This window comes from Rissa tridactyla, chromosome 5 (assembly GCF_028500815.1).
Source record: "Rissa tridactyla isolate bRisTri1 chromosome 5, bRisTri1.patW.cur.20221130, whole genome shotgun sequence".
Classification (NCBI taxonomy): Eukaryota; Metazoa; Chordata; class Aves; order Charadriiformes; family Laridae; genus Rissa; species Rissa tridactyla.
The window spans coordinates 54,626,019-54,770,197 of NC_071470.1; the positions used below are offsets into that span (position 1 = coordinate 54,626,019).

The following is a 144,179-nucleotide window of genomic DNA, read 5'->3' on the forward strand; positions in this document are numbered from 1 at the left end:
GGAAGACACTGTGGATTTGTCTTCCTGAGGCTAAAATGAGTGTTTGGATACAAATGTCCAACAAGAGCCTGACAGCACGTTAAAGGGTGGTCATTTCAGCATCCCACAGCTGACAGCTCTGTAAATCAGCTCTCGGACATTATTGCATGTGATAACCTGCATCGCTTCCCCCCATAGCTTAAAAGGGAGAAACACCATAATATTGCATCCTTAGTGTGTTAAGAATTTCCTAATTCAAGACCAGTGTTGCACTTCTGCTTGGTCAGTGTTCTGCATGGGGCGCTTTCTGACAGCTGCTCCCAGCAGGATTTAGGAACTTTTGCAAGCACCGTCTCTGCCGTGCAGTGGATACTGTGGGAATAGGGCTTAGTAACCCTCCCCCTTTCCATTCACAAACCCGTTTTTAACAGTGAAAGAGAAAAAGCCCTGAAACTACTGATGGGTATCTGAAGGTTGTATGGGGTGGTATTAATTAAAGGTAGGTACCAGCCCTCGCTGGGAATAACCCCTCGGCACAAGGCTGAGTGGTGCCGGGGACACGGTGGCTCACGAGGGTTGTCAGCCCGGTGTTAGCCACAGCACAGCATGGCATCCGTGCCACACAAGCCCAGCCTTACAGGGAGACACCAAGGTCTGTCTGGCCTCACACACTGGATGTACAGGGAAGAAAACCAGTGCGGTGCAAAAACGAGGCTGCACAGAGATCTCCATCGTAAAATAAAATCTAAATCTTTTCAGGTTGTGTCAGTTTCCCTGATGCTAACAAGGTAACTCTGAGGGAATTTGTCTCCTGCCCACCTTGTACCAGCAGGTTACCAGCTGTTCCTCAGGATGGTCAATGCCTTCCCATACAGCCTCATGTGCAGTGCGGAGTCCACCGGCTCTGAGAGCCAAATTGTCTTTATATTGAATTGGGCTGCAGATCTGCCTCGTCAGAAGAAAGATGTGGATTCACAGCCGGAGGGCAGAATTTGTCACCGAACAGTAAAATAAATCATGGATATTAACGCCAAATGCAATTATCCTTGGGCTATTCCCAAAGGCAGTAAAGCATCTGTGATTCCCCGACTCTGTGAACTTTATCAGTATCGGGTATATCAATACACACTCCCGAGCATTCAAAGCCAAAACCTGTTTGGGAAATGGCTTAAGCGCAGGCAGAATAAACGTCTTCCAGTGCTACATATCTTAAGTAGGACTTACTGAAAACCTGAAAATATGACATCATCAATCCTGAAGTTTTGAACCTGGCACCACCTTTTCAAACCCATTTCTGAGCAGCTGCTTCCCTCAGCTACAAGCCAGGGATCAGGGCACAGGGCTAGCTGTGACCTTTGCCTCGTCCCAATAAATGAGGATTCACTATTTTTTCCATGCTTGAAGTGTTGGGAAGGAAAGGCACGGTGGCTTCCCACCCAAGCCTCCCTTAGTGCTGCGGGTAATTGCCATCTCTCTTCATTTGGTCATGATTAGGCAGTGGGATTGGATAAAAATCCACCGCGTGCTGCATAAACCGGCTGGAAAACACCTACCTGCGACAGGTCACTAATACTAATCAGCTGTGATGTACTCCCTCCTTACCAGGAAGGGACGAAGGCAGCAGCTTTGTAGCCATGAACCCCCTGATTCAGCCCTCTCAGCGGCCCCGAGGCTGGGGCTGGGAGGGGGTGATGACCTTGGGAATAAATAGGCTGCAGCACAGGAAAAATTTCCAAAGTGGGATTATTCAGGAGGTTTTTAGGAAATCCCTGTTGATTTCAGGAAGGCCTGGGTCCAGACCCTCTCTGGGAGATTGCTGGGACTTGCTTTGGGCACATGAAACATGGGAAATATCACATAGATTGATCCAACCCTGTTTCTGTCCTGCTTTTTGGGGAATTATGTCAATATTTCATGGAATATAAATGTAAATCCTTACAGGAAGCCATGATCCTTCTTACCGTTTTTTCTGCCTCAAGCTTAAGAAAGAAAAGAGGCAGGAGCAGCTACGAAAAATAAGACACCCTAAGAGATCCGTGCAGCAGCAAGGCATGACCATAAAAAGCAAGGCCATGCCTTGTCCTGCAGCCAGAACCTCCATTTTATGGTGCAAGACTCCATGGAGCTGGAACAGAGGAGGAACCATGAGTGTGGAAAATAAGAGCGATATAACACATGACGGCCACGAGAAGTGAGCTGCTTCCTGCGTCGTATCAATCATTGCTTTGGCAAGACAGCTCCAAGCAAGAGCGCGCGTTATCAGTAACGGAGCAGAAGATACATGATGTTTGTAATACTTCATCGCACCGAGGGTTAACAGCATAGTAAAACATCAATGCGGCATTATTACCTCCAAGACATAGCCGCGTGTCATATTGCATGGCATCTGCTGAGGATTAAGCATCTCAATAAAGTCATCGTCTGACACAAAGTCACTGCAGCAGTCATTACCGACCATGCTGCCCAAAAGCAACACAAAATATGGCACGCTAAAGCACTGGCACCACGGCTGGCCCTGAGGAGGCGGCTTTCCCCACTGGCAGCACAGGGCTTCTCGCTGCCAGGAGCTTTTATTTGCCTCGAGCTGCCCCAGCAGCTCGAGACCAGAGCCCACGGCACTTTATGAACCCCCAACACAAAATAGAAATCCATCCTCAGGGAATGGTGTTATAATCGTATTAAGCCAGACAGCGCCATGCATGGGGGTGAGGGGCCGGCGGCACTAGTCTTAAACAGCGAGGAGGTGGCTTGTAGGGCAGGACCTGATGGCATTTGGGGTGCTTGAAGCCAGTCGCCCTGTTGCAGATCAGCCATAGGCACTGGCTGGACAGAAGGCCCTCCAAATTCACCAAAAAAAAAAGGAGCCAGTTGCACAGGGGTCAATAGCAAACAAAGAGATGATACTTTATTTGTCTTTCTGGATGCAGTATCCACCATGTGATACATCAGGTGTTTTGGCCAAGAGTAATGAGGCAACATCGAGCCTAGGGCTGAGGAGACCCTGTTTTAAAGAAATTAATCTCCTCTGCTGAGCCTGGATAACTCTGCTGAGGGCAGATGATGCTTTAGCTCAGGGGCCTTAGAAATAACAGGTCCAGTTCTTCCAGGCTTTTTTTCTTTCCTTGCCAGGGGTTGTTGAACAAAACAAGCCACGTACAAGGCACAGAGCTTGTCCCAGGGAACATCGCAGCTGAGCCGTCCTTGGCCATGCGCCAGTTGCGATGAAGAGATATTTAATTTATTTTAAGACAGAAGCCAAACGTGAGAACCAGAATAGCTCCAAGTGCTGTCTGTGTACTCACACGTTGCTGCCTGCCGACCATCCTCGCTGGTACCCCCCCAGCTCCAGCACCGGCTGGATCTGCCACGGACCTTCTTGCAAATCTGGTTTTCCTTCCCCAAAATCGCTTCCCGTCATCCAGACGTCAGCACGAGGCATCCGTTATGCACATCAGCGATCGCATCATCTACATTGACAGGGCAAACTGCTGAATTCAGAGCATGCATCACAGGCATGCAGGCGGATGCACACACCTATTGCTTGCAGTTTCACCTGGATGCAGATGCTTTTCCCAGGTGAGGAGTGACCTGCATGAGAAACCTCGGGTTCCCATCACCGCCCTGCATGAGCTGATGGAAGCTGAGCACCAGGGACCTGCAAAATTCAAACTGTGCGAGAAACCATCCCTGCCCTCTCTGCTGCCAACTCTGAGTTTACTGTATGCCATTAAGGAGGTCAGCTTTGTCGTTTTTCACTTGAACATTTTCCCTGGTTGCCCCATACATAGAGGCAATCCAGTCCTGCCCTGTCAGTCATTTTTTCACCACCAAACATAGAGACGACTTTCCAAAACCTTGCTTTTAAGTTATGTAGACCCAACGTCTCATCTTAGCAGTGCAAAGATACAAACAACCGTATTTCTCATATGTCTGAGGTTTATATCCATCCTTTTGGAAGAGCACTGTGAGATGAAGGGGCTGCTGGGTTGAGACTCAGAGGAACCTCCGGCATGGGGAGAAGGAAACAAGACTTTCAGCAAGGAAAAAAGTAAACTGTAGCTCTTTTTCCACATCTTCACTATGTTTGCCTTCGATATGAGGTTAATAAGAGGCATCGAAACATAGCCACATAATAGCCCAAAATAAGTCCAGGAAAGGAATTAAGTTGTCCCTTAGGAAAAGGCAAATGCCTGGGTGCTGTTTGAAAACTAGAGGTAAAATTGTCCTCCATGGCTGGGGTATGGCAGCGGGCGGCCACGGCGGGAAAAGGGAGGACCCAGGGAAGGACAGCTAGATTTTGGGAGAAGGGCCTCTCAGAGGTGAAAAATGTTTTCTCTGCACTCAAAAAAAATAGGTGAATTGGGATGGCAGCCTCCACCTTTTGCTACCGCACAGCTGATACTTCTCCTACTCCCTGCAAAGTGACCTTTTAATTAAGGAGTCAGCTCAACAAAATTAGAATAAATGCTGCCGGAGCTTAACACTAACCAGATATCCCCTTTACTGCCAATTTTCCTCCAAAATGAATAGCCAGCCATCACGGTCTCTGCTGTGGCTGCCTCTTGCCTGGCTCTGCTCTGTTTGCCACTCACATCGGTATGGCCGACTGCCTTAAAAATAGAAAAATCAGCCAATTTTTCCTTTCTTCCATATGACTCATCCATCACAATGCTGGTTGATCCTCATTTGTTTCCCAAAATGCCTGCGTGCTGGTGTCCAAGTTATCACCAACAGGATTTTTATGAAATACTTTAAGCCAAACGTCAGTGGCTTTGCCCAGGCTCTAATATATATCTGAACTGAATCCAGCAAGTTTTGCCCCAAAGTCCCAATTCAGCAACACATTTAAGACCACACTTAAGTTATTTCATATTAAATTATTTTATATTAAATTGTTTCATAAAGTGGGATGAACGACTGAGTCGGGGCCTTGGGTCTCTGGCACATTCAGCAGTTCCCAGGCTGTCTGCCCAAAGCTCATTCACAAAACAGCAGTAACAACTGTAACATAACTCTCTTTTTCAGAGGCGGGGGGGAAAAACCCAGGTACACACATTTGCCGCCTTATACGAGGTGAGAACCAGACCAGTAAGTAGTTTCCTGAAGCCATTTGCAAGATCTGATTTAGGATTTTTTTTTTTTCTATGTATAATGGCTAAAAAACTGTAGAATAAAAAGCCTTTTGCGAGTGCTCCAGCATTTAGAAAAAGCCAGCTAAAAATGTATTCCCATCACCCAAAAGATGAGTGCTCGGCTTAGGGAAAGTGCAGAGGGGTGGAGGACAGGCTCCATAGCCACTGAGGACCGGCACAGTATTGCCAGTGTCAGCAGAGCCAGCCCAGTTAGTCCTTTCCCAACCACCTTTACACCTGGCTGTACGAGGGGAGCAAGTTTTGTGAACAAACCCCATGTTCCCAACCTGCCAGGTGTGCAGTCTGGTGCTCCGTATTAGCATTTAATAGCTTATAAAATTCAAACCAAAGAGCAGGCACCTGTTGGTTAAGTAAACGCAGAGCTGCTGTGATGTGTTTCCATGCAAACTTTGCTGCAGTGGTGAGAAGTCGTTGCTCAGACCTGAGTACAAACATCCTGCAGATCCCTGATTTTCTTGCCCATATATAACTATAGTGCCGCCTTTGCTATCCTCATATTCACTTATAGAAACGGCTCGCCTGGAAGTTGGCAAGTACTCAGCCACCCAGCAATATCAGCCCATCTCTACCTTATAAATGGGTAGGTCAGATTGTGCAAAATTTCTTTTCAGATATTTCTTCCTTGTTCATCTTGGCTCCTGAGCATGGAAATTTCGTATCTCTCCCTCTCTCTCTGCCTCACCATCCCAGCTCTATTGCTCAGGTCACCTGGCCAAATATCAGGAGCACACTGCAGCAGAAGAGCAGAGCTGAATCCATCCACTGCAGCATTTGGCATAACGCCTGCTGGAAACCCCTCTCAAAGCTTTCGCCATCTAACTTGCTGAGTCAAAACAACCATGGCAAACCATTACCTCCCCTTTTTTCCCCCCAGTGCTAACGCTGAAGGGGGACAATCCTTGCAAGCAGCAGGTCTCAGCAGTGACTCACTCTGTGAAGACCTGGGGACTTCAGAAGACCTGGGAGCTGCATCATTCAACCATCATTTTGCATCATTCAACCAGATGAAATAACATAACACCAGTGAGCTTTAAACATCTTAAAAACAGCACAGACATATGAACATCAGAGATACATCCATCAGCATCCTGTTACCTCCTCCTAGATAACAAAAAGGGCAATTTTCAACGTAACAGGAGCCCACGACGCAGCCAGGGCGGCAGCAGCATCCATGAATGAGATAGACTTGCTGTATCGTATTACATGAACTATTATTATATTTCCGAATGCCCAGCTGCGTACGCCCCCTGCATCCCTGTGGCTCCCCTCCCTGCTCCGGGAGGCCAGGTGGGCTGAACAGCAGCCTCCGGTGCCTCAGCCCATCCGATGGGAGGTGCAGTTTACTCTGACCAGAGTTTGCAGCCCCATGGTAAGATGCATCCATTTTCTTTTTCTGCTTGGTGCAGGAAAACACACTGAAGGGTTTCTCTTCCCTTCCCCGTTGCATTTGTTCAGCAAAGAGGCAGAGGATACTTGTGTTGGTGAGACCAGGGGGAAGCAGATTCGGGCAGAGGAGAAGACAGCAGGAGACCACAAATTTTCTAAGCCTCAGCAGAAAGGTCACTAAGGCGACTACAATGGTGCTTCCCATCACTAAATGCAACAGCACATCTGCACAGTGGGAAGAGCCTTTGACTATCTACCTTTGCATAAAAGGTGCTGCAAGAGGACTGTGCTTGTGACTGCTCCATAAAAAACCCAGCCTGAATGTGTAATTTAAATTGCAGCGTCGCGGGGTACTGGCTTTCCCAGATGAGATAGTTTTATCAGCTAAAGAAATGCAATGCGGCCACCAATATTCTTATCCAGGAACTCTGGTGCAAACCCTTTCTTTGAAAAAGGATGAGCGAGTTACAGGCACATTAATGCCCATGGCCATAAAGATAGTGCCGAGATGCCTACAGATCAGGCTTCCTGGCAGCAGAAATCCAGGCTGTGGCTGTGAAGCTGATACAGCAACTGCGGAAACTGCAAACGGGCTTTGGGCGCAGGCAGAGGAGCGGGTACCGAAACACGTCCCACCCACCGCTGCTGCCAACCCAAACCCCATCAGCCCCTGCTGATAAATCGCGTCCTTAGGTGACATCAATGGGTTTTGCCATACAACATCTCGGTGTTGCAGAAGTTGCTTGCAAACTTTGGCATCCCCCCTGCCCCCCTCCACCATCTGCTGAAAGCCAGCCCTCTGCTCTGCCCTCCTGCCTGGCTGCCTGGGGAAGCGCGAGCTGGGGCTTGGCCCTGCTCATACAGCTGCCCTGCTTTGGGGGTGGGGTTTTTTTTGTTTGTTTTGGACATACACAGGCAAGGAAACATTTAACCTACAGTAGGCATCAAGGGAAAAGTTTCGTTAAGGGTGTAAGTCTAAAGAAGAAGTGATGAGGTGGAAAGGGAAGAGAAGTGCACACTGTGGTTTTCTTGCGCCCACACATCCCATTGAAGTCATGCTATTTAGACAGTACCTAAAACCCCCTGAAGTAATGTCAAGCTTTCTGTTGTCTCATATTAGGTTGCTGACCCAGAGGTGGGGCTGAGACCTGCTTTGGGAATGCGAGCGTGCAATGGCACTGAAATACCCCTCAGAGCAGTATTTATGGATTAGGGAAAGAGAAAAGCCTTCAGTGCTGCCCGAAGCTCAGCAGAAACGCAGGGAGCTGAGCCGACGTCGGAGGGACAGAGAGTTTGCCTTGCTTGCTGTGTGGGGAGAAACCTCTTTCCCACTCATCTCTCTTGCTCACCCCCTGACAAGTCAGGATGTTGAGCGGCATATACAAATCCCTCCTTACACTCCTCTGACTTCCTCAAAAATAGTTTTTGAGGAGTTTCTTTTCCTCCTTGTCCCACTTTCAAGCCCAGATAATCAGTGCCCGGTTTGCACTTGAAATGTTTAAAGAACTACCCCTACCTGTAGGATGGAGGAGTGCAGTAGCCACTCTCTCAGGTGTCCGAGTCATTTCTTGGAGATGCAGCAGCCTTCCTGGTGTCCCAGCGAGCCACAAGGTTGCAGCACAGAAAACCCTTGCCATCAGTGACACAATTACTTTTTACGCACGTTGGACTGAGCTCCAGAAAACCTTTTTTCACAGTCATGATCCTCTGGAGAAAGAGCTGGGGGGGGAGAAATAAGAAAAAAAAAAAAAAAAAAAAAAAAAAAGAGCCTACCAGCCTGGGGTCCCACAGGCTGGCACAGTAGCTCAAATGGCGGGAGCAGCAGGGAGGAGCAACTGGGATGTCCCCGCTCTGCACGAGCGTCCCCTTGCCTTGGCCACCTCCACCCTGAGGCTCGTGCAGAAAATGGGTAATGGGAGACGGGCACCTGCAGTGAGACCTGGTGGCCCCGTGTGCCGGCCTGTGGGACTGCAAGCGCATCCCGGGGCATCTGGATTCAAACTCACCTTGGGAAGCCTGGGTGAAGGAACTTGCAGTTTAATAAATTTGGCTTTTCTTTTTGAAAAACTAATGGGATTTTTTTTTTCATGCACGGGAAGAATACTGTCTGGGTTGGAGTTGGAATGGAGGATGCAGCCTTGCAGCTGGTGCTGAGCGCAGTGCAGCCCCGCTCCAGCATGTATGGTACCCGACACTGTTTTTTCCTCCTGGCATCTCTGCCTCGTTTGGTTCATGGGGTGGCTTTACAGGGATGGAAGATTAAACTTGCCCAGGGAACTGTAAATGGTTGTTCTGATTGTTCAGGTGGTTACCTTTCAGCACAAGTGATCTGTTCACACGCAACATCTGTCGAAGGCATCAGCAACTGACACATCCAAACCTCCTGTCTCACCCACGAGTACATCTGGTTGAAGGACCTCTGCTAGGATGCAAGGACCTTGCAGATGTTGCGCTTCATTACTTGGATCTCCTGGCCACCTCCTCTGGCCTGATTTTCCTCTCTGCCAACCACATTAAGCAGCCTGCTTGCACATCTAGGGGAAGTCTCCAAAAAGTCACATCACAGCAGGGGGTCGCTTCGAGAAGCAAAGACGGCGTGAAGCCCTGGCCCCTTGAGCTGCTCCACCAGCAGGTTGCAGGGTAGGTGCTCCTGCACAGGGAAGCTCTTTAAAAACATTGACTCAGCTTCAGAGCGATGGCTAGAGGATGGGTACAGTGGATGTTGGAGCTCCAGGAGGATTTTTCTCTGCTTGATGTTCATTTGCTGGAAGAGAGATGATGGGTTGGTCTTAACTTGGCAACGTGCTGTTTCTGTCTTGCAAGCAAATCCCTTTTGTTTCCCCCTTTCTGATACCCCATGGGCAAGGACCATCACGTCCTACTCTCTCCAGAGGACAAGGAAATGAATACAGGCTGAGTAAGTAGACAGAGGGCCACCTCCTCCTGGTTAGCCAGCTTAAACAGCAGGATTTCTTTAACACTTCACAACGTGAGGGTGCATCACGCTGGTTTCTGCTCTCCAGTGCTGGGCATGCTGTTCTACTTCAAACTGAAGTAGGCTCCTCCAAGCTTAGAATCGCTGATTGCCGTAGCCTCCGTAATCTCAAGTAACTATTATTGCCAAGAGCTCCTCAGAGCTCAGCGTGAGGACCACCAAAGCTGCAGTTCTCCTCCCCCCCAAACCCTTTCTGATGGGCTTTTGCATTTCTGACCCTGAGCACTGCTGGGAGAGGAGGGAGGAGAAGGTCGGTTCCCAATACCGGGGCAGGGTAAAGAGCTTCAGCATCCTTTCCTCCATTTCGAGGCTGAGGCACTAAGGCAACGGTTTGTCCTGCTCATTGCAGCACATCTCAGCTCCACTGTTCTCGGAGCAGCTTGTTAAGGGAGTCCTCACTGGCTGGGACAACGATGCACATCCTTGGTGGTAAGTAGGATTTCACGCTGCAGACATCCTATGTTGAAAACAAAAAGTGTAGTCTTTAGTGTCAAAACAGACAAGCTCTTTTATTGTATCTGAGGGTAGAGGTATGCCAGCATAGGAGGCAAGGACATTGCACATCATTACTTGGATCTGCCATTGTGGAACTAGAAAGATGAGGGTGGCGGAGGGGGCTAACAACACATGGCAGTGCAGGAGATCCAGCCTCTGCCAGGGACACCACACCTGAAGACACTGCTCAATATTAAAACCATCACGAATGCAAAACCCACTTGCACTCATGGTTGGGAGGGAATAGGACATTTTCTCATAGCTTGAACCATAGCTTGTCAGCTGTGACGCTTTCCCAGCAGCTCAAAAAAAAGGGCAATTGCCAGATACTTCAAAAAACTGAAGAGAGAAAAAAAAAAAAGCAGCCACCAGCCTGAGTTTTGGGGACCAAACCATTAGCTTGAGCTGCCAAAGAAGAACAGAGAAAACCCCGGGGCGTCTCTGTGAAAAGCCCGCAGGGAAAAGGCTGAATTACTGCTGCTCCCCAGCTGAGGGAAGGATGCCAAAGGCGAAGCTGCAGGCACTCCTCACGGCCAGAGGGTTCAATTCCCCAGCTTCAGGAGCTGCCTTGCACTTTGTCCTGTCCTGGAGCTGCGCCGGAGCAAGCTGCAGGGTCAGGAAACCTGCCCTGAGGGCATCCCTCTGACACTGCCAGCATCCTCCCTCGCCCCCCCGCACGGCACACTGGAGCTAACTCACCTCTGAAGTGCACTTTATTGAGCTGCGCTTCAGCTGATTAAACTAATTATTGCTCCAGGCTTAACGAAGTCATTCACCACTCGACTTTATTATAGCCATTATTAAGTATTTACCTTCTCTAGGTGGCAAGAGGTTCACCTGGAGAGCCCGTGGCCTTAGCCTGTGTGAAGGGAAGGCTGTAGCCAGGCACGTGGCCCTCAGCTGCTGAGAGCATCCCTGTGCCAGCCCCGAAATGCAGGCAGGGGCTGTGCCACCGTGGGCAGCACTGCCACCATCCTGGGTGCAGTGCTTCGGCTCCACAGGCATCTCTGGGCTCTTCTGGGTGGTTGGGGGCCAGGGCTTTTACAGGGTCCTTTCCCAAAAGCCTTCAGGCAGCTTGATGAATTACAACTCCTCCTTCACCGAGAGCCACTCAGGTGGATGGGTGGCTGGAATGTCTCTGAAAGGATAAAAATTATCAGTCCGTGGCTCATTAACCTCGCTGATTACTGCTCATCTGGAGCACAGGAGTCTGCTCCCCCAGGCCAGGAAGAGGCAACTTCTCATTTTAGGTGCCTCATTTTAGGCACCACAAAGGCTTTCCACAGTGTCCTGCTGGAATACCTGCGGCCACCAAGCAGTAAATCCACTTCCAGAAGAAAACGCCCAGGAGTCCACAGGGATTCACAACTGTATTATGGAGAAATGAGCTAAAAAAAAAAAAAAAAATACGTTGAAAGCTACAGGCTTTTAGGAAAATAAACATTTGTTCTGCCTCCTTCTTGCAAAGAGTGGAAAAGAAGAAACATTTAGGCAAACAATTCTATTGCTATTTACATAAAACATAGGCGGATATTTGCTCCATAATATGTGAGCTGAAGAATGAATAAGCTGCAGCCCCTAAAAAAATGAAATACCGGGGCAAGTGCCAAAAATCCTGCTAAGTCTCCTGGGCTGGCACAGACCCAGACAAAGGAAGAGAGGATGGAGCCACCCTGCTGCTGTCCCCTTGGAAATGGTTCACATTAGCAACAGGGACTTCTCTCCTCCCTGAAGCCACCTGTGGACAATTCCCGTGAGAGGCAGCTCATCTAGGTTTGCTCCCCTTAAACTAAAAACCAGCTTTGCCACCAACTTGACTGGGGCCAGTTGGAGCATTATGCTCATCTTACTGATGTTATAGTTTTTAAAGGCAGCCACGCTGATTTACCTGTGAATGCCCACCGTGTCCCAGCAGTCTGCCAAGGTTTCCACATGTGACCTTGGTCCTTGGAACAGAAGTGATGGGCCCAAGGAAGAAAAGCTGAGAGGTTTGTTTTTCCATTTTTTTTTTTTTTAAAAAGAAAACCAAACCAAAACACAAACAAACCACTTTTCTGCTTAAGCCAAAGGAAAATCTGAATTTGTGGCCAGCCCACCTGTTTACAGCAGCAAACCCAGACCCTTCTCTGGGCATCACGAGTTGTGATGAAACACGAGCTTTCAAGAGGTCTCATTTATCTTATGCTTTCCCTTCTGTAAGAACAAAAAAGCATTCCTGGTGTTCCGCTGGAGTCTGTTGAAGTATTTAAGAGGTTGAAGTCATCGACCACAATTTCTGACAGTACATTCAAAGCAGGTTACAGTCTCTCTCTATGAAGTGTTGCATTGCTGAATTATAGCAAATGCTGATGCCTTTGGGGGCAATAAAAATAACTCCAGTGTGCGACAGAAAATGAATTATTATAATTCAGGGTAATTCTTGGTAGAAAGCGTACCTTTTTTAATTACGATCATAAGTGCTTTTTGATTCTGAGATAAGAAGTGGTTACCATAGTGACCCAAGCCTTAAAGATAAGTTTTGCCTGACGCTGTATAAAACTCTATATGATACCTGCCTTCACAGAAAGCAATTCAGGAAGATGGGTTTTCCAAATGTTAGGCCTTGAGTATGAAAAAGCAACGTAGGGTATACGGAAAAATAATACCCTTTTGCTTTCCGCCTGAAGAGCCTTATATGCACTTTTCCCTGCAGGCACACTCATAGACGTTGTCTCAGATTTGGTGCAAGCTACAAATCTTGATCAGTTTTCCAGCCCATGTAGACTCTGCAGAAGAATTTCAAACCCTGTGGAGAATCAGAAAAAACGGAGAGAAGAAATCAGAGACATGTTTGTCCCTCAGAAAAAAACACCCACTATTGCCTACCATCGGGGGGGTTAAAAAAATGGTTTTACTTCCTTTGAACAGTCTTAATATATATTTCTCTAACAGACCATCTACCACCACTTCCCTGTCAAGATTTCAGGAAACATATTTTGAACTCACAACCTTTGCTATAGTCGAGCAAAGGCACATCTTGATGCATGAAGTGAAATGCAATCCTCAGTCAGACTAGTACAAAGTACTATAAGTCAGTAATATAATCTTTTTGGGGCTTCTTTTGTAATCCTTACCTATCTCCCCGCATCCCTCTTGTGGATTTAGAGGGACTGGTTTGCAGGGTTGCGTTGGGGATGCTCCCTGTCCCAAGCCGTGCGGGCACCTGGGTGCTGTGCTCCCTCCCATCGATAACCTGCTGCCCATCCCTGGCAGCAGCGAGGGCCATTCAGCCCTCTTTCGTTTGGGTCACCCTGGTTGTGAAACCAACTTACCTGTGGCCAGGCTCCCTGGGGACTACCACAGCCAGCATCATGGGGCTGAAGGACTGGGCAAGTTGTTGGACCTCTACTGCCTCATGGAGTCAAGTCATTTGCCTACACACAGCTCAAAATCATTTTAGTTATTAAAGATAGTGAGTCGAAGAGAGAGAGGCAGCACCGACCCAACTGGGGTGGCAAGGGGCTTTTCTCATGCCGCTGCAGAGTGTCTTGTCGTCAGTGATAGCCCTGCAGCACGCTACTTTGGTATACAACATCCTATATTAAATTTACCCTGCTTAAATTACTTTATGAGACTTGCTCTGATCACCAAGGTACCCCTGAATTGGGAAAGTACAGAAGTGGCAACCTCTGGCCGGTGAACCGTGGGTTTCTCACTTTCTGATGTGTCTTCTCCTGCTGAACCTTAGCCATTGCGTGAAAGTCCCAATGCTGTAGCTCCATTTGATTAATATACCAAGCCAGCTCAACCGGGGCTTAGTTTAGGCTCTTGGCTTTAATTAACCTTTTATTTTTGGAAGTTAATAGATGCAAAATTCTTCCTTCCTGAAATGGCAAGGGGGAGGTGGGGTTTCAGAAGCACTGCCACTACCTTGCTTCAAAGCTGGCCCACATGGGAGGAGATAAAACAGGTATGTGGCCTTTTCAGCTTCCCTGCGATGTGCAGGGAAGGTGCAGGAGGTTTCTCTCCCTCCCACCACCAAGTGATGAGTATTTTCAATAGCGGCTTTAATTAAAAAGTGTTGAGTCTTACAATAAATGTCTCCCAGTCCCCTGCTGCGGTTGTCTAGCAGCTATGAGGAAGATCAAGCCTGATCGCCTTGAGATGCCCAAATTGCTAAAAGCTGCCCCTCCTTTTCCTCAGTACTCTCTCCTCCCTCTCCCCTGATAACATGGTCCTGCTAAAAGCCGTCCAGTCCTGCCCCAAAATACAAAGGGAGCTGAGTCCGCTTGGCCAACCTCAGCTGTCCCCAGAGTGTGCATGGACAGGGTCCCCACCAGGCTTTTAACAAGTGGGACTTTTCAAACTCTAGTAAATCCTTTTGTGCTTCATCTCAGCTTGAACGCTTTTGCTTTCGAAAAATCTTGGGTGGAAAGGGCAGAGGTTTAGATAAGAAAAAGCCTAGAAGAGATTTAATTTGTGACATAAAAATGCTAAAGTGCTAGAGTAATTCCAACTATGCATTTAATATATGAATAATTAAGTACCTCATACCCAACAGTTTCCAGGCATGAGCCCTTCCATAAGCCAAATCCTTACCTTGAGACCAGCACTGCCAGCTCCTGTGAAGCTCTTCCTCTTCTAAAAACCCTATAAGCTTAAGGGCAATCGCAAATATATAGTGGTGTAAACTGGTGTGTTCATCGTTGAGGCTGCAAAACAGAGGAAACTTTAATTAGTGAGGACCTTAACCTGTTGGGAAGCACACCATCACCGTGACCATTACCATCACTATCTTCTTCATCACTGTCTACCTTTCCCACTGAAAAAGCAAATTGTGCCCAGAGGGAATGAGGAGCCAGCAGCAACTTCTGGACCCAAGGACCTGGTGTGGGCTGGTGGCAAGTGTCCCCGTCAGTCACAGCACCAACAGCATCCACCCGTCCATATTTTTGGAAGAAAACATCGTGATGAAAGTAGAGGTCTTTTCTCTAATTGCCTGCAGGGCCAGGCGAGACCTACACATTTCCCAAGCTCTGGTTTCACTGCTTGCGAACATCTCCATCTGCCAGCTGGCCACGGTGCTTTGCAGCTCAGGGGCTGTCGCTGCTGAAATATCCTTCGCCACGTGGGAGCCCTGCACAGGGGCTTTGCGACTCGCATTTCTCCTTGAAAAATCCTTCTATTTTGTCGGAAGGGTTTTCAGTTTCTGGGGATGGAAACCTGTCTGTTCTCAGGGAAAAATTAACTGGCATGGACTTCAGGTGCCGTTACCTACCCACTGCTGCTGGATGCAGTGCGCCCAGCGTTGCCATAAAGGGCATTTGCAATCAGAATGCCAAATTTCTCTCTGCTTGGGGAGAAACAAAACTGAAAGATGGTTGCTTCATTACTCTGGCATTTCTGGTCTATTTGGATTAAAAGATGGAAGTTTGCTGCAAGTTGTCCCATACAAAACCCATTGCTTTCTTCTGTAAAGCAATACTTTAATAGGTGTTTTTAGGATAGGAATCATTTAGTCCTCTATTGCAGCTTATGGATTTCACAGTTTGTATATTTGGTAAGTTATACATTTACTTCTTCCAAGAAATTTCACAAAAGTTCAATTCAAACTGCTGGTTTGATTTTGTTTGCTTCTTTTACACCTGCTCCATCAACAGCCTGCCATGCAAACAGGCCTTTGCCAAACTTGTTAAACCAAACATAAAGCTGATATGAACAGAAGTCACCTGGACAGTTGGGGGGCTGGCAGCAAAGGAGGTGGGGGACGGGTTGCCGGTCCCACCCCGATGACCCCCATCACTTTGGGGCAGCCCACGTGTCCCAGAGTGGGGAGGAAGCTGCTGCCTCTTCAGAGATGTTTTACCAGGCAAACCCCTGCTGCGCCCTGAAATGCAGGTTGAAAGCTGCTGCCCAGAGCATCTCCCAGGTGAAAGGACATAAGGAAAATAAAAACCAAAAAACCTCAAACCCCCACCAACAAACAGCGCAGTGGGAACGAGACACCAAACTGCCTCAGGGAAGAACAGCAAAAGCAACAAGCGTTATGGTTTAGGTTGGCATGTTACTGTGAATACAAATAGGTGTTACCCGGCTCGTTTCGCATCTGTGTTATGAGGTTAACTACGGTAAAATGGATGGATGTAACATTTTAGTCAAGCCTAGTTGTCTTTAGGAAGATTATCTGCGTGGCAGTAGGTTTATAAATGGCTGTTAGGGAACAGAAGTGGTTTCTTGGCGTAGAAAAAAGCGCAGTGTGCCTGGTTGCAATTCTCAGTTAAGGGAGTTCAGCTCTTCTAATCACACGTCTGCTCCCTCTGTCTCTGCCCCAGGGCTGAACTTCGTTAACGCTTTGGGCTGTTTCCCTTCTTCCACTTTAAGACATCAAATCCCTCTGGAAAAAACGAGACCTCTTGACAAGTCATGTTCATATCCAGAACTAACTCTGAGGGCTCCCTCCCCTCCACCACCTCTGCTGAATAAATGACCTGAAAAGGTAATGTCTCCATCCTGCTTCAGTAGTATTTTTCAGGTGGGTATGAGGGTTTTTGGGGGGGGAAGGTGGAGGTGCAGCCTGTTGGAACCCACACTCGATCTTTGCACCCCGGCATCATACCAGTGTCGGGGTGGTGAACCAGGGAGGGTTGTGCTGCTTTTGCAAAGGCTGATGAAGTTCCTTGCTGATGTTTCTCACAACAAGAGAGTGTGTGCTGGGCATCCCCATCATTCATATTGCAGAGCCATTTCTCCTGCCCTGCCGGAGCACCTCACGGGCTGGGAAAACCTGAATCCACCTGCTGCAACACCTGGGTCCATGCAACACGTCCAAAACCAACCACACTGTTTTTACAGCCCCGCACAACCCAACAGCACATTGATACAGTGATGGCTGTCAACCTCCCGCTGGTCTCTGCCTGCAGGGATGAAATACCACCTGGCAGCACAGGCTGCGCATACGATAAGGCAAAGGTTATCGTTCTTTTTTCATTTTTTTTTAAGGTCTTCTAAAGTAATAAAACAAGAAGGTTGCGAGATCGTTGAAGCAGCTCAGCCCCCATCCATGCCTCGAAGGCGTTTCGGGGAGGCGGTGCAGCAGGTAGCAGCACAAGGCAATGCTGGTTAGAGTCGTCACGCCAGCTGCCATCCCCTGCAGCGCAGTGACACAAAGGCAAGAAACTGTTGGCTTGTTGAGGGTCTAGAAATCTGCTTGGGGAGTACGGTACAGGAAAGAAACCCCAACATAACCAGGGGTGATGTTCTTACAAGGAACATTACCTTCCTATCCAGGTATTAAAATGTATTAAAAGCATCGGCTTCCCAAAACAGCTTTTGCTTCCTAACGTGCCACGGGGCTCCACGTGAGCCCAGCTCTCCCCACCCAGATGCAGATACGTCCTGGACACTGAGCTGCTCTGGTGCACCGCTCCCTCTGCGAGAGACCTTCATGTTTGTTTTCCACAGCACAAAGCTAAGCCCCCTCCGGTTTCCTAATGATCTCAGCTGGATTCAGGGCCAGTACCCGGGCTTGTGCCTTGCCACCAGCACGCCACAGGAAGCATTGCTGGCAGCCAGTTTGGTCCATGATGAAACCGGTTTGGTGCCATGTCTTCCCTCCCCGCCTTCTACTGCAAAGCAGAGGGGGGCTGGTTTTGTGACTTGCTCATATAAAAGCAGAGGTTGGCAACCCCAAGTCCTGTGCAGTTGCAGCGTGATTTGGAGGCTGGGCAGAGGAACTGCTAACATGGCAGTATCAAGACAGTGGTAAGATAACTTCCTTTTGAGGAGAAAAGGAGGCGGGAAAGGACAGGTAGGCACAGTATCCATTTAACCGAGACCATCACCGCCCATCCTAGTTTCTCTGACATGGCTCAACATTAAAGGACATCAGGTTAGAATAAACACCGGGAATATATTCCGGTCTTCGGTGGCTTTGCTTAAAAGTTCTCCTGTTTCTAACAACCCTCCTGCACATTTGCAGAGGCAAAAGCAATGCACACCCCCTAAAGCATTGCACCAGAATCTGCATGACACCAAAAATGCCAGCAGCTCAACCAATGTACGTACTGCAAATAAATACATACCAGGGTCCTTGCGTGGCAAACTCCTGCCCCATGGGACCCATACTCTCCTCGCCTCTTTGGCTGTGGGCTGGTTTTAGCAGGGAAGGCAATTCCAGATTTTCCAGCTAAACCAATCCAGGACCACCTCGTGTCCCAGTAACCTTTTTATTTGTACGAAACGACCGAGGTTAATTCTCTTAGTTTTGTATCTGGTATTTTGTGCCGATTCACAATATTGCTTAACACAACATACATAATTAAGAAAATTAACATGCCCAAGAGTCCAGACCTGACGTGCTGTAGGCTCACCTGACGGGGGTTTTGGGCCGCTGTTATCTGATGCTGATGGGGACGTGTTTTCTCCATGCGAGTGCACAGATGCTGTCAGAGACCGCTTTGTATCAGCTCTCTTGAAGGAGAGGGAGGATTTGCACCAGAAGGTTTCACTGCTTCTCTGGCACTTTGTTATGGCGTGCTGGAAACTGCAAGTCAGCTTAACTAAAAATAGACTGATTTTAATTAATATGAGAGATGAATGCAAATGGCACAGGAGCTTCATGGTGTTGGTCTCTTCTCATACTGGCTCTGGTGTGGGGTCCTGCACGGGCTGCAGGTGGATATCTGCTCCACCACTAGCCTCCACGGGCTGCAGGGGCACAGCCTGCCTCACCACAGTCTTCACCACAGGCTGCAGGGGAATCTCTGCTCCAGCGCCTGGATCACCTCCTCCCCTTCCTCCTTCACTGACCTTGGTGTCTGTGGAGGTGTTTCTCTCACATAGTCTCGCTCCTCTCTCTCCGGCTGCAGTTGCCCAGGTGTTTTTTTTTTTTTTTCCCCTTCCTAAATAAGTTTTTGCAGAGGCACTACCACCATCGCTGATGGGTTCGGCCTTGGCCAGTGGTGGGTCCGTCCTGGAGCTCACTGGCATTGGCTCTATTGGACATGGGGGAAGCTTCTAGCGGCTTCTCACAGATGCCACCCCTGCAGCTCCCCCGCTACCAAAGCCTTGCCACACAAACTCAGTACACCTTGATTTCTGTTTCATTTGCAGGACTGCAGGCCTTAAATGTGCTTTTCTGGGCATTAATCCTGCAGAGCAAAGCAGGGCCTATGTGAGCCTTGATGAGCTGTTGTCCCCATCCCCAGCGCAGAGGCGTGCTAGGCTTTGTAAACGCGATGAGCTTCTGCTCTCATTTTTCCCCTCGGTAGCATGGGGATAATGTCACTCATTTTCAATTAGAAAACACAGACTCTAAGTATTAAAGTGCTTCATTTGAAAAGGATCTCTGAAAGCCTAGAAATTATTTTATCCGTAATAGTTTGGGTTTCTTCTTCCCTGAATGCCATCTTGAGTACCTGGAACGCTTGCTCCAATAATTAGGTCCATTAACTTTTCCTTACTTTGCTCCCTCAGATACGCTGTTTGTACTCTACACTAATTCCTGCTGCTTCCAACACACATGGGTAAAATAACCAATTCTATATGTCAGACCCAGCTATGGAAATTAAAAAAACCCATATGTGCCTAATGACTGAGGCTCAGCTAAAGTTAGTGCATTGCCTTTGCATCGCAGTTGAATCCTAACGATTGTGTTCCTAAAACTGGCACAGTAAACCAGCTGGTCAGGTCCCCTCATTTAATGGGGGGGGCGGGGGGGGGAAAGTCCTTCCTTATACTTTGGGTTTAATTTACAACCTGTGTAGGGACAGAGAACTGAGCGTGTGGGCAAAGCGTCACCATACCTGACCCCGTCCTGCTGCGTCCAGATGGCCAGTGGTGAGCTCAGCCACATGGAGAAAGGCAGGGCTGTGCTTTCCAGCCTACAAATGGCGCGGAGATGGCTTCCGTGCAAATTCCTTCATCCTCCAAACAGGGCATAATGCCCACCCCACGAAGGGACAGTCCCCGGACAGCTCACGCTGTCGGTGATCTGTAGGCACAGGAAAATTGTTTCTTTGAAGCTTTGAAAACCCAGACCAGAAAGACAGCGCATTGGCGTTATTCATTCCTCAAAGGCCACCCCTTACCTTCGCTCCCAGGACGCTGCTTGAAGCGTCAGACTGAAGCCCTCCCACCTGCCCGCCTCTGCTGCTCCTTCCACGTCACTCCACCCCGGCGGGCGAGAGAAATCCATCACCTCTGCTGTGTCGTGCTCCTGCACGCGCCTCTGCTTCAGGCCAGCGAAGTTGCAAAGAACTGACAAAATGCTTTTTAAAAGAAGCTTGAAAACCAACAATTAGCTTTGAGAAACTATTTGAAGGGAGAACGCATCATTCCAGATCGCATCTTTTACCGGTTTCGAGGCTGGGCACAGCAAGCAGAGAGTTGGGTTACAAACTTCAACATTGAGTTTAAAACGGAGCTTTTAAGTTTTGGGGGTTTTTTTTTTTAAGTTTAAGCTTTTAAGAGCTGTATTTTCTTTTTCAGGTACAGAGGTCAACAGTGGCTGTGCGGAGAGGGCCAGGTTGTGCCCATCACAAATAGCTCTTCTTGGTACACAGATGTTTTCGTGGCTCTGCAAGGGCATCAGACCCAGCCCAGAGAGATGCAGGTGCCTTCCCCGTTGTAGCACCATGAAGTTTTGGAGAAGGGCAGAAGCAGACTGCCTGAGGGAACAGCTGAAAGCGGCAGCTCTCAGAAAGAGAGGAAACACAGGTACAGGATAATAACAATTTTCCCCCTCACCTGCTGTAGTTACTCAGTGAGACGCCATTGCCATCCATCAGGGACCAGCAAACCCCTCCTGCGTGAGCTCAGCCTTCCTGCTCCTAAGCTAACAACCAAGCCTGGGCAGCCATGGGGGGCCCAAGTGCATCTGTGTTTTTGGAGGTTGGAAGACACCTCAGAGTCTTCATCCTTTGCAAACAGCAGCACTTATTTCCATGGAGGTGGGTACAAAGCAGCCCCAGCAATAAGTAACCTACCTGTGAGGGAGGGAGGGCAGTGCACAGGGCCAAATTTCCCTGGTGATCACAGAGTAGCAGCACCTGAAGGAACTGATCAGGGTGATGGGGGACATATGTGCCTCCAGGTCAGCTCCCCAGTGCGGTGAGTGCCTCAGGGTCTCTCCCAGCTTCTTGGCCAGGCATAGTATGGCACAAGAGGATGAAAACTTGCCCTGGTTTGTAAAGCAGTACCCAGCTTAACCAGCATGAAAGCGTGGCCTGGTTCACACCCTGGTCCCAGGTTATCCCCATCTCCCGGACATCTAGGCTAGGACCCTCCTGCAGTGCGTTGGGCAGAGGTTAAATCACTGCAGTGCAAGAGGATTAAGCCATTGCTGGCCACGTCTTTAATGAATGACCACAGACTTTGGGATGCGAGGAAGGGAGCGGGAAGCCAGCCCGGCAAGCGTGGGGCAGAGGAGCTGCCCTGGGCAGCCATGGGGAGTTTGTACCCAGGAGGTGCTTTCCCAAAGAGGTGGGAGCCTCTTTGCCCCCCTGCCGTGAGCAGGGGCTCTGGCTAAGCAGAGGGAGCACTTAGGGGTTTCTGTCACTCACCTTTGGGATTTGACCTGCAAGTCCGGGCAGCCCTGATGCTCCGCGCTCTCTGTGCAGAGCGGCTGCAAGTACACGCAATCACCTCCTCGCTGCCCTTTGCACGGGCTGTGTGCTTCGCCGAGCTGAGCCATCGAACCCCAGCTGCAAAGGCTCCTTCCAGTTACTTTTTTGATAGTAGCAGCTCTTTGCTGAGCTCCCTTGCACTAACTCTTCTTTGGAAAGGTATGCCTGGGGTTCATGAATGTAGGACTGGAAGTATCTGAGTGTGATCAAACCAGCTGGCGCGGGGCACCTGCAGCCGCGTCCTGACGCTTACCGTAACCTGAGGGCTGAAGGTTGGAGACAGTTTTGTCTCTCCCCTGGGTTTTTCTTGGGGTGGATGTGAGCAGCAGAGTTCAGCTCTGGCTCTGGACTCCCACCAGCTACACAGGTTTTGTTTCGCATGGTCTTCCTCATCCTTCCTCCCTCGCTTCGCCAGTTAAATCCAGACAAGGCGCTTGTATGCGTAAAAGCTGTCAAAAGAATAACTTACAAATACAGGAGCTAGAAAAGGCTTGAAGTGTAAAGCTGGCAGCCCCTGAAAAGCTGCGGGGATTATCCAATCCCTCTGGTGCTCCTGGGTGCACAGCAAACAGGCTTTTGACTAGTTCATAACCGTGGCACATGCGAAAGGCTCAATTATTGCTTCTTAGAAAAACCAAATTATCTCCTGGAGTCGGAGACTGACAGCCACACAGTCTCCGCAGTGTTCTGCACGGCTGAATTTTTGCCGGCTTTTTCTCCACTGTTCTGTACTGCCGGTAATTGCATTGCATTTTAATTGTTTAGCATCGTCAGAACTTCAGCCCCGGGGGCAGCGGAGGTGGTGAGAGCTCAACACATCAAATTACTACCCAAAGAGCAGGCAGACAAAAAGCAGAGCAGGGAGGGAAGGAAGGAGACAAATGAGCCACGTTCATTAGAAGAACAGCAACCCTGACGGGGGAAGTGTCCTACTGATGTAATAAGAAAGCTGAAAGTTGTTAATAATAATAAAGAGCACAATAACACAGTTGTTTTTCTATCAGAAAGCACCACATCTGGAAAAAATTAATGCACTGTGGAAAGCAGAGAGGAAAACCAGTGAAATGCTCCTTGCCCTCATAGTCCTGTCTTCCCTCCCAGTTTTATTTAACGGTGATGTTTTTGGTGGGGTTTTCTGTAGTTGCGCTGTTTAGTGCTGTTCCCTCGAGTGCTACGATGTGGCCCCAAAAGCTGGCAACTCTGCTCCAGAAACCCCTCCGTGCGAGGCTGCGCGGCGCGGTTTCCCTAAGGCAGGCTTGCGGCTTGCCCTTGGCCAGAGGTCCTGAGTGCTGCTCCTTTCGCTTCCCCAGAAGATGCTGCAGGCCCAAATCCCTAGGGCAGGTTGGAAGGAAAGGGCTGTTGTCAGGCTGTGCCACAGCACAGGGAGCAACGGCAGCCACGGGGCAGGGGCAGAAACCGAGGGAGCGGGACGGGTGCGACACGGACCCCACCCCGTGCTTGCAACAAGTTGGGCAGAAAGTGCAGCTTTTTTTTTTTCCTCTGTAAAGGGCTGCCCATGAGGACCAGAAGGTGTGGATGAAAAGGCTGGATCATGCGCTGTTGATAAAGGAAATGAATTTTGCCACCTGCGAGTGTCCTGAAGCGCATCAGAGCTCATGCTGGGGCTGCCCTGCTGAGGCACCGCAGTAGCTTTAATCTCAAATAATGGACTAAACTCTGTGCAGCACCTGAAGCTGCTCCATACCCTTAAGTTACAGGAGATCCTTCCAGGGAACTGGTACAGCACAACGCGGCAGCCACAAGACAAAGGGTTACCTATAGCTGCCGGTAGGACAGCCCCAAAACTGCCCACCATGGAGTGGAGTCCCCATGCCCCAGCAGGACCTTCTTGGTGACCTTTGCAGGCAACCGCCAGGCTGCTTGTGGGTCTTTCTCCTGGCTGCCAGCAAAGCCATGGGTGGATAAAATCATAGAATCATAGAACGGTTTGGGTTGGAAGAGACCTTTAAAGGTCATCTAGTCCAGCCCTTAAGAAGTCGTCAAACAGACAGGCATGTCAACAGGTATAGCTGGCACTTCCAGCAACGAAGGTGCTGGTGGGAGCAGAGAGATTTCTGGCCCTGGCCCCGGCCCCGGCACAGCCTGGTGAAGTGCCTCTGCCACGGCTCTTCACCCAGGATAGCGTGCAGGGTGGAAAAAAGTGAGCTGAGAAGATCCTTCATCTGTCTGTGATGAGTATTTTGATGGTATTGGCATTTCACATGGGCTGCATTTGCCAGGGTTAATTAAAGCTTCTGTTTTATAGGTTGCCCTTAGCCATAAACTGAAAAGCTGCCTCAATTGGGAATCAATAGAGTAATCTTTAAGCTCATTTATTTTATTACATATAGAGTCCTCATTTGAAGAAATTGAGGAGCCATAATTAATGGTGCCGGAGAGGTCCCAGGACATATGTTTAAAGCTTCCCGAGGAGAGCCCTTTGCCCGCAGGGCGCAGTGTGCTGCAGGTGCCGGGGGTGCCGGAGGGCAGCAGCTGGGTCAGGGGATGCTCCGGCCGGGGAGCCCCGGGGATGCTCCGGCGCTGCAGAAATCCAACAGCAAGTCAATAGCCAGCACACTGCGCTGCTCCCTCTCCCAAAAATTGAAGGGCAGGCTGCAAACAGCAGCGTTGCCACCGCGGGGCACAGCAGAAAATCCAGATCCTGGGGTCAGTAGAGGGGTGCTGGCAACCGAGGCATCCCAGAGATGCTGCAAACCCTCTCCCCATCCCGAGCCAGCGAGAAGCGTGTGCTTTACCCCCTTCTCTCAGCCAACTGCGCACCGGTGTGCAGTTAGATGGTTCACCCCTCTTCAGTGGGGTGGAGTCGCTTCAAAACCACACAAGCCTTTGGGGGCTTTGGAGGGCGAAGCATCCAGATGGTGCCGCTGCCTCCCCTCACAGTGGCCTCGCCGGCGGGCGGTGCGGCTTTCCCACACCCAACAGACGGCCCCCGAGGAATAGTTTTTATTTAAGCACCTTTCTGAGCAGTGCCAGAAGCAGCCTGTAAATAGTCCCATCCACAGACCCCAGGGTGTCGAGGGCCGGAACGATTCCTGTGATCCAATAAGCAAAAAAATGAACAAAAGGCTGACCCGTTCATGAGCAGCTCACACAAGACCCTCAGCCAAACATGCAAAAATAAATATTTAAATACTTAGGAGGCTAATCAGCTGCTTGTGGGATTTTTTAAAGCACCTAATACCTACCTCTTCAGCCCCTACTTTTAAGAAATTATTATTTTCATTTTTCTATGCTGTTTTCTCATTTCTGGACCTTTTTCCTGTAAATAATGATCAAAGTCTTTTTCTTTGTGGTATTTTTTCTCTTATGTGAGTCAAATAAGTTGCTCGATACAGCATCTTAGAATAGAAAGCCAATAGTCAATACACTGTACAACACCTTTTTTTTGGTTTGTTTTTTTTTTTAGTGCCCACCTGTCTTGTTTGGGAGCAGATCCAAAATCCCAGTGTGCTGAATGCCGCTGGCCGCTCCCAAAATATTGCGAGACTTTTAAAGGAACAGGGTTAGGATTTTGGGAAGGGGTCAGGAAAAATTTTCTATCGTTTAGTGATGTTTTTTGTCAGAGTTAGGTTGATGGTTGGACTAGATGATCTGAAAAGTCCCTTCCAACCTAGGCAAGTCTATGATTCTATCCTTGAAGACCGTGACTCGTCTTCCCAAGTTGTGCCTGAGGTGGACAGTGCTGAAAATACCTTTTTCCTGGCAAACCTGAGCCTCGCAGGCTTTACTGACGGTGACTAGCAGAACCCCAAACAAAGTCTTTGCCAGCCAGTTTTGTTCTTTAGTCTTGGATTGTCACACGTAGATCAGAATCATATGCTTGACCCAAAAACTTGTTTAACTAGTAACTCGTGAGCTGAACTAATTTGAAAGTGGATCCAGTTCAATCATATTTGCGTGGGCATGCTCATTCCACACTGAAGTGGACGTCATTCACTCCTGTAGCAGATGATGACACAGAAACTGAAGGACACTCAGTTTAGGTGGGACTGTCTGCACTAGATTTAGCGAAACTTTAGTGGAAAGTATTTTACAAATGTAGATCCACTTTCCTAGGTATCCTCACACAGGCAAACCTCACGTGTGGAGGAACAACTTTTGCTTTTGGTTGTTTGGTTTTTTTTGACCATGCTAGTGACTAGAAAAACTCGAGTGGATCTTTCAGACGTGTATTACACTAGAGCTGTTGAGCCAGACAACTGGAATTGATTTTTCATTTCTTTTTCATCTGCCTGAGCCATTGCATGTAACTTCTTTAATAACTGAGTTCTCTTTGCAGTCACTTTGTCACCTCCCATTAAAGCCAACTCCAGCATCTCCAGCTTTGAAGAAAAAAGAGCCCCAAACATTCTTCCAAATCCTTTCTGTTCTTTACAGATACCCTTCAAGCAAATCTGTCTTCTTTTCTTTGTACAAACATCAGTTCCCTCCTGATCCTTCACAAGGAAGGACAAAGGTCACACATTTCCCTTTACCACAAGCTCTGTTGCCTCAGGGGTTAAGAGGATCACAGGTTCTTCTTTTCTGCTCTCCACTAAACCCACCTCTTTTGCTTCATACACTCACACAAGCCAGTCATTTTGAGGTTCGTTTTCCAGCCTTCCGATGAGAGCTTTGCTGTCTGCCATGCCCTTTATCATGAAAAGCCCAAACATCTTCCCCTGTTGTGGTGTTTTTCACTTTTCCTGTACCAAGATTTGCAGTGAGCCCCGCTCTCTCCCCATCAACTCTTGTAACGAGGAGGAGTGTTCTGTACTCCGCCTGCCACCCCCAGCATGCCTTCTGCAAGGTCTCATGCTCCCCCTGCCACCACAAATTTCTAGTGTCTGCTCTCTAGGCTCACTGTAAAGAGTTGAGCTCACTCTGTGCGATGGGAATGCAGAGTAATGAACAATAGTTGCATTTCATATGGGTAATGAATTGCATTTCTGCAAAGAGAAAAATAAGAGCCACTTAATAAAGAGAATAACTTTTAATAGGCAGTTAATTTTTTTTGACACACCATGGTAGTTCCTGAACAAATTTTGCAGAAACATATACATATTTCACGATCTTTCTCTGCTTTTTTTTTCTATTGTCCTTCCAGTACGATGCAACACGCTACAAAATACCCTTTTTTTTTTTAAATCAACATGAAAATCCACAATGATTGCTTTTTTCATAGGAAACTTCAGCAATCAGGAATCTCAATAGTTCCAGAGGCCAATTAGCGTATTTTAGATGGCCTGACCTTTCCAAAGTAGGCATCCAAGACTCCCCTGCTCCTGAGCAACCCAAGTGATCCAGAAATACCTGAACAAACCACATAAGTTCAGCTGCAGCATGAAGGACCCTTGTTGGTTCCTCATCTTTTACAGAGCTTCATCAAAAGCTTCTCTTGGTGCCACTAAGACAGAGAATTATTAGACCCATCAAAGTGGAAATAAGAGCAACAGTCAAGCACAGGGCAATGAACGCTTTTCAGCTTTGTGTATAAACATGAACTAACAAATGTGCTCAATCTCTTACCATACTGCTAGGAAAGTTTTATTATTTCAGAGAGGGAAATCAGAGAGAGAAGTTCCTCAAAAGCATCGTATCAACAGGTATCAAAACTTAGATCATCGTCCTGGCTCTTGGTCTTTGCACTTACACCACCAGTTGTCTTCTTTCCATTTGCTGATAAAACAATGGAGGTTCTTGGCACACTACCAGAGTCAGTGGATTGAGACTGAGCAGATGCTGACCGTAATACAATTTTCAAACATTTATAGTTCTAGAAAAGTAGGATACATGCAGGTAGAAGCACTACTTGATATTTTTGAATTGCCAGCTCTGTACAAATTAAGAAAGTCTGTAATTAGCACTTGAAACACTCTTTAAACTTCCAAAGTTATTCAATAGCCCTCAGGAATCCCATGCATGACTCAGAACAGAGGGAAGAAGGTTCATCTGTAAAATTGCTTATCTTGCTGATTCCCTCTGTGCGCCCCAGGCTATATAGGAGACGTATTTATAGCACATGTAATGCAATTAGCGAAGGAACAGGTGAAAATAAACTATGTTGCCTGCTACATTACAAGGATCATATTCAGTAATTTACAGAACTTCAAAGAGCCTCAGTGCAAGGTATATTGCGCCTTTCACAGAAAAAAGCACACACTTCAACATTTCACCCAGACATCCCATCCTGTAAACGTTTATGGCAAGCCAAACGTGTGCTACAGTGAGGAGTCTCATGGAAATCACTGAATTAATTTTCATAGTGGCAATTTGCCCAGTACTGTTTCAAGGGTCAGGCCCTGTTTGTATTTTGCTACATACAATTAAAAGAACCCTACCTACCATAATTTCAACAAAGTATGCTAACATATTCCTTCCTGTATGCGCAGAAAACATTTCTAATAACTACTATGCAAACATCACCTGATTTTTACATTCTCTTCAACCTTCTTGAAAATTTTCCTGCTTTTACTATATGTGAAAATAATAAATACATACGATATACCAGTTATTAAGCCATCAAAAAATTAAGTGTTGTTCCAGAAGGGACAGGAGACACTTGAGCTTTAGAAGTCAAGAGCTGGTCATTAACGCAAGTGTCCTGCCTGGTAAAAAGCTTCAGCTGCTCCACATTTCCTGTGGAACTGCAACTTTGGTGGGATGTTCTTGTGTGTTGTGATAAAACAGGGTGCTTCACATCTGAAACGACAACAGTATCTCAAGATTATTATTCCAGGTAAGGTTGTTCAGGAACATAAGAGTAAGCTGAAATGGATGCCATAGAGTAAACTCAATATGGGGTAGACAATAAGGAGTAAATCCATTGTCCAGAACATTGTCCTGCACTTACACAAACAGAACCACCTCCGGCATTTCAGTAATGTAGGCAAAATTGCATTCTGCTGCTCTAATTCAAGGGACAAAGAAGGTTATTTTGTCCTTACTGTTGTCATTAGGAAAGCTCAATTTGTACATCCTGGTGGAAATGAGAATAGGCCAAAAACATCAAAGATATTTTGCAAAAGGGTCTCTCCACATTTCTGGTCAACCTCACTCAGTAGAGGGTGATAGGACGTAATCTAGAGGGGCTTCATCCCAGTGATGGTGGAAAACTGGGCTTCGTCTGGGCCCAACATAGCTGCCTCCGTCCAGTCCATCCCACGTGTGCTGTGACAGTTCCTCAGGCCATCCTTCTCCTCAATCTCCCTGCACTACCCTGGTCACAGATGGCCCTTCCCACAGCCTGCCCCTTTCCTGCAGCCGCTTCCTTCTCCCACCATTTAAAAGAACCCCATTTCCCCACCAATGAGAGAAGCAGCTCCATGGGAAGTGAAGATTGTGGTGCCTGAGAAAGCTTCGTACGCGAAGGAAAATGCGGCGCCCACATCACAAACAGCGGGTTTCAGAGGTGCTCTGATGGCCTCTGCCCTCGCACACATAAAAATACTGTCCAACACCTGCCAGTTTTGCATGTTAGCGACCGAGCCATATTAAACCACCTCAATGAAAGCGCTTGCTTTTGCATGATGTGGAATGAACGCAGATTTTTCATGAAACGAAAGGAGCTGAACTCTTCTGGGTACCAAGTTCCCTTTTTTACAGGTAGCCACCTTCAAAAATCTCTTACTTCTCACACAAACAAAAAGAAAACTCACCTGGGGAATTACAGCCAGGAAATGCTGAACAGTTAAAGCCAAATGCTATGCATGTGAAGGTCTACTTCTACAAGGTGGCAGCTTCTTCAGTCCCTTGGTTTGCCTGGGGCTCTGTGACAGCGTGTCCAATCTGAGCTTTGTTTGAACCACCGAGGCTGCCGCCAGTTTAAGTTATTGCTCTTTCTGTTTTGCATTTTTAACCCTTTTGTTTAGTTACATGGCACAATACTGAGACTAACAAGTATTACCAACACTAGAAAACACTAATGTTACAGGACGTAAGATAAAAGCAATAAACTTACGTATTTATTGCTGAGGTGTGAAGAGTTGCCGGGTTTTATTCTTCCCCTGAGATGAGTGCTCTCCTAAGAAACAGAAAATATATTTGCATCAGTTAAACATGCAAAGACAAAAAAACAAATGAGTCTAGCGGGAACACATCGCCAACCACCGTACAAACCAGCCAGTCTCCTTGTCAGACTTACTTAACCAGCAAAAACTGTCCATGCTATAGGTTTTTACCACTCTCTGTGTTTTATAGCCAATTTCCCCTATGATCTGCTCTCAAATGGTGGGTTACTACCACAAAGTATTTCCAAAGCAGTTCTCAAGGGGTTAGAAAAGGCGTAAGACTTTAATTAATTTTTAACTATGATTAGAACATTAAATTATAAAAAGAAGATACAACTATAAAATTACTTTTTGCTGATATCGCTGACAGCAGCTCAGTTTCTCCAGAGCAGTAAAATGAGCGTTTAACAATTTCAGTCAGGGATTACAGACAGTTCTCACTCCTCCTTCCCTGGAGAAGTGGAGCTGCTGCCAGCAATTATAGGCAGGCAAATAAGCATCCAGATGAGGATGCGTTTACAGTTGTCCTATTTCCAAACGCGTGTCCCAGGAACAGCAGTGGGATTTCTTTGCGTCAGAGATTCGTACATGGAGATGAACAGGGAGTGGCATCCCCAGACTGGGCAGAGCCCCGTGGAAACAGGCACAAGAGTGGGAAAACCCAAATGCCTCTAGGAAACTGCCTTCTGCCTCCCTGCTCGCCTGCGGGAGACAATTTAATGCCTGACACATACACAAAAGGCAAGAATGCGAAGAGATGTACCACATTCTAGCAAAAGTGAATAAGTATTAAAAAACTTGCATATGACCTATAGCCTGGGGTTGAAAATTGTAGTACAAATTAGGATTATAACAAATTCACTGATTAGGCATTTAAATAATTAGCAGTCAAATTAAATAGTTGCACTCCTGAAGAAAATAGAAAAGATTCCTCAGTGGTTTCCAGGCAGCTTTTCTTGGCAGCAAAAAGGGGCTTTTCAGAGATAAGTAGAAAACTTGGAATCTAATGGAGTTCAATGAGAAACACTGAAAATTGTTCAACAATAATGTGCTGGAATGGTGTGCGCTTCCCGAGTGTTTGGTTTTAGATAAAATTATCTTAAAAGCATTATAAAGTGTTGGTAAGTTAGAGCTTCAGAAGTTCCGATGATGTTAAATTTCAGCTAAAAAGGCCTTCAGCAACTACTTCAATAACTCATAATATAATTTTTTAGAGAAAAGGAAATCACAAGTTTCTGGTAGAAAAAAACCTGAAGCATTTCCACAAGAGCTTTGGTAGGTAAAAAGATTTTATTGGATAAAAATCTTGTTTTGAAAAGCTAAAATAAAGTGAACCAGTTCAAATATTGTATAGTTTTGTACTAATAACAGAATGAGATTTTCAGGAACTCCCATTTCTCTTTTAATTTGCTTTTACTTATTTCTTCCTTCTGCATGTTTTTACTTTCCTTGTTCAATATACAGAAATAGAAGATTTAATAGGGCGTGAAAAGGAGAAATTGGCAGAGATTGTTTAAAAAAAGAAGGTGTAGGAGCAATTCATTGAAAAATATATTACCGTGGAGAAGATAATATTAAATAGTAATAGTACAGTAATAAATATCAATACTTTATTATCAGTTCCACTCTCAGCTAGCTGCTCTGCCTATGCTAGAAATTAAGCAGATTTACCGCTTAATGGAAGACTGATACTTTGCCCCACAGGAAAATAACATGTAAGGAGAGGCTCCAGAGCCAGCGTAGCTCCCTGGATAACATCCCATTGTGGATCAGAGCGTGAAAGGGGTGAGACAGCGCTGGCTGCAGGAGCAGACTGCTCCAGCAGTACCTGCCGACAGCGGCGGTCAGGATAGGGTCAGTGAATTTGCCATACTGAAGACCCTGAGATCGCAGAAGGTGGTCTTGTGCCCTGTGTAAATTTTCACATGCCCTATATAAATCTTCTGGTGCTGTACACACAATCCCTGGAAATAGTTAACTGCCACAAACAATTGCTGGGGTCAACGTCCTCCTATAATACCAGTGACTGTCCGATGGAGTGTTAGATGCAGGCAGGGAAGTGGCTCTGCGTTGCTTTGCCACTGCACTCCCAAGAGGGCAGGAGCCTGCAAGAATTCTGAGACAAAACCAAGTTATTGCTAGTCCGTGATTGCAAATGTGTCTGAAGATGTTTGCATCACAGGTTGTATACTCGTTAGTGCCAACTAGCAGTTCAGTGATGATGAGAGAATGATTATATACTGGAGAAGGAATGGTCACACCGATGGTCTCTGACAAGAGGAACAAGGGCAACACAGGCTTTTAGATACGGGGCTGCAGTACACCTTAAAACTGCAGAGAGAGATGTCTAGAACAATTTTGGAGTGTGAGGGCCCAGCAGTTTGATGTTGTGCTAAATATCCAGCTGCAACACAAAGAGCAAATTAAGAACATTCAGGTTAGTTGTAAGTGGGAAGACAGTTTTATTGATCTCAAAATAGCCTTAACTGACAGAAATAAATTCCAATACTGCAAAAAAACCCAAACTTGCCCCCAAACCATCACCCACTAAAAATGAGACCTTGCTTCCCATAAGGGAAGTGAAAAACAAATATTTGTGTTGATTATTTTGTTAGAACAGATGATATTTTAATTGATTGAAGAAATTCTTTCACACCAAACTGTTTGCCAATGGAGAAAATACACAGTGCAGTGGCAGTGCTCAACCAGTCTAGATGGATTACCTCCACGGTTTGAAGGCTGTTGTTGAGAGAGAAAGGGTATAGTTAATACCAACAAGAGCAAAATTGCTGGACAACTACATCAGTGAAAAATTGACTTTTGTTGATTCTGGGTTATCCATTTAGAGGAGGGTGACACACTTAAACTCCAGTGTCGCACACCAGGAGATGGAAGGTATCAAGAGAGACCTGAACCATCAGCTTCTCAGTATCAGTTGATCCCATTTGATAGGTACTATGGCAATAATTTTTTGATAATGGGTTGAAAGTTAATTGCACATTTGTCTACTTTGATAAGTAAATGAGTGAACTGCAAAAAGTGGAGATGAAAGGAACTGGAAGAAAGTATTTCGTACGGTTAACAGAGCGCTGTTAACTGCGCCACTGCAAGTGCAACGCGACCCCCTTTACCTGCGGTCCTGCCTTGTGACACCTCTCCTGAGGGAGGAGGAGTTGTGGGCTCATATAGGTTGGCAGAGGGCAGCGAGAAGCCAACCTCATATATATCACGCACTTCTACAAAAACTGAAAGAAATGATGCACAGTTTGAGAAAGAGGCCTCAGGCAGAATATTTGGAAAATGAAATCAGATAGATACTGACATGGAAGTTTTAGTTACAAGCAAACCCTTCCATTAAACCTGTTATTCTCCCTCTCATCCTCCAAAGTTGCACCTGTTTGTTGATTTTTGTCTGAAATTGGATTGTAAACACAAAGACATAGGCACCTTGAAGTCTCTAGACATTATGGTCACGTAATACAGACAGATCTGTAGTTAAACCTTCTAACTTATTGCTGCTGGCAGCTATGGATGCCACAGGGGGTAAGACAAATTCATGGAAGTAAAAGCCACCAAGAACTATGAAGCATTAAAGATACAACCTCTGATTCAGGACACCTCCAAGCCACAGACTGCTGGAAGGCTCTAGCGGAGGACGCATTGCTGAACTTCCCTATTTGTTATCCTTCCCTTCACATCTCATGCTATCCATTGGGGCTACATAGATCCAGGATCTGAGCAGGTACATCATAGCTTCTCAGCTTCAATATTAAAAAAGAAGGTACTCTAGCAACTACTGTAACACAGCACTGGTCTTTCAGACACACAACCTCCCATGTGTCACCCCTCAAACGCTTCTTTTGGAGCCCCGGTCGCTGATTCACCCAAGTAAATTGGCAGTGTGGGCACTGGGCCTGATCCAATACACACTGCACACATCCTTCTCTAAAAGAGTCATGCTTAAAAAGGATGAGGATAAAGAAGATGTAACAGGAAAAAATTTGTACTCATAACTCCTGGTTCTCCTTATTTTCAGAGCATGAGAAGTAGACTAAGTAGACAGATACTGAGGACTCTGCAAAGTTAAATGTTTAACCAGGAAAGTAATAATACTTCAATGAAAATGCAAGGTTTTCTCCCTAACTAAAATTTCACTTGTGCAGTATTTGATTTGGTTTTTCACTCTCACAAATATACTAATTTCTGGCTATTAATGTTGCATCTTGATGCCAATATATGTGAATAAGCAATGGACACGCACTCAGATGAAATTACAGACTGTATAAAATCAAATTTTAAACCCTGGAGCAAACATTTCTCTATCTCACCTTTGTGGAAGACTATTGTATTGATCTCACTGCAACTTCCTCCCCCTCATCCCATTTGATTCAGAATCTGAATATATTATTCATAATACACATATACAGCAGAACATGATGATATAAAAGTGAGCTAACAGGTCATATCTCTATATGAGTACAGAAAGTCTTTGACCTGGGCAAAGCCCTCTTTGACATTATTGGGAAAGTTGGAAGATAAAGGATATAAAAAATATTCTTTGACATAAGAAATTGGTTGTACTGCACCTCAGATTACATTGCCTGTAAGAAAAAATGAGTTGTGCTGTTATTTCACTGTAATATCTGCTGCTCAGAAATTGCTTGAAAGTGGCAAACCAGTTTGGAGCAAAAAATAAAAGCACGTTTTTCATAAAATACGATTGCAGAAACCTATTTTTTTATAAAAGTATAAAACTACCTCTGCAGACATTGGAATGTAAAAGTCTATCTTTACCATGCTGAACTAAAAAAAACCAGGGGTGCATTACAGATGCTGGAGAGCAACACTATGCAAGACCCAGCGCCTGGAAGCGCTGGCTGGGTTTGGTGTGGGCCAGTGGGTCCAGCACCTGTGACGTGCTGCAGCACTCCCCCACCACGCACTTCACCCATGTCCCTGCAAACTGCTCCTCGCCACCATCAGCAAGCCAAAAGGTTCTGTACAATTCACCACAGCAGCAAGAGCGCCCATGGAAACATTCAGGTGAAGGATAGGAAGGCAATTGCTGCTGAACGGTCAGCGAAGGGAGGGGAGGTGGCTCCCCCAACAGAGGAACATCTCAGAAAGCTTCAGGTTGGAAAGTTACCAAACGCTCCACGGATGAAAACATCATCCGATTCTCAGTGGCCTCTGATTTTAAGAGACTGCTTTAAAGACTCTCGCAAATATGCACAGCTCACAAACTGAATTTGAAATATAGAAAGAAGTATATGCTATTTAACTTTTTTTGACTACAGTTTTGCCCAAAAGTCTCAGCTGGAAGTGTGTGTGCAGTCAGATATCTGTGGTGTGAGTAAACACAAACAGAATCCAGCCATGAGCTGCAAAAAGCTGAGAAAGTTTATTCTTCAGTTTCTATGAAGAAAGAAAACACAACTTCAGGCCATTATACAATACAAGGTTAAAAAAAATAGAGTATCAGAAAATTAGAAAGAGAAGGAAAGGGAAGCAGGTACTCGATCTATCTCTTTGTTGTGAGGGGACCCTTTTCTGTGAAGCAGCTTCTAGGTTTTCTACCTGCAGGGAGAAAAATAAGATACTGAAAGTACACCTCATAATAGGAAAAAGAATATCATATCCTCGCATTAGTAGGAACACCCGCACTTACTGCTTCTAAGCACGCAGCATGCCAGCAGGCTGCTCTCCGCTGACCTGCATTGCTTATCTTGCAAGTGAGAGGAGGAGGGAAGGGAATTTTCAGTGACAGAGTGCCTCACCTAGGGACCTGGCTTCTTCACCTACTCCTAGAGGCATCCACCTGGATCCAAGACAAAATGAGAGAGAGATGAAACTACCAACGCGTGTTGAGAAACCCCACGGTCTGCTACGGAACCATGCCCCCTGTCAGGGGTAAGTTTCCCTGGGTTGGACCCCTAATGAGGTAAAAACCAAAGATTTCTTACCTCCTTGAATGCCACAGTCCATGCTCAGGTGTGCTCAGCATGATAGAAACCAAGGAGGAATAGTCCTCTACCGCAGCTCCAGATTTGTCCCATTCTACCACAGCCACAGGTAGATTAATTAAACAGTCTCAGCACTTGGAGATTCATGGAAAGCAGTGATGAAGATATTGTCGTTCAACCATATCATTTCAGAAGACCACAGGATTTTCCAGGTCCAGACCCTAGCACCACAGTGGGCTGTCTCATCAGGTGCTGAACTTCATGTGTATTCCAATGACCAAAGCAAGTTTTTGTGCTGAATGAGAACAAGGGTTTTTTCTTTGTTCTGTGATGATTTTGGTGCTTGGTCACTACATATAGTACAGTCGTCAGCCTCTGACATTGAAGGCTAGGAATCCTCAAAGCCTTTGCAGAGGCAGCTTTGGAAATTCGGGAAGTCCAGAAGAATGCTGCAGGCACAAACTAGGGTGATCTCAAAAGTGACTGAAGTTATGGGGTCTGATTAACCTATGCCATGAAATCCCACATATCTTCAAGGTAGGTAGCTCATCTTGTGCAAGGGACGCACCCAAGAAATGTTATGAAAATCTACAGGCAGGAGGTACATCCAGTTGAAGAAGCAGATAACAGCTCTAAGGTTGTTATTACCATTAACCGACAGCAGTTTTTGGAAGAGATGTGGAGTATATGGGGCTGTTCTGCATCCTTGGTTCATATTACTTTGTAGTGCGCTGCCATCTGAGAGCGCTTCTAGAAATTGACTGATCCCTTCCTCCATGTGATTACAACAAGTTAAGGGTGTTTCAGGTGTGGCAGGTCAGGTGTCTCCTCAAATATTGATGTTTGCCTGGTATATTTTCCCAGCTTTTTTTGGTAGCAACACTTCAATTTTCATTTGTGTCTACAGTGAGTGTTTTGGGGAGCCCTGATGCAGACATGTACCATGGACTGTTTTCCAGCCACCTCCCATTCTAGGTGCCTCACCAAAATCTGAGCCACATCAGCTTTGACACATTTAATGTCCTTCCAGCAAATTCAATGCAGAACAGACAATACCCCTAAAAGCTGAGTAAGTCATATCCCACCCTATCATCGCAAAAGAGAACACACTGGTTCGAAAACATGCCCTAATGAATCAGCTTATGCTTAGGTGCCAGGATTATACCTAACAACTCCGAAATATTATGTCACCTGCCACATTCCTATGAGACTTTATATCGAATATTGAACTAGCGTGCTGCTACTATAAAGGCCCTTCATACATTTTACCTGCCTTAGAATGGGTACTCCAGGCAAGGGCCATAAAAGAAAATTGTCAAGTCATTACTCAGGTATCAAAATTTCTATCCCGCGTCATTCATCTGCAAGGACTAACCTTACCCCAATTTCTATTCCTCAGTCTTTCTGTTACTGAGAATTTCCATCCCTCGACATTTTTCAGGAGTCCTAAAAGGTGATCAGTACCTTCACTGGTTTTCAGTGAAACATGCACGAACCCTGACAGCAAAAGTTAGATATGTTTTCAAGATAGGCAATACTTTATCATTAACATCATGGATGATGGTATTGATCTCTTAGTCATCAAGTAAAACCCTCCATCTTATATTCTTGGGAAACATACCTGCCACTGACAAGCCAGACATGCAGTTCTGTGGGCTATGTTGAATCCCAAATAAGAAATATTTTGCAGGTAGATTTTCTAGAGCTCTGTCTTGCAGAAGAGCCACCCTAAATTTGCCGGTATAGTCAACATGGAACGGCTGTAGCAAATCCTGTATTTGCGCATTAGTGTAAAACTTTTGAGACTATCAATCTCGTGGCTGTTCCAGTATCGTGAGCATTTTTATCCAAGTTGAACGTTCACATAAGAAGCATGTACAGGCACTTGTCTTGCATCAGGTGTTCCAGTTCACTGGCAAACATGCATGAAAAATTCAAAAGTGTTTAGTTTTGTCTGTTTGTTGTTTTACTACATCAGTTCTCAACCAGTGGTGCCTTAGAGCTCATAAGCCATCTGCAACTCCATCTTCCCTAAAAATAGTTTTAAAAAATGAGAATGTCAAATCTCAATTTTACCTAGTGTTGCTGATGATATTTCTCGATTAAAAAACATTACTTTAGGCCAGGCTTCATTGAAGACTGTTCTTTTCCTGTATTCTTTCACATAAATTGTAGGTGTTTGAAATAATATCCTCGATTAAATCTAATTCAGCTATGCTTCTGAAAAAGGAGTTTTTTCTTTTAATTTATAATCAGAACCTGATTTTAGAAGTCCTAAAATAGGATCCTTCAGTAGTCAATGGACCTCCATAGGTCAGCTCATTCCAGTTCAAGATACATGTCCAAGACAGATGGGATAAATAGCCCTCTGGACACGTATATCTCTTTCAACTGACTATGTGCAGCTGGCTTAGTTTTTAGATAGATAAATTAAGGCAAGATTAAACTCACCCTAACATTTGATCAAGATATACCACGCACAACACTGACACAGGGTTTTTCTAGGTTGCCTGCTTGAGCAGTTCGTAGGTCGTATCGTTATTTGGTTTTTGTATATGGTTTTTACACATTTTTTAAACAATTATACAATCTCAAGGTCTTCTGTTTGGAATAATAAAAGTAAAAATTTTAAAAAGGTATACTTATAATTAAGCTTCAATTGAATAAATGTCAAAGCATGTTGTATGTATCCTTGTATGTTGTTATATGTATGCTTGATCTTAGGCAGCTGAGCAGGCTGGTGATAATGAGATGATGATGTAGGTCTACAGTTAAGGCTGCTCTTAAGAACTTCCTAGTTTTAGTCTAAACTTTTTGTAGTTTTATTGGGATATACAATCAGAGGCAGCTATAATACACACTTTCTAAATGGTTGGACAATGAATTCACTTTTTAATTGAGCTGGATTTTATGTGTCTAAAAAGGAAAAAGAAGAACACATGTAAAGAAGTTTTACACAGTGCAATTGTTTTTCGGTAGTTCTAAGAGGGACCACAAGTCAGACGTTTCTCAAGTTTCTATCTGTACTACAAGAAACACTTTCCTTTATGCCTGAGCTTTTAATGAAGCAAGTAAATCGTATTTGAATGGGCAGGCATCCTAACATATTTGAAAATACCTGCATGAGTGACAAATATTTCTGTAAGAAAACAGGCCCTTCTTTCAGAGTGCTTTTAATTGAAGAAGTAAAGTATCTCTAAAGACTGGGGGAAAAAACAGGACTTCCATTTCTGTGAAAGCATGTTTAATTTTGAAACTTATAAAGATGTAAGAATTCAAGTGAAAACAGTAGCTAGTTCAAATATGAATTGTATTAATGAGAAGAGGGCAAGAATCTTGTCTTCTAAGTGGTTATGACTCATACCTTCCAATTATAGCATGCATACATCATACTTCAGTAAAAAAGGATATCAAGCATCCTCTGGATGGAAGAAATTCAGATACTTGGTGAGCCAGTAGCTGATTAACAGGCACCAGACCTCACCTTGTGAAAAAAACCCCAAAAACCAGCGAGCCTGTGTCTTTTCTCATTTACCCTGCTGTAAACCACAAATAATTCTCCTGCTGCCAATGAAGTATTGTTGAGAGCAGTATGAGGGCAGAATCAATCAAAAAAAATGTCTATGGAGTCCAGATTCTGACTTCATTCAGTTTTCAAAAAAAATACTAGGGTTTTAAATGTAAACATACACAGAACTCAATACCCCTTAAAGAAAAGCAAAAAGTCTATTCCCAAAGACATATACAAAACAAAACAAAAAATTTAAAGTTCCCAGATCACAAAGCTCTGAAGTGCAGTCATTGAAGTGCCAAAGCATACTTTGCATTTACTCAGCAGCAGTGGGGCAGAATGATGCAGCCTGCAATGGAGCATGTTTCTCCTCCTCCTCCTCCAGCCTGTTAGTGTGCTGCCCTGTGCCTGCACGGCTGCCGGGACCTTACACATCTCCTGTTTGTTGCAAGGGCTGCCAGAGTGGCCCTGTGGGTCTTTTGGATTGTGCAAGATCTGGGAATTGCAGAGAAGGCTGGAAAGTGCAAACTGTGCTTCGCCAGGAAGTAGAGGACAGTTCAGATCAAACGCTGTGTTCCAGAGAACTTCTCAAGAATTTAGAGGAAAAGGGAGGGCAGCTATCAGGCAACCTCTGAATGTCATTAGGGGAAACAGACGGCCAGAAACCTTAAAAAAATAGCCTATAAAAGCATAAAGTAAGAGTCTCTTTTTCCTGGATGACTTGTGCAGATGACGCAGGAGCAAAGATGGAACCTACATGGCTGAGGAAGCGAACTGCAATGGGTGAAGTGAGAAGGTTTCACCATGACTAAGACTACCATGGGAGGTTTCTTCTTTGGTTGTTTTTTTTTTTTTGGTTTTTTTTTTTTTTTTAAAATGTTGAATAGCTGGGAATAAGATTAGTCAGAATTTTGTTCTGCCTCAAATCTTATTTTTGCTACTTTGTTTCTTGCAGAACCTATAACTGCATCCATCTCTTCACTTACATTGATGAGATTTTGCTTTCTTTTGTGCATGTTATCTACAACCTCTGTTCCTTTGGGTTTTATTACACACATATTTTGCAAGAAACTGGATCAGTGAAGCACAGGACAGAGGAATTTGCAATGAGAGTAGGATTTTGTATGCAAAGGCTGGCTGGATACAGGGCTGACTGAACACTGCTGCCACCAACTCCAGCAGAGCCCTGTTTACATGCAGCACTGACTCCCAAACCTTTTGGACCCAGGGATACTACCAGTCCTCAAACTTCCTTGTATAGTGATACCTAGCTGATAAATATCACGATCATGGTTACTCCTGAACATGCCCAGCTGTAGATCACTTACCATCAATGATGTTAAAAAATTATTTTCCCTAAAACAATCATACTTCTGACTTCCAAATACTGATACCCCACACAGTGCAGCTGCACCGCAGCTCTACAGGCTCCCGATGTGGGGATTTGCACCACAGAGGAATTGTTTGCAGTGACTTTGGCCTGACAGGAACTGAAGACGGTTTTACTAATGGAAATGACATCCCACAACTGTTCCTCTCTGTGCTCAGAGAGACAGACATACACACACACAGAGGAAACACTCACCAGTCTCAGGAGAAGTTGTCTTCACAGAAAGAAGTTTGACTCCTTCTTTATCTGATTGGGCCCTGTTGAAACCAGAAAACATTTAAGCAGACAGTCAGCATACAGCTCAGCATGAATGTCGGTCAGCCAAACAAAACTCCACGATTATGATCCGAAGGAGGCAGCACCTATGCCAGTCTACACTTGAGGGCTTGAAATGGGCTTGGATGGGATCATGCATAAGTCTTGGTGGTGGAAAACACCATATACCAATATCTCTGAAAAAAATGCCTTTCTCTTAAAATATGTAATAAATCAAGTTGCATGATTCCAGGTTCATTCTAGTGCTCTGCAGAAGTACATCTGGGAGAAAAGAGGGAGTCATCTTTTTTCTCTGTCAATACAAGGTGTCTAGCCATGCTGAATTGCAAGAAAGACCACTTCAGCTATCCAGGGAGTCAGGGCTAGCAAGTAAATCAGTAGCCCAAATATTGCTTTTGGTCATGCAAAACAGGCCACAGCCAGACCCAATGGCCTTTAGTATACACCTTCTAATAGATCTTTCTCAGTTTCACGCTCCTGAAACTCCTTGTGCTGATACTATTTTAACTGAGCCTCTGCAAATGGAGTAGAGTAGAGAAGATGGGACAGAGAGAAATTAAATAATGGGGGACAACGAAAAAGAAAGAGAAAAATAATCCAGAATAAAAAACATTAAAAACAGAAAACATGAACAAAAGAATGGAGATAGGAAAGGATCAGGGCGGGACGGGGGGGAAGCCACAATCAACGGGGCAAAAATTGAAAAAAAGAGAAAAAAGACTGGGCCAGTTGGCCCTGTGACACAGCATAAGCCATTTATCCCTTTCAAAAGGATCCACTGCAAAACAGTTGAGAGCTATCACATTTCTGTCCATGCTGGAACAGCTGCTTATCATGCATACAGGTGTACAATAACTGCAAGTGCATCACTTTCATCAGGATACTTCTCTTTGGGGCAGCAACAACTTATTATGTTTAAACAGAGAAAGATCAAAGAAAATCTCATGCAGAATCTGCTGCATTCACAAGTACCCCATGATAGATCTCAAAGCAATGAAAAGACAGGATTCAACGTACTGTTCAGTGCCGTTTTCTGGTCTCTCTGGAAGAAGGAACAAAGTTAGTATCGCTTTGACTGCTGGAACTCTGATAAGTAAACATTTAGACATAGCTATTGCAGTTGCTGTCACAAGGCTTAGTTGTGATTTTGCAGTATGGCATTAAGTACATTAACACAGTCAACGAGCTTGAATGGCAATTGGTATTTTTCTCGTTTGTCTTCCCAAAAGATAACCATGTCATCTGTGAAAGTGAACTGATATTGCTTGAATCGATACTTCTGAAAACTAGGGAGAATAACGTGACCTGTGCAAGAGCACAACAGAAGCACATTTTTCTCTGCAGTTCCCAAATCCCCGGGTAGCTGGCACAGAGGAGGCGAGCATGCAACGGTTCTCGAGTAAAGAACAACTGAGCTAGAAGATACAGGGTGAGCTGAGTGAGAGAATAAGCTGCCAGGCTGTATGCTTTGGGGGTTTAACCTGGCATGACATCCGAGAACAGAGTCTGTCATCCCCACTGATGAGGAATGAGTTTCTCCCCCAAATGAATCATATATGGAACATATTTTACTCTTATGTGCAAGTGCGGGCAGATGGATGGGGCCAAGGGGTTACATCGGAGACACGGGGCCAATTCTAGCCCCATAGCACTGGGCACAGGGCTCTCCATCCACAAGGGAAGCACACTGGATAGAACTGAATAAATCCTGCAGGAAGCACCACAATTATGGATCTACTCTCTCTAGCTTCCAAGTGAATTTGTTAGTACTGTGCCTGCTGGCATTTGTGCATGGGGGAGGCTGGCAAGGAAATGTTCTTCACCTCGTGTCTTTACCACTCGACTCCAAATACTCAGTAATTTCCTAAGCAAGGATCACACTTCCTCTGTTTATCTGGGTCTGGTTTTCCATGTCATTGGCTAAATTGGTTACGACACACTATTTGCCTTGGTCTACAGCTTCAACACCCTGTTGTGAGCTTATATTTCCAAGGCCTGGTGATTTCACAGTTGAAGCTCTGCACAGGTCTCCTAACTCATGCCAGCTCGCGGGGAGAGAAAAACCACAGTCTGGATTCGGATCTGTGTTTTCACTCAATGGAGAATTGCATTTGCTTGTGGCCCACTCAGAAAACTCTTTGAAACATTTGGCAAATGGAATTCAGTGGAATTATACCCCATTATCTGAAGTATTTCACGGACAGCATCAAAACAGATACTGGCTTTAGCTGACCTGTCAAAATGACTGTTTCTGAAAATACTGTTTGCTCAGGTATTTTGTTCCCATATACATTATACCGCAACTGGAAAATTTTACTTATGTATAATGTATGTAACTGTGTGTATGTATGTAAATATCAGGTATTTCCTACAGGAAAACACTGATATTTCTTTGCCTCTATTTAGAACAGAGATGAAATAAATATAGCGATTTTGTTAAACAATATATCCAAACTTAGTTTTCACTGCTTTTTTCTACCTTATTGATTGATTGTGTTAGCACAGCTGCTTCTTAGCTCTTTGTAGCTGCAAAAACGCAAACAAGAAGCTTTATGGTATTATGTATTCTCCAAAAATCACAGACATTTTTGCTCCCTCTGTTCTTCCTACTGATTTTGAAAACGAAGTGTTACTTTCCTACTTTAAGCAAAATACTTTAAAATACAAGAAGGTTCCCTATCAGACTACTGCAACATCTATGGTTAAGGTAATCTAATAAGACTCCGGAGATCTTTTAATACTAAAAAAAGCACATTGATTCCTGCCCTGCCCCCCCCCCCTTCCCCCCCGAGAAATTAAACCAAATACCTGGAGTTTTCTTCTGGCACATTCTGTACAAAGCCACCAGTGAGAAGGCAGAAAGGGTAATGACTATCAAGGTGATCACAATTGGCAAGATAACGCCTGCAAAAGAGGGAGAACATCATTTTGCCTGCTGCCCCGGGCTTGCGTTGGCTCCGTCTACAGGCAGTCGTGTGCACAAAAGCAAGAGGCACCTCCAGCTCCACTTCACTAAACACCACCAATTTCTCTGGAGCAGGGTAACCTGATACTCCTCCTATTCCTCCCGCATCCATGAGCCTCAAGCTCGCAGCCTTTGTGGAGGTAGGATTTAGGCACCTTCCTTCCCCAGCCTTAGTCCTTCCCTGGCATGCGTGCTGCCCTGTGGAGCCAGTTTCACCCATTTTTCTGTAGGAGAGCGCCCCACTGAGACCACCGTAATCTTGATCAAAATACTGACGATTGACCCCCAGTGTGGATGGTCCCCAAAGGTTTTGCAAAACAATCGTGCTTCAGGAATACATTTTTGACACACGCAATTTTTTTTTCCTCTTTTTTGAAAACAAGACTCATCTGAAAATCAGCAACTGAAGTGATTATTTCTCTTTTAACATTGTATGCCCAGAAAGACACCAAGGAGTTACATAATTCAGTAACATTCCCCACAGCACTTACAACCAGGGATAGAAAATGCAAGATCTCCTTTTTAAATGAGGACATTTCTTTCCTTTTATTATTTCCCACCATCTGCCATTTCCTGACAGGTGTTTCCCAGCCAAGAAGCGAAAAGGAAAGAATTATGTAATGAAGAGAAGCTTTCCCGGGAAAATATATAAGCCCAGTTTCTCCCCATTTATCTTTTTTTTTGGCAGCGATTGGCCACATTCAAATCAGGGGAAGCTGCCGCTGCATTCTCACAGCTTTCCTCAGCATCAGCCGTCATGCCTGCCCAATATTTAGAAACAGCATCTTTGATGGCTCTTGATGCAATTAATATTTAATATTCATATAGATACGTGTGTGTGTGTGTATCTGTGGAACTAGAGGGAGAACCCAGAGACAAGTTTACAGTGCAAAAACATCAAACATATTTTGCTAAGCCAGTACTTTGGGTAGGAAATAGCAGATCTGCAGCAACACTGTTGCCCTAGAGATGCATAATATTAAAATAAAAGATTAAGTAACATGCACCATGCAAATATCAAGGGCTTGAAGAATATCCAGAAGACTCCCTCCTAGTCCTCCTCTCCCATGACAATATGAACAATATATTCATGTAATACATTCATAACAACATATTCATATAATATGTGCTCATAATGGTATATGAACAACATTTTCATACGTTTTCTTGTGTCTTCTCCCACAGGGGATGACTCTGTTCATATTTTTTTCCAGTTTTATCACTTTGACTTTAGTCCTTGGGAATAATTGTGCGGCTCTCCAGTGAGAGTGGTGTCAACTTATTAAGCTCTTATTCTCTTGAGAGGAGTTTTACAACAGGCAGTTAAATTGGGTTTATAATAGGGTCTACATCTGGTAAGGCTAGAAATAAAACTGCCAGTGTCGTTTCTGTGCTACTCCAATCGCTCATCAAAAGTCAAACTGATCAACTGAAAACTCAAAAGCTGGACAATAAAGCAGGAACACTCACTAGAATAGTGGATAGCACTCTCTGGCACTTTCTTGTTTCCAGAACTGCTTCCAGGACTGACAAAAGCTAGAATTGCAAAAGAAATATTGCCTTTCAGGTTAACATGTAATTGCTGGTGCTCCCCAGACAACTCTCCCTGAAAAATTACCCTCCCAAAACAACTTCTGTGTCCCTAGTTCTGAAGCCATTTGGTGCTCCACAGCTATAGTTCTTCTCAGTAATACCTGGATAACTTGGCAAGAGGGGTGGAAAAGTTTATCTAGTATGGACTAGAAGAAACACACACTTCACATGGGTGCAGTGCATAGGATCATCTGCTTGTCCACTTACAGGTTATGAGCTACAAGCTTTTTCACTTTTAAGAGGTTAAGGTACTGTTCAACATTAGAAGAGATATCTTGACAAGCAAATAAGTAAGCAAGAGAGTGAAAATTAGACTTGCTTCCAAAAGAAGACAGACCAAAATTTTTCACTGCTAATTATAAAAAAGTGCGAATAGCAGATGAAGAAGTCTAAGGACATGCAACATTAGTAGCTAGCAATTTTCTTGAGAGTGTTATAAAGGGATGTGTGCGCTCTCCCTGCCACATTTGGGGACAGCAATGGCTGTTGGGAGCCTCTGGGCATTTTTTTATGGCAGGGTTTAAAGGAATGCATTTCTACCTTCAGGTGCTAATCTGAATTTCAGTCAGGTATCAACAACCCAAGATATTAATTACCTTGTTGCATACAGTCTGTGGAAAAGGAATCACTGAATTTGAAAAGAGAAAAAAGAAAAAGCAAACATCGGTGCTTCCCTAGTTACATTATACAGCATACATGATTGTATATTCCATATTGGATGGAGGCTTGGGCGGACGTGTGCTTGCTAACACTGAAGAAGCTGATCAGCAGGACAAATGGACAGCTAGATGCCTAGCATTGCAGTTGTAATGCAAAGCTGTGCATTTCCATTGCTCATTTAAATATCAGAAATGGCTCTGAAACGCGCCTGGGGAAGGTGGTCTGTTAAGCAGTGGGGCTAGTAGAGAGTGTGGCTCTGTATATAAGTAGTGAGAACATGGTAGCAGACACTGAGACTCTCATGCATTGCTCAGGTACCCATTCATGCCCCATACACCTGTAGGGATGCACAGAAGAGGGCTCAACTTCATGGGCAGAAACTACAAAATTAGCCGGGTCATTAAAACCAATTTCCCAAGGCCATTTTGAGGGCTAGAATACAATTTTGTTCTGCTTGGTCTCTGTATGACAGGTCCATCTTTTTTACAGATGGATTTTTTACTTTTTTGTATAGGCAGTACATGTAATTCTAGTTTGCTGAATTAGAGTAACAAACATGGTTTTTTTTGTCCGAACCCTGTAGGGGTTCCTTGCTGTAATGATTTCAAAAACTGGGGCCCACTATTGATAAATTTTTTGGTGAGTGTTTTTTCCCCACTATTCTCCTTTTGCCAATATTCCCAATCTCACAACTTATTGGTCTGTTTGGATATATAAGAATACATTTTCTCCTGCCTGATGCAAGAGGAGGAAGGCAGAGAACAGCCAGAGGGCAGTTTCTCCACAGCTTTGCTGGGTATGCCAGTATACTGGATTTTCCAGGTAACTAGGAGCCACATGGTTCTACTTAAAAATTTATGTGGATTGACTGGTAGTGCAAAGGGAAAGATTTGAGAGAGCTGTGTTTTCATTTTTATTCTGCTGTTGTGTAGCTGTGTGAATTTTGGGCAGATTGTTTAGCTTCTCTGTTTCCTTTCTCCCCCTCCTTCCCCCTTTCATTTGTCTGGCCAGAGACTGAAACCTCCTGGGGAAAAGTGATCATTTACTATGTGCTTGTGTGGTGCCTAAACAATACAGCCACAGCTGAGACATTCTGATGCTACAGTGTAGGAAACAATCATTGTCTGAGACGCTTATCTCTGAAAAATCGCTGTTTCTTTAAAGCAGAAGTTCTCTCTCTGTGGTGCCTCTCTGCTGAGCAGTGATAATGCAAGGCTGGAAACTGTGAGCCATCATCAAGTGACTGAAATAGTTCTTATGAATTCGTAATTCCATGTGATTGGTTTAGATTTCCCAGGGAAATACTACTGCCCTTTTCCCTACTTTACCTGATATACTGCATGATATACAGGGCAAGCAGGCAATTATCACAGCAATGAGTTATCCTGGATACTGACTGAAAATGTCAACAGAAACAAATTACACTGAAAAACAGGAACATGTGTGCCTGCATTTGTGCAGCATCTCCTCAGGAGAAAAACTGAAGATTCAAGTTCTCTGGTTATTTTTCTAGTCCTCTATGAAACGACCAAGATGTGAGTAATGCGGAAAGACAAATCCATAGGTCAGGTCAACCCCTGCTATCAATACAGGCTGGGGGATGAAGGGATTGAGAGCAGCCCTGCCGAGAAGGACTTGGGGGTACAGGTGGATGAAAAGCTGGACATGACCTGGCAATGTGCACTCGCAGCCCAGAAAGCCAACCGTATCCTGGGCTGCATCAAAAGAAGCGTGGCAGCAGGTCGAGGGAGGTCATTCTTCTCCACACTGGTGAGACCCCACCTGGAGTACTGCGTCCAGCTCTGGAGCCCCCAACATAAGGACATGGACCTGTTGGAGTGGGTCCAGAGGAAGGCCACACAAATGATCAGAGGGATGGGACACCTCTCCTGTGAGGACAGATTGAGAGAGTTGGGGTTGTTCAGCCTGGAGAAGAGAAGGCTCCGGGGAGACATTATTGTAGCTTAAGTACTTGTATCAGTACTTAAAGGGGCCTAGAGGAAAGATGGGGACAAACTTTTTATCAGGGCCTGTTGCAATAGCACAAGGGTTAATGGTTTTAAACTGGAAGAGGGTAGATTTAGACTAGATACAAGGAGGAAATTTTTTACAATGAGTGTGGTGAAACACTGGCACAGGTTGCCCAGAGAGGTGGTAGACGCCCCATCCCTGGAAACATTTTAGGTCAGGTTGGACGGGGCTCTGAATAACCTGATCTAGCTGAAGATGCCGCTGCTCATTGCAGGGGAGATTGGACTAGATGACCTTTAAAGGTCCTTTCCAACCCAAGCTATTCTATGATTCAAACTACCTGAGATCATAAATGAGAAGTACAATAGCTAAAAAGAAGCACTACTGAATGAATAAAATGGATTAAGCAATTGAAAACTTTAACTCAGTTATCCACTTCATTCATTGAAGTTTCTCATAAGTCAGTCCATCCTGTCTACTTTCTCTGTATCTGGAAAGCGAATCTGGAAGATATTTTCCAGCTATGGAATGATATGGGATCAGAATAACAATCCATCACGGTAACAGGAGGGACAAGCAGGACTGCAGGGACCGGTACAGAAGAGACTGTTTCCTGACAAGCCCAGAGAAAGGAAAATAGGACAATACAATTCACTAGCACAGGAAACTCTTGCCTTACTCTGGGACCTGCTGCTTCTAACCACAGTTCAAGGAATGGGAGCCACTGACAAGAACAAGCTTCTTGGTAAACACTCTATTTATATCAATTCCCTATTGCATCATGCAACATGCCAGGCCTGATTTTTTTTTTGTGCTCCCACCCTGTTGCCTTTTCAGTGTCTGCTAGTCCAACATGGCATTCAGCTGAAATCACAGCAAAGTTACTCACTGCTACAACTTGAGCACCAGTTCTCTGCTTCTCTGCACTATGCTTCAGGTTCATTCTTCCCCCCAGAGCCTCCTTGTTCCCTGAATATTTCCTTTCCTCAGGCTGCGCCCCCTCCCACCCCACACCAGCCCTTTTCACCAGCGTGCACAGAGCTCTTACTTGTCGAGTCTGTTGGGGAGCTCACGTGAAGGCCTGCAATAAAACAGAAAGAACAGGTTTATTAGTAACTGTTTTAAGGTTAGATGTCCAGAGTCTTCACATACAAACTGGCAGACTCTAGGAACGTGCTCAGTAACCCCACAAGAAATGCTGACCCAGAACTGACACGATGACACTCTTCTCAAGCCCAGAAAGTTTGAGCTGTGAAAGTCTACAGACATCCCTTATAGATGGGAGCAGAATCCAAAGCACAGCCTATGCTGGGTTGTTATTCTGCTTAAGAGGAGAAAATCCTGAATTAATTGATACATTCCTAAAAAATTCCTCCTGCCAAAACCAAATAAGTGCCTGGGAGTGAATAGCTGGTATTTAACTGACAAATAAGCGTTTTAATAAAAGAACCTCAAATGCCTAATTGAGACACGTCTTCAAGTGTCACAAACCCCTTTAAAAATGAATCTTCATTAATTATCTTGGTGCTTTTGGCTAGCAGACTGCCGAGCAGCAGGAGTTAAGAGGCATTGGTAATGAAGAAGAAATGGACCTTGCAGAGCGCTGTGAACAATGCTTACTGGCCTGCTACTGTCAGCTTCCCCCGGCCATTTCACAAGTTTTTGGTGCAGAACAGTATTTTTTCGTTAGCTTTTTGTTAGTATGCTGCTGCTTTTGTGTATCTAGACTGTAGCATGCTTGGAAATTAAGGTGGCTGTGAATGCTTCACATTTGGAGGCTAGCCACAGGCAACCATCACTCCCACAGTAATTTTTACTATGTCGCATTAAATCTTTTTGCAATCACTTTAAAGTCGAAGGGAGCTGGGCACCTAACTTGTCTGTATCTTTTGAGAATATCCACCTGTGTGAACTGGCAGCAAAACATGTGTCTGTTCGTACAAGACAGACTGTCTCTTGCCAGGGGCTAGTAGACTGGCACTTTGCCTGCCTGGTGAGGCCTCTCACACTGCATTACTGGACCTACCATGGAAAAAAATCCCTCAGGCAATATATCCTTAGCAGTCGCTTATTATTTTGAGGTATAACTCACAGCATTTGGTCACCTTCCTCTAGGCTGGAGGGCACCATTAAAGCCCCCTCGTTGGGTCTCCTCAGGGTTCACTGCTGCCACAGCATCTGTGGGGAATGTGGTGCATCTGACCCTGTCCCAAGAGCTCCCTGGGAGGATGTGATCCACCAGGAGCAGCGTGAAGGCAGCCATAATTCCAGGCAGGCATTGAGCCTCTCCATTGAGTTCCTGGGCTTGCAGCACTCCTCTTCTGACCGGGGTCCCCGGGGAGTACAAATCCACTCTTACGCCCTCGCTGTACTTTCTGTGCTGCGGACAGATACTTTGCACAGACAGCTCCTACCACTGGAGCTGTAACAGGAGTGAAGCACATTATTCTGCTGCTGTGAATGTACTTTGAAAACCAGAATGGCTGCTCATGTTTTTCCTCCTCTCTGCACCCAATTAAAACCATGGATCACTTGAGCCACTGGGGTGCAAATAACCACTTTTGCTAATGATATATGTGACAGAGCTTTAACTGCATTTTAAGCACAAACACACATGAAAAGAACATTCAGGTTGAAAAACCAAGTACTTAAAAAGTCAGCAATAAGAGCTCTTCTTGAGCATACTAAATATTAGTAATGCTAAGTACTCTGAAGGTATCTCACCCTGGCTTCCTAGGATCCAGAGGAGACTTTTTTTCCTAAGCCTTTTTATCATCTCATCAATCCATCTGAAAAAAGCAGTGTCAACCTTGCTCAGAGAGGATCTCTGTGATGATTCATTAAGCGATGTTTATAGCATGCTTGGGCAACATTAATGACAAGAGCCAAGGAAAAGCTTTCGGAAAGTTATTAACTCGCCTGTCAAAGGAGGTTTGGAATGATACACAGTACAGAATGCAGCAGGACACATACCTGGCATTAAGGAAACATCCAAATATGATATGATTCCTTGCTACCCAAATACTGCCTTTTCTTCAGCCTATAAGCAGTGGGATCCCATGGAAAAAATACCATGTGATCACACAGCAATGGTTGAACAGGCAAATGGTAAAGCCCTGTGCATGCATATTTTTGTAGAAAGGCAGAAGACCTTGTAAAGTCTTACAAACAGATCACTTCTCTATGAAATTTCAAGTCTTGTCCCCCACGCCTGAGGAGAGTTGAGCTTTCCTAAGAAAATCCCCCAAGATTACAACAGAATTACACATTTTCCCTTAACTTCACTCATGCAAAAAATGTGAACCATCTTGGCTCAAATTAGAGCAAATAATAAATCAAAAAAGCATGTCAAACCCGAGACTGATATCCAGGTTCAGCCCAAAGACTTAAGGTTTGTCAAAGCTGTATGCAGGTGACATAAGGCTCTGCAAACAAGAAGGGTCAGGCAACCTGCAGCTCAGTACTCACGGACACAACTAAAATCCATGCTGCTGTCCTGGCCAGACCTCATCACTTCAGTAAACCCAGACGGCAGAAATGATCCCAGGTAGGAAACATGACAGCAGCCCCCTGCCCTTCCTTCAAGGACTGTAGGAGCCTCCTGAGCCTTTGTTATTTTTTAAAAACTGCACTCATCTACACACAATAAAACTACAAGCATCTTTCCCAAAGATATCTCACCCAGATTCTGCTAGAGCATGAAAAATTAAATAGGAAAAATATTGTGCCCTTCTCTCTCTACCCCTGTCACCAGTCTGCAAGCAAGGCGCCAGCTCACCCTCTGTTCAGAGATTGCTCAGCCCTGCCACACAAACAAAGCTGTGCTTGTGGAGCAGTTCAGCAGGTGATTTCAGTTTGCATTTTCTAAATAACCATCTAGTGACCTTTTTGGTGGTGGGGTCATACACTGCTGTTCTACAGAAAGAGAAGGACAGAAGAAAAAGCAGCATTTTGCTTGCTAACATAGTTACTAGAGTTGTTCTATCTGCCTATTCAGAGCTTACCACATCCTTTGCTGCGGTGAGTTAGGGGGCAGATGCTCTGCATAAATAATCTGGGAAGATTTCCAGATTCGTCATGAAAAGTGAGCTGTGCAACACTGGCTGTGCTGAAGTCCTCGTTGTGCAGTAAGGAGGACAAGGATAAAAAATTTGGCATATGACAGTGGTTTGACTTGAAAATACCTGTCTGAGTCAGTTCAGCGCTGGTTAGAAGCTTGACAGATGGAGAAAGAGACCAATAACTAACCTCTCCCCACTCTGTTCTCCAACAACTGCTACCTAAGCAGCCTGGATACCCTGCAGTTTGCTGCTTCTGTTTTTGGAGGGCAGCCACAAGAAACTGTGTTCACTGGCAAAACAAATGAATAAATTTGGCTGATTACTCAGAGGGGATACCACAATATAAACCAAAGCAACATTAAGAACTTTAAAACACCTTCCTTGACCTGACCATGCTATAGATCTGTAAATGTGTTAACTGAGGCTTTACTATATTTTCTATCTCCCAGGCACTTTGATTTTTGTCTCTCACTCTCTCTCTCTTTGTGAAGAAGCTGAAGACATGGTGGGTAATTTTTACCTAATATCACTATCCAGAATTCCTACACAGTTTGCGTACAGAAAGAGTCAAACCCTCCTTGTCTTAGTCACAAGAATTTTTCTTAGGGAGATGCCTCCTGTGAATCAAGTGAGTAGGATTTATAATTGGAGGAGTGCAATAAAGATATCAATAGATGCAGCAGGTTGATTCATCTGACAGTTTATTATAATAGATCATTTGATCTTACCACCCTGCTGGGTGAATTTAAGCTCATATTGCTTTATAGATTTTTTTTGTTGTTTAGGTCACAGAATAAAAAGCTACAATGCTTGCAGATTCTCAAATGTGTTTGGACTCTAGACTGATCCATTAAATCCCCATTTTTTCACTAATTAAACAAAAGTAGAAAATTAAATATTAGCAAGCAATCCTCTGTGGAGGTGGAGAATGAGTAGGAGGTATATTACACCTGACAGCCAAAGTTAAATTTGAAGTGTATGTGTCAATGGCACACATACAGGTTGCTCTCTTTGCTACAAACAGTCCCTTCTCTAACCTGGGTGAGCACTACACAGCCCTTCCTCCATGGCTGGTGGTTTCAATCTTCTTTAATACAGCAATACTGTTCTCTGATGTTTCTCCAAGTTCTTTCCTAGGCTCCCCCACTCATTTCAGTCTCTCTCCAGCTCTCTGTGGCACTCCTCCCACAACCTGATCTTTTGATATGGCTGATTGGAAATTTCTCTTCAAGATGTGCTTTTTTCTTTTTCTGCAGCAAGAAAGGAAATTTTCATCAAAATGGCATTTTTTTTCTAATGGAAAATGGTCTCAAACCTAAATATATTCTTTTGCATTGAGGTTAGCCAGCTGAATTATTTTGGTTGAGCACACCAAGTAGAAACGTTCTGTTTTGGATAAATTTCACATGAATTTGTCTTCCCCTGAGCTCCCACGCAGAAGCTGTGGCTTGGGTGCCTTCAGCTTGCAAGCTCTGCTATTCCCTGTGGGATGCAGCGTGGGATGCCCCATTGCGCATACCAGCCTCTACTCTGGTGAACAAAAGATATCTAGCCCCTATAGAAGCCCCTGAATGTGACATTTCAAAGAGCCGGGAATAAATAATCTAATGGAAGTGAGAGAGTCAGCATTTCTTCTAGTCTCAGCACAGAATAAAACAACTGGCTTCACACTGGCATTGCTTTAAAGATTATTAGGGTGCAGCACATGGCTTCCCTTGGCCCTGAGAGATTGCACATAAGAGAAGAAATCTGTTTAGAGGGAACCAAAACATTTTTTCTTAAAGTCTTTAATGTATACAGAGAATAAGCGAGCAAAGGTGGCTTAAAGGTGCACCCATTTGGGATAAGCTACCTAACTGATCAGGGTGAGTAATGGGATTTCTTGCATATCTAAGCTGCAAGAAAGAAGGGAGGAGCTGGTGCTGCGAGGAGACGGGAAAGGTGTAAGTGTGGAAATCCTGCTGCAGGAGGAAGCGAGTTTGAAATGGTAGTTTTATGGGAACTCACAGTACTGGCTGTGCCAAGCACCTACACTGACTCCCCTGGGCCCTTTCTTTCTCAGCCAGGCAATTATAGTCCTGGTGTCTTGGGTCATCCCAGAGCTCAAGAAGATTTATTGGTTTTACAGCAATGTGACCTAAGGTGTTGACTTTCACAGACAGACCCAAGGAAGGTTGTAAAACTTTCTGGGCAAATTTTAAACGTAAAGCGTAATTGTACAAATAATGCAGTAGGTAATTCAATACACGTGATCCACATCCAGGTATGTATTACAATTATATTTTAACCTGGAGAATTTACTAGTGTGAGAGAACCTTTAATAAAGACATTGTGATTTACTGCTTTATTGCAGTGTAACAAGGGTAAGGTTTCCATACCATGCACACATCTGCCAAAAGACACAAAACCTAACAGGATAATCAAGTAACTACAGCTCACAATATATGCATTACGGGGCGTAGCTTTATTGAAATAATTGCAAAGAATCCCCCCTAAATTAGTGGCCTTGGCTTAAAAATGAAAAAAATCTTAACTTCCTTAAAATGCTTATTGTTATCTTTTTGCATGCTTCTAAGAATTTCAGTGTGTACTGAGCATATGATAGTACTCCACTTTTATATCCAATCCTATCTTCTATGAAGAAAAATCACAGTACATGCACATGATTATCTCTCACAAACACAATCCGGAGGTTGTTAAAATGAGTCTTGTATCCCCTGGGGGATGTTAAACGTTAATAATAATTGGCATATGCAAACAAAGTCAATGTCCTTATTGGATTTACACATTTGTAGATGAAAGTAAGTACAGAGTGAAGTGAGGGCTCAAGAGACCTTAAGAAAACCGGAATAAGTGGTTCTTCAAAATCTAGGAAAGTTAAGCCACCTCAAAGCATAATAAATGATCACTCATATGACCTGGCATCTGTGTTCACCTCAGCATTGCTTAGTGGATAAATACATCCAAACACACCCTAAACCAAATAAAACTAGACTGGAATTGGGAAGGATTAATATCTTTTTGACCCTGCATGTGACCATGTTGTGCTTTGAACAATGTCATTCAATTGGTAATATGTGTTAACTTGCCCTCCAGATTTATTAACAATTGAAAAATTATAGCTGTTTTCTCCTTTGTCTCCTTTGCTTTGCAGCCAGAAAATTTATCTCAATAACCTCCTCTGGCAGTCAATGCTACACAATGACCACATACAGCATATATAAAGATTGCTATCTTTTGTAATTTATATCCTCCTGTAATGACATTGAGTATCCCAAATGAATGTTTTGAAGTTCACCTATCACTCATCATAACTTCATAGCTAGATGACATGGACACAGCATACCCTGCATGAATAAGGAGGTGGCCCTCATTCCAGGACAACGCATAAGTGAAGAAGAGACTCGAAATTATTTGCATCTTTTTAACTGTTTGTATGGGAAAATAGAGTGTATGTTTTCAAGACTTACCTGAGGTTCCAGGAGCAGAAGTGGTTTTTTGTAGAGAGGTTGTAGAGGAAAAAGACCATCCCGTAGTAGATGAAGCATCCAAACTCCCATTTTGTGCCAATTGTGTTCCACTTTCTTGCGTAGCTGGAAATGAGACAGACATTCAGGTAAGATACACCTGTAAAAGCATTGTCTTAGATCCTGCACCATCCCCCAGACAAATATTCCTGCCATCAGAGAAGAGACTTAAGGTCAGAAAGCACTAGAGCTCCTGGTAACATCTTGTCAAGCAACGAACCATCCCTACAGAGTTGTTACTACTGGCATAGTTAAGGCATCTTTAAAGCACATCCTAGCATCAGAAACAGCCTCACATCTGTGCCAGAAGACAGCCTAGAGCTCTGACTTGGGAGCCCAGAATAACTAGACAGTCTTGCACCAAGAACAACATAAGCAGAAGATAGAAACTTGCTTACTGCCCTCTACCTTTAACTTTCATTTAACAAAAAATGGGGAAAAAAAAAAAAAGCAAGCTTCAGCCACAACTGTCACATAATGCTATATTGTAAAAAGTTTTAGGGATTGTAATTAAGAGCAGAGTTAATTTTTTCATTCTGTGCTGTTAAGGCCTAGGAAATAATATATCCCTGAAAATTAATGTATGAAAAACTAAAGTGTCTTATTTCTGCTCTCACAGAGTCAATAGAGGATCAAGGCCACCTGTGTCACAAGATTTGCAGTTTAGGGTGAGTCCAAGGTGGTGGTGCAGGGCACCGCCTGACCTTGTGGAACTGAAGGTCACCAAATGACAACAAGAAAGAATTTAAGCTGTTCCAGCACAGCTGATAATTCCTACGCCTACGCTCAAACTTCAGCATAACAACAGGCGAGACAGTGCCTACTGAATAAAACATAGGGGTGCCCAAGAGTAACCTTATACTTCCTTTCTGATATAAACCAGAGATGCGACTGAGCTGTAAACTGTTTTCAGTGCCCCTTCATATGAATTTCAAACACCGGAACTAAAACAACTTTAGCAACATGATGTGCATGCAACATGTGAATGTTGAGGAATGCTTCATCACATGCTTTTTTCAGAAACTCCGATTACCAGTTTGACCCCTCAAAGAGCCCTTTTCTCAGGAAAAAAACCCCAACACTTTGGGGGTGCTCCCTATTGTACCACCACACACCCTTAACTTGGACCTTCCCTTCCCCTTTTGTTTCTTAAGTGCAATACCTTGGAGAGACAACCTTCAAAAATCAGTGAGCTAAGAAAGACTGAGCAGAAGCCACTGGAGTCCAGGGATTCATACGACTTTGGGAACTGAGAGGAGGTGGGCAGCCAGGGATGGTATCTTTGAAGATCAAGGCATGGAAGGAAACCAAACTGAAAATTATGCTAAACAAGCTTAAATGCCTAAAAGTTTCACTGGAATTCTAGTGAATGAGAAGCATAATTTCACTGTCAGCTCCCTCCAGAAACCTCAGCATTGTACCCGTTCAGTATGCAAGCCCAATCTGTAGTAGAGATGACGGCAAAAGACCCTCTACATCATTTTTTACTATGTTATAATGCAAGGATCTCAGAACTTTAATCATTCCTGCATTCTCATCATAGAAGCTTTGAATGAAGTTTTAAAAGCTAATCTTTTCCACTTTTGGTTCTTACTGTGGTTGTTTCAGACTCAAATTTTAAATGTTGAATTTTAATCTGAGAGCAATTTAAAAGAAAAAGCAAAAACCCCAAAGAACCTGCTTCTCTCTTTAAGACGCACGGGCTTGTGACAGTAACAGCAACCATCTTGTGTCTCCCTTATCATAAGTTAGTAAAAGCTTGCATGGAAAAATGAAAAGTACGGCAGAATAACAGTAGGCCTTCATGTGCAGAGACATTTGAACATAAATACGCTTTGCAAATGCTGCAAAACAATTGGGTGTGTGGGAGAGACGAGGAGGGAGGCATCCAGTTGCCTTGTAACCCCATGGAGAGCTGTTTTCCCATGGGGATCACACGTTCCAGGCATCCTATCAGTCCTGGCAGCAGCCCAGCCCTGGGTGCTCCTCTTGTGTTTGGGAGCTGTGAGAACAGATTGTTCTCAGGAACACAGGCTGCGCGCTGGATATGCCTCGGCAGGGGATCACAGCATTTCCATTTCATTTTTTTTTAATTCAGCCTGGATGAAATTCTTCCTGCGACTCAGGGGTAGCACCAGGTATGACTCATGCCTTTACCTACGGCTTGGTGTGAAGCTTGTTGCATTTATTTCATCAGACTGCAAAACAGGCTCCCCGCTCCGGTGTCAAGGGGTGAAGTAGAGATGCTACGGTGCAAAAGTCCGTGTGCCCTTTTTTACCACTTCCAAGACGAAAAACGCAACCTGGTGGGGAAGGTTTCCTTAATTCGACTGTAAGATTAAATCCTAGCAACCCAATTCTTTGCTGACTTGTGGATTTGAAGTGGCTTTTAAGCAGCATCCAAGCCTTATTCCTCATACACAGCATAGGCTGTACCATTAACACATTTAGCAGATCGAATAGCTTCTGTGCCAAAAGCCTATGGGAACAGAAGCATCCCTATCCAGCCACTGCTCACATAACACAACGGCAGCACTGACAGCACAGTACGCCTGCTAGAAATCTGCCTTTTTGGTAAATCACATAACTCATATCTATGCAAGGTTTAATTTGATCTCAACAGGAGGAAACAGTGCAAGTCCTTACTGCGGTGCCCATATCTGTGCGGGAACAGGCGGGGGACTCTGCGCGGGCACACGGTGACTCAGTTCTGCTGTCCCCACTGACACATCGCTGCAGTAATTCATCACGCTTCGACTCAGCCAGCCGCAGCAAAGATTTCTGCCTGCCTGGCAGGGGGAGGCCCGGGCTCGCAGAAAAGCAGCACAGCAGAGGAGGGTGGCTGCTGCCATTGCTGCAATAGCACTCACATCATCGGTTAGTGGGTTTATTGTCAACAGCTGATTATGAATAAAAATGGTAAAGCAGTAAAGATTGTAAAATAGCTGTCCGAATGGGGCTGATTGCTGCAGCAGCATAACTCCCTGGTGGTGATGGAGCTCTGCCTGCTGATATTTTGATAAGATAAATGACAGTGTGTTAACATGTATTTGTCAAAGGGATAATCAACAACAGGGAACCTGAAGCTGCTCTGCAAAGCTGCTGTCTGAGCCTCAGGTATTTCCTTACTCGTTGTGCTCTGAAAATCCTTCATTTTCTTTAACCAAGCTGAAATTAGAGACATATCCTCACTTGATCTTAGCATGATTTTCTACTTAACCTACATATAATCTACATATATTTTGGCATTTCCTAACAGTACTTTAAATTTTCTTTACAGCAGGCAGTTACTTAACTAGCTTAGACATCATAAGATACTTCAAGCAAGTGGCAAATACTCTGCATATACTCTGTGCAATGCAAGAAATATAGGCATCTCTACCTACGTGTGTTAAAACCTTACTTGGCCTATCAATGAATCAAGGGAACACCTTTACAGGACAGAAGGAACTACACCCAAACAATATTAAAATGTCAGAACAAGGGCTTTTTATGATGGAAGACTAAACCCTGACCCTTGAGCTCATACTTTAGCATAAACACACATATAGGCCTCACCCCTGTAATCAATAGCCTGAGAAACCGTTCGCATTAATGAATGCATTCATGAAAGCTTTGAAAAATCCCAGTGTAGCAAAACCAATGCAACTTCACGCCCGTTCAGAGGAATGGAAATTGGCTGGGGAGGTAACCAAGCAGATCTCAGCTTTAATGTTTACACTCATAGCTGATTGCATCTGCTGTCTGCCAGCTTTACATTTTCTGGTAAGCAAAAAACCCCAAGTATTTCAAAATATATGTTTTAAAACATCTCTCTGCCTAATATGTTTCAGCAGCCAACTATACTCAGTGTTTACCTATAGCATGTGGTAACGACCTGAAGACAATTGAGTAGTCCATGTAGCCACAACTCTCTTCCGGTAGTTCTAGGGAAGTAAAGCTTCCTTCTTAATTACCAGTAGTTTGATAAAAAGAGAAAGAGTATTTTCTCCACTCTTTCCTTTTCTCACTTTTTAATACTTAATATTTTATTGTATCATGATGTATCATCATCCAGGAGAGTGGCATGAGATAAATTAGAAACACAACAGCCAAAAATCCCCTCTTACTTGTAATTTCATACCTTGACCACTGACCTTGCATAAAATGCTTGCTCTGTATCCAAGGGAGGAAGAACATAATCATAGAACCATAGGGTTGGAAGGGACCTCTGGAGATCATCTAGTGCAACCCCCCTGCCAGAGCAGGGTCACCTAGAGCAGGTTGCACAGGAACGCGTCCAGGTGGGTTTTGAATGTCCCCAGAGACAGAGACTCCACCACCTCTCTGGGCAGCCTGTTCCAGTGCTCTGCCACCCTCAAACTAAAGAAGTTCCTCCTCATGTTTAGGTGGAACTTCCGATGCTCAATTTTGTGCCCATTACGTCTTGTCCTGTCCCGGGGCACCACTGAAAAGAGCCTGGCCCCATCCTCCTGACTTTTGTTGCATTTTATTTCATATTCTCTTTGATGACCGCAAGTGTCCTAGCATATGAAATCTGGATTGCAGATGCAACTTGCTGTAGTGTGGCACCATATATATTCTTGCTTTGGGGCCAGCACTGCACAAGTGAGGTCACTCTTTTGCCTAAATGTGAGCTATTGGATTTGACCCCTTATATTAATAAATATGAAGGTCAAGGAGACAAGTCTAATTGCTGGCTTCCAGTACAATAAACAGGGCAGGAGGGAAAAGAGGGAGAGATTGTACTTATGGCCTGCAGAGGAAAAGAATTCTGAATAGTTAAAAAAAAAAAAAAAAAGACAAAGTTGTTTGCATGATTTCACAGCATGTGGAGCACTGGGCGCTTTTTCTGAATTTATAATAAAAGGTGACAGCAGCCACAGAAATTGCAGTGGAGACAGGAAGCCCTGTCAAATCTCTGCTGTGTGAATGCAATCATTCTACTGAAGCTTTTAGCAGGGATTGAAGCAGAGAAAGCAATGGCCTCCACTACAAAACAAAAGAGGCGCCTGCTTTTTATTAAAAATCAGGTGTAGTAAAGGTAAAATTTGAAGTGTCATAAAGGTACTGCCTCCATCCCGTACAGACAGCCCAAAAAGGTGGAGAAGTGAATGCTAGTGGAACAGAAAAAGAAAGAATAGACAGCTTTCACCTCCTGTCTATGTTGAGAGTAGAAGTCTTGCTATGCCTGTGCTCACTTCAGGGACCGTGACTCCCCCAGCCCTGTGCTCCTGCTGGGGATGCTGACAGGGGCTGGGAGGGTGCAGTGAAGCGAATGGCACCTCACCGTGCCGATGTGTGGGGTCGAAACAGAGACATGGCTGTAGCCTGCAGTCAGATGGTGGTTGAGGGCTCTGTGGGTTTCCTGCAAGGGCTGGCCACGCATTTGTACAGCCCCTGTGCCCTGTCCCAAAGCCACTACCCTTGTGTCCCATCCCACCCTTTTGCGCTGAAGCCCAGGCTGTGACTTTCTTGAAAGGTACACCAGAATTTTGTCATAAAAACTACTAAAATTGGTTTTCACATACACAGTTTTTCCAAAAAGCATTGAAAGAAAATATAAAGTCTTTTAATGCAGGGCAGTTCCCAATGCCTTCTTTACTTTTCCTGCTTACAAAGCGGAGTGAGAGGCAGGGAAGTCCTGGTTGTAAGGTTCATTTATCAACCATTTTTATCACAAGTTTTTGGGTATTTCTTTTAGCTTAAATGAGGATTTTTAAAAATAAATCACAACCCAAGCAACTAGGGACTGAACTCTAGCTGGTGGGAAGAGAACACAAGAGGAACAGAATGAAGGCACGTTGGTGAAAACGTCACGCTCAGGTCCATCGTACCTCCAGCACGATCATACATCCAGCACTAGTTTTAGTTTTCTGGGGCATCAGTGCGGAGCAGTGTCCGAAGCTAGGCTACACTGGCAGGTATGCCTTTCCTTGTTAGCTTTCCTGTCCCTGCTGGGAGCTCTACCTGTCACCAGTGTTTAGTTTTAGGTGCCTGTGCTGCTCCGGTACCCGCAAGCCAGGAGCCTTCGCCAAACCAAAAGGACTAGGAATCATATCCATGATGTGATGCACCATGCCGTGCACTTTGGACAGGCCCACAGGGTCAGAAATGCAAGCTTTAAAAGATTTTTTGTGGCCTTCAGTATCACTTCAGCAGCTTGTGCATTGGCCAGACTGTATTCTGTGACTCACCGATACTGGCATTTAAAAGCCAAGCCAAAACACAAAAGACTTTGGGCTGACAATCAGAATACTCCCTACACCAAGCAGAGCGGGAAAGCTGCATCAGTAGAAGATGTAACCACTAAGTGAAAGGGTAATTGCTCTCCAGGCAGTTTAGCAGGCTCAGGTCCGTGAGGGGTAGCTTTAAAATAGAATTTGCACAGAGAAAGCATGCAGACCGTTTCATAGGAGTCCCTTTTTAGGCAAGGAAACCAAGGGAAGAGAAGTCAAGTTCTAATCATTTGTCACAGTTCAGTACGCTCTAAATATCAACTCGGAGAACACTGGTGTACCACTGACTGCTGAGTTAAATATCTGGAGTATTTATTTTTAATTTTTTGAATCAATTAAGTATAAAAAAAATGGAGTATTTCAAAGCTCCAGTTCAGCAAAGGACTTGAGCAAACATTTACAGTGCAGTTCATAGACAAAAAAGGGAGACTGAATTTCATCTTAAGTTTACTGAGTTCCTTTTGGATGTTATTCTACTTTTAATTACTCCAACTACTTGGTGGATACATAGAATTTTTTTTAAAATTGTCTTTTTCTAGACTCCAATCTGAGGCACTGGGCCAACACACATTATTCTGAAGATTTATGGAGAACAAAAGTATCTCCTAAGATTGATGCAGGGTAATTAGTACCACCTCTCTGCTTTCGGTACTGTGACTCATAATAATATAGAACATAATTAACTACAGCATTGTAACATATATAAAATAAAAACCAAAGGGGGACTGTTCTGACACCACTCTGATCACCAAGAATCATTTATTTTTGATTAAATACTTATTAAAAAAACCCAAACACAGAAGAAAATAAAAAATGAAAACCCTTCCAAATACATCTCTCCCAATTACAGGGAGATTCAAATCCTGTGTAATGGCTTCAGATCACCTCCACTACAAATTAAAAGAATAATATTCTTTGTGTAAGATTCTAGGGCAAGATTCATTAAAGGTATTTAATACGGTAGGATGAGTAGCCCTGCTTCACCAAACCTCCAAGTCCGTAACCCAAAGTACTCTTTTTGACCTCTCTTTATTGTTCCACGCTGTTTTACAGAATAAATACAATAAATCAGAAATCTCTCAATGAAATTATCGCTTACCGTTTGTTGTGCTGACGCTTTTGTCTGCTGCTGTAGTGGTCACTTTTACTGGTGGTTGTGTTGTTGTACCTTGTGTGATTTGTTGCGTAGTTCTAGGTGAAGAAGACGTGGAGTCTAATAAAGGAACAACATTCAAATTATTTCCTCAATTTTGTAGACACACATATGCACACACACAAAACACACCTGTTGCCTTGCTTGCAGCCTAGTTTTAAATTATCAGAAGAACACTTCAATTAAATTGAAGGCCAACAGGGAGAGGGCTCCCTTTGCTGCAGAGAAAGCCACTCCCTGTCTCATAGGTGGGTCACCCCACTGACAGTGAGCCTCTGAGAATGCAGTTACAAGGCCTGGCTTGGAGCTGCCTTGAGTCTGACCAGGAGGAAGCTCCTGCACACACCTTCAAGATTCCACCAAAGTGTTTTCTATCGGTAAAGCAAATTCCCAAGCCAAGAGGCACTCCTGCTTAATTTCCTGAACAACCACTGGAACAGCATCAATGATTAGCTCAAAGAAACTGTCACTTACTGCTTGTGATGGATTCATTTGGAGCTCTGGTTGCAGTTGTTGTCAGCACTGATGCCTGCAATGTTGTTGCTTGTGAAGTTAGTGCGTTCACAGCTTCCGTTACTGCAAGAAAGGCATTCACATCTGTATTGATTTATTTTATCATGCCTAAATAAACATCCCATACCTTTAGCTGCCTTCTCTCTCAAAGACAGTGAATTTCTGTTTAAAGTCTGGCCGTTACAGATCTTTATTACCCACACTTTTTTAAAGAGGATTCCAAGTGCTTATGTTTGGTATCAGAGGGAAGGGTTGGCCTGTGGACAATCTACAAGTTGCCCACTGAAAGTTAGCAGCTGTATCTTCAAGCTGTCCCCCAAGGGAGAGGCATATGCTCTTTGGGAGTTATCCAGAGGTGCCTGGCAAGACTGCCAATGGAATAGGTGAGGGGAAAGGAGCCTGGTGTGGATGGATGGATTTACTCTGCTGTCAGACTGGACTGCTGACTAACATTTTGCTGCATATCTGTTTCATAGGAGAAGGGATGTAAACTCCCCAGAAAGAAGCGCAAGTGACACACAGGAACACAGCTTATATATTACAGGTAAAGAACTGAAGTGGAAGAGACTCTAGTAGTCTTTGTGCAATTTTTTTCTCTTCTCTCTGCTGACCACCTCGAGCCCCAGTTGAGTCATCTTCTCTGGCTAGCTTTCCCAGACCCTCTTCCTCTGCACCCAGATTTCTGGGTCAGCACCTGGCAGGCCTTCCTCCGAGGTGTGCAGCAAAGCTTAGGACATCTTGGATGAGACGAATAAGTGCTATTCCCCAGGGTCAACTTGGTGCCCTTTGTAAGGTGGCTCCTGGTAGTTCTCTGCTCCAGAGGGATGAGATTTGAAGACTGAGGGGAGGGGAAGGAGCTCCCTTGGTCAGCAGGGATCACTTCCAGCTGCTGCTCATATAGAAAGAGAGGAGCAGAGTTGCCCAAACATCACTAAGGCAATAGCAAGGTTTAAATCATTGTATCTTGCTGTGCTGCGATAGCATACTGCAGGTCCTATGTGCTCCCAGCACATGCTCAAGGGAAAAGACTGGCCAGATTGCTGCCAACAGATCTGGGATAGAAAAAACCATAAGTAATCATTTTAAGAGCCCAGTTTTCAATTCTGTAATCCAATACAAACTGAAAGTGCTACTGTCAACTACAGAGGCTCATTTCAATCCCTGACAACAACCTAACATGTGTCCTACTACCTCTTCTAGCACTTTTCATGGATGGGAAACATGACAGAATAGGAACAAATCATGACATGACATGTCATTTTCCTTCATGTGACTTGAGTACTTCTAAATGCAATGTTCACACCAGAACTTTTAAAATATAGCTTATACTTTCTTCCTCTGCTCTCAGGTTGCTGGCTTTTCACCTGGAATAGCAGTGCCTCAAAGAATGGACACTGATAGGAGTGTGCTCCACACCCACAAAATGCTTTAATCTCATAGTGGGCTTCTGATGCTTTTCACATAGGCGTAAATAACAATACTGCTTTCCCTTCTGCAACAAAAAGCTGCAAGAGAAATTCAGTGAAACGTCTGAAGAGGTCATTCACTGTGAGGTGTTGAGCCTTTCTTAAATGTCTTTGAAACAAACATGAACATCAGGGGTTTTGAAACATAAAAGAACTGCAACACAATTTAAAAGGGACTAATCCTTCTGCTGTAGTAAACACATGCATACTTCACCTAGCTGTGTCTTATTTACCTCCATTACTAGCATTTCAAGTGTATACATCATTATCATTTCAGTGCTTTCAGCTCCAAAACAGACTCATTAATATCTCTAGTTATCAAAAAAAATATAATCCTGTGTCCAAGTTTTCTTCTGTCATCACTTATTAAATGCAACAGTCTTCAATATTAAAACTAAAAGAGGAGTTGATATTCAACTCACATGAATGAAATATGGTCAATACTGATTTTTCATAACTACAAAGATACAAAATAAAGAGAACTGAATGTGTCAGTTGGAGATGTAAACCAGAAACACAGACTTTTACCATATGAAGCAGATACTTTCTGAGTTAAGTCTTCATAGTTTTAGGACATTATGTTTGATCTAGTAAAAGCAATCACAAACAAAAGAGAAAGAGAATGCAGCTTTTGAAACTGAAGGCCCTGGTGCTATCCCCCTACCCCCAAAAGTGAATCTTGACATCAATAATTTCAAGAAGTTACCAATAGCATTTTTGCAAATGACAGCTTTATGCACATGTGTTCTTTCCTATTAACTGAGGCCCAACGTTACTGTGAAAGTCCGTGTCCTCTTCTGTCCCTCTACACCCATCAAATCAGATACTCCCTGCTGCCCGATCCCTTAACTGATGCTGTTTCCCAAATTATTCTCAATCTGGTGACCTCTTGAACTATGTCTTAGCCAATATTTTAATATCTGATCCCACTTGAACTGCTCCTTGAGAGCACAGGAACTCACAAGGATTTCAGCCTTTTTCACATGAAAAAAAATGCAGCCTGCTCAAATTAACCTTCTCCTTACTAAGATCCCTCAATCCTTTCTTCTCAACAGACTTTTATAAGAGGCTCAGGGAAATACATTGCTCTACAATCACCTGACATGAAATAATTCACCTATTTTCTCCCAGAACTTGCAAAAGCTGAAAGCTAAAAAGGCAATGGGAGCTTCAGAAGAGCAGATAACAGTGAATATGAACTCTTACCAGATTTTGATTTTGATGCAGGAACGGTTGTACTGACGGTACTGTTTGTAATACCATCTTCTGAAATAAACACAGAGAGAATCATATTACTTCAGCTGCCTTCCAGATCTATTTAGCACTACATAGGCATATAAGTTATAGAGCAGCAACGACCTTCCTGGAAAAATCAAGTTCAGAAACCTATTAGCAGAAGCAACTAAATCATACAACTCTGCTAGGAACCTTTTCAAGCTGTATCCTAAATCTCTTAGCCTTGCCCTCACTGCTGTAATGGGGACCATCTGCTATGGCCTCCCCCCTTGGTCTGCGGGTTGTTTTCCAACACGAAAACAGTCTCTAAGTCTCTAAGACTAGTTTGGAAAAAAACCTGGAGCAATTAAAGGTTTTTTTGCTAGCTGCTTCTCTCCTTGAGTACAACCACAGTTGTGCTGGGTCTTCAGGGTGGAGGATTAACTAAAGTACTTGGCTGCAGGAGTAAGCACCCATTCTCTTGCCCTGGAGGAATAAAATTGTACTAGCTCCCTAGTGTGTGCAAGCACTTCAGGAGGGGTTTTTGGCATCACCCTGATCCCTGTATCTGAGGGGAAAAGGAGAATTCACAGACCATGGCTTGGGAAGCACTAAATAGAGTAACGACTGAGTTTCCTCACTGCCCTCGAGGCAGTGCTCCAGCTGTTGGGAGTTTACTGCAGTAAATGATGCCAGTATTAAAAATCCTAGATCAACTTATTAGGTGAAAGTCTCCAACATTACAAAACAAACAAACCAGCCAAAAAAAACCCCAACCAACCCCACAAAACCAAAAGCAAAATAATTTCTGTATCTTCTTGGCTGTGCTGAAAATTAGTAACAGTATAACTCAACTAGAGTTTTGGCTTCAAATAAAATTTTCAGTCTTATTTCTTGAGTGTCCATATTTTTCTACTAAAAAAAGTTAAGGGGGTGATGAAGAGGAGGGAAAACTACACTGAGTCAGAAACAGTGGCATTTCACAACCATTTTACTCCACTGTGAGGCAAGGATGGGTACATTTGGGGAGGAAGAGATCAGCTCTGTGACCGGATGGGAGAGCAAAATGGCACGGACTAATCCCCCAGTGCTTTCAGGTTTGGAGCATGACATCCTGTCACGCTGCATTAGCATGCTGTAATATAGACATTACAAAACGGAGTCAGGACAGCATGTCACTATTCCTGTGTGACTCCATTCATGGTAATATCTGCTGGCATTCTCTCTTTTTTTGGCTACAGGGCAGAACAGTCAGCTTTGTTCCCTTTGCTCAGCATGCTGTGTGCTGATTAACATTTCACGAGCACTACCCAAGGCCTGCCAGAGTCACAGATCTAACCTGGAAAAAAAAAACCCAAACATAATACAATTGCAGGAGATCTGCAGGCACATCTTAAGGCCTAATCATGAGCCCTTACAACTACTCTTCAAGCAGTGTAAGGTGTTATTGGCCCTCTTGGCACCTGCGCGCTTCTAATGGGCCTCAGCTGGGTTGTTGCCCCTTCCCAGTGAGCGCCACTCTCTTGGGCATCTCTTCTAGGTACACTGCTGCCTTTGCAATGCCTCCTCACAGCACGTGCTGGCCCAGCTTCACACAGGTATATCCCATATCCAGTTAAATCAGTTCCCTATGGGCCTGCTGCTGCCCCAGCCCTACTCCCCAGGACACATGAACACAGCCAGGCTATGCGCAGCCCTTTGCCCAGTGCATTTAGAATACTGTTTTTCCTGACGTTTAGTTACCCAGTTAGAATAATGCTTCATAACCCACACTTGAAATACTTTGAAAATAAATTCCATCCAAATAGACCAAAAAGCAATCTTGTTTCCCTAAACAACGAGCATTTTTCCATCTTTTCATTCTCATTACGAGCTGCTGACAAAGCTCCTGTAAATCCTCACGCCACAAGGCCACAGCACTAAAACAGAATGTTTTTCCAACAGTGCCTACATTTCATATGGTTTGTTAGAACATCTCTCAGTAACTACGGTGTCTGTAATACCAGCTAAATGCACTAGCTGGCCAATTAGCTCATTCCCTAACTCTTCCTTTAACTCAACATGGCTTTGCTTAAAGCCCACCGCAATACTTAGATCATTCATCCTTTAAAGACGTTCCATTTAATAACCATGTTGATAGGCCGAGATTTCCTCAAAACTAAAAAATTGAGGATTTAAGTCACAGTTTTGTTATGATTCACAATTTGCTGATTTTATCACAGGCTAGAGATAAACTAAGGTAAATTTGATTAGCAGAGTAGAATAAAGTGGAGTTTTGTGAATTAATTGTTTTCTTAAAATGGTGGATAATTAAGTATACTTGAAAAACAAGTTGAAAGCAACATGCAAAAATGCTTAAAACTAGCCAGGATTTCAGGGGGAGTTGGTTGATTAAAAGAAGCGATAGAACTTGTGGCTTATTATGCTCCTATTTGCAATGTTAAGTTGTGACTAAGGAGAATCCTATGGGGGATAAAAGCAAGAGATCAAAAATGATTGAAAAAGGAACTATGGCACATTAGAAACTGTTGCTAGACAAAGAGAGACACAGAAAGATTAATTTTTCTGGTCATGTCAGGTTGGTGGCAGCCTCAGATGACCGACAATGAATTAAGTTATAATTGCATGGTTTTCAGCAAATTCAGATGAAATGACCCCTTTGATATGAGAGCACCTTGATGTACTCTGACGTGGAAGTAGCCAAAACCTACTTGGCAACTGCTCCCACACACAAACCTCTCCCATTTGCTGTGCTCCCTGGCAATAAACTCAGCCAAAAGAGCATAGGTGACCTGTGATGTAGCACTCTTGTGCCTGGAGAACACTCGCAGAGCTAAAACATGCTCAGATGTGACACAGAGCTGAAGCAAGGAATGATGGTGTTTGTGGTAAGATCCAAAAAGAAAAAAAAACAAGTGTCTAAAAGTAGACAACAAGGCGAGAAGAAATCACAACTGGGAGAAAGATAACAGGACAGGAAGAAGATGAGAAGGGAAGGGCAGGAAGGCCCAGAGACAGTTAAGACAATAAGGGCGGCAGGGAAAAATAAGAAGGAATTAAGAGCTCGAAAAACATTTGACCGATGGCCACAAGGCCAAAATGAAAAAACAGAAAACTGGTGGGTTTTGGTTGTTTTTTTTTTTCCTTTCAGGTTCACAGAATTTCCCTTTGTTGTCCTTTCTGGCTTGGATTTAAATTATACATTTGTTCTAAAATTAAAGCAACAGTCAAATCATTTGTAACTGGTCTTCAGACATGATCCTGAAATGAACGAACTGAAACACTGAACTTTCTTTTTTAAAATTCAGGAGTCCCTGAATTTAACCAGGGCTGACCAACAGCCACAGCTGTCCTCAAACGGCAGCTTTTGATGTAGGCTTCAGTCTCCGAGGTCTGAGCTTGGAGCTCTCATCATTTCTTCCCTCTGTCTCACTCATTATTTTTACCTTTACACTGGGAAGACTAAGATAAGCGGGTTTTGACCTTGTGTTAATTAGGTGCCTGTCACTGCTATAATCAAGACAGAAAAAAAGCAGAAATGACTGCATGACACTACATCAGTAGTTCTGTGTATACACTACAGGATACTACAGGGCACAAACCACTAAGTTTTAAAACACCACATGAAACGGCTCATACAAAAGTGAATGCCAAAAAGTCAAAACAAAAACATTTTTGAAGATTAATAGATTGTTCAAAATATAGATTGATTGTATTCATTACATGAATTACTGAATTTAAATGCTGTCTTGTCATCAATATCTGGCTTTGAAAATAAATCATTTTTATGGAAAAGTCACTATCACTACAGAAACACTGAGTGAAATGGCCTGTTTGACATTTTTTCACTTGACCTTGCACTAGGTAGACAGGAGCATATGTTCATATTAAAATCCCTCCATTCAAATGAGGCCACAGCTGAAGTAATTGGTCCAGCTTCAGAAAGGTGTTGAGAAGGTTGTGGATGCCTGGAGTGGGGCTCAATGGAGAACCATAAAAATCATCAGGAGTCTAGAAAAAAATGACCTCTCAAGAAGGATTGCAAAAGTTGCGTTTGTTTAGCCCAGAGAGGGAAAGATTAATAGAAGGCATGGTAACAGCACTCAAGTAGGTGAGGAGCTGCAACAAAGACAAAGGAATAAACTTCTCATTACATCAGCTGAAGGTGAAACTAGAGGTAATGGACGAGGGAAATTTGGACTAGACACTTTGCAGGTTTTTCAATGCCTGCGTCAAGCTGATGGCGTAATAGCCAGAAGCTAGTGTTTTAACAATTTTCTTGATGAAGATGTCAGATATTCCCACTCAAAAACCAGACCAATACCCAAAAGGTTGTAGCTGGGAGCAATTACCAAAGAGGTGTCTTGAGGAAACCTGTACGTGTTAATATCCTGCTTCAAAGCTATAAAGCAGAATCTACAGATGGCATTGTTAAGGTTTTTTATTGTATATTATGTTTGTTTGTGTGACCCTGGGCCTTTGGAATTATATACAAGTCATGGAGAAGTCAAAGTTGCTTTCTTGCTTTCTGTCTTTCCACACCATCAGAAATAAATAGTGATCTTTTTCCAGGAAGCAAATGATAATTCTGCCAACCCCCATGACCATAATAAAGCCTCCTGTAACAGCTGCTCCAGCAGTATCCGTGGGAAGACTGTATGCTTCATGTGACATTTTGTGCTTTCTGGAGAAAGTTATAGCTGTCCTTGTGAGAAAAGCTGGTAGTGATATTCTCAGAGTTCCCAAAAAATAGCTGCTGCCTGACAACGTACACAACCTGTTTACTCTTACCTTGGAGCTCTGTTGTCTATTATGTTTTCTCTTTCATTTTCATTTATTGCTGCTTCATCTCTTCATTCACTTATCTGACCTTTCCCCAGGCCCAGTGTAGTTCTCGCCATTCTCTTATTTCTGTTTTTACTCCTCACCTATCTTTCTTTCCTGGCTCATGATGTTCTACCCTAAACCTTGAGATAAATTTCTTTATTCTCTTATAATGCATTTTTGTGTAAAGGGTCTAGCATCCTCCAAAGAAAAAAAATTTGCCTAGATGAGTAGTTCATCTCCCGTCAACCAGTCATTGCACAAACACCGCTCCCATGTGCGGAGAGCAAAAACAAGTTTTGGACACTGCTCAAACCCTACTCAAGCCCTCCAAACAGAACTCAAGCGCACCTGAATTCATTAATTTAGGGATCAAACTTAAGGTTTAATTCCTGATGTAGAGATAAGCCTTCTACATGGGCCTTCTACCTGATGAGGTTTAGCGTTTAGGTGCGTTTTAGCTTTCCTCCTCACTAATGTTTTGCCGAGGCCCAGGCTGCATTTCCAGCTGAGAAGGAGGAAGGCAGAGTGCTGTAAGCAGTGGTTGGGAAACCCAGGTCCAGTTTCCTGCACAGCTTCAGGATAATATTTTGCCAAGACACATATAAAGTAGCTTTAAAGTAAATGCCACCAGTGCTTATGGCTGATTTGTAACAATACAGCGCTGGCAAGTTCTCCTATCCAACTTCCTGCACATCCATGCCTGTGGCATCTGTGCTGCAGCGCTGGGCTACCATAAATAGTTCGTGAGCTTGCCAGTTTACAGCTCTCCTGGATATATCATCACAAAGAAGATAAATGGCTACGACTGTGGAGTAGAGATTACTCCATCCTCACCGGTATGTCTATGTAGGACAATGCAGTTTAATTAGTTTAGATGGAGCTTCTGGAACTTAATCTCCTTCATTCAGATCGTCTTAGGTATTTCTATGTATTTTGCCACATAGACACTCCCCGTGTCCCATTTTCCAATTGATAAAAGAGGAATAACAGTATGTTCTTATTTTCTAGGGACTACAAACTGCAATGCAGAATGGCACCACACTCTAGCATTAATGGAGTTATGCAAGAAACAGAGAGATTTGCAGGTAAAGATCTCAACTGCATCTTCAGGTTTTTTTATTTGGGTCTTCCATAATAATAATATGGATACAAGCTGCACCGTTTGCATTTGCAACCGATCTCAGCTTTCTCAATATTTTGCTTTGTCTGGAGCATGTGTTCAGTGCAGAATCAACCCTCTGAAAGTACTGCAGAAAGCTGTAATGTAGGAAAAACAAGGAATGGGAATAATTTTAGATAACTGTTGTTATTTCAGTCCTCCCTCTGCATTTCTGCAGTTCATTTTATTTCCACTAGATACAGCTTTTTTTCTTCACATACTAATTGCACAAGTAAGAGCTACCTAATACCAAGAGAAATGCATTGCCAGGAAATCTGCCAGGCTCAAGGCAGGCATGTTCCTAAGAGCAGAGGGGTGTTTCTACAGTGTTCTGAGAAATCTTAAGAACAGTTGTCCCCGTAGTACTTTCATCTGGAGTATTACGTTCAGACTGAAATCGTGACATCAAACTTCCCCAAAATCAAACAACAGTGTTGAATTGTGGTCATAGGTTAGTCGCTGGTTGGCTAAAAATGACTAACCCATACTACGCAAATTATTTAGAAAACCAGCAAGTGCTGCAAAAATTCTTAGAGGAAGCATACATGCTTCCAGATTGCAAAAACTTCCATTTGGGATGTATTGTTAGAAGAGCCTGAAGTGCAATTTTAACAGCGTTGCTCAAAACCATCCTTTCTTCCTATTCAAAACCTCTAAGATCACAAATACAAAACCTATGAGTTTAACATTCAAGAATTAAAAAAAAAAAAACCAAAACAACAAAATATTAAAAACCTGCAGATATTGTATTCTAAAAGAATTAATTTGATAGAAGTAATAGTCTTTCTAGTACATTTAATCCTTAAGGACTCAAACTTTAAATCTTTCCTCTATAGTCATATCAGCTAGATTTTAAGGGGAAACGAAGGTTCTGATGTAATCCAGTGAATGGCTGGAGCTGATAACAGTGTGTGGTAAAGGATGTTAAATTAAACAAAGCCATTTGCAAACTTTGTGAATTTGAAGCAAACTCAAAGAAAAATACACAACCTTCATGTCTTCATATTTCTTCAGTATGCTAAAGCAGTACACAAAGCACGTCATGCCTCACATATACACTCAGATGTGTTTGTAATAATACCTGCACACAACTATTCGCACTGTGATAGCAGTTGGTATAAGGAAAGCTGCGTCCCTAACAAGAGTCACATGCAGGATCACCGCCACTGCAATATCATCACAAATCAGAATTAAAAACTGTTTTTACAGCCTGGTCTCACAATGCTTTTGCACTTCCTAGCACAGCCTTCTGCAACACAAGCCATTTTTTCTCCTTAGGATTTTCTCTGCGTGAATATCTTACAACAGCAACTGGAAGGACTACATGGACCCTGAACAAAGTCACACCAGTCATGTTTAAGGTGAACCCCTGTGAGATGTAGTCAGATACTACAGGCAATGCTAAAAACCCTAAGGCAGGGAGAGAGACTGTGTTCTTTGCCACTGATGCCAACCAGCTGGAAGCCTGTAACTCCCGCTGCCTGGGGAGGGGGGAAACCAGCTCCCCTTTGCCAAGCTGTTACCTTCCTTTCAGTCACGCCTCTCTTCATCGGCAAACTGAAAATGTACTATACAAATCCTACATGTTGAGATGTTACATTTAAGTTCAACTTCCTACTTCTCCACCGTAGCTCCTGGTCCTGGTTAGCAGGCTGGTCTCACAGGACAGAGATTACTTGCTACAAAAGAGTGGGAAAAAACATGGGCAGGAGCACAGGGAAAGACACTGAGGCAGGAAGGAGAAGCTCCTGGGCCAGAACGGCACAGCACCCTACCTGCAGAAAGCAAAAGCACCTGAAAACAGGAGAGAGAGGAAGATGTTAGGGGAGGGAGAGCATAAATGCAAAGCCCCATAGCTGGAAAGGGAGACAGGACAGGGCTGCTCCTGCATAGCCTGGGAAGAGACAGCAGCAACTGGGGCAATGTGGGACTTGGGCTCTCCAGAGGGAACTTGAGCTGGAGGCACCCATCAGCAAGAGCTGAGGAGAGGAAGGAAAGGGAGGGAGCTGCTGCAATTTCTCCATCAGGGAACAGGGAGAAGGCAGGAAACGGAGCTTTGGTGCCAGCACTGCCCCAGTGCTCCTCCTGCTTGCCCAGGCATGTGGGTAGCATGACCCAACACCAAGCACTAGCAGACAGCTGCTGCGAACTACTAATTCCCCAAGCAAACAGCGCTGTTTCCACAAAGCCTGCTCAGAGCACCCAGCAAACAGCTTCTGCACTGGGAGCCGCCACGCAGAGACATACTGAAAAAGCAGCTGCCGAGGACCAGCCTCAGCTAACATGGCTGTAGGTTGTTAAGGGCTCCCCCTCAATGGAAACAGTATTGAGAAGGGGTTGGACGAGTGCCCCCATGTTTTATTGAGCATTAGAAACAAACCAAGCACGGCATGCTTTGCCTCTCTGCACACGTGGACTTAAGAAATCTGAGCACTTACCAGCAAGTTTCATGGTTTCTTTTATTGACTCGGAAGAAATGTAAACTCCCTATCATGGGCTTTTAATCACAAATTTTCTCAGTGTACTTTCTGCTCTTATGTGAAGCTTGGTGGATATCTTTATTACCGTGTACTATAGCAGGATGACCACGTTGTTTTCACTCCATAAAATAATAAATGTGCTCAGCATGCTCATCAGCACTGCAGCCTGCCTCGGTCAAAGGATACAAGCTCTGTGCTTCTCTTTATTTAAACCTGTTAAATCTATTTAATAGGTTTTAATTAAACCCTTTAAAGCTATTTAAACCACCAGATTGTCACTCTTTGATGGTGATATATTTGTCTGTCCATGTGTAAGATAAAAGGTAGGAGTTACTAAGGGTTATTTTATAGTATGAAAACTAAACTGCCACCCCCCCATTGCGTTAGTCATGCTAAATCAATTTGAAAATGTCTTTAATGGGTGCAATTTTGTATAGAAAGAGCTTTTTACATATTGTGCATTGCTGAGTATAACAAGAAAGGAGAACCCCTTCCCCTGCAACAGGAAAGAACAGGAGCGTTGGTGTAAGTCACCCCCACCCAGAAAGCAGAGAGAAAACTATGTCCTTCTCCGGGTAGTGCTTACAATGCTTTTTCCTTACCATGCTATTTGCAAGCCTATTTTTGATTTCCCAGGAAAGAGTGTGTTTGGGTAGGGCAGATATGAAACAGCCAGAGGGGAAGCTGAGCCCAGGTCAATCAGTAGTTCTTCTTTGCAACGTGCTGCACCAGTTAGTAAAATCATAGTTCTGCTCTATGTTTGTAATCCAAATGCATCTGCAGCAACATGACTAATTGTATAATTCAGGAAAGGGTCACTTCAGTGTCTGCTATGATCTATTTATTTTTAGCACATCCTGGATCAGCCTAGACACCCATTTCAGCCACACCCGCCCATGCCACTCTGTTCCTGACAAAGCTCTGAAAGCCTCTGGAGCATCAAAAACCTGTCCCCATCAGAAAATTTCTGTGGAAACACTGTGAACTGCTTCTATAATTAATGCAATTCCATGCTCAATTGAGTCCTTCTTCATCTTTTCCATATTGCCCAGAACAAAGGTTAAATGGTACAGAATATCCCAAAGGGAAAGCCCAAAATGAGCTTTGCAAGCCCAAACTGGAGTACAGTCTCACTGGAGTTAGGTTATATGCAAGGATGAAGGATATACTTTGAAAATATCTGATTTCTGTAATTGGCACATATAGCTGATGAAGACCTCCTTGTCTGTGAGTATCTTGCAAAGTTGATTGAATACTCATGTTACTTCGCATTTCTGCCAATCTGATGCAACTGCTAAGCTCAGCTGTGAGACTGAAATGCTTTTCTCACATGCTTTATGTTCCGAAGTAGGAATTAAAAAAACAGTTGAAGAGAGGAGAGCAGTTGAAGCAGTGGGTTAGCACTGAGGACCTACACTATCAAAGAACATCCGTGCCAATAACCAGCTTCCTAGTGGAGCAAAATGTGGACCATACTCAAAATGCTCAGGCTTGTCCAAACCCTGGGTCTCAGTCAGTGCATGGTGAGCTAGGAGCTGATCATCTCATGTTGGTGAACAGCTATAGACTTCACTTGTATTTTTATTGGCAATTAGTGGAATTTTATTCCCTGTGACAATTACAACTATTGTGAATGAATTGTTCCATTCCTACTCAAACCCTTCTGCTCTTCTTCTCCCTTGAACATTTCGTCCATAAATGACCAATCCTCATTTTCCAATTTTTGCCAGTTCTTGGAAATGCAAGGTGAATGCAATTAGGGAGGAAGCAGTGAGTGCACTACAAGAAAGCATAGTAAGATAAATTGTGCACTAGTTCACCTAAATTCGACAGCATTGAGACGCGCTAGCCACATGACGCCATTACCACAGGGAATCGCTTGAAAAGGGAAATAATGGATTCCTCAGAAGCCATTTGAACTGGACGGGATAAAATGTGCAAAGAACCAAAAAACAGTCCTGCACTGGGAGATATTTTGCCTCTCACACCTGCGCTGTGTCCTTCCCTTGCCATCATCAGCACATCTCGGGGTCTGGGTTATTTGGCATACATCTTTAGTGAGTTCTTCCTCTTGTTACACATTAGAAACTACTCTAGCGAGTTGTTGCAAGTGAAGCCCAACAGTTTGGTAAATACATTTGCTGCCTTCTGAACCACAGCAAATATATTAATAAACTACTCTTGTAAGAAAGAGCCTTCCTAAAGATAACCTAAAGCTGCTCTACTGTAATAGCCTTTCTGGGCAGCCAACTTCTGGTGCTGGCTATAATTTCCAGGATATGTATGTTTTGTGGCAAAGCAGACTTTAAATTCCATAGGATGTCCAGAAAGCTCCATAATTCAAAGAATTCATTAGTTTTCAGAAAGAGATTTTAACAGTCCTGTGAAGAAATGAGTAACTACAATTGAATTCCATCCTGGCCCCAAACATTTCTTTCACTGTGCCACAGACTTTGGCCTTTACGACCATTCATAGGAGTCAAGGGGAAATGAGGTTAGGAGAACTTAGTAGGAGTTTCAGAGAGTTGTAATTCCTGTGGGGAAAAAAAAAAAAAGCCCAAAGTTTGGCTTTTGGGGACTTTAAATGGCAGTGGAAGCATTAGTCACGCATCACCATCCACACCCTGGATGTGACACAGGGAATTTGGAGGTGAAAACATTTGAATTGCTCATTTCTTGCCAGACCAAAACTCAACCTTTTCACCATTTCACCTAACAGCATTTGGTGATATTTTTGCTTCCATAGCCATTGAATGAGTTTGCAAACACTGATATTTACATTATCTATATCGTCATGATATATAACCCATGCTGAGACAAGGAGGGATAATTCATCTGTCAAAGAAAGATGATTTCAGACTGTCCATACACTGGGATAGATTGCACCACAGGTATTAACATTTAGAAGGTTATCAACACTGTATTTCAAATAAAAGCCTAGACTCAAGGTTGAACATGCAAAGTGGGAAACTAGTAAAAATGAAGGAATATATGGGACTCCGATCACTTCAAATAATTATCAGGCAATGGAATAATGCCCCAACAAATAAGGTATTTTACAGAGGAAAATAACGTGAATCCTTGGCCAGGCATGGTAAATTAATCTCCTGGCACTGTTTTCCTCAGACTAACTAAAATCCAAAGCTTTTGCCATTCTGATCAGTTGTTGCATCAATAGCCAAACCTGTCAAGCCCAAATATAATACTAATCTCCTGCTAAAGATTATGAAAGAAGAAATCTTCAGGAAGCATAAGCATCTCATTAATATAATCAGGGATTTAACTGATTTAACCCTAAAGTTTTGATTACACTGACACTCCTCAAACCAAGTACCACATTGAGAAATCATGACATTAAGACAAACTGAATGCACTTTTTAGAACGATTACATATCTTGTAGAATTCTTCAGACAGCAAGGCTGGTGTAGTGCTCCCATCCTGGCAAAACGCATAATTTCATTAGAGTGATAAGACAAGGCAGAAAGGTTACAGCAGATAAATGTGATGCAAAACTATGTGCCACTTGCTCTGTGGTTTCAGCAACCTGAGATACGTTGCTATCTACAACATGCAGCTAACACCCAGGGGCATGTTAGTGCCATTGGAAAAGAGAGATTAAAAATTGTTGTAAAAATATTCTATTGGTAAATCAGCTAGGATTTTCACCTGTACCAAAGTCAAGCAAGGATCCACTTTCCACATAAAAGCAGTCAGAAAATCCTTGCCCTGTTACTAGTTTGAAACATAATTTTTGGAGTATTAGCTAGTTAGTCTGGTCTGAAAGGGGCCACTGTCTAGGCTGGCTGCTGAGAAGAAAAATCATAGAACCATAGAATGGTTCGGGTTGGAAGGGACCTTAAAGATCACCTAGTTCCAACCCCCCTGCCATGGGCAGGGACACCTCCCACTAGACCATGCTGCTCAAAGCCTCATCCAGCCTGGCCTTGAACACTTCCAGGGATGGGGCAGCCACAGCTTCCCTGGGCAACCTGTTCCAGTGTCTCACCACCGTCAGAGTGAAATTATTTGAAATTAATTTGGACCTCTCCAGACCAGCCTCTATTACATGCGTGGATGGCATCAGAGGGCTTCCTACCCCCTTTCTACCTTTCCTGACAGGGGACAATACCCCAGCAGATCACACCTACTGAATTTTTTTCCCTTAGAGCCATTATATCAGCAAGTAATCATCAGAGCACAGCTTTCTCACATGGGAAGGTAGTTTCAGAAGGCACAGCATAGAGATAGCATCATATTAAATTGTGTCAAAACACTTTTCCTACTTCAGGTAGGTCTGGCTGATACAGTGTGCTGCTGTTAGGGTACCCAAGGATCCACTTTCACAAGATGAATGCCTATCAACCTGTATCACTACCTGATAGCTCAGGTGCTGGGACAATAACAGTGGCTTGCATGGCAGGACATGGTGTGACTCAGGGTCTCGATTCTTCTGTTTAAATCCGAGACACCTATTTTTAGAGTGCTAGCTGAAACCAAAAGTAAATGTTTGTCTTCTAGGGGAGCCAGGTCTTTAATTGTTGACTTGTATTTGGAAATAACAGCTGCTACACACACAAATCCAACATTGTCTGTTTACAGAATTGCAAAAGAAAACCATCAAAGGGTCTTCCTTGAGTTGTCTCAGCAAACAATACAAACAGACACCCCACCCCCTGTCCCTTCGTGAAGAGCGCAAGTAATAAGGATGTCTTTCACATGTAATTTTACTGTGGGGCCTTGCTCATCTTTAGACTGTTACATTAACCTGGCTACCAAATGGCACCAGTTAAAAACACTCCTTTCCCTAGGTTAAGAGTTTCTTAAAGATTATTTTTAATTCCTATTTTTGCAGGTTTTCCACACAGGACTCAGATGCGTAAACAATTGGAGACCAAATTAGAGGTCCTTTCCTATTTAGAAAAAAAACCCCACAAAACCACACCAAAACATATGCCTCAGCAGATGTTTTCCTAATTTATAAAGGACTAAAGATTAATATGAACTCTACGTTTTAATCCAGATAAAAGAGACAGCTAAATAAAAGAGAAAACATTCTGGTAAATTTTCGGAAAAGACAACCATTTGTTGGGCACGTTGTATGGCATTATGTATTCTCAGGTTTGGAGATGAATGCTGCAGGCAACTTGCCCTTCAAATTCAGTTTCTATTTATTTTGGCTGCAAATCATAATCTCCTTATCAAGCAGGTATCGAGCCATCTGCTTCTATCCTCAGTAAATGCAGTAAACTTGCATTTAGGTTTAGGGCTAGAACAAGCAATTTTCTTCTGCCCAGTGATAAATACACCTTTAAAATCCACTAGGCAAAACTGGCCCTAGATGAGAAAGATCCAATGAATGAAAGGAAGGTAGCATCAAGGGGAAAAAAAAAAAAAGGAAAAAAAAAAACCGATAGAGTGAACGAAAAAATCTGTACAGAAACAAAAACTCAATTAAAGGCTCTAGTAAGCTCCAGCAGTACAATTTGATTTTTGAGTAAGCTAGTCTTGCAAACTGCTAGGAACAGTGGAAACACCCAAAACACATTTTTTTTTTTCCCCCAACAGGCAAACTCTCAAGACATTCAAAGTTTGTGTTCAAGCAAGCTAAAGGTGTGAAAAAGCAGCTGGTTATCTAAAGCCTATTCACATTTCTCAAATTTTCAGAGCTGACAGTCTGTGCCTTGCTGCTCTCTCCCAGAGCACAGCCATGAATAATAACCCAGCGTGAGGGGAGACCATCCTCAAAAGCTTTAACTGCTTCAAACAGTTTAGTTAGTATTTAATTTGAAAAATGAATTTTTTAAAAGACTTGAAGGCTTGTGAGCTGAGAGCAGAGAAGATGGAAAAGGAAAAGACTATCTCCCGTAGTTAACAGTGACAAGAGCAAAATTCAAATGTATGTAATCACTACAGGAGCCCTGTTTTAGTCGAACTTTTCTCACGCTATCAGCCTGGGAGCCGGGATTAATCTACTGTGTTGTAGGGTTGGGGTGATGTCCCAGACTCCACAGCATCCCTTTAATGGGGAAGGGGTTTGGGAAGCACGTCACTTAGGGTTGATCCACAGTGTAATGGAACCGCTCCAAATTGCTTTAGTGGCCTTTGGGCCAGGCTCTCAATGCCAAGATTTGCTCCGACCTTTCTGAAATGAAAAAGCACCCTTGGTTTTTTTGTAGTACTGTTAATTTTGACAAGAGCACTCTTGGAGAAAGGTACTGCTAGTTGTCAACAGGGGTCACTAATCAGATGTTAATAAACCCACCCGCTGTACCACTACAACACAAGACAGTAAGTTCCAGCTCCCTCACTTGAGTGGATAACCTGAATGCATCCAGACTGATGCTAAGAGGAGCACAGCCCCACTCTTCTCTGCTGTCATTCCTGCAAGAAAGAGACCTGGGTGCCTGAGTGACAAGGAAGGTGTGGTGTGCCACGAGCACTTTGTGGAGGACATCTGCTATGCTGTGTAGCCATAGCCATGTTGTATTACAAGGCCAAGGCATGGGAAGACATAACCGTTAAATACTTACATTATAAGTACACACCAGTTCCTCTCATCTCATAATTTAGAGGACTAAACTTCACCTTTACACATTTTAAAAGTAATTACATCTTAATACAGACTCAAGAGCATTTATATTTGATTACTATCCTTTGGTAATATATTCTTTGACCACTTCCAGTACTGTCTGTTGTTTAAAGCTGGAAATGCTATGAAACAACCCAGAAAACATCGACATATGTTTTGGACCAGGTAAGAATAAAGGGCAATGTGCCAGAAGGACTGAACACCTTGAGATGAGCATGAAGGAACTCCTGCTTTAAGCATGTTATTCAGCTCTCAAAGATTTGAGAAAAGCCTTGAGAGGATGGACAAGTTGTCAGGAGGCTATCGGCCTCCACATCCGTACATAACTGAGCCTCTAGTAATTTGCTGACAGAAGGTAGATGCCATCAAAACATCAGGCACTTCTGAGGATGCAAGATCCCAAGATGAATTAGAAATTTAATGAGAAAGCACGGCCAGCACACAGGCTGAAGGCGAGGCATGAAATTTGGAAGCCCCACAGGAGAATTGGTACGTTCTTTACTAACCACAATGGAAACATCCTTGTCCACTTCTGCTTGATTTACAAAAGATACAAAGACAAGCAGCTTGTGTGTATTATGTGAAGAGGCTGCAAGCCCACACATTACTTGTCTTGGTAAGTTTTGAAGATAAACTACCCCAAAACCTGTGGGAGGGAGTATTAAAATGCCGGGGTGTGATTTGACCTTCTCTAAATTTTACTGAGCATAATTTTAAAATACAAAAAGTGTTTCTAAGCAACTGGAGAAATGTCTTGCTGCTGTCTCCAATGCTCAAAAAAGGGAGACAGAGCCCGAGGGAGACTGGCGTCAGCCTCCTTACCATCCATGCCTCTCTTCAGATTATAAGGTCCTGCTGTTACAGCCCAGATGTCCAGGACACTCTAGTGATCGCAAATAGTGGAAATCCAAAGACTTTGGTTCAACCTTATATAACGGACAATAAAACTGCTTCTGTCTTAACAGGTGATGCACGGGTTACCCTGACGGAAGCTTGACCAGATTATGTTCTTTTACTTTCACAAGGTAGAGACATGCTCCAATTTCCCCACACGTATTCTTACTTTTCTAATATGAATTTACAAACAGAATTTCATTACTATGTCTACCTTGCAATAAAGCATTTAAAAAAAAATACTTTTACAGAACCAAAATTGTTCAGAGCAAATGTATCCTATGTGAAATTTGCTTATTCACTGTCATCAGTTCTGCCCTCTTCATATCACGCAGAGGAGGGAAAATCCTTTTTAAAGAAAGGATTGTATGAAATTGACAGAATTCCTCCCACCTTTGCATGTTGCTTTCTGATAAGCTTTATGGACTGTTGTGTTAAATAGGCTCCTTTTGATCCAACTCCACTTTGCTTTTCAGAAGTTGTGAAATTAAAGGTTTAACAATGACAGGAAGGCTATTTTTACAAGAAGTAGCAGACAGAGAATAAATAGTACCTCAACACAGATTTTCAGGGCTTGTACTTACTTAACATAGTTTTAAAAGCAGTTCTTTCTGTGGCACAGTCTTATTTTTAATCTCCTTTATTGATTTTTTTTTTCTAACAGCAGCGAGCCCAAGCAATAGCATAAACTACACCACAAAAGACATTTCTAGATTTTAACACAATCTGAGCAAAAGTTGATTAACTTTTTTTAGATCAGTTAATCTAGTATTATCAATTTTTTAACTTCTGATTGACAAAATCCCTTACAGGCAATCTGTGGGGATTTGTGGAAGCTTTGGTTATAAGTGTTCAGAGCAGCGGGCCAGCAAATGGAAGTACAGATAAAAAGCAGATTTGACTTCAAATGTATCTTTTTACAAAGGTGATGATAGGCTCTGGCCCTTGTTACAGCCCTCTCACCCTTTCAGGTTTTACTAATTAATTTCACTGTAAAAGCATGATCTTTCAAGTTAAAGAATAATGAAAACAGCAGTTCAGTGACCATATGAACACCACAAAGTTTTATTAAAATCAAAGTTTGATTTGAGAATCACTTTTAAAAGATATTGCACTCAGTAACTCATATTGCCCCCCTAGGATTGCATCCCTCATTATTTGACACTTGATAAATGCTGTAAGCACCTATATCTTTGAGGGCAAAACTAAGATAATTTCCGAGAGGTACCCTTGGCCAAACCTGTTGCTGGCATAGCACCAAGGAAATCCATCAGGATAGATTTGATTTGCAAGAGCATTATTTGCAAAAACTGACAGACATTTCAATTCCCCCTTAAAGCCATCTGTACAAAAGATGCTTTATTTCAAAGAAGAAAAACAGAACGGAAAAACTTTGTAAATATACCTCTGCTTTTACCTCCTCTCAGATTGAGGAGCTTCATGACACCTAGAAAGAGAGCTGTCACAAAAATACAATGGCAGGAAAGTTTTTCACAGAACACATATAACTCAACTACCAGTTAGTACCTTCTTCTCCTCCAACACACAGTCTTTCAATCACTGCACTAAAAAAAAAAAAGCATCCAGCTACTGACAGCTAAGCTTTTGCTCACAAAACACCCCACAAATGTGACAAGTCTATCCAAAAAAGCCAAAGAACTTACCTCCCACAACGCAAACACAGAGCGCAGTTAGGAAAAAGAAGGCAATCCCCAGGAGCTTCATGCTTGGTGGTGGTGGTGGTGGTGGTGCTGCCAGCTCTCCCTTGCACAGCTGGGCAGGGAGTGTTCTCTCACTCTGAGGCAGGCCTTAATTACTCCATGGAAAAAGGTGTGTAGAGACTGTGCCTAGTCACTGCCCATTCCTGCTTATTTTGGGGACTTTGATAAAGAACAGGAGGAAACACAACATACTCCCTCTGGGAGTTCAGTACGGAGGAGATTTATTGTTTCAGTCCTTACAGGAACTCCTTTTCTTTGGCAGTGAACTGTGTTTTTGTTAATACGTTATTTTGTTCTTCTTCGGCCACGAGGTCAGGAAGGTTTTTGAACAGAGGCAGATCTTTCTTTAGAATATGCTATATATCACCAATTTACATGCTGTAGCTGGGGATACATTTAAAGGGAACATTTATGAGCAGCGAGGGAGCCCAGGTAGCGGGGGATAACGCAGCCAAGAATAGAGGAGCAAAACAAGCAACAGGAGCCTTCACCTGGCTCTGCGTTGTGTAAAGTGGCTTTGGTGAAAATCACAGCTGCTTTACATTAAAGGCAGAGAGAGTGCCTCCCTGAGAGAGCTACCATCCTGCAACCAAGAGGATGTGAGGGGCCACAAGCACAGGGTGAGGAAGTGACTCCCATAAGGTGTCCCAGCACGGAGAAGCTCTGGGCTCTGCAGAGTTAGAGCTGGAGGATGTGGGTTTTTTCTTTAAATGAAAACTGGGCTTGTTTGTTTTGTTTTTTAATTTAAAAGTTGAAATTAGCCTTGACTGTGCCTGCTCAATTAGTAATGGAAAGGTATTTTTATTCTTGTGTGTAGGTACTTGCTGTGCCATGGGATGAGAATACAGTCCCCAGACTGAGTCTCTTACCTGGGCTGTCTAATAAGCTAGTACAGAATTGCTCTCTTTTCCTCAGGACCTCCTGGTCTGGGAAACTTTGGTATCCCTCCTTCTCACAGCCATTTCTCTGACTTCTGTGGAAGAAACCCGAGCAGACCTTTAGAGTTAAAGGCTACCAAAACATGATCTCATTAACACTTTTGTGCTCTGTGCCTTAAGGATTCAAAGCAGCTGATGGCAATTAATCACAAAACTTCAGCCAGTACAAGAATGTGGTGCAGTATGTTTGCTCATCTCCCTCTCTGTCAAATCTCAGGAAAATTTGGTGGAAAAATTGACCTCACAAACAGCCTACTTATTGCAGTAATTAAGACACTGTTTTCCCTCATGACTGTTTCTCGCTATAAGGGGAAGTGTTGGAACAGCTTTGCATGCAGGAACTCCTAGGAGCTAAGCCACAGTGCTTCCAACAACAATACTGTTTTATTCATGGGATGAGGAAAACGGTAGCAGCTCAGCATCGTGTGTGGAATAACTTTTGTTTAGTTAAAGAAATTACATTTTTACATCTTAAGGCTATGACTCATCCTCTGCCTATTGCAGGTGACAGAAGCTGGTGCTCAATAGAAATCTGATGGTAGACAAGGATTTCTGGCACTTTGGCAAACTTAGGTATTTGCATCCATGTGAGATGCAAACATGTGAGTTCTCCTTAGCGAGACTGTGTTTTCACTATCATTGGAAAGGATCACACAGTAATACAAACTTGACTCAAAGTAGAGGTTGGCCAAACAATGACACTTTTGTCAAATTGATCAGAGCATATGGCAGGGAGTTAGTGCCAGTGCTGTTTTTATGCTAGTTTTGTGCTGACATAGGACCTAAAGTTAGAATGGGCTAAAAAAGCAGTAACTACTGCAGCAGAAAGCCCTCAAGCAAAAAGATAAATCTGATCATGGAGAGCAAATTCATCCTGGGTTAGTGCTGTTTCTGATGTGATAAGAGAGACCTTTTATCTACTGCATTGCCAAACCACTGCCTGAAATGTTAATTCTGAAGAAGGATACAGAAAGGAACATTCTTTTATTGACTGAAATGAAACCTCTGCAAAATCTAAGAAGCCTGAGGACAGGATCCTTTCCTTGGGTTCTGAGACCCAGAGAAACTATTTGAATGCCTAAGAGAATATTGATTCGGTTCAGTTCTGTTCATCTCAGTAGTAGCTTATCAAGGAGCCCTCAGTGTGCTGCTGCTGCTTAAGATGATGACAGTGGTGGTTATACCTGCAACTCACTGAAGGCAGAAAGGGCACAAAGTGTTGCAGCCCTGCCATAGCTACCCATATCGCAGGTACAAGTGTGGAAAAGGCTCTTCAACCTCATGCAAGGGGTTCGGAGGGAAAGAAAGAGAAAGGGCCAAATGTCTTTGCCTTACACCCTGTCATGCAACTCAAGTTGTACCTCAGAGAGTCCTAAGGCAACTTACTGCCTCCCTGAAGCATCAAGAGAACTGTGCCCCTCTAAGATACTCACTAACGTCAACATCCAAGGCAGTTAACTTTTGCTAGATCAAACTTGGTATGGCTAGCAGCTGCATGCACAGTAAGGAATAATAGGAATAGAAGGGGAGCAGCTCAAGTAAGTCACTGAAAGAAAAACTGCATTGCAGCTTCTGGCGTGCAGTGTCGGAGCTGTAGAAGAGAGATTCACAACTCTTGTCAATGGAAACATTTTTTTTCCTTTAAAAAGAAATCATTTAAGATTTTAAAAACTTCCAGCAATCTTTCTAGCAAAAAATTATTCCTCTATGTGTTCACTGAACAGAAATCTTCTGTTTTTCTCCCTACCAGCAAGTTAAGTTTTCCTTCATTGAATAAATGTTTTTCTTTCTTTCCTCAAACCAAGAATCTTAGCTTCAGTGCCAACTTGTGCTTGTTTTATAAAGAGAAGTTTGGTCATTGGTACTGCTGCCAACTGTGGTATTATTGCCAGTGCTGGAATATCTGGAGTTTCACTTTTGAGCCACAGAACAAGTGACTGTGTGACAGTCTCACTTTCCACGTTTTTTCAAGTAAGCTTTTTGCCCTCCTGGTTGCAGAAGAAAACTTGAAACATGACCAAAGAGCACTCTAGAGAATGAAAGGACTCTCTGTTTTAAAATACCATTATTTTGTTGTCCAATAATGGTTGGGGTAGCCTGAGTTATGTATTTATTTTTGCCAGTGTGGTATTTCATTATTAAAGGGAAACCATTTACTGCCACAGTAGATTTGCAGTTACAGATTTATTGGTCTCAGGCTGTATTTATATATTCTTTCTTAGTTCACATTGCTTGGAGCAAAACATTGCCTTTTTATGCACAGTTCTCCTATGAGGTTGAAATAATCCCCTTCAGATTTAGAGAATGTAAAAATTTTACATATCATTCAATATTCTTGAAGCACCACTGCTTAAAACAGGAAATAATATGGACAGCCATGCTGCCTTGCTGCGAGCTACTGGTAATTTCCATTGTGGGTGCGAAGAGTAAATTCGTCAAAGACTTTACAAAAGGAAAAAAAAAAGATACAAAAATACAGTCTTTGATGATTTACTAAAGTGAAGAAACAAACACACTGACTACATTTGCCGGCCTTTCCCATCGATGCTTGCTGTCCCTTCCACTGATGGTTATTTTAACTCTCATAGCAGAATGATAGAAAAAGAGCAAGTTAATCTCCAACTCCTGTTTTGCTACATCTGTATTTCAGAAAATATATCTAAAGTGATATCTTATCAGAAATTACCTATAACTTACCTGTATATTTGGTTATACTCCCATAAGCATGGTAAATTTACATTGAAAAATGCAGTTGTAACAATGTAGAAATACATTGTTTAGTTACACTTTCTGTTCTTTTCAAAAACTTTTTTAAGTATTTGTTTTAGTCTATTACATATATTAAAATTTTACTATAAAGTAGAACTTCAAGGAACTTGCATATAGCAGTATGAAACCAAGATATTTTGATAATCATGTATTAAAGTTATTCTGAAAATCCATGCTAAGGGACATTTTAAAATGTAGATATTTTGTTCTGAATTTTTTATGGAAGCATTGGAACATCTCAGGGAATAGAAATGTCAGTGCCCAAATTCCTCTGCACACAATAATAGTGAAAATATGAAAGATCAGGCTCGCAAATGTATTTAAATGCTTAAAAAACCAAGATAGACACCTTTTCTTTGTAGCACAGAAATCCTTAAATGTCATTGATTTGATTCAGAGCCAGCTGCTAATGTAAAAAATTCCACTAAATCTCTAAGTGCCTAGATGCCTTTATGTAGGCACTAAAGACCAAAATGCATTTAGTCTGTATTCAGTACTCTTTTTATAAAAGATACTTTCAAGGCCAGACCTAATAGAATTACTGCAACTCTAGCTATCAGGCTTGAGTATTGTTTATTTGCAATACCAACAGACTCTGTAAGGATACTTGTTACTGCAAAGCATGTTTTTCCTCCTCTTTCATACCTGGAACTCTATTGATGCACTACAGGGAGTGAGAATATGTTTGAAGGAACTGGCTCAATGTTTATTCACTTGCAATTGATACAAGTCAGGACCACGTTTGTAGAAGGGTAGTTGCCACTCTGCTAGAGTGCCAGATTTCAAAGGATATTGTATGTTTGAGGTATTCAGTAGATCCATGTCACTGTCAAAAGAGTGCAGCACATTTACACTCCCAAACTACCTCTGTCCACCTCTCTCCTACTGTACGCTCCTATTACTACTGCTAGCAAAACATGAGATGGATAGATAGATAGATAGATAGATAGATAGATAGATAGATAGATAGATAGAGAGCTCTGCACTTACACATTTCATGTTCCTGTTTCCAAAACTCTATTTCCATCCTAAGCCATAGTTTATTCCACTGTCTCATGAGTCTTGGGTATCAATAAAGACAGTCTGTCTCATTTTTGTACTCAGTCCTTATTTCCTAATCCAGTAGATGATATCCTTTAATAGAAGGACACCAATTTACCCTATAGATGATGACCTGGTTCATTGGCTTCAGGAGTTACTCAGATCTAGATTATGTACTTGAAAAGCTGTGTACTTGCTTGTTTTTGTTGAGTAGTCACCCTGTGGATGTCCCTTGACTTTGTGAGCTTCTCTCTTGGAGTTGCAATGTGCCACTTAGCAGCCAAGGTCCTTCTAAGGACACTATTCTAGGTCCATTCTTTCTCTCTTGGTGAGTTACTGATGTATAGATATTTTGATCTTGCTGGCCAGAGAGAAGCTTAAGCATAACTACAGTGGCAGAGAGAAGCAAGCTATGGAGGGAAAGGTACTGCTGCCCCAAGTCATATTTCATGCTTACATATGGGGAGTCAAGAGAGCTGTAAGAGAGAGACCATAAACGGTCATTCTAGGGATTTAAAAAAAACCATGGACTTGCAAACTTAGAGCAAGGAACTTCATGTCATGTAAAGACTCACACAGAATGTGTTTATAGGCTTTGCATCCTGTCCTGAGCTAATGAAATGGGAAACAGTGAGTCAGTCTCAGTTTCTCATGTTATTTGAAACGCATGGAATGATTATATGGTTGGCTGTCTCAGAGGAAACAAAACAGAAGTATGTGTTTGAACCATGCCTTAATTTTCCAAAAGGCTGAATAAATCCAGCCACTATCTATCCAGACTTATATCTCATCTTTGTTGTGGTAAACTGCAGTGAGCTCATTCTTCTTGTGCCTAGTTAAAAAACAGGCATCAGGATGAGACTCCAGTGGACCTCAATACTGAGAAGTGAGATGTACTTTCTGTTCCAACCGTACTTGTCAGTTTTCCTGGGCAAGTTGTTGTTGGACATTAAGCTTCTGCCGAGCTGAGTTTCTGTGGCTTCTCTTTTCCATTTGGTTTCCTCTGCACAAGCAGTGGAAAAACGTATCAGGTTTCTCATCAGTCCCATGAGGGGACAGATACTCTGTGCGTTGGTCTGTCTAAGCTATAGTTTTTAAGTGTCAGCTTTCTTTTCAGACCACTAGTGCCAGAAGAGAACATCTTAGAACACTATAAAATATCTGATTATAAAGAGGCTATTGTACCTAAGTACAACACAATATTATAGCTTTCTCAGCAACCAACACTATGCCTATGCTAGTATCCCAGCATCTATTATAAACGTATGTTTTCATCCACTCATAAAAGGAGTCACTGAAAAAACGCGTCCGGATTTCTCATTGCCCAGTTTTATTTCTGTTTGTTGATGTTGTGAGATTTGAGGGGCTCGGGCTACTTCTTAGAGGACCCTGGGAGCTTCTGAGCTGCAGGACGTGGGGCTGGAAAAAGGGAGAGTTACAGAAGATTTGGCAGCTGCGCAGAATTTAATGTTGGGCAGATAGAGAGTATGCAGGAACTGCCGGGCCAGCACACTCATTTCCTGCATCTCTTACTCCGTCACAGAAGTGAGGTAAAGAGACAATTCATAATGAACAACTTTTTCTGGAACTCATTACGACAAGCCAGAATTCACATATTATGAATTTGAGACTAAGTTATGCTCCAAGACAATGTTTAGGTGACATTTTGTTGCACAGAGCTGCTCTTGAACTTAAGACAGCTCCTCTCTGCTTGGCATTTGTCCTCGTGATTTTTTTAAATTTTTTTTTTGCAGCTATCTATCGTCTCCTCCAATCCAACTTCCAGCATTGATAGGCCTGAACTCTTTGTGGCTTAACCTCCTTATCCAGAACTGCTATTACTGCTGCTCCTCAGCATTTGGCTTCCCAAGCCTTCATTCCTTTGGTGTATTTCAGACTTCCTGTTGTCGCTATCAGAATGAGTCCTGCTGGCAAGCACTTTTTGACACATGCAAAATACAATGCATGTCCGGTCTGATAAGGAAACAACGTCGCCAAGAAAAGTGGGTAAAATCTCTGTGCCAAAATATACCCCCAGCATTTCAGCTTCCTAGCAGACTGTGTATCTGTCCCTTTAAAGATATCGTAAAGATTTTCCTGTTCTCTGCATTTCTGCTCTCCAATTTATTCAGCAATACAGAATGGGCTAAATGCTTTCCACAGCATGTAATAGCTAAGCAGTAAGTAGCCAACTGAAAATAACAGCATCTTGGGCATCTACTAAAAGCAGGTATTTCAGATAATCCAGATAGTTGGAAAATGCACAAAAATTTTCACACATACCTGCTTTTGGTAATTTGTTATATTGCTGGAGAGTTTGTCATCAGGAATGCACCTATTCACATTCATCTCTGCTTACACTCATTTAAATCTTTGTTCCAGACAGCTGGGATAATAAAACTTTTTTGAGGGAAAAAAAACTCCACCAAACAAGAGACAAAAATGGACTACTAGCATTCTGTGCTGCCACGTGCTGTACTTAGGACTGTTCAGTAGCAATGGAAAATGCTTGTAGTAACAAAAAGCTGTTAATAAACTATTACTTATTATGCCAATCACCTTTTTTAATTAACTTTATAGTATATGCTTATATGCTGTTATATCTTTGGAGTTATAAAACTATGCTCAGGGATTTTAAAACCATGGGTGTTTGCAGCAACAACACCGTATCTCATTTTAACATTAAAAAATGCTGATTTGGAGTCAAAGTCTACACAAATAAGTTTGGCATACCATGAGAAGATGTCTAGGCAAAGAATAGTTTTAAAAAATTGCTCGCCTCCTACATCTCTCCATGAAGAACAGGACCACGGACAATATACATATTATGCTTTAACAAGTTAAGACAACATATTTTCCTTTACAGCTGGACTAGGTTAGGAGACACTTAATCCCCACAGCTCAACTGAAAAGCAAAACCCCGGTTAGCTCTGGTGAATCAACTGGAGTTACACTCTGAAGTTCAGCACTTCAGACACTGAAGTTAGTACTTTGCTTTCATTTTTGTTCAGTGCTGGGAATAGCAGGTGGACATCAATTACTTCTACAGACTAGTTATTTTTGTTTCTTGAGGGATGGGAAAAGAAAGGAGGAACAATGACAAGGCTGGAACAATGCAGTCCACACAACTATAGTTTCAGACTGAGTACCCTAATCACGTTCATGAAGGAAGTAAGCTCTCAATAAAACTACAGCATATTGTTCTCACCTGACTTTCTACTGTCTGAATAGTTTGGCTGAAGACAGGGAGTATTGCCATCAACACGAGCATGTAAAAACAGGTAAAATATCTGTCAGACATAATGCACCATGGTTTGGGGCAGAGATCTGACTCCCATTTCTGTAGGGCCCTTGCTATCCTGAGAGTCTATGAGGTGGAATTTCAGCCTGGAAAATGTGTCATTTCTCAATTTATTAATCCACTGGTTATCTAACTTTTGCCATCACCACAGATATGGAGGCCTATTTTCAGCCTGCATGTGTGAACCACAGCTGGGGAGCATAGGGTTTAATCTATTAGAGAAACAAGATGAAATGCAAAGTCTTTCAAGGGCTAGCTGAGGTGTCAATTCCTCATACACACACTATCAAATCCATGTGTTAATAAAAGATGGGTAGAAATAGCCAAAACCTGTGAAGTGACATGTTGTATCATCACATTTACTGAAGTAGGTGTAATGATAGCACAAAACTCCTCCTTTGCAGGGGTATTGCTGTATGACAGAAAGTTCAATTTTGTAGAATAGCTTCAACTGCATTAGGAGAAATGTAGTGTTGGCAATTGTTCAAGTACTCATTGAGGAAACCTAAAATTTTTATTTAATTTAATTGGCGTAACCCTTTTCTGTCACCTTCATTGCATAACCGAGCTTTACAAGAGGAGACTGTTTCAACATAACTTACAGCTGCTGGAGATCACTATATAACCTGATGCTTGGATCTGTTGTACAACTAAGACTGCATCAGCTCACTACTTGAAAGAAAAAAGCATTGGAAAGTACACGTGTTTAAAGAGGTAATATCTAGACATTAGTACCGCTCCAGCAGAATACCAACGAGCAAGGGGCGAGAGGAGCAATACCTGACTGACAACCTACAGCCAGCCCCTCCTCTGTGGTCTCCTTACTTTGATCGAGCAGTTTATAGCAATGACTCCTTGCTTTTGGAGGGGGTGAAGGAGGGGCCCTGCACTTCAGTCCTTTGGTAGCAATTGGTGTTAGAAAGACTTTCATTTCCCCAGGATCCTGCTTGGTGGGGAGGCCCTGGGGCGAGTCACTGAGCCACCCACCGAAAAACAACAGGAAGAGTCACAAAATCCTTCAAGAATAACAATGACTGGGAGGTGTCTTCATCCAGGCTAGATTGCTGTTTACTGACAACATTTCCAATTGCATTGGAAATATGCTTCTTTCAGGCCATATTTTTATTTTATTCCTTCTTCTAAAATGATTTTTTTTTCCACAAAATCTTGCAAACAGTAGAGTTGATGGAATACTATTTATCAAGCTGACTATTTAGTAAGTTTTTCTACTTTTTGTTGAAAGATTTATTTGATAAAGAATTTTTTAAACATTTGGTCATTCTCAGAGCCGGCGAGATATATATCCTTTCAGTACACATTTTGGAGACTAAATAGCAATATTTGCTGAGGAATTTAACTGAAAATAAAGTTTTCTGGTGTTCAGCCAGACCAGATCTGCACTCAAGCCAGGCCAGATCTGCTCTCTAGCCAAAGTTACAGGGCAGATTCTTCAAACCCTCCCAGACTGGCCTAACTGTGCACCCAGTGAAGTTAATTAAAAAGCCCAAAACCAACCTTTCACCAATTTCAGTGAGCAGCGTTAGGGCTGATCATTTTGGAGAATTCTGCTCACATCTATTCTGCACTTATTTTAGTGATAGGTTAACAAATCTGTACTTTGATTGTGTAATGATTATTCCTATTAAATTCATCTGAACATCTTAACATACAAAGTAACACATGGAAGTGTTCATAGAATCAGGCCCTGGAGAAGGAACTCTGGTATGTGAATAGAAGTTCTTCATTTCTATTTTCTGCAAATCTACTGCATCCTACTCCAGCCTCATATTATATTCCCATTGTATTAGTACGTTGGCCTCACTCAGAGTGGGAACTACATGGAATAGGGATTATCCTTATTTCCATTGGGCGTTAGCCCAATTTATGGGACAGAAGGGAACCTGCCAGTTAGAAGCAATACCACCACCAACAGGAATTTTCCATCACATCAAATCTGGGATTGAGTTAGCTGTGAATTCACTGAACCATTGGCCTGTGACATTCGCTGTGCATGAAAATGAGTGAGTATAGGCAATACTAAGTAGCAGGTCATGGAACAAGAAGCACACGTCACTTTTCCTTTAAAGGGTGAGCCATATGTGACCTACATGTCAACCAAAGCACCCAATAGTTGCCCTTCTGCAACTCATCTGCTCCTTATACAGGAAGCAGCTGTCACCAATAACCACACATGACCTTGCTAATGTGACCTGCAGACACCTGAGTGCCCAACTGTTAAGAGTAACAAGAGAGTACCCCATTGCATCTAGATTTGTCACTGTAATTAACACCTCCCATAACACCATGGAGCTAAAGACTCGGCTGAACACTTCTTGTCTTGTTTTCAGTATTGCGAGACTTAACATTTTGTTTCCCAGTCCTTAACAGTTTTGACATGCCTTCCATTTCCCTGCAATGAGCATTGCTTTTGTTTGGTTTTTTCCTCCCTGTGTTGCATCTTCATACAGTCAGATTTCACTTCTCCCCTTTGTACCTGCACTGATAACAAGTAACATTTTTCCTTGTTTATACAACAGGCAATGCAGTATATACTCAGCTGGAGTGGGTTCTGACCATATGACTATCTGGCAAACCTACACAACTAAGGTCTCACTAGCCAAATTATTCTCTTGGAGATCATAAAAACGAGAGAAATGATTGGGCAGGAGAGAAAAATGAAGATAGTGTTCACACTTCTGTAGCTGGCAGATATTCCTTCTCAAGTTACTATGGAAAATTACTTCAGATGTGGAAAAGCTGGGGCTATCTTACTGCTAAAGTCCTCCATCGGTTTAATGCATTTCCTTGGTCAGTAAAAGCAGGGAGAGCTCCTGACAGCCTTCAGCTAATAGGTCTGAACTCCTGTAATGTTCAATGATGAGCTGTGGCGTGGGTGAGGGCAAATGTTTCACAAACACTATCTATTTACACAAGACATCAAGAGAACCTAGGAGTCTAAGTCTTGCATTTGGAAAAAACTTCACAAAAATAAAAATATGTAAATCAAAAATGGGCTGAAACTCAACATCAGCATGCTTCAAAAGTGGGTGTCTAATGTTAGGCTCCTAAATCCTTTTTAGCCACCAAGATTAGTAGCTTGATCTTTGCTACTGGTAATCACCCAGAAGGTTCTGGAAAAGTAGCTTATTTAGGCACCTAAATGTGGGGTTTAGGAGCCAAATTTAGTCTCTCAAGTCTGAAATCTCAGCTGTGCATTCTCAGCCAAGGACAAATAAGAGCACCAGGATTTTCAGTTACTATTAGAGTTCTACTTCCAGGTCAAACACAAAATCAGAAGGGCTCTAATTTTCTAGTTCTATTTTAGATGCAACCTCAAATCTCCCCATTGCTGTAGTTATTCTGTAGGTGGTGGAGAGGAAGGATGGCAGGGCCCACAGCGGGGCCCCAAGCACCAGAACAACCCGAGGACCGTGGCTTTGCTTCCTTTCCTCCCTCCAGCTGCTTGTGAAGTTGTCTCAGGTCTTGCTGCATTTCCCTCAGTTGTTTCCTTCCTTCCATCTCGTTATCTACGTAAAAGCCACTCGTGGCCTATCTGGCTGCTTAGCCTCCAGTACAGCTCCAGAAGCTCTCATGTAGCTTTCAGCCCATGCAGTGGTACCATTCCCACCTCCCGCAAGACAAGGGACCCCTGAGGGCCCAGGGATCTCGTACACTCGAGCAGCCAAAACTACCTGCCTTTTGTCTGCTGAAGAAGTGGGTTTGTCTTTGCTATGTAACTGGTAACAGGATTCCTACAGGGAATTGGAAGATAAAAATAAGCTATTTTAATTGGTTACTTTTAAAAAGGCTCTGTTTTCCTTGTCAAGACCCTCTGGAACACAGAAAGCATAACTCCAGGGTACGGCTACGCTTGAAACCAAAACCTAGGCTAAATCTTAAGCAAAAGCTGAAGCCAAAGCCAAACCAGAAGCACAAATCAAAACCAAATGTGTAACTCTATTCCTAGAAAGTCCTCTTTTCAAATGAAAATGTAATTACGCTCTTATTTTCTCAAGCCTCGCCTATACACAAAAGCTGTAACCATTTCACTAACCCATTTTAGAAGATTATTTTTATTTTAATTAGGGCAGCCTTTTTATGTCTTTTTAGGTCATCCTCAGAACACCTTGCACTGATTTGTCTTAATTCATTCCTAACAGTCCAGGACAGCTTTTGTCTCTGGAGTCCTCAGAATGAATACACTATATATTTTACTACCTGGATTTTTTTTAGTGACTACATTTGAATAATTTTATGAAGAGTAAGAGCCTTTCTGAATTCCTTAATTGAATTTAGTGTAAGACTTGTATTTTTAAAGAAATTCATCTAAGTCACCCTCTGCAGGATTGCAGTGTGGACTGTGGGATAATAGTGGTGACTGGTCATAGAGAGGTAGGGAATTAATCCAAAGGGACACTAAAAATAGCATGAGGAAGAAGCTTTTTGGGGCTGTAGCCACCCTATTCAGTGAGTAGAGCAAGGTGGCAAACACTTTGGCTGGAAGGTCTTAGAAAGATTACAAAACAAAAATTAAAAGGCAACTGATGTGAGTTTAAACCCTTAAATATCCCTTAGATAAAAGGAGAAAACGTTTTCACAGGATAGTGGTGCTCCTACATTTTAGAATGGCTTTGGGTTCATCTCCTAGAACTGCTGACCCTCTGAAATCCACTGCAATCCACGTCAATGTGAGAAAACATAGATTATGTGAACAAATGCAGCGGGCCGTTGAAGCAGTATTTTCAAGAGCTCACCCATACACAGTTGATGCACAGATTTTAGTGGACACTTGTGACCAAGTACAAAGTTAAGAAACCTTGCAAATCAATTTTCAAGGGCTTCCCCTTGGAGCACTGCCATGTATGCAACACTCAGATCGTCAATTCAGGGGTGGCCACATCCTCACTTTAGTTTCACCATCCTTGTTGGTAAAATGAAGTTAGTAAACTGATAAGAACTAATGTGGCTGATTTGGTGGAGACTAAAGAGCAGTTTAATATTGCAGCAAAGGAAGCTATATGAGCAAATGTTATTACAATTGTGAAAACATACCACTTCTTGCTTAAAGCAGAGCCCCACAGTAATTACCAGAGCCTTATGTGTATTTTCAGTTCTTTCGTTAGTCAAAAGAAAGCAGGAAGGGCTGTGCACTGATTCTTGGTGATTCATTGATTTCCTTCCTTCCATCCCTAGCTAGACCTTTACTGGACGAGTCTGCACTCATCGAGTAGTGCGTGTAGCACTGCAGTCAAGTAATGCCCAGCGTAAGATAGACCCACCAGCCCATTACTCATCTTCCATGGGAGAGCAGTGGCAACAACAGCACTGTCCTCCACAAACACTCCCAGTGCCTCCTGGCAAACCATAGGGTGCTCTCAGGAATACCTCTCATTTTAAGTGGTACTCTGCTTTCCCCTCCAATGAACCTTGCAGCAGACAAGCATGCCACAACCGTGTCGTCACCAGCCTTGTCTTGCTTTGATGGCCTGACAGACCTCTCTATTCTGTGTGCCTGAAAAACAAGGTGATGGATTACCAGCTCAGAATACCTACTACAAAAGCAAGTTGTAAAATAAGAAAAGGTAAGTTTTCAATACACCTGGACCTGTTCTCTTCTCTGAGATGTCATACAGCGTTTCTCCAAGGTGTCTCTTAGCTGCACTAGTTCAGATAAACTCAGTAAAACCCTCCCACCGAACGCTGGCTTCCAAAGAGTTTTCCCCTATTCCAGTTAGGGTGTTACTATGTGAAAGCTCATCTTCCAAGTAGCTCTTGAGTCCTTATTTCTCCTTTTTTAAAAACTCCAATAAAAGTTCAAATAAATCAGTCTAGGGGAACTCAAATGTGTACGTGGCTTAAATGATCTTATGATGTCTGCAAGGCTATAAATGAAACAGCATTCCGAACTGTCCTGGAAAGATCCTACAATAAGCTGAATTCTCCAACTGTACCTTAAAACTGCCTGCTTAAAAAAAATTCAGGCAAGGGATGTTCACAACATATTTCATGACCATGAAACACACGAGGATCTTCATGTCCCAGATGAAGGGTTGCCTGATAGTCCAGCCGTGTGTCTGGAATTTAATTGTGTTTTGACCTGTGTCTTTGGAAGCCCTGGATTATTTATGCAATAATTTTAACAAACAAGATCAAGAAACATTCAAGGTGGCTGGAATAACCTTTTCAAGCTCCTTGCACACTAAGCTCTAACTACCACTGTGTTTTTATTACTGGTCAGAATAATATCACTAATTAGATGTATCACTGCAGTCAGCCATAGAAAAATTATAGAAATGGTGACCTTCTTTAAAATTTTTGTCTGAAGCAATTGACACTGGGGAAGGGCTCCCACTGGACTGGGGGTTGTGAGTGGGCTTTGGTTTAGATTACTCTCTCTCTGTGCAGCACTTCCCTGACTGTCCAGTGTGGAAATCCAATTGACTTGAGAAGGAACAGGGATAAATCTCTGCTGAAAATGCCACCTTTAGTCATCTTTTTATCTTCAAACAATCCATGTAAGCTCAGTGAGACTATTTCAAAAGAAAATTTTAACATATAAATACTAAAAGCAGCTCCACCGTTTCCCTGAATTGCCTTTTCAACTCGTTCCTTTTTTATCTTGGCTCTTCTCTTGTAGCAGTTTTTACACAAAACAAACAGACTAAACATTATTTCTGCGTTACAAAAAGAGTGGCACAATTCCTCACTGTCTAAAGTCAATTGGAATTTTCTCAATAATATGGAAAGGGGCAAAACCCGGCCTCTGATGGCTGTAGCACTTGCTAAGAGCCATAGCAAAACGGCTACTGAGTTTAATGGAAGTTAGAGCTGCCCTTAGGTTCCTACATCCTTTATTTGCATTGCAAGAATGATCCAACTGTCCTGTTACATTTTCCCTCACTCAAACAGGATCCCATCACCTGTTCTTGTCCAGACTTTTCCCCATATCCAAAGTTCTGTATATTCCATTTCAGAGTCTTATCGCCCAGTTTGCAGTGGCATTATGCTACCCTGTCTAGTAAAAGGACATGGCTCAGCTCTCGGCAAAATCAGTAAAACACTGAGATCCCAGCAATGTGACCCGACACAGATCCATAACTGAGCCTTCCTCCGTGGTTCCTCTGCTCTTTAGCCTTGAATTCCCACAGCTTCTCAGGAATTCTCTCTGCTTTTTCTTCCAGAGCTTTCAAAACAAAACTGATAAAATGATTTTTCTCTCTGCAGCTCTTCAAGGTTCTTTAGACAGAGCAACCAAACCATGAATGAAAAAAAACATTTGGCATAATGTTCTGTAAACAGAGGTTTCAGGATTGATGTTGTGAATAACACAGGAACTGCTAAGCCAGGATAGGCAAGTGGTGCCTCTGGTTCTCTGTAATTCTGTGGATTACAGATCACACATAGTTGTCAGTCATTATTTCCACATATTTTCCTCCAAATCACTAGCTGAGATACTGGAATTAGCTATGCCCAAGATTTTTTTCTTTATGATTGTGAAAGTGAAGGGTAGCTATAGCCCTGGTCTGAACAGGAGAGCAGGACACGAGGAAGAATCATATACCCATGGGTTTTACACAGCTGTCACAGGATATTGGAGCCACTGCTAAGATTCACAACTGACTACTTGTCCATCATAGGTCCAGTGGAGCAGCAGGGATTAAGACAATAGCACTGGAGTTGTTGAATGGGACATACAGACCCAACTGCACCCTGTAACTGTGTGTATCTTCGTATTTTGCAGCTCCTCACTCCTGGGAAGGAATGCCTCGCTCTATTCTTATTTCAGACTGACACAACTTGAATTAAATTAGTAAAATTTGTGTCTGCTCCAATTCCATCACTTCAATATTTTGTAGAGAGGAGAAAATTGGCTACTTGTTCTTCTAAACAGAGGAGCTCCTCACTTATTTAAGATGGCTGCTTGATATCACCCTCCCAAAAACTTGTTAAAGGTACCAGTAACAACACTGTCTATCCCTACAGGTGAAAGCCCTGAGTCACGCTTCAGTTCTTACTCATTTCCAAATCCCACTGACTCCTCTCACTGCAAGTGGCTCAGGAGATGATATCGCATGTATAAAGGATGTGCATTATTATTATGTTAATGTGTATGGTAATATCTTTTTAAGTAAACTATTGTTTCAGTACAAAATACCATCATTTTTCAGTTTCAAAGGCCTTTTTTTTTAGTTAAAATGGTGGTTAAGCTTCATTTTTTCCTTTTTTCTTTTCTTGTTGCAACCCTTCCATTTCAAAATCAGAGATGCCAAGCTTTGTCCTGAAGGATTTCTCCTAGCAGAATTGTGTCGCAAATACTAATAGTATTAGTATCGTCCAAGCTGGATAATTGGCAATCCCAAAAGAACTGATAGGATCTGTTGCCTATATATTATTAGCTCAGGGCTATGTAATGGCCAGCTCTAATTGATTTTCTTTCTTTCCAGTCATACAAGTATAAATCATAGTTAATGATTCTCTCAAGTCATTTCTAAGATAATAAGTGTCTATAGTAAGCATGCTGCCACCACAAGTAATACCTTTGATGTGCTTTCTTCCTAGGACAGACAGAAAAACATCATTCTTCATCCTCCCATTGAGCACAGATTGGAGATTCAAACACGTTAGGCCAAAGCTCAGACTACAGTGGTACATGATGCAGAGCAGAAGGGACTGCATATACGTGAGTTCCATAAAAAAAATAGCAGACACCATTAAAATGTAATGATCATAATGCAGCCGCCCTGGCTCCCACTGCACTCAACTACACTTAACAAGTCACACAATGCAGTAATAGCTACCCTCACAAAGCTCTGTAGAGAAAGTGGAAAGTGGCATAACTGAGTTGTGGAGTTTCAGGACTTTTAAAGCCGGTTAATTGGACCTTTAAAATATACTAAATGTCTATTGAAATGCAGGCCATAATAGCCCCCTAAGGAGAAGGGCTTTAATAGCTTTATGTATTTATGTATATAAGTGTATATATCTATTAAATATATAATAGAAACATTGCTGTATAAACATATTAAATAAGCATAGAACGAAAAACACTTTTTACAGAAACATAAATGAGTATGTGAAAGCAAGGGCAACACAGGTGAATGCAAGATGTAAATGTACAGCAGATAATTTTGCACAAAGACTTTAAAAAATAAAAGGTCAAAGCTTTTTGTTTAAAGAACATTCTGCAACATCACCAAATAGGATATAAACAACATAGTAGCCACAATGAAATGCTCTATTTCCTCAAATAAACAAACGATGTTAGGTAACAATTGTAAGAGACTGATAGAAACTGAAATAATGTCCCAGATCGTTTAGACCAGTTGAGCTGTGCTGGGTGCATATAACAGTAGGAAAAGCAAGCAAATCTGGCAGTAACCCAGTTTCCTTCTCTCAGAGCTGGCTGGTAGTAGCTGGAGTGTTTCTGACATTACTCTGTACCATGCTGAACGCTCACTGCCCTCCTGGGCCAGAACGGCAGTGAGAAACCATGTGGACATAAGAAAGCCTCTTTCTCTTCACCAGATGCGAACACGGGACTCCCTGGCTGTTACAGCCAGGATTGGGTCCATTTGGAGCAATGAACCAAATGCATCCCACAGCATCCACGTGGGTGTAATCATTACTCTGCATATAATCAGTATGCTTTTCTATACTAACCTCCTTCCGTACTTAAAGGGAAGTGTTTATGGCAATTGAGGCAGGTTGACCAAGGCCTGAATAAATCTAGAATACATAGTCGCAGATTAGACATATGTACACCAAAGCTGTTATTTGTATAACTACAGATTTGTATTACCTTCCACAACCTTTTTCTTCTTTTCGTTCTCATTCTTTACTCAGGCAAAGCTAGTGGGAGTTTCTCCCGGGGCAAGAACTGAGCTGAGTGCTAAGTTAAACGTTTCTTTGTTTCAGGTAGTGTTCCTTTTAAGAGATGTTATATCAAATGCATATTAATTTTATATTAATAATGTACTACACTGCATACACATACACACACAGAGGTATGTAAAAATTGCAAGCCATTTCATCACTGTAGACAGTAAATTATCCATGAGCCGACAATGTGCCCTTGTTGCCAAAAAGGCCAATGGAATCCTGGGCTGCATAGGGAAGACTGTGGCCAGTAGGTCGAGGGAGGTCATTCTCCCCCTCTACTCTGCACTGGTGAGGCCACAACTGGAATACTGTGTCCAGCTCTGGGCTCCCCAGTTCAAAAGGGACAGAGAACTACTGGAGCGGGTCCAGCGAAGGGCAACCAAGATGATTGAGGGATTGGAGCATCTCCCTTATGAGGGAAGGCTGAGAGAGCTGGGACTCTTTAGCCTGGAGAAGAGAAGGCTGAGGGGGGACCTGATTAATGTTTACAAGTATCTAAAGGGTGGGTTGAAGAAGGATGGAGCCAGACTCTTTTCAATGGTTCCCAGCGACAGGACAAGGGGCAACGGGCACAAGTTAGAACATAGGAAGTTCCGTTCAAATACACGAAAAAACGTCTTTACGGTGAGGGTGACAGAGCACTGGAACAGGCTGCCCAGGTGGGTTGTGGAGTCCCCTTCTCTGGAGACTTTCAAGACTTGCCTGGATGCAGTCCTGAGTAATGTGCTCCAGGCAATCCTGCTTTAGCAGGGGAGTTGGACTAGATGATCTCTAGAGGTCCCTTCCAACTCTGAAGTTTCTGTGATTCTGTGATCACAGTTCATTGGGAGGAAAGCCAGAAAGACAGCCATTACTACTGCTTGAAGCAATGCGCGGGCTGCGGCATCAGTCCCTGTTTCCATGAAATCAACACCTTTCATAAAAATTCAGATGACATCGCAAAAAATATGAGAGTGGGGATTTTCAGGTGGTCAGCCCTGGCCTACATCAAATAGGTGGAATCAGAGTTAGGATAATGATGAAAATTGTCTCTCGTTCAGGTCAATCAGTCCAAGATGGTTGCTAAATTGCATCACACTTCCCAATGAGGAATGAAATCTCTGGAACGAGTTCCTGCCACAGAGGGGTAGAGTCTCAGCCCATTGATTTCACGAGGAGTCTGATCAGGCCCAAAGTCAAATGAGGAGAAAAGTGGTCTTGTGTACTTTTGAAACTCCCTTTTGCTTTCGGACATCAGGGTACAGAGGTTCAGATGGGTGAATAAGTGGACCATAAACAATGATCTCTGCTTCCATATTTACTTAGGAATGCTATACTTGGCAGAACATGTTTCCAGTAGCAGAAAGCTCACTTCCTGATGTCAATATAATATTTGGCAGTTAACGCATACTCCCCAAAGAAAACCATGGCACAGTTTGAACACAGTGTGCAAAGGTCTACGATGTTCAGATGCACTGGCTGAGCTTTTATTTTTTGACAAATCTTACACCAAAATGTGCAATACAAAAGAGAGACAGCTTAGGCACTAAACTCAAGCAGATTGCAAGCTGTTGTTCCAAAAACACTGAGAGCAGCTATTGGAATATTTTCTTCGCATATGAATGAATTGCAATAATCCTGGAATAAAGACAGGCTTTTGGCTATTTTGTGAAATAAATATTTTCCTTGTATAACATTGCCCAGTGGATTAAAAAGCAAATTAAGTACAAGCCTGTGTCTACATTATCTAAAGCTCCAGGATCCCAGGAACCACTGTCTTGTACAGCATCACATGTGCACAGCATCATTAAGAAATGTCAAGGCCATATTTTACTCTACTCCCTTCATATGCATAAGAGAAGCAGGATTTAAGTCATAAAAACATCTCCCTATTATACCCTAAAGTATGCAGTTTCCTTGGGAAAAATCATGAATTCTAATTTGTTTTTGAAGGAAGTAATCTTTTTTCTTGGCAGATCTGATAAAAACAGCCCACAATTATCTAATCTGAAGGTCATGTCACACTCAAATAACTAACCTATCTACACAGTGGATGGAAATTCTGCTGTCACCACCCATCATGACAACTGTCGGCGCAATAAAAGCAATGCTGCTGCCTGCCTTCCTGGTACATCCCAAATTGTCGGGATGGTAAAAATAAGTTCTAAGAACAAACAAACCAAAATCTGTAATATGTGGATATGCCAGTAAACTTTCAGACAGGAGAGAAACAGAGGTCAAGAGGAAAAGGAGCTTCTGTAATAACCACGTCTTTGCAACCGCAGTTATTTAGCCATGCTCCGTTTAGGAAAGCAAGAGGGGAGGGTGCTGTATCTCTGAGGAGCCAACACTCCATGCTATGAGCAGATCATTAGAGAAGCCTGGTCTTCCATGGGTTTGGGTCGCTCCCCTCTCTCCCTTTCCACATCCCATGCTCTTCCCCCACCCTTGCAATGCTTTCATTTCCCCTACTCCAATCCCTCACCATGTGCCCCCACCATGTCTGACCCCTCTTACTGGTACTACCTCCTGTCTGGGCACCTCTCCTCGCCGTGGCTGCAGAACACATGTGCTGGCCGGGCACCAGAGGAGGAAAAGCGTGGGGTCAGCAGTGCCCATTTCCCTCACGAGGCACACGACTCACGGGTCTTCATCCTCGTTCCATCTACCAGTTTTCATGCGATTCTTCAGGACTTCATCTCTTTGAGGCCTTTGCCCTCGCTGCCAGGTGAAGTTAATCCATGAACCCAGGGGCTGCTGGAGGGGAAAAAAATACACACATGAGGTTTTCTCTCCTGAGGAGAGGTGAAGGTTACGTATGCCCGAGTGGAAACTGTGCGCAGGGTTTACCAATGGGCCCCGCTGGGCGCCCTCCCTGAGCTAGCAGTCATCCACCTCTGGCACCATCGCCTTCGGGCTCTCCTCACGGAACAACACCATGAAATAATTATTATTGAATACATCTCTTGTTAATAACTACCAACAATGTTGAAGCACACTTTAACAGCGGTGGAAACTGTGACCAACCAGATGGGCCTAGGCCTCGTCAACCTGGGCCTGGCTGGGGCCTGCTCCTCCCAGCCCCGTGCTGCCGGGGAAGGGAACAGGAGGAAAGATCAGGATGCTACTCATCTCGGGGGATAAAACATGATGACTATCAATTTATAGGGTGTTACTTCTCAGAAAAAAAATAAAAAAAACCCAACAACTGTTGGTTCCTCACAGTATCGCAGAGGAAAAAGTGCTGCCAGAGGGAAGATCCCTGCTACCTCCCCGGCCCACAGCAGATGGCACCAACATTTAGTCAAGATTACAGCCTTTCTGTAGCTCTTTCTGTTTGTGGTGGGCAGGAGGTACTGGATGCTAAGCTGAATGGTGAGGCCTTTTTGCTGAAGTGAATGTATCCTAAAAAATAAAAAGTACTTTCCTTGTCAATACTTGAAAAAAACCCTCTGTTTTTTATGCTGCATGCTGCCTTCTCCCTTGCAGTGTGCAGGGAGCCAAAACCAGCAACAAGCTGCAGCTACCAGACTCTGATCTTAATCTATTGCTTAAATTGATTAGCTCTCTCTTGCTTAACGAGTGGTCATTACGTTATTAATTTGCTGCAAAAGGAAGGGGAAGATGTGATTCACTCAATTCTTTTCAGAACAAACCCAAACAGTGTAATTGTTAATTAAATCACCTGAACTAATTAAACTATTTGGAAAAATTAAAGAAATTGAAAGCAAGTGAGAGAGAGAAAACTTCTCCCTTTGTCTTGCTCTACTGAAGTGCGCACCTGAAATCATAGGTTCGTCTTCCTCTGCTGAGCTTTTGCTGGTTTAAACACAGTATTTCCCCAGATCTTTTGTCTTTGCACTTGCAAACCTGGCAAGGAAATGGCAAACAAGAAAGAAAAACTTCTCATTGTTAATGTTTACATAAACAGCAAGTGTTCACCACACAGATGGTTTTCGTGCAAGGGCTCAGTAAGTGCTACGTCCAGCACTGGACTTGGAAGTGTGCTAGAAAGCCATTTTGTATTAGAGCAAAGACTGTGTGGGAAGTAAAGAGAGGAACAAAGGCAGAAAATTAATCTAAAAAAATATTACTTGACCCTCCCTTAGGTCTTTCTGCCAGGCTGCTCCTGGAGCTGAGGAACTTGAACCAGGGTCCCTGAGCAGGGACCTGGGGAGGGAAGGAGAGGAAGATGCTTCCCCCTCAGTGAGGACCCAAGTGGCTTCATCTCAGCTGAAATCTGCTGGTGTTCCCCAGGCCACTTTGATACCAAGTACACAAGGTTTGATCAACAAAGAGCAGTGGTTTACATTTAAGTAGTATCTTTAAACACAAAGGGCTCCACATGTCTTTACAGTCTTTGTATCTAAATTACATCACCTCCTGCTGAAATTCAAACAGATATATTTGATATGCAAAATAGCTGTAGTCTAATTAAAAGCACTGCAGCTAGATTGCTCTGCATGCCACACTTGTGTCCAAAGATGATTTTATACTGTATATTTTTATGAGTTAAACAGCGGCTGTACGGGTGGATAACAGCATCACCAGGACACAAATGCAAGGAGAAATACAGTCCAATAATAATAAATATTACAGTTTTTGTGAATTTGTAATTAATTGTAATGTCCCTTTTCGATCGAGACCACAACAGTGCTATCACAGTCATGTGCCATTAAGAATTCAAGATACTCTGCTAAGGAAGATCACATTTTGTCTTTGCTGAAAGGAGTGAGAGGTGATTTTGCACAGACCTGGTCAGAACAGGAACAACTGCCAAAGGTTTACTGTAGTCAACGTAGAAATTTCTCTATTGCTCATGATAACAGATTGTCAGGTATAAGACAGAATGCAAATGGAGAGGACCAAGGAAGTGATTTAAATATAGTGTTTCAGAACAAAATATTGTTGGAAATATTTTTCTTTCTAGGTAATGTGGAAAAAAACCCAGAAAACACCAAGGCAACTGCTGCAGAACTAATAAAGTGTTCCCAGTCCTACTCCTATGTCACATTTGTAACAAGTTAAATGGTAGTTTCCAAGGGCTCATCTATAGCTAAAGAGATACTCTTAGTAGAAGAAGAAATGTATAGCTCAGTAATATCTTTGATCCCCCTTACAGTAAAGATTTGCTTGCAACAGCAAAGTATGCCATGCCATTAATGCCTGAATTCACGGGATTATTTTTTTTTCTTAGTGTATTACATATATTAAGTTTGTTAGTATATAACTGAAAGGGGAAAAATCCGTTGGCAGCTTGGTTGCTTTGATGAAGTGCAAGTGAAATCACATTTAGAATGCTGGAAATTTTTGAAGTGCAATGCAACAAAAGTACAGTCACTTGCAGCTGATAATGTTAATGCCAACTTTAGTAACCACCAGTATGTCTCCAAATGAATGATAAACAGGAATGAATGTTTGCCGCCAGCTCATTCTCAGTTCATACCTGTTGATATGTTTAGTTGGTCACAGATAAGTCATCTTTTGATCATGGAAATATGTAACAAAATCTTTTGAATATTTTTCCTTACTTCTCAAAGAAATTTTGGAACTACACTTGACATCCCATTCTGTCTACTTGGAATACATGTTCCCACACCCTGGTTAACTTTGCATACTTCTCTTGGAAGATCTACGTAATGGTCGTGCTATTAGAAATTACTTTTTACATTAAATATAGATTGTGCAATTGCAGTTTCTAAGTAATTCAGAATGCAGAAGAGGGAACAATAAAAAAACTTTTTTAGTGACTGAACATATCTAGTATTTCTTTCAAAATGTGCTTTAAGAGTTTTACAGTGTGGCTTTGAAAAACAGAACAGTCTGGTTTCATACATGCTGAAGTTCATGCTAATAGATTGACTGAGGTGATTGCAATGAAGAATTAATGACTAATTACTTCTAAATAAAGTCTGAAAAAAAACAAAATCATAGTGAAGCAGGAAAACTAGAAAAGATTTTTCTTTCAATGCAATTAACCCTTACTGTCTGGTTAGGGGGAAAAAAGTTACTTTAATAGAGATTTTTTTTAAAAAAATCTTTTTAGGACATTATAATGCTTTTTAAGAGTTAAGTATAGTTTGTGTGAAAACTATCATACAGTGTGTATGTGCTCATACTTGAATCGGGAAATGGTCTGATATTCCATAGTTTACAGACATCTATAAACCATAGTTTCTTCTTCTGGAGTTTTGCCATCATACACAATTTAAGGAATGTTTGTGTCAACATACCTGAACAGATCACAGAAATCTTCTAAATACTGATCCTTTGAGAGCAGAGTGGAAAACTGAAGCCACCTCCAACCATTTCTGTCAGGAACACTATAAACTGGTTTCAGTGAACAGATGTATCTGAAACATATTTGAATTAATAACACTTACAGGTGAGCCGAGGAGGGAGGGAAATAGAAGAGAAGCAGAAAAGACTGTAGCCCAGGGCATGCTTGATAATCTAAGATGTCGGAAAAGCAGTGTTAGGAACATAGGAGAACCTAAAGCAGACTGAAGTCACTCTGTAGTGAGCTTTGAGACGCTCAGTGGAGCAGCCCACTGCTACCATGGATCATCCGTTCTTCACAAGGTTAGGAGCCACTCAAGGCAGATGAATACTATATTCCAGTACCGAAAAATATATAATTTGGTATGGGTAGGAAAAGGATTGTGGTTACTCCTTGTAAGGCCAGGATCACAAAAGAAATAGGATTTTGCATATAGCTAGGATTTTATTCTATTTGCAGCTTCTGTGAAAAGGCTTTTTCCATTTTAAGTTGCCAATGCATGAGCTAAATAAATATGTGGGCAATGGCAGTCCCTATCCTACAGGAAGCATGCTGGAAAATACGTTTGTTCAAAAAACACTCAGTGGAATAAAAAATATATTTAACTCACAGTTAAGGGGCCACAGAGTTCAGCCCCATTTGACCAACTTACTGCATGCTGATTCAAGCCTGTCGAAGAAAATTTGTCGAAGTTCAGTAAATACCTGACAAATGGCAGCAACGCAGAGTCACTGCTATATGCGAGGCTCTTTCAGATGAACTCTGGTAAGCAAAAATTTTCCATTGTGAATGCACCCTAGCCACCAACATTTCTGCAATACTTTGTAGCCATCACACCTGGTGCTCTAAGCTCCATTTAAACTAATAGAGACTTGAGTGGTTTGAAAGTCTTCGTTCAGCTTTGGCTGACACCCAAAAGCCGTGGAGAACAGGGGCCTGGAGTGCTGCCCTTCACAACACTGTGAACTCTCTGAAGCTGATCAATGGTGTGGGTATGGCTCTAGTGAGCAGCTGCAAGATGCTGGTCTACGACAGGCAGTAGAAAAAGGGAGCTTTACAACCATCTCCCTATTGACGCTTCCAAAAAAGAAGTCACCAGTGCCACGAAGACAGCAGACACCAGTGAGTCTGGGAAAGAGAGTTACTCTTGTGCCCAGCCTAAAGCTGGAAAGAGCTGAAGAAAACTTCACACTGATTTTCAACCACCCCCATGAATCACCCTTGGACAGAAACTACACTGTGCAGGATAAAGGAAATAAGCACTTGGCATAAACGTAAAAGAAGAAGGAAAAACTCTCACTTCTCTGTTTTTACTTTCCCATTCTATTAATTTCTTGATGTTGTTACTTCACTGTCCCCTGGCAGTCACTGCTTCTGTGCCACGGTCTTTTAATACGCAACTCCTTACCCCTCCTCAGAGGTCCTGGTTTTCACAATCTGCCTTCAGATTTTACCCAGTAAATTTCCCCTCCTCCTAAAATCTCCTCTGTCACCTTGGCTATCTTTTCTCCTTCTTTGGCTCTCCTTCTCTTCCCATCAAACAGATTGTTTCCCAAACCTTCCGCTCCAGGTTGCCCGGTGTAATGTACTGGCTGTGTCACTTTATTTGCATTATGTCATCCCACCGGAGGCGGCCCCCAGCCCAGAGCCCAGAGCCCAGCCCCATTGCTCCTTAGCAGAGACCAGCATTTTATTTTAGCACAAGTGGAGGTTGCCTGAGCTTCCAGCTCTGCTCTGTTGTCCACCCTCTAGTTGTACGTCTGTGTATCATTGAGAGGTGCCTCCTACACCACGCTGAAGGCTCGGTGGATGGGTCCATGGGATCTATACCCTACAGAGCTGCAAGTAGGGGGAGACCCTCAGGGCACATCTGTCAAAAGCAAATCCTTAAGCAAGGCAGTCATAAGAACCAAGGTCTCTGCTGAATGCAAGCGTGCTCCCACTTGTACTTTAAGGGCTTATTGTTACTATTTTTTTTATTTTGGCTAAATGTGCTTAGTTTGCCATATGTTCAGCAAACAGCACTGTGACCTAACTGCTACCACCACGCCAAAATTCAAAGCAAAAAGATTGCAGTCATCCTTTAATATAGACTAAAATATTCCCCCTGCTTGGCTTTGATCTGGGAAAAAAATACATCACTTTATTTTTGCTTATATTTCGCAGGTGCTAGTCTGCACCTTCCCAGCATGGTCAGTCTCATCCTAAATGGTTAATGTTTGGCTAAACTGTAAGCATCTAAAAACAGGATATTACAGCAGAAAACCGGATAAGTGCAGTAACAGTGGGAGTTGCAAGGCCCTTCCCAGTTGTCCCCTCTCCCCCACCCGTCAAAACAAGTAGAGATAACATCTGAATGCATGCGTGTCTAGTTAAAACCCTGTGCAAGTTTATATACAAATTAAGTGCAGATTTCTGGCTTCTGGCAAGTTTTGTTTGTGATTACCAGTGCTGCAAAAGTTGACACAGACATCCAGGACTGCAGTGGAAAGAGTGCTTTTTGAAGGCATTCACATCAACACAACAAAAACAGCGTTTCCCCCTCTTCCCATGAAATGAGGAATGGCCATGGATGGCAACCAAGAGACTCCAGGCTTGATGTGACACCTCCTTCCCCACCCGCATTTTTCTGCCGAGCTGGCGGGCTCACCTTCACTGTGCCCTGCGAGGCAGAAGGTAACGGTGGGTCCCAGGAGAGGACAGGTCAAGGAAGGGAGATGGAGAGAACTGACGATTTCTGCCCTAATTCCCTTCCACGACACTTTTTCCTCAGAGAAGGAGAGGACCATGTCTGCCACTGGCCTGCACAGACTACCTCACCTGGGTGAGCTGATTCACACCTGAGATGAAACCAGCCCAACATTTGCACAGCTGTGGAGGAAGGGACATGGTAGCTTTAACACAAAAGAGTTAGAATCATCTGTTGCCCCTGTGCAATGATGCGTGTAGGAAAATGAAGGGGTCTCTGTTTCTCCCTGCCTCCTTTTCTCCCCTGCAAGGTAAAAGGCAATCTCATTTTCAGCCTTCACATCTTTCTGGACAGTGAGCTGTTTACTCACATGTGTTTAGAGCCAGAGACTTCTTTGGTGGCACAGGCACTGCTGGGACAGCAGCAGATGAGTGACTATAACCACCACACCAGAGCTAAACTTATTCTGCAGGGAAGAGTTTTATTCTATGCGACTTAAGCCACAGTTGCTTTTGCTGTTGAAATCCGTTTGTTGTGTGTTCATTACAGCACCACAAGAAAGGGAGAAAACTTTTAATTCTCTAGAAATTTAATCTTTCCATGAGAATTCCTGAAGTTGTTCTCTTTATTAGATTTCCATTCAACTTTGTGTTCTGGGTCTTTTTAGTGTAGATGTGCCTAGAGCTGTAACGCAAGAGGCTGATCTGCTTTTCCATTGCATTCGGCTGCTTCTGTGCCAAGTTCCAACATGTCCAGAGTCATGCACACTTCTTCCCTCCTTTAAAATAAGCAAAAGAATCCATGTTTCCCAGAAGAGTCATGAAAAAAAGGAAACCGCTATAATAAGCCACATTTCTTCCTGAAAGGGAGAAGTAGCAGAGAAGGGAAGAAGGAAAAATACTAATGTAGGATGTGCTCATCCTATTAGCCTAGCAACAAAACACACTGGAAGGCAACAGCGCTTTCGGCATTAAACATACTGAAAGTCCTCATGTCAACAAAACAAAACCGCATTCGTGACGGGGAAATTTCACCTTAACTGGATGTGTGTCATTTTGCCAGTGCCACCACTAGGGAAATAAATCCTGCAACATCCATTTTATGTGAGGTTCTATTTACCATAACAAGATAGATTTGTTCTGGAAATTTTTTTGTCAATATATCCTTTGTTAGGCAGTACCTTCATCTCCTAGCAACAGTGTGGGGAAATCCATCAGAGACATGGAATTTAACTGCAAAATAGGATAGCTCACTGTAGCTTGTACACTTCTGGAAATCTTCACTGACATGCAAATATTTTCATACACTTATGGTGTCTGTGTCCACTGGCAGACTGATAATTCAAATTAGAGGATGGAAAAAAAAAACAAACACAAACCCACTCCCCCTCTCATTAAAAACAAATTGACCAAGGCACACGAAATGCTGAAATAACTGCTCTGCCTCTTGCTCTTGAGAAGGCTCTTTCACACCCATACACATTGCCCAAATCTCGTGGGAAACTGGATACATACATGCCACATTTGCAATGTTTAAACGTCATCACAAAACAGTTTTTCCAGCCTCAGAGATTTGCAGTGTCGTATTTCAAAAGGTACGACAGCAACAATAAACCTCTTGTAAGCAACACAGAGTCACTAAGCAGACAGGGGTGCAGAAGATGGCAATGCTCCTCAGGTGCCCGTGTTTTTCAAGACATGTCGCAACCTCTGCTTTTATTTTATTTTTCTCTCTTCCCAGAGAGAACCTGTGCTCCATTTTAAGGAAGTTAAGGGTGAGCTAAAATGCTTTAAAAAGTCTCTAAGGGATGTCTTTTAGTTGAGCCCTTTGATCTGCATGCCATTCTGCTGGCTGTTTTTCAAGGTTGAATTTGTCCCTCAGGCTGGTCTCAGCTTCCCAGGAGGTGACCTGCCTGGGGTGAAGCTGCCACTGCTGCAGCTCAGCCTCTGCAAGCACAGAAAAGGGAGGGACGGTACTGCAGCCTTGTGGCCTGTCTGTGGCATGAGGAAATGAGAATTCCCTGTCTGTCCAGTCCTGACCACATTTGGAGCCTTGCAACTGATAAAACTTGGTGCTGTCTCGGGTCACTCCACAAGGGTACGAACCCCTCGGCTTCATCAGCTGCATGCTTCCAGAAACACACGGGCTGCAAGAAAAGGTCTGGCTTTTGTGGAAATAGGCTTTGCCAAAGAGATGTTGCCAGAGACTTTGGGGAATGAGTTTGAGGCTTTCTGAAAAAAAGGTGTCCTCCAGGCACAAGATCTTTGCCTCCCCAGCTCCTTGTGCACATTACCACGCACAAGAGCCTCCATGCAAGCACTGGTAGTGATTCACCCTAGTGCTCCCTGTCGGACAGCACTGTCTAAACCAGTCCCTCGCCTGCAACAGGTTCTTATGGACACAATTAAAAGCCCAGTAAAGAGTCCTGAAGTCTGTGTGGGCTCATACCCACACCCCATGAGAAACCTGATTTAAAAAGTAAATTGTACAGTTTAATCTCCCACATTAGTGTAAAAGCGATTTTTTATTTGCCAGATAAGACAAATATTTCTGTGTCCCTCTACTGCATGTTCACAGAAGGGGCACAACAATAGGTGAAACTGCCTTTATATGTTCAGTAAAATTTCCCTCAGGACTGAGCATCTTCCAACATACGTTGTGGAGGAGTTTCTTAATGAAAGAAGAGGTGTCCCAGAGGTACAGTCGAGCGCCGCTGAGGGACTGAGGTAGTGTCATGTTGTTCCCATAGATCCTTATTATTTCAGCTGGGGAGAGAGGGAGCCAGCTGAGGGGGGGCACCGCCGCACCACTGAGCCAGCCTGAGACTGGGGCTATTCCCGGGGGGACGTTAACAGCACCATCAAATCAAAAAGAGTTTGTTTTTCAATTATGCCTTATAGACGTGCAAGGGCTGTAGGGAAGGGTTAATTGGCAACAAAGCAAATAAATAGCTCCTGATACAAAAACAATTATTCAGATCTCTGTTGAACTCTGAAAAGGCAGCTGGGGAGATGGGTGGGGGAGAAAGCCAGTCTTCGGCCAAAGTCTGTGCTTTCAAGAGAAAAATAGTACACAATTATTGGGTATTGCCGTTGTATGGGGGAGATCTCAGCAGGGACCTGAACTCACTTCTGACCATCCCTGGAACGAAAAGGCTTTTGCTGCAAGGAAATGCCAAGACCCTCTCTTCTCACTGCCTAACCCTCAGGCATTTGCGGAGGACATGGGAACCATTCCAAGTAAACCCTGCCTGCTTTAAAAAGGCATTTAAAAGGGTGTTTCGCTTGTCATCTACCCTTCACTGAAATTAGCTTTCTGACTTGGGCATAATGATTTCAGTCACTGTGAATTTATTTCCACCTAAGCTGTGTTTGCTCTTGAACTTTTTGCTATTGACTCGCACACATGTTCAGTATATAGAGCAAACACTTTGGTGTGAAACAACATCATACACAATGAATCATCCGTGCTCTGGTCCACAGCCATCCCACAGAGAGCTTGTGCTGTCAGTCACTCTGTCATTTGCAAACATAGCTATAAACATTCAAAACCAGACAGTTATCTTGTATAACACCTTATGGAGAATCTGCCTTAAGAAAACAGGAGCCATGTTAATGTATTTTTGGAAAAGCTAGAATTGAACGATAGATTTTTTTTGGTAAGGAATCAGGTTTTGGACAAGTTCTGTCTAAACCAATGCATCTGAGCGAGATGATTTAAAAAATAATTATAAATTAACCTTTGACTTACAGCTGAACCTGTTCTGGTTTCTATGGCAATGTGCAGCTATCAACAAGCATTAGCTTCTAGCGTGGAGAAAAAAAATGCATTTACCCATCCTGGGGAGTTGCACTAAATAAATTATCAGTGGTAACTCCAGACATCCTGATGCCACTGTATTATTGACTGATAAACCTTAAATCCCTTCATCACGTACATACATTCATGCCAGAACTAACACCAGTCAAAAATGCAGCAAATGCAAAAAATGCAATGTTTGAGAATTCGCAAAATTTGGGTGTTACCTTTTTGTCAATTGTTTGATGAGTAGCAGCCATAGAGTGGTAAAACAACATCAGACAAAATGAACACATGCCTTTATAGAAAAAAAATAGCATAAGGCCTATATTCTCCTTTAAACTGTTTGGAGATTGAAGTAACACACTGTTTGCATGCTCTCAGCACCAGGGCAGACATCAGTCAGTGTCAGCAAATGCTTTGCTTGGCACATCACTGCAAAATTTGGCATCTCTTATTCCCTGAATAAGCAGCTTGCCACTGGCACAATTCTGCATGAAAAATAAGCACAAGAATTATTACCACTAATTAGATTAATGATATACATTCTTTTATATTAAAATGTTTGCTAATACCTGGTTGCAGAATGAAGATAATACAGTAGATAGCTCATTGCCACAAAATCCAGTCCAAAATCTTTCACTCCAGGATCATCCTGTGATGACAGTGTAATCCAAAATGCACAAATACAGAAGTACAGGCCTGCAGTTAGGTGCCTCTTCCTCCTGATGGGTGCAACCCACAAAAGTGTCAGAGGTTTGGTGGTTGAGGTCTAGTATAAAAAGATGACACAAAAAACTCTGATAGTTTTTACCTACCTGAGCCAAATGTGACCTTTGAGAGTTCCCTGACATTTTACAGTTACATTTCAGCAGATGCTGCCGTTATACAAGGTTCGAAATAGCCAAAGCAGTGCATAATCCTCTTTAAAAATGTGATTGCCCACACAGATATAAATACCGGCTGGTGTGCAATTATGCCATGCCCCGAGAAAGAGGGAGCCCCGAGAAAGAGCTGCTCCTTCTCCCCTTGCTCTAGGTGGCGAGGGAAGCGGTATGAGGGATTTCCTACCCCAAGCCCTGCCAAGCAAGGCTGGGAGTTTTGCTGGCTTCCCTAGACTAAGGCACCCAGCCTTCACCTCCTCGGTTCCCTGCCCCAGAAACAGCTATTTTTCCCCACAGACACACTATCAGAGGACTTAGGAAGCCAGAAGCAGCGTTCAGCCCTGGGTAATAAGCCCGAAATGTAGTTGTACACTACCCCAGTTATACTAAAGGAGGCTGTGGGCTGTCAATTTTAACCCATCATTGATTTTTTTCAATCAGCACATATTCTGGCTCCGGGGATAAAATCTGAAATACTTCAAAGCGCAGATGGCCCAGCTTCTGCTCAGAAACATGGCTTTTCATTCCTGTGCAGCCAGAAACAAAAGCTTCGCATCTCTTTGGAGAACAGGCATTGCTTCACGACATTTACAGTTTTTCAACTCAGTAACCAGTTCCTCCCTGGGGGACCTTTATGTCAGGAAAGACAGAGGGGAAATTGTTTAAAACTTCACACTTAAGTCCATATTGACATACAAAGCCCATCTGCAGAGCCTTGTGCTATCTCCGAGGGGAGAGAGCTGCTGCCTCCCCTGCAAATGAATTCATTTGAGTGCGTGAAGATTGGCCTAGAATGAACGAGAAATCCAAAATCATTGCCAGCAAGACTCTCAGACCTCTCTGCAAAGGAGGCAGCCTCAACTTCTGCCCACACGGGTCCAAATAAACAGAGTAGATCCAATTACCCAATACCAGGATCTGAATCAATGCAATTTTTTAGGTCCAGCCATTACTCCCAGCTGTTGCTCATTTATCTCATTCAAAATCGCAACAATTAAACACTCAAAGATCATAAATTCACTTTCCCAATATTGGCACTGAGGGTGTACTAAGGAAATTCATCCTGCGATTGATCATAGTCGCTTCAGGATCTGTTATCAGTGCAGTGAAGCTCATTTCCCTCAATAATATATATACACACATATATGCATTTTTCAATCTGAATGGGAAACGTGGGAGTTTTGCTCTCCTCTTTCCCTACCCCACCCCTTTTTGGTCTGGGAACAGAGAATTCAAATTCCACTCAGCCCTGTCACAGCAAACAATTTCCAAACCATCTGCTATCTAATAAAACAACCCGTCTAGACAAACCCCAAGCCAGGCAACAAATCTGATATTATACTTGAAGTCATCACAAGTATTAACAACCTGCCATTGCTAACCTGTCAAGCTTCTTCACTGGGAAAAGGACTCACATTTACAGTCTCAGGCACTGGAAATGGGAAAAAAAAGAATTTCCGTCATTACAGACAGAAAAGCTGCTTAGAAGACGGGACAGGATCTGGTCAGCCCAGCTTGGGCACCATTTATACCCACACAGTGGGTGCCTAAGAGAGCAGTGAGCAGCGGGGAGAGATGGGTGCCTTAAGGGACCTGTCTGCTCGTGCTGGAGCTCCCAAAGGAGGTTCAGTGTGAATTAAAATCAGGTAGCTGGGGTCCCACCAGCCTCACCTATGCCAGTATGATAGGGAGCCCAGTATATTCAGGATTTGCTGGCAACCTGCTTTCAATTCGCTACTGCTGAGACAGTGGAAAGGGATCCCAGGTTTACTGAACTCAGACCCCTTGTGAGAAACGGATTAAAAATATTATCTGTCTCCAATGACATGAAAAATGAGCTTTGTGTTGTGTGAGCTGAAAGCTTTTCCTTCCCCTTCCTCTTGGGTTCTTTTTTTTTTCCTAAGTGAGTTGATTTGAAAAGAAAGCTGTCATCTCTCCTTGATGAAAGAGCTCCTAAATACCCAGAAGCACCAACAAAACAGGGCTCCAGTTTCTAGGCATTTCACTGTGCGATTCAGAGCCAAAGTCAGAGGGCAGCAGTCTTTCCAGGGAAGGGTCACAGGGCCAAGAAATAAGCTTAGTTCCAGCTGTTTCAGGGAAGAGGTTTTGAAGCTCCTTTTTTTGTTAGGAAACCTGGGAAACCAAGTTATGGAAGTATGTAGGCTGTTAAAAGGCTTTCCTGAATCTCATTTTATTCCGTTCAGAAAGAGTCAATTATGGGATTACAAAAAGCAAGCAAATAATACGCGTAGTGCTGTAACACTTAGACGTGGGTTACCTGTCTGGAAACTCTTTTTCCCCAGTCTTTAGCAGTTTGGTCCACTGGAGCTACATCCAAAAAGAAAGTATCTCTGGCGGGGTCTGACCCATCACCTTCTTTAAAGCTTCCATTGATACAGAGCCGAGCGGCCACGGAAATAAGTCAATGGGAACTCAGGCATCTGTTTTCAGTGAGAGCTTTTGCCTAGCCTACGAAGTGCCAGTCCGCATCAGAATGCCATAATACATCTGATCAAGGGATCGGTATTTGTCTGTCCAAAGTTTTGCTTGAGTATGCAAGACCAAATTCCCTCTCGGGTGGGCTAGTGAGAGGGAGAGAAGTTGATCAAGACTCTTTTGGGTACATTTGAGCTGAGCAGTGCCTGAGTCCAAAGATATGCCCAGAAAGTACCTGGTTGTTTATATGAGTGACCTGTCCAAAAGAATGTCCTGGTCCCCTGCTGCTGAGTTTCCTTCCCACAAGAGGGAGGGATGGTGTGGGGACCGGTGCCCTCTGAGATGGGAGCAGGGTGTGCCTGAGGCAGGCTTAGAAATGCACTTGGGTCCTCAGCTGAAACACAGACAAAACACTGACAAAAATAGTTATTCAAGGTGCAGACCATCTCACTGCAGTGCTTGTGAGTTCTCCAGACCCTCACCAGCTTCATTGCCCTTACAGAATCATAGAATTGCCTAAGTTGGAAGGGACCTTTCAGGTCATCTAGTCCAACCATCAACCTAACTCTGACAAAAACCACCACTAAACCATATCTCTAAGCCCTATGTCCACCCGTCTTTTAAATCCCTCTGGGGATGGTGCCTCAACCACTTCCCTGGGCAGCCTGTTCCAATGTTTAATAATCCTTTCCGTGTAAAAATTTTTCCTAATATCCAGTCTAAACCTCCCCTGGCACAACTTGAGGCCATTTCCTCTCATCCTATTGCCTGTCCCTTGGGAGAAGAGACCGACCGCCAGCCTGAAATGGAGAAAAAATTCCTAAACTGTGAGCTCTGATTACAAGCACTGTTTAAGTCTTCTCAGATACGACCCGTGAGGTCAGAGCATCGACTTTGCCACTCTGAGAAAACTGTGATCTTTGTTTTCAGTGCTGATCTGAGTTTGAACCACAGCTGTTCCCAGTGAAATTGTGCTTGATTTTGAGAAAAACGATGGTGAACTGGTAAAGACAAATCTGCAACAGAGAAGCATATTTGGGCAGTGGAATGGAATGAGTAGTTGTACTCACCCAAATGGGATGATAAGATGGGATGATAAGAGAGTTAGTGACCCTCAGAGGCCAGGAGTTAAGGGAGGAGTCAGCCAGGCGTACTCACCAGCATCTCCTCCTCTGCAGTAGGCATGGACGTGTTGTGATGATGGACTCAGTCATTAGACGTTTCGAGATTTGCTTTCAAGATACAATGTCACTGGTCATTAAACCAAGTCCAGGTGAGGGAAAGGCAGTGGGAAATGGGAAAAAGAGCCTGTAATTAAGTCTTGCTGGTTTTGGTATCTGGAAGTAGAATGAAACAATCGACTGTTTGGAAATGGATTCTGCAGTAGCTGGATGATAAATTACAGGATAGCCATGTCACCTTTAGCAGCACAAGGCAAGACCACTTAAAAACCTATTTAAATTCTAAGAATTATAGCTATATTGATTAGGAATTACAGTCAATTTAGTGGTTTCCTTGTAGTGAAGTAGAAGTAAGCTGTTAATCTAAACTGCAGTAAGTGTTATAAACACATCCAATTTTGATTGAACTGTTACCAATGTAAACATATCATTATAATGAAATTAAAGTAGTAGCAAGAATTGTGGTATGAAGTTCTAGCCAGATCTCAGTGACATTAAGATAATAGGTAGAAGTGCAGAAAGTATCGATCTTATGTGACTAATAGGCTGCTTAATAAAGGGAGAAAGACTTACACAACGAAGAACTGAAGATAGAAAATATTAATAGCAAACCTGAAGTGCTGCTTCAGTGCATGCTTGAAATATCACAAGATGTTAGAAAAGCTCATTTACAAATTAATATTCCTTTCATATTTAGGAAGTATGAGAACCTAGTGTAGTATAGCTGCTATTGGTACACAGAACACTGAAACAATATAAATTAGACGTAACTATATCAGGGAGTTACACATTTGTATCTGAATACAAAGGAAGAATGTAGTTCCGTTTAGAGAGAGCAAAATATGTTTTTTCTTTCCTTCTTATTTAACGTCATAATTCATGTGCTTATGTCTCTCCATTTTTCCATAAGTTGGAGCTAATATTGCTGTGACATTTAAAAAGACTGTTCTGAGAAGAGACTCATAAAGATAAGGGGGAATTCAGCTATTGGAGCGCTGATTACCATCTTAATTATATATTTCTTCTCATTACATCTGATAGCACGCGAATCCTTGCTGTTTATTTTCTGTCTGTGAAAGCTATGCCCCGTTCAAATTCTGATTCCTGCCCTGAGGATAACTCTGGGAGAAATGCTTCCAGCCTCCATATCCAGCAAGTGAGAGGTGAGGGGACACCTGCCCACTCATAAATACCGGCAAACGCTGCTCCAGGTTTCACGATGCCGAGTATGACCCAGCTGCAAGTCACTCAGCCACAGCAAGACAATAACTGCGCTCAGAGGATGCCATCAAAGACTCCCAAAAGAAACCTGCTCTGAGATGAAAGAGAAAATTATTATGGTAATCAACTTTGCTAAGAGAAAAGGAAAGCTGTTTCTCTTTGGGAAAATTTCCAGTGCTGAAGAAAGGAGGGGGGAAGGCAGGGAGGGAACATGATAAGGTCTCACACGTTCAATTGATTGTTCACATCTAACAAAAATAGCCCCAGCCTGTTCCCATTGTCCTGCAGCTGCTGGCTTCATCACGCTCATTGTGCGTTTCCTCGTGCCTGAGCAATGCGGTTGCACAGTTTCCTCTCCTTCATTTCCTAACAAGATCTGCGATGAACTGTAAGAAAAGCCAGCAGCACTTCAAAACAATGCCTTGCAAGTTTCTCTGGGGCCATCCAAATACTCAGGCTAGCGTCTCATAGCAGAGAAAAGCAATTTCAGGCAAGCACCAGTGCAGGTAGCTGGGTCCTGTCCTGAAGCAGGATGCCATAGCTTGCAATTTTTATTTTTTTTTTAATTCCGGGAGCACGTTTGCGTTTATGTGTACTTCAAGCTTGCTCATTAGGTGACAGGAGAAGCTTCCTGCACTCAAGGCCAAAAGATCTTAATCTTGGGAAAAGAATGCGCGCAAAAATGTGAACATTGTATTCAAAAGGTTTCCCTCGCCTGTATGTATTTAACAGCAAGTGTTAATTCTCCAGGGAATCATTCCTCTATAGGCAAACAGGTTTTGGATAAAGAGCAAGGTGTGGGGGCTGTTTCTCCACATTCCTTCACTGGTCCTGGAGCCATTTAAGGTGAAATATCCACCTGGTGTGGTAGGATTGGTCGTACAATGAACCTGCCCAGCCCTTGTGGAAATAAGCCATAGAAATCAAATCATCATTCCCAAGAGTGGTATCTTCTGCATACAGAAGTTAAACATCATAGCATCGTAACTGAACACCATAAGGTGGTTGAAAAAAATATTTTGAAGTCTATTAAACCTTCATTAGCTGAATTTCTCTCTGTCTTTCATTCCATCCCCAGGAAATTACAGAACACTTTCATGTAGAGAATTTACAAAGACCAGTATTTTGCATCTATGCCCTTCTTCCAGCATAGATTCAAGAGGCAAGCTCTTTCTCACACCCCATGATGCTTCTTATTCTTTGAGAAATGTTTTCTTCATCAAGGAGTTCCATTTACGCAGAAGTAATTTCAGATGTTTCAAATAGAACCAGCTGAGGGAAAGATTTGCTCTTTCAATTGGTTTTGTTGTTATTCTTTACCATTTGTGAATACCTTAACTGTCCCATTGGATAAAATCAGCTTGAACAAAATCCTCTAGGTGAAACAGAATTAACTTTTGGTGAGAGGTGCTGGATAAGAAGTCTAGACAGCTATGGATTAATCTCTAGGCTATTGTGAAGCTCCCTGCCCTGATATTTCATCAAAAAGTCACCTTTCCAGAGCAAATTGCTGGCACCCAGATGTAAGCCAGCCTTGCACGCAGATGAAGGAAAAAAGCTGTTTGGGAATAATCAGTGAAAGGGAAGAGCACCTGTGAAAGCATCCTCAGTAAAAAAATATTTTTCCAGCCCCACTCCTCCCTCAGCAATCAGTCTGCTTCCTGGACAAGGGACTTGTTAGCCCTGGAAATCCAGCCAAACAGATAAGCTACACTTCGGTTCACCTTATTTGCTGCCAGATCTTCAGTCTCAAAAACACTTAGTGCTCAACAACTCTTAATCCAAATGTCAGCTTTCTCCTCTCTCCTCCACTCAAATATTTCACATAGCTTGGAGTGAGGAAAATCTTTGCTGGCGTTTTCGGAGCTGCTCACAGCCCTCGTCGCAGACCTTTCCCGCTCCGGGTCTTGACTGTGGGCACTCAACCCTTGAAACATTTATTTGGACTTTTAAACAGGCATTTAATGACACATGCAGCCTCTAAGAGAAATTGAGAGCATGAATATAAGTGCTTTTTGCATTTTGAATAATAAAAAAGGAGAAGGGATAATATAATGACCAGTCTGTGAATTATCCATTACTTCAGGCAACACCTCGCACAAAGCTCATTCAGGTACCTGGAACCCACAAACTAATCAGGGTCTTAAAATTGCTGATAGGCTCTATTCAGTCTCTTTTTATTATAGCTTGACATAAATTCTCCAATAGTTACCAAAAAACCTCATTTGACCAGAGGGAACATGAAAGAAGCTTACTTCAAATGCTGCCACTCATGCTCTGGCATGTATTTTAGCAGCTTTTCTTCAACATCATAGCAATGTAGTCATTCTCCCTGTATCAAGTCCCTTGAATTTGTAAGTCCAAAGTAAAGCTGAAATTAGAAAAAAACCTGCATTAATTAGATAACAACAAAGAAAAACAACAAAGTTATTGTCATATCTACCTCATCAGCTATATGATTGTTTCAAACATGCAATACTTCATTAAGTTGAATTAAGAACAACACAAATCAATTTATATTGATTAAATGTGAGAAAAAGATGGCATTAAATAAATGACAGGTCAGTTCCTACTGCATAAAAAGTGGACTGTGATGAATGTTTAGGCAACTCATTTTCTTTTGAGTTTGTCAAAGCCGAGTTAAAAAAGAAAGCAAATTTGTTCAATAGGTAATCCCTGTTATCTTGGGAGATGTGGGTATAATGGATATATCAAGTGTGCAAATGATTAGGGCCTGTTGTTAAGTCCTGATGTGCATGGAGAGATACCATCCAGAGAAGCAATCCAGTATGACCTCCTCCTAATCACTTCTTTCTTGGATATTCCTTGGACTAAATTGTGCATTTGTTGTCCTTAAAAATCTTTAAATCCTTGCAGATATTTTTCATTACTATGGTAACTGTTTTGAGAGGAGCTGGTGATACAATCAGAGACATCCGCCACTAGACAAACTAAATCAATCATTGTTTTATTAGTTTTATTGTCTCCTTCATACTCACACACAGACCTAAAATAGGAAAACCGAGAGTCTGCTTGCTCCCCAGCCTGAAGCAGTTTGCACCTCGAGTTAGATAGGCTTTGCGTAATGAGAGGGACTGAGCTTTATATTCCACCAAAATCGGTCACATCAGCTGTCTAAAAATACTGAGTCCTCCAACAGACCACAATTTATTTAGTTTTCTTGCTACGTCTTCTCCTCAGGCATGCCAGGGTAAGCCTAAATAGGGCTGTGCTTGAGATTCCCAGCTAACTCTGCCTGAGCTAAGCCAAGCACTGGAAGCAGCTTTGTGCAGGAAAGGTCCACATCTGGGCATGTGCACAGCTGCTGTATTTTGGCATCTTGTGCTTATGCCTCCACCAGGCTTAGGAAACAAAATCACAAAGCTCTGGAGTGAACTTTGAGGAAGACATCCCTTTTTCAAGCTCTTATGGCTTGGCAATTACAAAACTGTCTTTGGAGATCAAAAATGTGGCTTTAAAATTTCCTAGGCTCATGGGAGATTTGAACGACATATTCCCAGTATCTCCAAAATGCCTTCAAGCAAGAATTACCACAAGCACCCTTCACATTTTCCAAGACAAGTCTGTAGCCCTGTCTGCTCTCCAAAAGACCAAGGGGAAAAAAGCCCTGTCGTCAAGAGAGCTGTGCAGCTGCTGTCCTTCCTCACAGCGCTGAGAGGACACCCTGGAAACAAGAGTGATTCCAGATCTTCAAAAAAACCCCCAAAAAGCCAACAACCAAACAATTGTTTTTCCCCAGGGACTACACTGCGCAGTGTTACTGTAATATTTTGCATCCAAACCAAAACTCAGGCAGGCTGACACCTGATTGTTCACTACTTACTGTTATTCTCCAATTTGGCTTCTTTCCTTGCTTGTATGCACGAGTATTTAAAAATAATTTCACAGTTCTCAGACAGGATATCTCCTGATATCTTACGGACTACCACCAATGCATGGACCAAAGTCTGAGAAACAGTCGATTTCCTACTCTGATGGCTATTAATTCACCCCGAGATGCAAAGCCCCTACCCTGTCCCAGGCATCTGGATTTCTTTCCCTGGGACCTAGGAATCAAGCACTGCAAAGCCTGTAGACATTTAGGCCATTTCTTTGCTCTAGCTCTGTGGCCACCACAAAAGAATTTTCAGTCCAAAACCCATTCCAATATTGCTTACTTCTGCCTCCCCCAGGAGTGCCAGAACTTTCTCAGGCATATTTTGGAAGGATTAAGTACATCTTTCCTGGTAACAGGTTGACGATGTTCTGAAATACTATTAACGCATTAGGGAACCATGCTACTGATGCCCTCCTTGCCAGCATCAGCTCCCCTTTTCACACCCTATAATAACCCATAAAACTCCTGCACTGCCTTGTTGGGACTGAGTTGAGAATTTTGGCTAAAGAGAGACAGTCTCCCATTCTTATGCAGGCTGCTAAATAAAGCCAAACCAGACATGCGGACCTTTGCAAAGACTCACACAGCTGTGGCCATACTTCATATCAACTAAGAGGTTTTACCAACCGGTTTTCCAGGTCTGCTGCAGATCCCTGTGACTACCAGTGCCACCTCCTGGTACCCGAAACGTACTGAGATCCAGCCCTGCAGGAATGGTAGCATGAAGAAACACAAAATATCCCAACCCTCACTTCTTGCTCAATTTTTGTTGTTCTCTACAGACTTTTAAAAACAGGTATTTATTTTACAGATAATCGAAAAAGTTAAATATTCTTGTATCTATAAATGAATGAGAGGACAGGGGAGATGTCAAAGGCAAGAGGTTACAATGGATTTTCCTTTCCAGAATATCCATAACAAAGCTAAACCCAAACCAGATATATGCTCATCAAACCAGCTGAAGCTGAACAAGAGAAATCTTGGGAGTTTAAAGTTTTACTCAGAAATATCTGCATTCATTCAAGACAGGAAATTATTGAGGCATTTATGAACCTTGCACACAAAACTTGAGATTTTGATTGAAGATTTGAAGCTAGTGGTTTTCCATTGTATACCACAGCTCGGGTATACAATTTACACCTATTTATCCAGGCAAATGGAAGGGAGAGAGGCAAGGCTATAGTTTAAGACGCAGCTGCTGGCAGGAGGCAGAAGAACAGGACTCTGCTCAAGGCTCTGCCAATTTTCTTTCTCAAAGTGACCAAAGATGTGCTGTTTCTTCCCGTAGCAAGTGAGGTGTTGTCCTCAGGTACTGTCTACTTCAGTATCCTTATCACCCTCAAGCAAAACCCCTCAGGACAGTTATTCCTGAGTCCCTCCAGGGGCACTACTTGCCTCCTGGGCTCAGTCACATTTTTGCCAGCCTATTTACAGAAACCAGCTCCTGAAAATGCAGGTGAGGGGGGAAATCAGTATATATCCGTGAAAGCAAACAATCTCAAAAGTTGAAGCACAAGATCTACTTTTTCAGTGATGCTGTCCCATCTCTTCTCCGTCAGTCTCATGCAGATCCTCACAGTAAGAGAAGTCACAGCCTCAGGTCTGAAAAAGTAGCGCTCCTCTCCTTGTGCCACCATATTAAATACATTTTTGCTAGTGCTGGAGTACCAAAAGCGCCTAAAAGGCAGCCAAGCAGGCAGCCTCTCGCTCCAGAAGAGGGCAGTGAAATGCGGCTCAACTTTGCCAGGAAAGGGCAAATGCACCTTGACCTGCTCAGCAACACGCACTTAGACAACCCAAGCGTTGACCTTGGTGGCACAAACCCAGGCAGATCCAACAGGAGGAGTTGTGAGTGGGGTTTCACATGTTGCAAGTGCCATAAATTGATTTCTGTCACTATTTCCTAGGGAAAAAATTATGCAACCGCTAGCTTGCTCTCTGTCCATGGAGATGAAAAAATGTCATTAGGAGGCGGTGTTCGCTTGCACTTAGGTTAATAGGTCTCATTTGTTCTGCCAGTGTGGAGGGAGGCAGAACCAATGGAATAACTTGTAATTCTCCTTTATAATTAAGATAATGTGACGCACCGGCCCTCAATCATATTTTTGGATGCTGCAGTGTCCATGACACATCTTGGAGAGACCGCAGCTGTGATTAAACATTTTTGATAACCCATAAATATAACATTAGTTGCCTCGCTTAGGTTTCTGATAACATCATTCATTTCAGATCATTCAATTAGTGCAGACAAAGGGGCTCTTTCCAGGAGACATAATGTCATTGTCTCTAGAAAGGAACGTACTTCCCAATGACTGTTTATCACTCCATAATTACAGTGCTGTAGCAGCCTTGCTCTATATTACAAGGAGTCCTTTTTGTGCCCAAGGATCTAGCAGTTCTTTGTTTTAATTTATTTTCCTCTTAAATACCTCCTGCTATTTAAGCAATAATTCCCTGTAAATCAATTGTTAGCAGCAGTTAATGACTGGTTGGTTAATTAATAGCTGAAAGCAAAGCTGAGGGTGTTCGCTGCTCTAACAAACCAGCAGACGTTAACTGTGGGGTTATTGCTGGCATACCCTGTAATCAATGACTTCTCGCAGCGGCAGGGTAGCCCGTGTATCATTTAAAGAAGGGACCAACTGGGTTGCAATAGGTGGCGGCATTAGGAAAAATAGTCACCGACTTGTGTGTTGAGCCAGGTGCCCCTAAGCAGGTGGCAGGGAACAGTGCTGGTGCAAACATGGCTCGGCTGTAGTGTCTGGGGCCAGAAGCCCCCATTGATTTTGGGGAGATGCTCGTGCAACCTTCTCTAAGAGCGGCGCAGCTTTGGCGGCAGCCTGATGCCACCTGGGAGGGACGGTGTGCGGGACCGCATGTCAGGCGCTACAGGTGACATTTGCACAGCCTGTACTTTCCTCGCAGTGAGGAGAGTGCTCACACATGGGACAGACTGCACAGGCGCCATGAAATCCTGCGTGGGACGGCTGCGGCAGAGAGGGGGCTGTCCCTGCACTCCCCCAGCTGCCTCTGCTGGAGCGGTTTCGGCTCAGAGTCCCGCAGACCCCTCAGACTCAGGTGGGGGTCAGCAGGACCCCAGCTACTGAAATGAGGAGCTGCTCCCTTGCCAGCAACACAACAGAAAAGCCTCGGGTTTTTGCCTGTGTCTGGATCTGATTTATTCAGGGTATTTAGGGGTGTCTGTGTTCTGCTGGAGAGCTGCATTAAGATGTTTTTAATGCAACAGTCTGCTCTGCTGCTCTCTCCAAGGGACTGATTCTCAGATAATCTCTTTTCACAACATTCTCAATTAATATTTATATAAGCCTGTTTTGTCTCTTATCTTCCACAAAATAAGGTTTGGGGTGATGCTGCCATGGAGAAAGAAGGATAGCCTAAAGCAGGCAGTAATTGATGTTCACAAAGAGAGTACGTGTAATGGGCCAGCTGGCTTACTATGAACTAAAATACTGCAGTATCTTCAATATAGAGGATGGTAACGGAGAAGAAATGTTGACGTTTTCGTGGTAAACAACGCAAGACCATCACTTCAACCAATTTCTGGCACATAGTCAAAGCAATGTTAAAATGGAAACTCGAGCGATAAGAATATTTTTGCATTTATTTTTTTTTTCCTGAGTAGAAATGTGCGGCTGTAGGAAACCTCATGGCATGAGTTCCCTATGCTGACACGGAGCCAGGGGTTCCCAACAGGCACCATCTGACTTGTCTTCAAGAAAAAGAAAAAAAACCCAGCAAGGAGCATCTTTGCATGACTGCGCCAGCTATTCTCACCCTGACATTAAGTGGTAAATCAAGATAATTTCTGCTCGTTATCCTCTCCATGGCCAAAAAGAACAATTGCTCACTGTCTCATTCACAGCCACCACCTCTATACTAGACGTCTGGTGCTGTGTTATTCTCTCAGCCTTCTCTTTCCCGAGGGGAAAAACCCCAATTCCGCCGGCATCCCCTCGCAGTTTGTGCTTCCTGCCACCCTATGTTCTGACTGCTTTCCCTGGATTTTCTTCACATTCTCTTCATCTGCAGGAAAAGCTGGCACCCACAACTGGATGCAGATCCTCAAGTCTTTTACAAACATGCTGCCCCCTGATCATTTTTTCCCCCAATATAAAGTCTCTGCTACTCTCCTTCCCAGGCACAGCACTTTGGACTGTTCCTGGTGGAATTTCTTTTGAATATTTGGGCGTTGTTTCTCCAAGTTGTGAAGATCGTTTCAAATTCAGATCCTGGCCTCGCAGGACTTGCAACATCTCCTAATTGCATCATCCACAGGTTGTGTTTGTTTACTTGTTGTTCAGTTGTTAATAAAAATAGTTAATAGGACCGGGTATAAGACAAGCTGCTGAATGACCTACTTGAAATATCCTCCCTGACAGTGATCCAGCGCTAGCTGTTGCTGCAGAGTTATTTTTCAACAGGCTACGCACCTACCCCATTGTAATTATATCTATACCATATTCCTTAGCCTGTCATATATGTCAAAAAGTGTTACTAAAAATCAAGCACTATTGCATTTGCTGCTATCTCTTTATTCACTAGACATGCTACTGTGACAAAGAAGGAAATTAGATTGATTTGACATCAACTGTTCTTGACAAGCCTGTGTTTTCCTTTTTTTTTTTCCTTTTTTTTTTTTCATCACTGTATCAGCTGGCTATTTGCAAATTGACTGTTTAATGATTTGTTCCTGAATCTTTTAAGGACCTAAGTTAGACTGACAGGTCTGTAATTCCCTGGGTCCTCCTTTTCCCCGTCCTTAAAATATAATACACTGTGTTTGCCCCTCTCTTGTCTTCAAGGACCTCCTCTCTCCTCTGTGAGTTCTTAAAGATAATCACTAATGGCTCAGCAACTGCTTCAGACAGCACCTTAAGTACCCAGGGGTGAATTCCATCAGGTCCTGCTGACTGGAGTATATCCATCTTATCTAAATATTCTTTAATCTATTCCCCTCCCCTTCCAGTCTGTACTTTTGCCTCCTTGTAAAAATTAAGTTTAAACAACTGGTTGTGTCCCCTGGTGACGGATACAGTTCATAATTCAAAGCAATTAAAAATTATTCACTATGTCCTTTTACCAAGGTTTATATTTCTGTTCTCCACATTACAATGCTAAAAAAAAACCACCTCAGCAACCCCTATTCACTGGCTGCTAAACTGAGACACCACTCTTAAAGAAAGACTCAGGCTGAGGGTGGAGCAGAAAGAGGAAATGTGGCTAAAACATTGTGTTTTTTTCATTCAGAATTTCAACATCCACTGACAGACTTGTGCTGATTGCAACAACAGAGGTTTCCATTTCTCCCCAGGCTATTCCTAAAATATAACTAGCACCTTCATATCTGAGACTGCACCTGTGGCAGTGTCCATGCAGCCAGCACTCCTTGTAATGAACAGCTTGGTACTTTGAATTTGGGAAAGTGTTAGCGCTGTTCTAGACATGTGCTAAATTACAACATACTAAGTCCATGTGTTGTTTGTTTTGGTTTGGTTTGGATTTTGTTTTAATAAAACATCAAGATCTGCCAAAAGTCATGGTGGGTTTTCCATGTCAGTACCATGTGGACATCCACTTCCTTTGCTCTGTCAGCCACCTGATGCTATAGTACCCCGTAGGAAGGTAACTTGGGTTTCTACCTGTGATAGCTGAATAGAACAATCCTTACTGCTGTCTTTAATACAGTCTTTTTTTGCCCACCTTTCTCCTCAGTCGTTCACAATCATTACAGAGCTGAGCGACAGTGAGTGCTTGCATACCAAGGCTTTCTCTAAAGTAGGGTGTTTGTTCATACAGCAAACACTCTCAGGTTTTCATCATCAGTTCAAGGGCTTTCTGCCAGAATAAAAGATATTTCATAACAGCAATTAGTTTTTAGAGGTCTGTAGGTTTAAACCCAACCCCATTCTTAACAAGTCAAAATGATTGCAAGAAATCAGCTTTTAAACGAAGATCATTTGGCTCAAGTAAGTTTGACAACAAGCTAGCAGGGAACAGGAGAAAGCTGGAGAGACAGTGAAGACACTCTGCTGTCCTCCCTATCTCCTCCACATGCCCAAGTCTTACAATGCACACTGTCTGTTGGACCCTGCTAAGCCTGGATGACCAGGCAGCATTGTTTGTGTCTTGAAACCCTGCTCACATCTCTCCTGTTTACCCACAGGGACCCCAATATTTGTGGCTCATCTGCAAGCATCCCCTTTACCTGATGCTGTAGACAAAGAGTACGTTAGGGTATGAGTTAGGATATGGTATGGGGTTGCTCACTTCCTTGCCTTCTCTGTGTCTAGAGGGGTATTTGAGACTTGACCTCAAGCCCTCCTACTTCTCAGTTTCACGTGTGTTATCTTAAGGCTTTAAACTCAAAGTCCAGTTACGCCAAAGTCTGAATTTCAGTGTATCACTACCAGCAATTGCCACATGTTTCTGAAACAAGGCAGCCCAAAAAACCTAAGATAAAGCTTGCAGTGGCTCAGAATAAGCCTTCTCATTTGAAGGGACCTGTCTCTGGAAATGCACATTCAGGGGACATTATAAAACAAAAATTCAATCCTTCTTCTAAAAAGCTTTTCCTCTACAGAAAGAATGACATTTGAAATAAGAGCTGTATTGGGAATTTTCTAACCACCTTTTTCATCAAAAAGTATGATGAGTCAAAACTGACTCTTTTTTGCAGTAACATACTGGTTTTGGTAAAATTCTCACTGGCAGCATTGCTGAGGTCTAGAACAGAAATTACATGAAATTCAAGAAGTGGAGAGACACACCACAGAGCTGGCAATTGCCAGTTGGAAGGACACTCACCCACGACACCAAATACTCCCATTTGCACTTACAATTATCCACATCCTATATGAATACAATGATCATGAGACCTACCTTCTGACAGACAGAAGATTTTCAAAACCCCCACAACAGACTAACTCACTGCCACTTAAATCAAAAGAGATCGGAAATTCTCATATCTGGGATATTGTCCTATGGAAAACTCAACGTTTGAGCACTATTTGAAAGAATTAATGATCAGATATAACTTTCCCGTAATGCCTCAGACTTACGTTCTCATTTCCTTCTTGGTCTGGAAGCAGCACTGTTGGGTTCCTCGGCTGGGACAGTTGGCTGACATCTGTTCTCTGCTGCTCGCATGGAACAATTATTATGTTCATCTGTGTTTTCTGAATTTGGGAAAATTATATAAAAGGAATGATTTTGGTCTCACGAATCTTCTATACCTCATCTGATATACAAACATAAATGCTACTTAAATGCCCCCTTTCTCTGAGCTTTACTGCCCATCCTCATTTTTTAAACTTTGTCCTTTTTTAACCCTTGTCTTCTTTAATCCTTGTCTTTCCACTTCTTTTTTTTTTTTCAGACATTTTACTTTGAAGGACCCTTATCAGTCTGAAAATGTTCATATTTTTTTAAAGGCAAGAATTTGTCCAACCTACATTTAGGTTATCATCTCTAGATTTTGCATTTTTATCATCTATTTGAGGATGACTGCATTTTCATGCCTAATTTAAAACTCCTACTTGCAATTTTGTCTTCTGTTATAAAACCCCCTTCACAACTACTCAAGTAAGAAGATAAACAGTATGCTCTCCCATTGCCATTTTCCTCAAAGTTCAGTACCTCAGCAGGCCAACTTTAGCAGTAAGCTTCAACTTCTAAATTTTCCAGTTCTTGACGCCCCAGAGGAGCCAAGACTATAAATCAGTTTGAGAACCAGTTGATAACGACCTATCAAACTGACAGGTTGGCCTTAACCAAACATTGAGTCAGTTTAGAAGCATTCATTATTTTTTCTCTTGTCTAGAATACCAGTAAACCTTTGAATTGAGGTTTTTATTATAAGTATCAGTAACAAAGTCAAGTAAACCTCCTCAGCAAGAGGGTAAAATTTGACTATTCTCATTGTCTTGGGTAAACAGTGCTGCTTTAGTGATTTTTAATGCTACACTTCGACTCCTTAGGAATGGTAAATTTTCCAGTAGAATAAATTCCCTACTACTGCATGAAGGATTCAGAGCTTCCCACTGAGCTGCTCAATAACTGTTTAAAAAAAAAAAAAAAAAAAAAGAGGGGGATTCATTGTTATCTTTATCAGGAGGGAGAAAGTATAGCTCTCGGATCAAGCAGCTGCCTGTGGCATCCAATTATTTGTTTTCATTGCACAAAAGAAAAGAAAAAAAAAAAAGAGTAAAAGAAAATTAGCTACATTGATTCACACATTGATTGCTGCCTGGGGTTTCATTTTTGGGTTGCCCGTGGGACTGCAGCATCAGCAGGAGTGGTTACTTAGTCACGAACGTGCTATGCAGCAAGTAACCCGATCGGTCCGTGTGAGGAGCACTGCTTGTTTCTGGTCTCTGGGTTGCACAAGGAGGAAACCCGGCTCCCCCTAATCACAGGCTCCCACAGCAGAGGACCCATAACTCACTCCTATGGCACATGAGCTACTACAGCTTTTATTATATGGTTCCCCAAAATTAAAAGAGCCTGTAGATCTTGGCTGTGGGATGGCCTGGAAGGGGATGCGTGTCCCTGAAGAGAAGGCAGCCCGGTTTTCCAGACTCTTGCAATAGGTCTGATGGTTTGACAGTTTTCAAAGAGGCAAAAGCCAAAATATGCTATTAGGAAATGAATATTATCCAAAATACAATTCTAGCAGATCACCTTAACACTGCTTTTTAAGCTTCTTTGAAACCAGGACATTTTGAACTGTATCTTGAAAGAAAAAAATCAATCTATAATGGGCTCCTGATTACAAAACCCTTATTATAATATGAGCACATATGAAAGCTGCAATCATGCTCAGCTTCCCTTTGTGCCAGAAGCCCTATAATAGAGGGATAGTGCCCTTTCTCAAGTAGTAGTTATACAAAAACATAATAAAAAAGTACAGTCTAGTAAGTCACCAGGAGGAAAGGAACAATTCTGGGTCAAGCCAGAAGAAAACATTAAAGCAGGCCAGAAATCCGCAGTTAGCTTGTATGCTGGTCACTGTTTTCAGCCAGAAGATAACACAAAACAATCTCTCCTTATTTAAAAGTTATCTCCCTGAAAGTGAGTTTGTAAAACATACCATAACTTGCCTTACAAGACAGGCATACATTCTCCGTACTCCAAACAATAAATTCCTGTTGTTTGTGAGCAACTAGAGGAGTCTGTAGCTACACACTGCGCTTAGTATATATCCAATGAATTGATATTTATGAAGCTGAATAGCTAAAAATGTTATGGGCATTACTTCAGGCTTCCTTCCACCAATAGTAACAAATTCTTTCAAAGATACTGTATCCTTCACAATATGCTGAGGTATAACAACTAAGGGCTCAGTAGAATTAGAAAGTGTTATGGTTCTGAATGTATTTTTTTTTCTATTGAAAAAAATTTTAGACCCATTGGGGGAAAAAATTATACTATAAGAACATCAAATTTCTAATGGTAAAATAGCATTCCCTGAAAAAAATAGAGCTGTAATTAGCCACTGATACTACATTACGACAATCACTATTTTTCTGTACCTCAAACTAATCATCAATTATTAGTCACACCTGAGCAAAAATCTGAATTCCTACACAGAAAGGAATTTCAGTATGTTTGATTAAAATGACTTTAAAATACAAATTCTAAAGCAAAGTTGACATTTTTTCAACATGTTAATTTTGACTGAAACAAAATGTTTCAGTTGTGTATGTTGAGGCAAATCAAAATACGTTACTTTGGCTCTCTTCAAAGTGAAACAGTATTTCTGCATGGCCTAACAGTGCCTCCATGAGTTGTGGTTTCCATGTTCCCTGCATCCTATCCCACAGTTGACCTTCCCATGCAAAATGTATTTCCTTTGTTGCAGTTTAGGCCTCAGATAAAGAAATTTATGGTAGGTTAGTTCTCACCAAGAGGCTGCCCAGTCCCCCCAAAATTGAGGGCACTCGTGGGACTGCAGGACACAGCTAAGCCAGCGTGCTACGTGCACCATCTTCTTCCAAGATGGACAGATACAGCCCAGTATCTGCAGTAGGGAGAAACTGGGCACACAACATGCATCACCCAAAGAGCATTTTGGGGGTGGTAAAGATCAGTGCTGAACTCACTGAAAATACAGTATTTTGTTGCTGTGCTACAAACACGAAGATTTCAGTCTGTACTAACCCCACAGCCAATGAAAGATTTCCTTTGCATTTTCCTTTGTAAAAGTCTGATTGTGGAAGAACTACATTTCAACATGAAATTCCTAACTGTGCTGGTTTTGGCTGGGCTAGAGTTAATTTTCTTCATCGTAGCTATTATGGGGCTATGTTTTGGATTTGTGCTGGAAACAGTGTTGATAACACAGGGGTGTGTTAGCTGTTGCTGAGCAGGGCTTGCACACTGTCGATGCCTCTTCTGCTCCTCACACCACCCCACCAACGAGGATGCTGGGGGTGCACAAGAAGCTGGGAGGGGACACAGCCAGAACAGCTGACCCCAACTGGCCAAAGGGATATTCCATACCATGTGACATCATCCTCAGCATATAAAGCTGGGGGAAGAAGAAGGAAGAAGAAGAACCTTCGCAGTTACGGTGTTTTGTCTTCCCAAGTAATTGTTAGGCGTGATGGAGCCCTGCTTTCCTAGAGATGGCTGAATACCTGCCTGCTGATGGGAAGTAGTGAATGAATTCCTTGTTTTGCTTTGCTTCTGCATGCAGCTTTTGCTTTACCTATTTATCTTATCTCAATCCACAAGTTTTCTCACTTTTACCCTTCCGATTCTCTCCCCCATCCCACCGTCAGGAGCAAGCAGCTGTGTGGTGCTTAGTTGCTGGCTGGGGTTAAACCACAATGCTAACAAACAGTGTTTACAAGCAAATGATGGGTCTTCGTGAGCCCAACAGCTGCTACTCAGCTGTTAAACTATCCAGTAACAGATTAGCAATTTTTCGTAATTGGAACCATAATATCAAGTACAAGGGGGCCAAACTGATGGCAGACAGCAGAACAAGGTGGTACCAAATCACAGTCCCTTACACAGCTCCTCTTTGCAAAAATAAAGATTTTTTTTGCCTTCTGGCAATATTCACACCTTAAGACCCTCCTTGGCTCTCCCAGACATCCCCAGTGACATCCCTCTCCCCCAGCGCTGCATCACTCTTACAGAAGACCTTGCAGTCAGCGTGCTGATGCTAAATAAGACCTTCATCTTTTCTAACCGACAAAAGGAAGCCTCCACCCTGGAGTCTGAAGCAGTATTTTTCCACTTGATGAGCTGCACGCAGCACATTGCCTACAGCAGCTCATTTGAACATTCCGTCCCCTGGGTTGGAGATGCTCACAGGGTAGCTCCTTGTGCGACCCCACCCCTTCCTCCTCCTCCTCCTCCCCACTTGGCTGAGTAGAACCAAGCAACAGCCACGGTGAAATGGGGTGCTGCAGTGTCAGCATAGCACCTCGGCACTGCATTATCCCCCAAATTGAAGGGAAAATAAACAAGAGTAGCAGAGCACATCTTAATCTTAGCCACCGGTAGTGACAGCTTTACTCAATTTTAGTCAGCTACCGAGTACTTGGAATGAATTAAGCAGCAGAAGGAAGGACTGCACCCGGATCCAATAAAGTAGTAGGCACTGGGGCACTTCAGGGAGTCACTGCACATCTCCCTCTTCACATTACCACCGTGGGTTCCCCACCGCTGCCATCAGGCAGCTCCCGTCCACCAGGAAATCAGCTTCTCCAGCCACACCTATGACCAGGTTTCAGAAACAACTGTCAGTCCAGCTTGTCTCCACTGGACAGTTATGCATGCATGCATGCCTGTCTTTATCTGCTTTGAAGAGCCTAATAAGAAGGTTTGAAATCGTTAATAACTCCCAGCAAGTCCCTCTCACACCTTCAACTGAAAGTGGAGCTTGCACTTGGTCTGTGCTCCTGATCCCTCCTGTGCTACATCAGCTATGACGGACACAGTGGGATGTACGGTTTCTTTGGAAGGCCAAAGGCGATTTCTTCTTTATATGTCCCAGAGGAAAGGAGCAGCTTCAGGAACACTTAACTCTGTGCCTGCACTTCTCAAAAAATTAGTAGCTGCTTTCAAAGGACTTTGGTCTCAGAGGTCACCTTAGTTGCAGCCTTCACATATGGAGGGATTGGATATTGTTGGTTGCAATAAGGAGGGGCTTTTTATTAATATTTAGGACCTCCCTCCGGTCAGAGATCAACTTTCAGACCCAAATTCTGCGTTTTGCACATCGTGTAAGCCATGAGGGTACTTACAGATGCAAACTTCCAAGCATGTCATTAGGGCATGAATTGGGACAGCTCTCGTCAAATCTCTGACTTTGACTGCGTTTTACCACTGCTGTTAAACTGTCACACATGAGCTGTAATCTGCAATCATGTCATCTAACTGTACATACAAGGCAAACAGCCAATGGCTCCTTCATAAATCCCAACGCTCAAGCAGTAAGAAGGCTACGGACAGAGACTCTTCTGATTAAATCGAGCACACACCTTCTCTTTACGACACTAATAAATAACTATTTCCCTGAGCACAGGACTGAAAGCACATGATGGAAAAAGTTCATGGCAGGCTAGAAGACGACATCTAAAGAAAAGCAAGTTTTGGCGCAAGGCAGCTGTTCCTTGTGGCTGCAGTATCTTCTCATTCGCAGGGCAATCATGGACTGTGTTAACTGGTTAGAAAATAGTTTTATCTAGATTACGGTCAAATTTATCCTGAAAGGGGTGGAAAACACTTCTGAAAAATCTGAAGAACATGCAAACAGCCTTTGATTATGCATCATTACAAAACTACCCTGATCCGAGCCTCTTTTTTTTTTTTTCCTCCAACCGTTATTTGCCTCCTCCTACCTGAAACACCCCCAACCCCTCGGCAACTCCCTCTTGAAGCTCTTTGCAACATCTCAAGAAATTCAAATGCCTGCTCTTAGAGGAAAATAGTTTCTAATTAAACATACCGTGTGGGTGTGAATGAAGCTGGGCCCACTCCTTGCCTCACTGATGTCAACAGAAAAATGTTTTTCTTTTTTACCACGAGCGTCAGCAGAGGCAGAGGCGATGGAGCTTTGAAGGAGCAGAGGTTCGCCAATACTGACAACTAACGTGGCTTTTCTTTAGGTTTGGTGAAAGAGCCTGAAGTTTCCTAAATTTCAGACTTAGGGTCCAAGCTTGACTGGGAGGGTGTGGGCTACAGGGCCAGGAGAGCCTCGCCGGAGGTAAGAGCGTGCCTGCTGGGCAACAGCTAGCCAAGAAGCCGGGTTGTTTGTCTAAATGTTAGCTACTTACAGGTCCACTCTGGATGTGAGCATCAGGGAAGAGAATCTTAAAAACCTTCCTCTGCTCCACATCAGGGCACAATTTGGTGTGATTTGACTCAAATTTAAGTATTCAGGGAATGCTACATGGCATTTTTGTGGCAAAATAGGTTATTTTGCAGACTGAAAATCTACCTAAACCATTTTCAAATATATTCCTTTGTTGGTCTGAGGACTGAGTTCAAAAGATAATCCTATATTTCCTCATTTTTCTTTCTATTACAATCCTTCCACAGGAAGTTTCAAAAAATAAAAGACAGCATTGTCAGTGCAGACAAACAGACAGACACAAATCTTGCCAACATCACAACATAATACAGAAAGGTGAAGATAGAGCACGCTTTCCTTTCATCTAGGTGGCAATGTCCTCAGGCCAGAGCCACTCTAGATGATGTTCAAGCTCCTGATGATTTGATCTCCATCATTTCCCCCCTCATGTTCTTTCACACTGCTAACACAGCTCTCCGTGCCGCTCGAGCAGCACAACAGCATTTCAACCAGCATGGTTGTAGGTTCTGCTTGGTAGTAACTCCTCAGAAAACACCCATTTGGAAAACCGGAGGAGAAAAAATAATGAGCTGAAAGTTTTGCCTGACACGGCTAGGAACCACATAGTTTGTATGTTTGAGATAACTTCGCTTTACAACACCAGGGTGGATCCCGGTGCTGTTAGAACAGAGGTTCTGCCTCTCCTCCAGATAAGCCTCCTGCACTGCATGCAAGAAAAGGTGAGTGTGCTGATGGGTTCACCTCGTATTCCATTTAAATTCTCAGTTATGAACGCTCTAGTTGTCTTTGCAATAGTAGCTGGTAAAGTTAGGGCCTGTAGGAAATAGGAAGAAATGAGAAATTTATTATATTTCAGTAACAGAAAATTACATTTTCCTTGTAGAGCTACACAGACTCTCAGAAAAAAATAATCAGTAGCTGATCTCTGGAGGTCCATGTAGTCCTTTATGCTCATCAAAGTTCATATTCCTGCACCTAACGATATATTTCCTTCAGACCTTAGCTTGTCTGGAGATGGGAAAAAGTGATCTGGTTTTTCATTTTGATGAGGCTAGCACTTCTCAAAGTTCACCTATGAATAATGTCGGCGGGGAGATGCGCATCTAGCTGATTCAGAAGACACATTTGTGTCAAAATCCATCTCTCCTGATTTTCACTGAAGTGCTTCAATACGCTATGGTACTTCACAAGATTGAAATAAATGCATTTCATAGCCGTGATCTCCCCAACTCCCACCTTCCCTACAACTATATTTCCATCCCCTTGTTGCAGAAATACCTGAGCCTGCTTTTGTTTTTCTTAACACGAGACCCAGGGCAATTTGAAGACTTGTGTCTTGGACTTGTTCTCCTACAAGCCGTAGCGCATCAGCACGGCAGCATCTCCCCTGCACAAGAGTAGCTTCGGGGCCCTTCAGGTGCTGAGTTTCCCAGCAGAAGAGAATGGTGCCAAGACAGTAATTTCTTGCAATAATTATGCTTCCCCCCCCCAAATGTTAACATGTTGTGTTGGTTGTTCTGATTTAAGGCTCAGCTGGAGTTTTGGAAAAAAATATGCGTTTTCCCTCATCTATAAAGGACATCATGGCTAAATTTTTGAATTATCACAGGATATAGTTATGCACTTTAAAAAAAATCCTGGAAATGAGATACTAATCACCTTCAGGAATACCGCTGAAATTGTGGCTCCAGCTGTTTTAACTTCCTACTCATCCCCTTGGAGGAGTGATTAAAGCCGAAGTCTGAGCAATTTAGATGCAAGGCTTAAAGGTATTCCCTCCCCCAGCTGCCATCCTAGCAAACATTATTTTTCTTGCAGAAAAGGCAGCAGACCAAGCTGTGTGATCATGCCTTAGCCGCCCTGGTGCACAATCCTAATGCCATCCAGTGGTTTTATACTACGTTGGCGGTGCCTGAAACGTCGGTACATTTTCTTCCCCCACCCCTGTGAGAGGGGCAGGCAGCCAGGAGGTGCTGAAGAGAAATCTGCCATAGATTCCGGTAAAACCTTTGTTGGAAAGCACTAGCCCTGAACTGCATGTTCTCGTTAAACTGAACAGGGAGACCCTTCTCGTTTCTAGCCCCTCTGCGACACAAGGGGACCTCCAGAAGAAGAGAGCATTGGAGACAAAGCATCCTTTAACCTTCAGGCTCTCAGAAGCCACCAGTGGCATTTCATACTGACTGCCTGAACTCCACGGTATAGAATGTTCATGACATTAATACTTCTCATTAGAGTAAGTTGAAGGGTACAAGTGGAATAAAATACATTTTTTACTAGAAGAATTTTTTTTTTTCACGTGTAAGTGTGAGCCTTACATACAGCACAGAAATGCTATAATGATATATAAGAAAGGAACAAAGCTACTGATAGCAAAGGACAAAGTTTTTTTTGTGTTAAATGAACAATATTATTCTTCAGACTTATTTAAAACTGAACCAGTTCCATCTGGCTTAAAGAGTTCTTCAATACTACGTTTCTGTATCATGCCAGGAAAGATTTGCTGTGCCCCTGGGATAGGAGCTGGACTCCTACGAATGTCATGTAGGAAAGCAGAATAATGAGTATAATGGGACAAACAAGAGAGAGAAAAAGAACAGAGGCATTCTCCAACTCCAACTTGCTCTCTTTTTTTAAACTGAATTTGAATTTTACTTACATAAAAGTGTGGAACAGATCTTGTTTTGTCTTGGATTTCTGTGACCTTGCCACAGCAGAATGGCTGGGCTTTGCCTATTTGCTGCATTCAGTCAGCACTGGACATAACGAGTACTAGAAATCCCACGCACAGAACTTGGCGTTCTGGAGGTTGCAATACCAGGTTAATCTTGGCAGTTCAAGCATGTCAAATAATCACTAGAGTTACAAATTCTTAATCAGTTTAAACTTAAAGTGGGGGGGTGAGTACTGGTTTGCCACCCTAACACCAGTGTTGGAGGGTTACACGCGTCCTGCATGGAAAACAGGTCCCCACTCTGCTCCCCGTATGTCTGAGCTGCTCCCAGCCCGACATGCAATCTGTCATGCTGATCTGGGAGGAGAAATTTGCCCCAAGCACAGAAAATGTTACTTTATCTCTTCAGTAGAAGATAAATTATTACTTTTTTTTTTCTTCCTGAAAATAGTTCCATTTCCGAGAAAAAAAAAATTATGTGGAGGGCTTGGGCTAGGGTATTTCCAAGCCTGAGTGACACAGGTTCCCCCTGCAATAGCTTCCAGGCCCCTTGGGAGGTTTTGAAAACCACAGGCTTGCTGTCAGGGCTAGCCCAAAAACAACCACACAAAGCGTTGCTGAAAAACATGAGGTTTCTTTGGTCCTGCAGTGAATTTGAAGTGGAAGAAGGGCCTGGGGAAAGGAAAGAAATGACAAAATGGGGGCAGCTTGTCAGTTGTGAGACCTCTACCTGAGGATGCTTGAGGGACCCTTAGATAAGCCTGATTTCCTGAAATCGAAGAAAGGCATGAAGACAGAGAGGATGTAAGGAACTGACAGAGGAACAGGGGCTGATCCCTGTCCCTGTTTCGGTATCCCACGAAAACACAAGGAGATCTTACACTGGGACTCAGTATCATGCCTCATTGTTTCTCATTCTAGCAAAAGTTTTATCATGTCAGAAAAATGATTCGTGGTATATGACACCCAAAATTTTGATCTGATAAAATAGACCAAATAGTACAGTGTTGATGTGATCTAAAGTAGCATAAAACAGAGATGACCCACTCCTGAATCACTTAATTTTTCTTTACGCAGAAAAAAGGGGCTGTCCTTTTTTCACTACCCTGGTTTGTCTCAGCGGATGCAGCACGCGTGCACACATGTATGTCCTTGTCACTGTACCCCTTGTGCCAGATGTCAGCTTTGTGAGTTGACCTTCACCACCCAGCATAGCTGCTCGGTGCAAAACTGCTGCATCACCTACAGCCCCCCATTTAAACCTTCTGCGACTGAAGCTATTCGTGGGTTTTCCACTGAAACACTGGGGAGGAATGAAATTCAACTCTGGCAGAGAGACTCTGCCTTTCAGCATTAGTCCTTTCCCAGTTTGTAGCTTCCCGCTCTCTCTTTTTCCCCTCTCTGTGGGGGAAAAATAGCCCAAACAACTTACACAGAAGTTTAGCCGCTGAGTAAAATTTCACAGCTTGCTATGGGTTTCACAGAATGACTCAAAGAGGCTATTAATTTGCTTTTCAGATTTTGTAGGTTTAAAAAAGAAATGTCTAGCAAGTCCTACAATCCTTCTACAGAGCCCTGCTGGTTATATTTCTCTTGGAGGCAAGTCTTTCCGTTCCTCTCCTCGGCTAGAAACCCACCACCTCCTCCATCTTAATTTAGATTTTACTTCTGACAGAGCAACACGAGATGCACCAAGGCTTCCTCAAGGGGCTGCATGCTGTTCTCCGCGAACAGCAGCACAGAGTGAAATCTCGAGAGCGCGGGACGAGCTCTACACAGCATCGGAGGGAGATGCGCTCCCTCCCTCATACAGACCCCTTAGGTCTCTCAATTTTTTTTGCTTGAGATCAGGACCAGCACAGGCTTATTTTAGCTCAGGCTGTCCTGTCAAAACTAGACTAAGCAAACACAGAAGGCTCATCCAGTTTTGAAACAAACTTAATTTTACTTTAGAGAGAGAAAAGGGGGGGGGGGGGGAAGTAGGGGGGGGAAACAGCCTGTGAGTCTTTGAAAAACGCTGATTAAATATAACTTCCTCCATAATGATTTGTTGCCATCTCTTGACAAAGATGATCTGGTACTTGCAACTTCCGCTGAATTTCATTGCTATTGTAGCTGAACTTGGGGGAAGTGACAGGGGAAGGATATTAATATATCTTGGGGCTGAGGGGGAGCTGTTTTTCAAATGAGACAGAAGCAATGAGTGTTTTGAACACCTCATACTTCAGTGAAATCCAATTTTCTGTCACAGGTTTCGCTCTGAAGCAAGAATGCGCTTGGAAGTCAGAGCCCAGGATGCTAAGTGGCATCTCTGAGCTGCATAGGAGATGAATACTTTCTGCGCCTTTGTTGCTTGCAAATGTACCCTATGGTCTGTAGCAGGAGCAAGCATCAGCCATTGGTGCAAGGCTTTGTGCTCAGAGAGCTTTGCATAGAATCCAAATTGCAGCTTAGAGTTCCCTTCGAAGGCTGAAGAAAATGGCTGTGAATTCACAGAATCATAGACTCGTGGAAAAGTTTGGGTTGGAAGAGGCCTTTAAAGGTCACCTAAGTCCAGCCCCCTGCAATAAGCAGGGACATCTTCGACTGGATCTGGTTACTCAGAGCCCCGTCCAACCTGACCTGGAATGTTTCTGGGGATGGGGCATCTACCACCTCTCCGGGCAGCCTGTGCCAGTGTTTCATCACCCTCATAGTAAAAAATTTCTTCCTTGTATCTAGTCTAAATCTACCCTCTTTTAGTTTAAAACCATTACCCTCGTCCTATCGCAACAGGCTCTCGTAAAAAGTTTGTCCCCATCTTTCCTGTAGGCCCCCTTTAAGTACTGAAAGGCTGCTATAAGGTTTCCCTGGAGCCTTCTCTTCTCCAGGCTGAACAACCACAACCCTGTCTCTATAGGAGAGGTTCTCCAGCCGTCTGATCGTTTGTGTGGCCCTCCTCTGGACCCACTCCAACAGATCTATGCCTTTCCTGTGCTGAGGGCTCCAGAGCTGGACACAGTACCCCAGGTGGGGTATTACCAGTGTGGAGTGGAGGGGCAGAATCACCTCCCTCGATCTACTGGCCATGCTTCTTCTGATACAGTTCAGGATACAGTTGGCTTTCTGGGCTGCGAGCACACATTGTTGGCTCATGTCCAGCTTTTCATCCACCAGTAGCCCCAAGTCCTTCTCCTGCTGTGAATCCCGTCATCCCCCAGCCTGTATTGATACCAGGGGTTGCCTCAACCCGGGTGCAGGACCCTGCATTTGGCTTTGTTGAACCTCATGAGGTTCACACAGGCCCACTTCTTGAGCTTGTCCAGGTGCCTCTGGATGGCATCCCGTCCCTCAGGCCTGTCAACCACACCACTAAGCTTGGTGTCATCCACAAACTTGCTGGGGATGCACTCGATCCCACTGTCTATGTCATTGATGAAGATGTTAAACAGTACTAGTCCCAATACAAACCCCTGAGGGACACAACTTCTCCCTCATGCTTGAGCGGATCAGGAATAATGCACGCCTTCAAATGTTTTGAGAGGTTAGGACATCTCTGGTGACACAACAGCTCATGAAGGCAGGCTCGGCCTTCAGATGGGATAAGCTCTGGCCAGCAAATTTCTGCATTTAACCCTTAGAGTCCCCCGTGCCACGTCTGCTTGTAAGCTTCAGTTGACCCTGAGGGAGACAGGCATGGGTGAGAGACAAGGGGGGGAACAGAGGGAGCCCACATTGATGGGTTACAAACTTGAATTGTTTGGGATGGGAAAGTAGCCCGCAATCTTTTGACCAAAATTGTCCTGGCAAGAAGCATGATAATAATAACTGCCCTTTTAAAAGGATAAAGGCAAATCCCAGCGCCGAGGCTGGTAGGATCTCTGAATTCTTTGCGGCTTAATCACAGCAAAGCAGTCAACCATGAGGGTAGCTCTTAAAGGATGTGTGACAAACGTGCTGGGCTTGCAATACAGCAAACCTACAGCTATTTATTGTTTCCTGGCTTTTCGGTGGGTGTAAGACCATGGTGGTGGCAAGAAGTCACGTTGAAAGCATTAGTGGAAAGACTCTCATTGCCCTCCCATTGAGG

The 144,179-nt window shown here is 43.2% G+C and overlaps 1 protein-coding gene and 2 long non-coding RNA genes across 8 annotated transcripts; all 3 read right to left on the bottom strand.

The window, feature by feature from the left end:
- Positions 1-16,126: 16,126 nt before the first annotated feature.
- LOC128910244 (uncharacterized) lies at positions 16,127-23,534 on the bottom strand. The gene is made up of 3 exons (XR_008466661.1): positions 20,076-23,534; positions 19,791-19,978; positions 16,127-18,545 (listed from the first exon to the last, which is right to left on the bottom strand). It is a non-coding gene; the product is annotated as an uncharacterized LOC128910244 (long non-coding RNA).
- Positions 23,535-26,589: 3,055 nt separating this feature from the next.
- EMCN (endomucin) lies at positions 26,590-83,958 on the bottom strand. 6 transcript variants are annotated; one of them, XR_008466659.1, is made up of 14 exons: positions 83,738-83,954; positions 66,115-66,174; positions 63,404-63,505; positions 62,876-62,989; positions 55,481-55,603; positions 48,998-49,030; positions 45,196-45,261; positions 43,569-43,664; positions 41,778-41,802; positions 40,680-40,741; positions 35,584-37,614; positions 35,289-35,438; positions 29,572-29,634; positions 26,590-28,313 (listed from the first exon to the last, which is right to left on the bottom strand). XR_008466659.1 is itself a non-coding variant. In XM_054203220.1 (13 exons), exons 1-12 carry the CDS (start codon positions 83,796-83,798, stop codon positions 29,576-29,578), a joined length of 915 nt encoding a protein of 304 aa, XP_054059195.1. In that variant the 5' UTR covers positions 83,799-83,957; the 3' UTR covers positions 26,590-28,313; positions 29,572-29,575. The 6 variants fall into 6 exon arrangements, 4 of the variants coding, with proteins under 4 accessions (XP_054059195.1, XP_054059198.1, XP_054059197.1 ...); XM_054203220.1 differs by lacking the exons at positions 35,289-35,438; positions 35,584-37,614 and adding an exon at positions 32,752-32,865 and having other exon boundaries at positions 83,738-83,957; XR_008466660.1 differs by lacking the exons at positions 26,590-28,313; positions 29,572-29,634 and adding an exon at positions 32,876-35,197.
- Positions 83,959-84,689: 731 nt separating this feature from the next.
- LOC128910175 (uncharacterized) lies at positions 84,690-109,464 on the bottom strand. Its single transcript, XR_008466638.1, has 5 exons — positions 108,592-109,464; positions 107,935-108,054; positions 105,483-105,571; positions 104,228-104,458; positions 84,690-84,767 (listed from the first exon to the last, which is right to left on the bottom strand). It is a non-coding gene; the product is annotated as an uncharacterized LOC128910175 (long non-coding RNA).
- Between the last annotated feature and the right edge of the window lie 34,715 nt (positions 109,465-144,179).

Excerpts from the sequence above, each read along its gene's own strand:
- EMCN (XM_054203220.1), bottom strand. The coding sequence starts at position 83,798 with ATGAAGCTCCTGGGGATTGCCTTCTTTTTCCTAACTGCGCTCTGTGTT. Across the intron at positions 43,665-45,195 it reads GAGTGCTATCCACTATTCTA|GCGTTATCTTGCCAATTGTG; the intron begins GTGAGTGTTCCT and ends CCTCTTTTGCAG. Across the intron at positions 40,742-41,777 it reads CCAGAAAACGGCACTGAACA|GGCCCAATCAGATAAAGAAG; the intron begins GTACGTTGAATC and ends TGGTTTCAACAG.